The 125,016-nt window shown below is 35.2% G+C and overlaps 4 protein-coding genes across 10 annotated transcripts; 1 reads left to right on the top strand and 3 right to left on the bottom strand.

The window, feature by feature from the left end:
• Positions 1–8,976: 8,976 nt before the first annotated feature.
• On the bottom strand, positions 8,977–28,662 carry LOC101896240 (transcription initiation factor TFIID subunit 4). Of its 5 annotated transcripts, none has more exons than XM_005186605.4 (11): positions 28,184–28,662; positions 21,220–22,118; positions 17,451–17,612; positions 16,977–17,147; positions 14,007–14,621; positions 12,238–12,351; positions 11,921–12,166; positions 10,870–11,862; positions 10,625–10,798; positions 10,124–10,249; positions 8,977–10,046 (listed from the first exon to the last, which is right to left on the bottom strand). In XM_005186605.4, the coding sequence occupies exons 2-11, from the start codon at positions 21,634–21,636 to the stop codon at positions 9,888–9,890; spliced, it is 3,177 nt and encodes a 1,058-aa protein (XP_005186662.1). In that variant the 5' UTR covers positions 21,637–22,118; positions 28,184–28,662; the 3' UTR covers positions 8,977–9,887. The 5 variants fall into 5 exon arrangements, with proteins under 5 accessions (XP_005186662.1, XP_019893443.1, XP_011293808.1 ...); XM_020037884.2 differs by lacking the exon at positions 28,184–28,662 and adding an exon at positions 25,259–25,451; XM_011295506.3 differs by lacking the exon at positions 28,184–28,662 and having other exon boundaries at positions 21,337–22,118.
• Positions 28,663–29,761: 1,099 nt separating this feature from the next.
• Positions 29,762–31,187, top strand: LOC101896083 (small ribosomal subunit protein uS5m). The gene has a single exon (XM_005186604.4). The coding sequence runs from the start codon at positions 29,860–29,862 to the stop codon at positions 31,111–31,113; it is 1,254 nt and encodes a 417-aa protein (XP_005186661.1). The 5' UTR covers positions 29,762–29,859; the 3' UTR covers positions 31,114–31,187.
• Positions 31,188–34,010: 2,823 nt separating this feature from the next.
• LOC101895787 (sensory neuron membrane protein 2) lies at positions 34,011–116,678 on the bottom strand. Of its 3 annotated transcripts, XM_011295504.3 has the most exons (10): positions 115,063–116,678; positions 94,841–94,998; positions 94,626–94,773; positions 93,310–93,442; positions 85,877–85,929; positions 85,378–85,638; positions 84,884–85,313; positions 37,649–37,767; positions 34,651–34,776; positions 34,011–34,245 (listed from the first exon to the last, which is right to left on the bottom strand). In XM_011295504.3, exons 1-10 carry the CDS (start codon positions 115,183–115,185, stop codon positions 34,063–34,065), a joined length of 1,734 nt encoding a protein of 577 aa, XP_011293806.1. In that variant the 5' UTR covers positions 115,186–116,678; the 3' UTR covers positions 34,011–34,062. The 3 variants fall into 3 exon arrangements, with proteins under 3 accessions (XP_011293806.1, XP_005186659.1, XP_005186660.1); XM_005186602.4 differs by lacking the exon at positions 85,877–85,929 and having other exon boundaries at positions 93,305–93,442; positions 115,063–116,677; XM_005186603.4 differs by lacking the exons at positions 85,877–85,929; positions 93,310–93,442 and having other exon boundaries at positions 115,063–116,675.
• LOC101898961 (uncharacterized) lies at positions 56,742–63,013 on the bottom strand. Its single transcript, XM_005186621.4, has one exon. The coding sequence runs from the start codon at positions 62,712–62,714 to the stop codon at positions 56,790–56,792; it is 5,925 nt and encodes a 1,974-aa protein (XP_005186678.2). The 5' UTR covers positions 62,715–63,013; the 3' UTR covers positions 56,742–56,789.
• Positions 116,679–125,016: the final 8,338 nt, after the last annotated feature.

Here is a 125,016-nt window from a genome sequence, read left to right as displayed (position 1 = left end):
TTTCATTTTTTACCACATTAAAAGGTAACAGATGGTCCATCTCTGCATTTTCTGTAACTTGTTAAATTTCACCGCATAGAAATTAGGTTCTCAACTCCGATTTGTGTATATACAATGGATTTATGCAGGCGTGTCACAAAATAGAATTCCGTAATTTAAAATCGATTGTTTTTATCTTAACTTCTTCAGATTCCTATCGGTTTGTTGAACTGCAAAAATCTGTGATAAGAATACACTGTGGAAATGGAAATTGTGAAAAAAAATTCAGTTTAAAAGTTGAAAAGAAAGTACATTTTGTTAATTTCTACACAATGCCGGAAGTTTCGATTTGAGACACAAAGTAATGAGCACAATCGGCTCAATTACGGTTGTCGTTTCTATAGTCGTCGTCGACATCATGTGTAAGTCACCGTCGCTTCGATTCAAAAATGGTATTACCGTTTAAAAAAAAAAATTGGCAACACTACCTTGTTATTGACAGAAAAGATAAAAAATTGTTTTTTATTTTGAATCTGAATTTCGTCTCTTTTGGAAAAAATAACAAGAGCAGTAAGTTCGGCCGAACTGAGCTTTGAATACCCTCTAACATTTGAAACGAATTTGAAAATTTAAAAAAAAAAAACAAAATCCGTAAAAAATTCTGTTAAAATCTTAAAAATACCGTGGACCTATATAGGTATTGCTTGTCATGAATTTTAGTGAGTATTGTACCTAAAAACCTCAACATACCGAATATAGGGAGGTATTGATATATGGGACCTATACGAAGACCTGGACCTGTATAGACAATTTTCTGTCACAAACTGTAGTTCCCATTACGAACTCTAAATACGTTATTTTAAACTACTCCAGTGAATAATGACGCTAAAATCATCAAAATACCGAATATTGCGAGGTTCCGTTACATGGGGGCTATACGAAGACGTGGACCTTCACGGACAATTTTCTGCCATAGACTGTAGTATCCATTACAAACTTCAAATACCAAATTTAAAACAATTCCGGTACCAAATACCAAATTTGAAGGGTATAAAAATACATAAAAAATGTCGTACCAAGTAAAAAAAGAAATACGTTCGACCGGCCAAACTTTTAATACCCTCCAATTTTGGGCAAAGGAAACATGTTTTTATAAAAGTATCTGAATTCAAACATATTCCACTTTAAACTACAAATTCCAGTGAGACCGTTTGGATAATGCTTTTAAACTAAAAAAAAAAAAACAATAAAGTGGGAGGCCGTTGCATGGGGGCCATACCAAAACGGGAACCTCTAAAGGCAACTTTGTACTTCATACACCAAATCTGCTTATATACCAAATTTGAAACAAGTTCGTAGAAAAATTTGACTAGGATTATCAAAATATCATAAATATTATCGAATATCAAAATACCAAATACAGGAAAACGTGGACCTATACATGCAATGTCGCTTCACTGTATCTAGAACCCATTATGAACTACAAATACCAATTTTTAGACCAATCCGTGAAAAAATGTTGGAAAAAAAATCATAAAAATACGGAATATCTGGAGGTACCGTTATATGGGGGCTATGAATATACTACTTCCGCCACCGGAGCTAAAACCTATTATGAACTACAAATACCAATTTTTAGACAAATCCGTGGAAAACTGTTGTAAAAATTACAAAATTTATCGAATATAGGGAGTTACCGTGGTATGGGAGCTATACAAAAACCTGAACCTATACATACAATGTTTCGCCACCGAAACTAGAACCCATTATGACCTACAAATACCAATTTTTACACAAATCCGTGAAAAATTTTTTGCAAAAATCATAAAAATACCGTCTAATGGGGGCTATATAAAAATGTGTACCTTTTGCCATCAGAGTAGAACCCATTATGACCTACAAAAACCAATTTTTAGACCAGTCCATGAAAAAATGTGGCGAAAATCATAGATACCAATACACCCTCCTTTTCAAGGCGGATGGTATAACAAGTAAACAAATGCTATAGGCGTGCGGGGCCGACCATGTGATACCCTACAACACTATAATATGTTAAAAGCCCCCTTAGGTCCAAATCCATTCAGATTTCGTTTTCGAAATAATGTCATTCAGCCCCGCAAAAATGTTACGTTTGTTTTTTGAACGGGGGAACTTTCCCTATATATACCATCTCTGTCGTGCTGATAGGCATTCAATTTAAATACTGGACCTCTGCCCTGTCTATAACTCTCTCCTCATGCAAAATTTCGTGCCGATTGGTTTCACATTGTGACCTTAAAAGCGACTGCAAGATCAGGAAATTTTCATTTTTGCTCCATTTGAACCCTTAAATGTACATATTTTAAAAAAATAGGCTTCAGTTTTAACCCCTACCCCTGTGCAAAATTTCGTGAGGATCGGACGACCTGTATCTAATACCATCCACACATAGTGTTATAGAGTGTAAAAATATAACTTTACAAAAATGTACAATTCAAAATTGTAGGTCAAATTGAAAAAATTGCATGCAATAAAAAATATGACAAAAACTTTGTTATTGGAATATTTTTCCGCGATTTTCTTAGATTTTATCTTTTTTTGGTAAGACACTATTTCGAATTGGTCAGAATTGTGAAAATCGGCCCAGCGGTTCTTATAAGCAAAATAACTAAGATCAATTTCTTTCTCATATATGCTGTACCTAATTTGCTATAAATCCGATATTTTGGACATCAACGTCAATATAATGTCAAAAGTGACCGTTAATTGAAAATTGTTGTATTTTCTTACATAAATGTTAAGGTCTATTTCACCCGCTACCATCGGACAACAGTGCGCCTCATTGGGACTAGCGTATTATATCAGCTGGCTCTGCTGCTAACATTTCGTGTTATAAGTCCCACTAGCATCCCGCAAAGTTCTCCAGCTCCGAATGCTAAATCTAAAAAATTTACCAGAATTTTTGAAATTCCGCCTGCCTGCCTGCCTGTCTCCGCAAAACTGTCCATTGTTAACTCAGTTTTAAAGTTGTGTAGTCACCGCAAAATAAATATTAAAATGATTTTATTTATGTTTTTTATTTTAAATTTTTATTTATTAATGTTTTCTTTTCTTTGTCGTTTTCACATTCTTCTTACAATAACTTATGAAAAAGGGTTTTTGGATTTTTATTAGTTGTTTTTACAAGGGTGGAGTGGAAAATGAATTCATAAAAACTAACAACAGGGATGGTGTAATGACTTTAGTATAACATATAAATTACTTAAAGTATATTTTTTAAATACCTTGGGGGTATTTGTGGAAAATTTTAAAATTAAATTTTTAAAATAATTCAAATGGAGCTCTGCTGCTGTGTAGGATATTGGGTAACAGGGTTCAAAATCACCAAATGAATTGTGAACTGGAGCAAAAAGTTTAGGTCTGTCCGGTTACCATTAAGCTTACAACAACAATTGTTGTCTTTTAACACAAAAAGTTCTGCAAAGGAAAACGGATGGCCCAATTAAAAGGTCTACCCTTTAAGCCAATTTACCCAATTTAATGTCCAAATGTATCACACAAGAAGAGATATACAAAATGTAAAAATTGACATTAAATGTGATTAATTAAATTTAAGGAACACCTTAAGTAGAGACATTTGGAAAGTTCTTTTACTGTGAGTTTGCAAACTCTTTGCCGGGCAAATTTCTTCATCCAATCTCTTGCAACTCCTCTTTTTACTTTTAAAGTATCCTATTATGGCTCAACGAGAAAGGTTGTTCAACTTCAAAGGAACTAGAAAAATGCAACTCAGTGCTGGAGTCTAATGGTGTCAAATGGAATTTAAATATGCAACAGTTGACTTTGTTTATTTTTATTTATTAATTTTTTTTTAATTCATATATTGGGAAAACCCGCGAAACAAGAATGGAATTTCGGGGTTATTCCGCAATATTGAATCTAAAATAGTAGGACAATTACAGTTTTATCACAAAATGATACAATAAGGGCACCAAAAGAAAAAAATTTATTTAGGTGGTAGCATTATTCTACCTTCTATAATTATGCAATGCATAGTAGGGAGGGTATATATTAAGTTCGTCATTCCATTTGTAACTCATCGAAATAATAATTTTCGACTCAACAAAAAAATTCTTAGACGATTTAACCATGTCCGTCTGTTGTAATCACGCTACAGTCAAAACGAATTAAGATAGGTAGCTAAAATTTTGCACAGATCTGTCTTCTGGCTGCGGTTCGATATCGGTCCACGATATCGTATGTTATTTTAACTACATTTTTCAATGGAATTGACTGAAAATCCACACAAGGAGTTCCTTATGAGTACTTATTGCTCTGGAAGAGAATTATCTATATAGGTCCACGATATCGTGTAGCCCCATCTAGCGGTACCCAGAATATTCACCAGAATTGTTTCAAATTTAGTACATACAGTACGGAACCGTTACTACAGCCTTTGGCACAAATTACTTATGCAGGACCACGTCTTCATATAGCACCCATATATTTTCATTTGAGCGGCATTTTTCCACAGTTTTTTTTTTTTTTTTTTTTTTTTTGAAATGTAACAAGATTCTTCCAAATGGTGGAGGGTATAAACTCTTTTGGTTTTTGAACTCCTTTATTTGAAAAATACAACATTCTTACGGCCTTTGTTTATTTTTATGGCAGACAAATTAGAAATTACTCAGCAAAGTAGAAAGTAGAAATTACTCAGCAAAGTAGAAAGTAGAAATTACTCAGCAAAGTTTACTGAAAGAATTTTTTTTCTCACGTGCGAAAAATAATTAAGAATTTCAATTTTTGTCGTGGAAAATGAAAAATAGTTCAAAATGTTATTTATTTCTGTACTTTGTAAATATTTTTGTATAGTTTTGACGAATCAGCTGATTTTAACAGGGGTATCTTTTTGCATTTGCTTGCAAAATAGAATTAAGCCTCCTCACTCTCACCGAAATAAGTTGCTGAACAATTCCTGCAAAGAAAGTAACCAGACAGACCAATTATTTCAAGCATAATGGAATAATTATAAAACATATAAACCATTACTGCCGAATTGGTGCATAAGTTTATAAAACAGAAGGTTTCTTCTCCATTTATCTACAATATCTTAAAATTAAAATTTACAGGTATTGACACACCTGTCCCCATGGTACAATGAATTCAAGGTAGAGCAGAACTACCATATGATTTCAATTTTTTTATTTTTCTGGCTTAATATGTCAACTTCATTTGTTTATGTGTGCGTATTCTTTTCAATAATAAAAAATTGTTCAGAAAATATTCAAATTCGGGTGTTTTCAAAATGCTTATTGCAACATATGCATCGACAAAATCTACAGTTTTTGTCGCGAAATAAACCATAAGAGATATATAGAATATGATTTTGATAAGAAATTTTGAACTATCATTCAGTTTTCGCGGTTTTAAATTATTTATTCAAAATCAATGCAACAAGTTGTTTGCTTTTTTATTGTTTTGATAGTAATTCTGACATTACCAGCCAAACAGATAGAACTCTGTACTTGCAATTTTTTCAAAGTTGACCTACCTTCTCTTTATTGTACCATGCCTGTCCCCATTTTAAAGACATGGGGATTTTAAGGACAATTGATTTTTGCCATTACAATAGTTTATGATAGCTTTTCGGGTCAAAATTGTTTCAATAAAACCAAATCTTACAACAGCTTGTGAAATCAAATTTTTGGAGGTGAGCATATAGCGTGCCGATGAGATCAAAAAATATATAATATATATGCCATTTATCATTTTCAATAGCTAAACTTAAGCGTATAATAACCGAAGACGGACATCTGTTAAAACAATATGAATTTTGACCTTCCTTAAACTTTATCTCTTCATCAGCATGCAGTATTTGAAATCCTATTAGTAATTTCAAAATATAATCTACACATATTTTTTAATTAAAAAAACATAGAAAATCGGCGTCGTCGCAAAAGGAAGTGGAGGCGACAATAACGGCATTAGGATAGTCAGTTTTTGTCGATAGCGATGAATAATTGCTGTTATCATTGTCGATATAATGTCGACATGAAGTCGTTTTTAGAGAATATCTGTCGCCGTAAAAATTGTGACGACATTGAATTTTTTAGTCGACGATTTTTGTATTTGACGTTCGACCATGAATATAACAATAGCAAAACAATTTGGAAATATTGAAGTCATTTCCGACACTGGTCTCTTAAGATCCTAGCGCTAAAAACCTCAATACTGTGGCCAATTGAAACAACTCTAATTTAGTAAAAACGTTTTGATTTTTTTGAATTTTCGGTAATTTTACCCTGATTCCGAAAAACACATATTTTTGACTGGAAATTCCGAAATCTAGAAGAGAATATCTCTGGACCCAGAAAATCGATAATTTGACTATAACTTCCGACCCGCTTTAAACAACCCAATCAACTTGTTGGATAGGTACTTTCATAAGCGATACCTATATTGTTTCAAGAACATATTTTAATAACATTAATTAAAATATGTACTTACTTGGAGTCAGGTAATGAAAATATGTTTGTTTGCTGCTTTAGTACTGGCCGCTGCTCTTCTAATACCTTCTCCTGTTCATCCTCAATTGAACTTAAGCGATATAAAGCATTTATTATATTCATTTTCACTATATTTTTTTCCGAAAGAGAAGAAATTACGATTCAAAATACAAAAGTTTTTTTAACTTTCTTGTTAACAACAAGGGAGTGTTGCCAACTTTTTTAAACTAAAAAACCGTAATACCGTTTTTGAATCGAAGCGACGGCGATGACGACTTCCACATAACATCGACGACGACTATAGAAACGACAACCCTAATTGGGCCGAACATTTTAGATAATGTTAAAATAAATTTAGTTCTTTAGGTCGACTTGGGTCCATGTAACACCGTGTAATTTATTTAAAACAGAAATACAATATTTAAATGAAAGTCCAAAGGTCCGACAAGTGAAATGTTATGGATTTAAGGGATATTTGATTATTGTTTATTATGGGGGATGGATATTGGAAGGAATATGGATGTTAAATAAATATTGACGGGTTCTTTTGTGTTTGATAGAGCAGTATTACTATTGCAATTGTTTAAAGGTTCGTCGTTTGTTCTTATTGTTGTTATTTGTTTATGCATAGTTATTATTTAAAATTTCACTAGAAAAATGTACAATTATATTGTTTTTTGGATTTATTATTATTTTATTACACGATTTATGCTATTTTTTTCAATGTACTGTTATCTTTTTTGTTAAATCAATCAGATATCTTTGTCCTTTCATAATTTTACAAAAATTCCCATGTATTTCGTTTATTTTGTCGGTTTGTTTACTTGAAAAAATAAGGAAATTATACAACTTGTTTTGTTTTTTCAAGTTCAACTGTGGGAGTTTATTTTGGAGTTGTTACTTTTTTGTTTTTGTTAATGTAAATGAAACGTTATCTCACTTATTTCGTATAATTCTTTATTATATAGTTTTACCTAACACTTTTGCTATTTTTCTTCACTTGTTTCCTTAGTTTTCACTTTGTTTTGTTATAAATAACTTAATGTAAGGCTTAAAAATTCTAAACTTTTTTTTTAATTATTGTAATTAATATAACTGTGTGTTTTTTTTTTTTTTTTGTTCTTGTCTAATTACAAAATGGTTTTCAATTTGATATTGTTAATTTGTTTTCATTTTTTCAAGACCAATATATGGATCCTTCCATTTATTGTTTAAACTACATATATATTTATACATGATTATTACTATTTTTTCATTGGGAAATAAAATTTGACGAGATTTTAATACAACACCAATCTGTAATAATTTACAGACGAAGTACAGGGTTTGTCTGGTTTCAAATTTCAAAGAAAAACTTTCTGCATTTGGTAGTTCGAAACGATCCTGACCAATACTCGCCTTAAGGACTGTTTCCCAAAATCTTTTAATTTGAAATAGGAAGACTGTCAAAATATCTAATTACAAGACTATCTAAAAGTAATCGTTACTACGACTGAATATAGTAATATAATAAATCGCTGGTATTCGAAAGGCAGGAAAGGCTGAGCGTGACTTTAAACTCGACTTAGTGAAAATGGATTTCCTGAAATACATTCTCAGTTCGGTTATATCATTTTTGAATGTTAAGCAGACTCCCGGAATTGTCAATAAGAAAATGACAGGATAAAGAAGAATAAGAAATAGCGGGAGAAGGCCAAACGTGTTCGACTTTAAAATCATTTTTTAGGAAATTAAAATATAGGCTTATGTGAACCCTGGATATCGTGGAAAGATGAAGTTCTTATTAGTTTACAATTCCAAACCGATGTATCAGTCACTGTTTACAGAAAGGCTTTTAAAAGAACAATTGTTGAATTGTGTCTGATTTGTTGTTGAATTCATAAAAGTTTTGGCATTTAGAACAGAGTTGATATTTTTTTTATTGGAATACCTTCGTTTTTGAGTAAAAGTAAAATGTATAAAAAAAAGTCTGCAAGAATGTTTGATATGTCGCATCGAAGGAATTTAAAAATGACAACAATTCAGAACAGAGGCGAAATAAGCAATACACATGCTATGCAAGGTATGATAACTTTCTAATTATTTGGCATATTTTTTCCAGAACTATCTTGGTTAAAATGTTGAAGTGGTAGTGTAAATTGAATAAGTATAAAAATTCGAAAATATATTCCAAAATGTTGATATAATTCTCAAATTAATTGATGTTGTCGCTCTTTTAAATGGCCACTGCCAGAAAAATGCCCACCTTTTATGACTACCAAAAGTCAAATTATGTCGGTCTCTGCACTTCGACGACATGTCTTCTCACAAGTCAAAAGAAAAGGTTTACCCCTAAATTCAAATAACTGCGAATAAAATCAAATAAGTAATTTTAAAATTTAATTAAATATGTTAAAAATGTAACTGTATATTTTATTTGAATTTCTTTTTTTTTTTCTAAGTTACACCTAAAATTGATTAATGACTACCAATAAAGTTTTACAGTTGATGTTGTATTAAAAAGATTTCAACGTTATTTTTTTTGTTTAATATATTATCCCAATATAGGATATAGGATTTGTTTAAAGGTTTGTAACCACAATTCTATGTTTTCTTTCATAAATTTTACATTTTAATTTTGTTTTCTATGTTTTCTTTTTTTAATGGGAAAAATAATGAAACTAAATGAGGAAATGTTATAAAAATCGCTTGTTTTTAATTTACAAATATTTATAAATTTTACAAATCTAACATTATAAGGCCATATTTTACAAGAATTATATTTTCAATGATTATTTCTTTATGTTATGTTCTCTGGGGGGCTTTGTTTAACTATTTGCTGTTGTTGATGTTTAATTAATAACAATATATCAGAAAACATAAGTGAATATCAACGCTACTCTAAATTAGAGAAAGGAAACTAGAATCTAAAAAAAAACTTTTCAAAAGAAAGTCTTTTAGTGAAAAAAAATAAATAAAAAAAAACGGAAATAAAAAATTCAATTGTTAAACAAAAGAAAATATTGCTAATATAAAAATAAGGTTTTTTGTCTGCTTATATATTGTGGTTAAATAAAAACAAAGATCCTTGAGGAGCACAAAACATTACATATACATGGTATTGTTGTTGCAGTAGTTTCTCGCGCAATTGGAAGCAATATTTGATTTTCTAAACGAAAAGAAAATTAAGGTAATAATAATCGAAGAGGGGCGGTTGTTTTTTTTTTCAGCAATATACGAAATACAAAAGATAGAAAATTACAAAACAAGATAACAAAAATTGAAGCGCTGATCTTAAAATCGGAAGTATAGTAGAAAAATATATAAATATATGTATATGACAAGAACCGAAAAGGTGTTTTTTATATTGTTATGTTAAAAATATAAATAACAGTAGAACATCATTGTTTGCATCTTTATACAGTGTATTCTAAAAATAATGCATCACTTAAGATATGCCTTATACAACATTTGGCTTCGACACGTTTCACGTTCTTGTTCCATAAAGAAAAGCATGTCACGTAAATTGACACGTTTGATACGCGGCCTTAAGGGTGCCGGTGGTGTTCCGGATGTTCCTAAAACGTTACTTGCACCAGTACCCTAAAACACAAATAGATTGTTTTTTTTTAATAACATAACAATTTTTATAGACATATTTCGCATATCTTGTAACTTACCAGACCAGAACTTGCCCCGTCACCATCCAATTTTAATTTCTTTCGAGGACCAATGGCCTGCAGAGCTGTCATATTGGCGTCGCGTTGTCTTAGCTCTTCCATTTCAGCACGTTGCATTTCTTTAGCCTGTAAAATAAAATTTGTTAAATTAATTAAAAGTACAAACTAGCTTAGTGTCTTGTTAAAACAAGTCCCGACAATAAAATGGTAAAAACTAAAAATAATGTTCATAGCCTTTTGGCAATCCAATGTTGAAGCTAAACCTGATTAGCAGATTTTAAATGGCGAATATTGGTTACTGCTACAAGGATAAGAACGTGACTACCTTGGTGAAGCATGCACATTTACCAAGTCTGCACCAGTTTCTCATTCTGACATATCTTTTAGATCAGTAATTTCTTAATGACGTTTTTTGTACTCGCAAATGAATTCAGTGCATACCCATGTTTTTGTAAATTTAGGAAATTATGTTCTCTTCGCTCATTTTTGTCAACAACTTACCCTCGCTTTCATTTTTGCTTGTTCGGGATCTTCCACTTTAGATCTTGATTTTGCTGCACGTAAAAGCATTTCACGTTCCAATTCTTCGTGACGTTTTTGTTCAGCCTTATCGAGTTCCTCTAAAAACTTAATTTGTCCCCGGACATCCTTTGTCACTTCATAACGGGGATCCAACTGTGAAACAAGACAAAAAGACAAACAATTAATATTGATTATTCATCACAGAATGTAGATCGGCGACTTACTTTAATTACATCAATGCGATGTTCCGCTATTACCGCCAGTTTTTCAACAATATTTTTCAGTCGTTCTTGGCACGCATGAGAGATTAGCACAGCTACATCTTGTGATGGTTCCTCCAGGCCACGTTCCATTACCATGGCACGTATGCGTGCTTGTAGGGCGGGTAAATGAAGAAACACTTCGTCTTTACACGAACGTATTTGCGTGCCGATGTTTTCCGTACAACCCAAGATACGCTGAGTTTCCTCGGCCAAATTGACACCACCCATTGCGGCAACATCGTTGATGTCATCATCTCCATATGAGGACATTGATATGGAAGGTTGCTGGAAAAATGAGGCGGCACTAGATGCCGCCGACGTGGTGTTGTTGATTTTCAATTCATCTCGATCTTTGTCCGCTAAATCTCTTTTCTTTTTCGCCGCTGCCTTATTGACAGAAGCTGTAGACGTTTTGGCAGGGGCTTTGTTAGCTTGTTGAGTGGGCGTTGAGGGTGCAGAGATGATTGTGGCTATGCTACCGCCTTTGATTTCCGTCTTTATGTGATCCAAGGACGACGAAGACGACGTATTTGTGCTAATCAACGAATGTGTCGAGTTCAGCTGCAATTGCTGCTGTTGTTGTTGCTGTTGAGCCAACACTGCTGGCGGTAATTGCACGGTGGGTAATGAAGGTATCGGCAGACCTGATACACTACACACGCTATTACTAGCTACCGAATTGATGGTGGAGAGAATCGATGCTGATGATGATAGCGACGAGCCTGTGGGTACATTATTGGAAATGGCAGCCAACGATGGTGGTTGTGATGAAATGGCAGGTGAGGGCGATGATGAAATAGCTTTAATTTGCGTCTGCCCCACTTTGACATGTGTGATGCCAGCACCAGGACTAGCCGTGGGTGTCGTTGTATTCTTTGCTTTAGACGTACGTATTTGAACCGTGGCAGGTCGACTTATTTGCGTTGCTGTGGGCGCACGTATTTGGACGATATTCTGTCAATAAAATGGGACAGGTTAAAATTAATAAATCTAATTTCATAATTTGACTTACCGCATGTGAGGATTGGGTTTGCAGTTGCGCCGTTGTTGGTTGCGACATTGGTCCTCTTATTTGAGTATTTATTAGACGTGGCCCATTCGCGGGTCCCTGTATACGTATACCGCTAGTCGGTTGTTTTGTTATGGTCGTATGACCAATGGGCCTTGACGCCGAGGCAGGTATTATCATGCGCACTTGTGTCTGTCCAATTGTGGTTGTTTGATTTTGACTGATGGGACGGATCTGTGCTTGAATTTTCTGCAAAGAAAGAAATATCAATATTAACAAAATGTTTTATTAATGTATATGGAAAATTCGTAGAAACTTACCGGCAATTGTTGTTGTATGGTAATTCCTCCCACAACATGTTGCGGCGGTGGTTTTATTCCTTCGATTACCAATTCTTTTGTAAACAGCGCTTGCCGCAGCAATGGCAAACTTTTCTGTAAAAGTAAATATTAAAATTTTTAGAAGGTTAAACAGTGAAAAATGCATTGTTAATGTAAAAAACAAAACAAATAAAAATGCTGTAAGTTCGGCCGGACCGAACTTTGAATACCCTCCACCATTTGGAACGAATTTGGCAATTAAAAAAACATTAAATCCATTAAAAATTCTGTAAAATTCTTAAAAATACCGAATGTAGCCGTTATATTAGGGTCTATACGACGACGTGCATAGGCAACTTTTGTTATAAACCATTACAATAATCAAATGCGAAACTGCGAAAAAATCGGTGAATAATGTAGCTAAAATCATCAAAATACCGAAAATATGCTAAGCCTTTCTTCGGAAGCCAAATATCTCGGTACCGTCCTAGACCAAAAACAAAGCTGGAAGAGGGTCATAGAGGAGCGAGCGAAGAAGGGCTTAATTGCAATTTATGCCTGCCTAGGAAAAAGCTGGGGACTCAAGCCTAACATAATCAAATGGTTATATAAGTCAGTCGTCCGACCAATTCTAACCTATGGAGTTCTTGTTTGGTGGCACTCCTTAGGGAAAACTACCTTCAGTAAAAGCATTGATAATGTCCAAAGAGTTGCATCGCTACTAATTACAGGCGCGTTTAGGACTTAAAACATAAAACCGTTAGGTTTATTTGTAGAGGAACAAGCTGTTAGGTGTGCCCTGGGACAATGGCGGAGTCAGCCCTCTGGACACTCCGTCATTTTCAAGTATGTGGAGAGCATAGGAAATCAAGCTGTAGCTAGCGATTAGATATCACCTAGGCACACCTTTGAACTACTTTATATCCATAGTCTATAGTCAAGCGGCCCTAAAAGCCCTAAATTAATTTACACTCAAATCTATTGCAGTTCTGGAAGGCAGAGAAGTTTAGGGCGTTTGTTAAACTCTGTTGGGTCCCTGGACACTGCAACATATCGCTCAGTGAAGCCACCCTTATGCCACTTCTTCCAAGTACTGCATAAGCACTATCTTGTCTCCAAAAAGTTTTGGCCGGTGAATGGAGATCTAGGTCACCCATATCCATGACAAAGCTGAACTTGAAGCTTGTGATAGGCCTAATTACAGGACACTGCAACATAAAGGCCATGAAATCCAAATGGGGAGAGAGTGACGACACTGAATACTGCAGGTTTTGTGAGGACGAGGAGGAAACTTATTCTGCCACTACCCAACTCTTATAGGAGTGAAACAGAGGCTACTGGGTAAGCAACTTCTGCCAGACTTGTCCTCCCTCTCCGTCATCGAACCAGCAGTCATTCTTCAGCTAGCCAGAAGACTAAAATGGCTAAGAACGACACGTTAATACACCGTGGATGCAAACCTATCTGATGTGAGAGGAGATGTAGCGAACCACTCGATATTCGGTATTTTAATGATTTTAGCGGCATTAATCACCGGAATTGTTTCAAGTTTCGGATTTGAATACTGTAATGGCTTATGACAAAAGATACCTCTACAGGTCCACGTCGTCGTATAGACCCTAATATAACGACTACATTCGGTATTTTTAAGATTTCAACAGAATTTTTAAAGGATTTTATTATTAGTATTATTATTATTATTTTGTTTTTAAATTGCCAAATTTAAACTTACGGCCGAACTTACAGCTTTTCACTTGTTATTAACTTACCTTTAGAAATCCTATTAAACAGGGCTGGGGACTGGCATTCAGTAATCTTTCCAGACGATCACAAAACTCTTCGGGTTCTACGTTGGCATTTACAAGCTCCTGTATTAGATTGCGCACATTTTTCTCAACTGGTTTGGGCTCTCGCGTTGACAAATCTATAAGATTGGCTAAAAACTTTCGACACTTCTCTTTGGTATTACCCTGGGCCGCTGCACTTTGTGGCGTCGTGGTCGTTGTTGTCCCAGCACCGCCACTGTTGCCGCTATTCACATTGTTCATTGTTGTGTTATTTGTTGTTGTATGATGTTGCTGCTGTTGATTTGTTTGCTGTAGGTGGGCTCCGGATGAAGTTTGATGCGCTGGTATTGTTTGGATTTGAGTTATTTGAGGTTGACTTTGCAAATGTTGCGTCTGCGTATGGAATTGTTGTTGCTGCTGTGATTGTTGCTGCTGCTGGTGTTGCATTGATGTGACAACATTTGTCGTTGTTTGCTGTTGATGTGATAACGCCGATATATTTGCCTGGGATGTGTACACATGTGTGGGCTGGGAATTGGAGGAATTTGCCACTGAATTTACCACAATGCTATTGGCCGTAGAGGTATTTGATATTGACTAGAGATTTTTGCAGACAAAACAAATGATTAATTAAATGAGACAAAAGAAACAAAAAGACGGGAGGTTCAGCATAAGACGATTGGAATGGATATGAGTTTTATTTTCAAGCACTTGTAAAACAAATATTTACACAAACAAAATTGTTTTTGCACAATTAAACAATAAATTGTCAAAGGACAGAAAAAATCAAAAACAAAAATTACAATGTCTACTTTAAATGAAATTAAATTATTTTTGAAGCAGAAAAAAAATATTCTCATGATATTTACAAATAGGCAACACTGAAGCAATACTACAGCAAGGCAAATGATTTCTTTATATGAAAACTTAATTTTAAAAAAATAGGAATATTTGTGGCAAATAATATTTATTTCTATATAAAAAAAGAAAATTAACAAAACTCAAACATCTAGGCGAAACAGTAAAAACAAAATGTAATAACTTAAACCCAAAGATAAATTCGACAAATAGAATCACCAGCTACGTTTAGAATATAAGCATAGTTATAATTGGCAGGACCCCGAAAGTGATATCCATGAGGAAAATGTATGTATGTAATATATAATAGAAGCCTAATAATTTTACCAGCATAGAAAAAAGTTTATATACTATTTCCAAAAAAGTCTTTTAGGAAGTCCAATTTAAAAATGTGGTTTTGCAATATCGAACTGCAAATCTGTAACATAAATGCCAATGTCACGCATTTAGGCCTATATAAGGCCTATATCTTTGCGCCTTTTATGGAGTTTTTTAAAACTTTGGTCAAGATGCCTTCTTCTGCATGTATAGTTACTTCCAATAGATTATATGTAGAATATATTCCGTTTTTCACGGAATAAAAAGTTATACGATTTCTGAAATTGATTTATTTTCCCTCAGAGCTTAGCTGCAACTATGGCAAAGAGGGTAAAGCGCGGTGCCTACGACTAGCATAAGATTTTTAACTCTAAAGAGCATGTATATCAGATTCAGATTTCTACACAGAGAAACCATGGGGATCTGGTAAAATTGGCTGTTATAATATAAGGAAATCGGGCTGATACATAATTTTTATTCCCTCCATCATTCTATGGAAGGCATATTAGTTTTGTCATTCCGTTAGTAACTCCTCGAAATATTCATGATAGACCCTACAAAATATATGTATATTCTAGATCAGCGTAAAATTCTAAGAAGATTTCGCCATGTCCGTCTGTCTATGGGCCATATCGGTCCACGTTTACGTATAGCCCCCATATAACGGTACCTCTCGATATTCGACATTCTCATGATTTTAGGGGCATTACCGCAATAAGTTCAAATTTCGTATTTGAAGTTCGCAATGGGTACTACAAATTTTGTATGCGGGTCCACTTCTTCGTATAGCCCCCATATAACGTTACCTTCCGATATTCGGCATTTTCATGATTTTAGGGACATTGATGGAATTATTTAAAATTTCGTATTTGAAGTTCGCAATGGGTACTACAGCCTATGACAAAAAATTTCGTATGCAGGTTCACGTCTTCGTATAGTCCCCATATAACGATTTTCATTTAAGTGGTAGTTTTCACATTTTTTCAATTTTCCAAGTTCCTTCCAAATGGTGGAGGGAATTAAAAGATTGGACCGGACGAACTTAGCTGCCTGTTTTTCTTATTTGTTCAAAAAGTGTAGTGGCTTGAAGTTCAACATATTTTATCTTGAAATAATTATTTGTTTAGAGCGTAAAAATAGAGTCAGTTGAATAATGCGGATTTTGAATCAGTTTGCAATTTAAACGCAACCTGAACATCTATTATTTTTTCATTTCGGAAGTCAGTGTATTATTTGAAAAATTATAAAGTCACTGCATTTCTTCAACTGAATTGATCGTATAAGTATCGTATAATTGTGTGATTTAATTTATAATAAAATACCACTATAAAAATCAATATCAAGGACTCAACTAAACAACAAGAAACGAGATATAATAATTATAACAAAATCGTCCAAATATTTTCTTCATTCACTTTTACAAAAAAAAAGCATCAACAAATTCTGAGATTATCATCATCAAATTAAAAATAGAAAACTAATGTCATAATGAAAAGAAAAAATATTCAGAAAAGGATGAAGAGACAAGAGATGGATGGATCGGTAGTGAGATCCATCGTTAGCAAGGACAATTACATTTTGTTTTATCTGTTTCAACGTAGCTGTTGCCTGTTGTTGATGTTGTTTTTTTGCTTGTTGCTGTTGCGGTTGCGATTGCTGTTGTTGTTGCTGTTGGTGGTGATGGTGATGGGTGGTAGTTGTGGTGGTGGAGGTGGAAGTGGATGATCTTACAATCGTTTTACGTAGTGCTAAAGGTGGACCTGTGAATCTACTTACAGCAGCTGGAACAGTTTGCAAGCGTATTTGTGTTGGGTTTGTGGAATTAGTGCCAATTGTTTGTGTCACCGGGCCAGATGTAGCACCCCCTACGCGCAATAATTGATATCCATTTTCGGTTTTCAAAATGAGTGCAGGCGTTTGCCCCGGGGTTAGTGTACTTAGTGTAATCTACGGAAAAGAAATTCACAAAAAAAGAAGAAAAAAAAACGAAACGAATCAAAGGCGGGAAATTTAAGGATATATATATATATATATATATATTAATATAAAACAAATATTGTAGTTAGTAGATTTGGGATGGTAGTATTTCGTTTCTTTCCAATGAAAACAACAATTTACCATTCATTCCATTTTTTAGTAGTTGTTAAAAGTAAGTCTGGTTATGGTTTTTTTTTTTTGGTATTAATAATGGTGTTTTAAAGTTTACAATATACAGTTTCAATTTCTTTTTAATGTGAATTGTTTACTTACCGCCGGACTTTGAGGTCTCGTTCCCACCATATGTGGTCCTCCAACGACCACTCTCCCCATTGTATTACCTTGGACATTCTTTGGTTGTTGTTGTGAAGCAGGAGGACGCATACCGACTACTACACCAGCTGGTAGCATGGAATTAATAATTGGCTGACCACCCTAATCATTTCGAAAAAAAAAACGAAAAATTATTGTTATAATGTTTTAATATTAATAATTGCTATAATCTAAGTTATATTCTAAACTGTGTTTCTATAAGCAAACATTACTACTACCATGCAATTGTTTTTATATTAAAATAAACTGGATTTAAGCATACTAAGAATTGCTGTAGAAATAGTTTATATGAACTCAAAAAATGGTAAGGTAATGGTAAAACATAATAGAGGAGTCCATTTTGTTTGTCCGTTCATGAAGATAAGTAATTAAATGTTATGAATAATTTTGGCCAAAAGAAAAAAGAAAGACCATAATTTTATTTTTTTCGTATTTTCATTTGTAGAAATATGTAGTGTCACACTCATATGGAAACAACAACATAACAGAAGAAGAATCACAGGTGCTATGCGGAGCAATACGTTTTTTTTTTGAGACCAAATTTCTTGTCCGATAAAGCAATATCCATGTAGCACTGATATACAAATGTCTTACCTTGAGAAATAAAATATTACCCATTGAATTTACAAAAGCGGGATACGCAAAAATTAAGGAATTAATATGGGCAACTTTTGTACTAGAATATGGGTGCTATGGGTATTTTTAGATGGATGAGTTTTAAAAAATTCGAACTAGGAATGATAAAATAAAACAGTTTTGCCGACGAGACTTGACTTTTGATTAAACAAAAGTGTTGCCTCTTTATGGGGGAGGATCCGAAGCAGTTGGTCAAAATTGGTCAATTCGTGTCTGACCTAAGGCTGATACAAATATTACAACCTGACAAATTTCAACTCTATCGACTACTTCCTGTACTTGATATGAGATATGCAATTTTTTTGAAAATATACAAATATGCGTGATGTGACAGATATAGCGGACCGAAAATTCTCTTTTCATACTTCATCTAATACAGATAAAAATGTTGGTATGTGCAATATTTGAAGGAAATCGAACAAATTACATATTCATATCAGATTTCTGGTTAAGAGAAATATTTAGATGTAGCAAATTGTAAAGAATCGCCGCCTTGTTTCGCAAGCTATGACAGATATACGTTTGAAAATTGTGACCCTTTGTGGGAGGTGAAGTACCCGAAAGGGTTGGCAGATGTATATCATCTTTAAAACAGATCTTGTGTTAACAAAAATTTTTGCCTGTGAAAAATTTGAGGGGATGGATCGACGGATTTGGATGTTTATTTCACTTTCTTTGAGCGTTTTGTTTTTCAACATTTTGAAACCTATTTGGAGGGGGTGGTGTCTAATAAAACTGTTATGTCGAAGAGCACGTTTTGGTCGTATCAAATGATATACAAGGTGAGATGAAAAAACTGCAACCAACTTCAGACTGCTGTCATTTTTAATCCACTCGTCCGACAGTTGTTATAATAATCCCAGTGAATCATATTGTTAACAAGCGTACAAAAGCATTTTGGTGAAAATTTTCCAGAAAAAAAGTTATTTGTGATGGAATTCAAGCGTGATAGTGTGATTTCTTTATATTTGGCTGGAAAACCAAAAGTGGCTATCGTTAGAGCACTCCAGAATTTAAATGTGAATAAAACTTTTGTGTCTCGTACCATTGCTCGCTTTCGTGATACTGGTAGCGTGGCTCGACGTCAAGGAAGTGGACGGAAGAAACCAGCAACATCAACAGAAATGGTTCGAAAAGTAAAGAAGCGACTTGATCGAAAGCCGCGTTTCAGTGGCCAAAAAATGGCAAATATTAAAAAATGAGCTCGGGTAGCCATTGAAATTCCAAAAAGTGCAAGAACTTACACCGCAACAGAAAGAAAATAGACTTAAAAGAGCTAAAGAGTTGCTTCGCTTGGTCGAAAGTGAACTGCCGAATAGAAAACATTCGTTGTCCAGCAGTTTGTAAACAAACAAAATGATCGTGTTTACTTGCCAAAGAGGTCAGCTGAAAATGTGCACCTTCGGTTGGCCACCAGAACTCAAGCGCCGGCCATGGTGATGGCGTGGGCCGCCATAACAGCCGATGGTCGCTCTCCGCTCATATTAATCGATCGTAGCATCAGAATAAATGCCTTGGGCACGCAAACATTTTGCCCGCTGACCTTGAACATTCCAACAGGACTCAGCGCCATCGCACTCAGCACGCGCCGCCCAAGAATGGTTACAAAATGAGGTTCCTCGCTTCATTTCCAGCGCAAAATGGCCTCCAAAATCTCCGGATACCAAGCCGTTGGACTATTGTGTCTGGAGTGTTTTGGAAAGCAAGGTTGGCACTAAAAATACCAAAGAGTCGATCACCTGCAGCAAGCGCTTCGCCGGGAATGACGCAAAATACCGCAGAGCAACATTCGGGCAGCGTGTGACGGTTTCATTGGCCGTTTGAAGGCCATAATTCGTGCCAAAGGTGACCGATTCGAATAAATCTAAACTTATTCTATAATTTGATGCTTTCATTAATTTTTTTGCTTTCGTTCAACAAAATATATAAAAAAATGTAAAAACTATGGCGTTTGACTTTGTTGCAGTTTTTTATCTCACCCTGTCTACACTCTCTAGCCATAATGCTGAGGTTATAATAAAAAAATATATATATCACTCAAATGACAAAATTTAGAACAAATTAGTTATATGCATTACATTTCTGTGACATAGTAATATTACATGGTCCCGCTGTATCTTAATGCAAAATTTACTGCTCAAAAATGATGTACATAAATGGAAAATGCTAAAATATAGGGAACTCTACAACCTCCGGTAAATTCTGATAGAAACTGGCAACACATGTATTCAGGATAGAATATTATTAAGGAGTTTCTGTTTTCATCTGCAAATGTTATAATCATAATTATATGTTTTCTTAGTTAAGCATCTATATAAAGGGTACAAACTACAACTACTTAGAGCTACAAATCAACAACTATAAAAATTAAATTAAAATTTTGTGTAAAGCAAGCAACAAGTCCAGCGGCGTTTTCTAAGATATTTATGTATCCCACACATTTGTAAAAATTAAAAATATATATATATATTTTAAAAACAATGTTCTTTGCAAGAAAAAAAGAACATTTGGAAATTTTGAGGAAAGGGAATTTTAAGCTTGACACAGATCATTTTACAGTAATAAAACTAAGTCCCGTAAGCTTAGAGGAAATAATTAGCTTTCCACGAAATAAAATGAGTATTAACTTATAGTGCTAGTTTGGTATAGTTCAATTTTTGGCATCTATTCCACATGTGTCTTCTAAAAACAGTAACTATATAGTATCGGAAAATGGTATTCCGAAAATGTTTTCTGTTTCACTAATTATAGAAGCAAATAAACCAATTGACAAATGAGAAAGAAAAGATGAAGCGTGGAACCTTTTCAATTTTGGGTATTGCTAAAAGCAACCTATAATTTTTAGACAACGAGATCAAAAACAAAAAAAGAGTAAAAATCAAAAAAATATAAAGCTAGCACTATAATTTAATTTAAATGGAACAGAAAAAGAAAGAAAGAAAACGCACAATACGATCTGAGCAAATTAAAAGAATCCAAAAATATAGAGTACTATTTTTCGTTCAAAGACAATTGACTACAGGCTTTGGTATTCATATGTGGGCTATGATTGTTTTCCATATGGAGCCCATACCTGTTGTATGGTCTTGGTCATAGTTACTATTCCGGGTGCACTTGAGACAATACCCGCCGGTAATGAAACGGCATGATTAGATTTTATAACTAAAGTTTGCGTTTGTGTGGCACCTACTGATTGCTGTGGTTGCTGATTGCCACCAGCACCAACTGGATTGCCCTGTTGCTGACCTGCTGATTGTAAAACCTGATGATGTTGGACTTGTACCTGTTGTGGTAAAGAATGATGCTGCTGCTGTTGTCCAGCGGCACTGGATGTTATTGTCTTTATTGTCGTCGTATTGGGTAATTGTGATGTTGATATTATGGAACCGCCGTGTGCACCCCCAATATTGATGGTACCATTGGGTAGCTGTTGACTCGTAAATGTTATACGATTGCCGGGAGCCGCTTGTGTTGGTTGACTTGAATTCATTGCGCGTCAAACAATTTTCGGCAAAAATCTAAGCAGAAGGACTCTTTGGAAGAACACTTCAATGAGATCTTATGATTTTGTGCTGAGTGTGTGAGTTATTGCCAAGCTAAAGTTGAACCAACAACTTTGTTACTGTGTCTTCAGCTGGTTAATGGTTAATTATTTGATAATACTATTAGACGTTTCATTTTCGTTGATGCCGTTGTGATTTAGACACACTCAGAACTCGCTTTCATATTGCAAAGGGATGAATGCTGCTAATTTGTTAGTTGCTTGCTTCTTGATTGTTGTTGAGTTATTTTTATTGGTTTTGGTGGTAAGAATATTATTGTGGTTGAATGTTTTGGTATAGTAGCCGCTGCAAATTCATATGAAATCGAATCGGCCTGTTGCTTTATTCTATGTATATTTCTTTTTGCTTATTAAACGGTTGAGTTATGTATGTATTGATATTTTTGTTGCTGTTGCTGTTGCTTGGCGAGCTTTAAAAGTATAAAAATAAATAAAAACCTTTATTAGTAATAAACTTTAAAACATATCTTGTGTTTATGAATAAAGAAATATGAGTTACAAGTTGGGCATTGTTTTGAACATAATATGACAAGCACTCTGGTTTTTTTTTACACAAGAACACAGCACACACAAACATAACACATTTTAAGTCTAAATTTTAGAATTAGAATATAGTCTTTGTCAAAAAATATAGCAACATGAATTGGAGTCAACATCAATTGGAAACTATGTTGCATTAACCAACATTTTTACTATCTGAAGTCCTTGTCCAAGCAGTAATCAGAATCGTACTCGATAAAACAGAAATAATTGCAAGAACATAAGATAATGTTTCAGAATTTACCAGCCGCACTTCAAGATATCAATCATTAACCGGGTGGTGCAGGGTTTTATCCAGACCGTAGGATGTCATGTAGGATTTAACAGGGCATACAACTTGTATATGGCAAAAATATATTCTTAAGACACATCTCATAAAAAGTTTTGATAGGTAGAATAAGTCACAGGCACTGTTATATATTTAATGAGAACAAACTAAGTATAAAATTTGGTATATTCTTAAATCAGATTCCATAGAAAGTTTTTAATGAGCCAACGTGAAAACATAAACCTCTGTTGAAAATGTGTTTGTGGTCATACTTTCGCCGAGCGGAACTGGCTTCAATTTAAAAGGTCGACTATTTCACAATGGCATTTATGCCCTGGCAATGCTTTTCATTTTACATGAAGAAACTATTCAACAATTATTTTAGAAAAAAAAAGAGAAAATTGACAACGACAGAATTCCAAAACATAATCTTGAAAAATTTCACATATATTTAATAAGAACAATTCTGGTTAGGTTGTTGTTGTAACAGCCAGACTGCTGTGTCCGTTCTGACACCTCTCAATCGGGTCCTGCCTCAAGTCCAGTCTCAAAAAGGATGCAACCTGTACGGGTTGGGCCCACAACGAGACTGGAGTTAAGTGAGTACGTTTTGTTGGATAGCGAAATAGGTCCAGCGTGTCATGTAGACCTGTGCCACAAGCTGGGCAGATAATCTGCACATCGCTGTCAATCCGGGCCCACTGGGAATTGAGGCGGCTGCACCATCCGGACCTTAAATGAGCCAAAACTACTCGGGTTTGTCGGAGCAGCTCTCGCTCTTCAGCCGCGATGGGAGGGAGTTGTTCACCTAGTACAGTATTCACTATATCTATTTCAAACTCTATAAGAATTGACGTGGCTGCACCATCCGGTTCTTAACTGTGTCAAAACTATTCGGGTTTGTCGGGGCAGCTCTCGCTCTTTAACTGCGATGGAAGGGGATGGTCTTCTAGTACAGTATTCACTCTATATCCTTCCATGAATTCTGAGACCGCGTTAGAGTAAATACAATTCAGTCCCGCTTGATAGGCCTGTTAATCTAGAGGCTCGCTCTTAAACCTCTCTCTCTCTATATATCATGAAGGTCTTTCATTACGTGCCTGGGCGGAGGTTGCCTATCCACCAAATGGTTATTCGGATGGATCTGTCTGTAACACCTAAGGTAATATCATTCATAGAATGGCACAACCACCCCGTATGATGAAATATTTATACGGTTAATGACTTTTAGTCAGGGACTGGCAATAACAAATAAGATAAAATAAAAATCGATACTGGGTCTTGAAAACGGAGGAGAAATATCTCGCAGATAGCTGGAAAGAGAAGTTATAGTTTGCTCAATGCATTTTCTTGCATTATTTTTCATTCGGATGTAACAATTGAGGAATAACTAACTTTAACATCAGTAGTATCCTAGAATATGATATGAGCTTCTGAAACTCTAAGTTTGACAAAGATTTGTATGCCAATATCTGCTCATTTTGATTTTTATTAGAAAAGGAATAATTCAGATATGCCGATAAAAAGTCTATCTTTATATCCCTAGTAAGTACGATATAGGTATTTCAAAATTTTCACAATTATGACTTTGGTTGTTCTGATCGCAGAAGTATTTGACGTCGTGTGTCAAGATCTGATAGCAATTGGCTTGAAGCAACACAGAAACCACATTACTCGTCAAGCGTTTTCAAATGCTAATTTTAATATCAAAGATAAATACTAACTCAAGACCCCTTGGTCATCATGGACATGAGAAGTCGGACGTTAAAGATGCATTTAGGCGTAGGATAATAAAAAAGTGACTTTCTTTAAAATGTTTTTTTTTTTTTGAAAACAAATTATTTCGTCAGGCGAAAAGTGAATTTTCGTCAATGCAACATTGCATTTAAAGGATGGCCAAGAGCACTCCCCCTTCTACAACCCCTCGATATCTATATGTGTGTACATATTTTGTTTCTCATATCCATACAGACGATGCAGCAAATATTTGCATAATTGAAATATCGTTATGTTGTTATTGCTATTGGTTAAAGTTGTCAATGTCAAAAATATTTGCAATTTGTTCCAATAAATGTTTACACTGCTCCTTGTACACATTAATGGTGATGCTACTGCTGCCGTTGTTGTTATTGTGTACGTCTGTCTCATTATTTTTGTTTTATCTGCTTAGGCGCGCAGATTACATAGTAATCGTTGTTTACTTTTATCCGCCTCAATTGTTACACACCAGCGACTGACTGTTGCTCGCGACACTTTATTGGTCCACTTTCACAGATTAGTAGATGTCCCTCTTTATTTGTTTTGTTGCTATTGTAACAGATGTTTTGATGCTGACCGCAAAGGTAAAGGAGTGAGCTTAACAAATGAGGTGGAATATCCACTTCTCGGGCATTGCTTTCCTAGGGTAAAAGTTAAAGATTGATAAATACTTGAAGAAAACCAACAACAAACGACTTGCAAATGTTCCGAAGTGTTATTTCCCCAAAAAATAGGTGGTCTCTTTTGCAACTCTCTACCGCCGCTGGGGGAGCATCGAAATTGTACATTGATTGTTTGTATGTTCGTCAGGTCGACACCAGTATATGATAATCTTTTGTATGCGTCTCGGTAAATTGTTTTCGTAGGTTGATTAACACGCTACCGTTTCATCATTCCAATGCAATTTCTTCCGTTCAATTCACTTATATTCTTTATTTTTGATACTTAGGTAAATTTGTGACATATTTATTTGGTGAAAATTACGTTTTTTGTGAGTAACTGCTGTGTTTTTAGGTAAATTTAAGTTTCGATGGCAATGGAGAAATTCAATGAACTCAACAACGTCACTATCATCACAAGCAAAAGCAGAAGCAGCACTGGAAGAATTTGAGTAAGCTGCTTTATTTTGATTTTTGATGTACAAAAAATTTGGCAGAAGAAAACAGCGACGCCGCCATTTTCCATTTGAATTGTAATAGATTAAAGTGACTTTGACAAATGCAACGCTGCTGTGACTGGAAGTAAAATAGTGTTGCCACATTTTTGCTTTGACATCAATGTTGCATATTCAGCGTTTTTGCTTTATTTTTTGTAATACAGATTAGTTATTTTACGCCATGCAACTGAATGCAACAGATTGAAATCATGTTCCATGTGGAGCAATGATGGTATTAGCCAGAAATTTACAGGCAGATATTTTTAACCTGATTACGGAAAAGTAATTTTTCGGTTGAAATTCATGGTTATTCGACCCGAAAGTTCGTATAAAAAATTCGAGTTTTATTCGGCTGTACCGAAGCAAATCATGCAATATAGATATAATTTAAAAGCTTATTGAATTACCTACCCAACGATGAACATGTTAAGGGTTATTTTAACCAATTCGGGAGTTATACAAGAAAGTTGGAATTTTTGACAGATTTTTATGAAATCCCCACAAAAAGTCGATAGTGGGTTCATTGTGTGGCAATAAAATCTATATACCAGACATATGTGTTGATGTCTGCTCAGTTCGAAATGTTTAAGAATAACAATTTTTCACTTACGGAAAGTATTTTATCAGATTTAAGACGCATTCTTTGTTTTAAAAATCTTCAATCCCGACATATTTTATTGGAGAAAATCTCAATATCATCGACCAATTCCCAAGTTTAAATCAATGAAATAAGATTATTGTTATTAAATTAAATGTCCAAGTAAAAACTCTTCGTTTTACTGGAAAATTTGGCAACGAGATGTCTTCAAATCAAAACAAACAGATGTCACATGGAGACTAGAAAGTATGGAAAAATTCAACAGTAAAAAAGTCCTAATTGCGATATAAATATCGAGCACTTTTGCTCAAATTTCATAAAATATGTGATATTGTATTTGGTATAAAAATCAAATTTACCCCGTGCTTTAAGCCATTTTTCCTAATTAAATTTGATTATACACTGGATGAATTATGCCCTTCCATATATATATTATGTGCCAAAACATTAACCTTTAGGTTCGCAAACTTTTTCTTATCGATTTTTTGAACGTAGAAAATGTATTCGTGAAATGTTTATATCTACTCACAATCTAATAGAATTAGCTGAAAGAGTCTTCTGAGCGGAAATTCGGCTCATTCTTTTAATTTTACAGAAGAATCAAATAATTTTTTACCATATGCCGTTTTTTATGTGAATAGCTTGTTCCAAGTTATAAGTTAAAAAAACTAACAATTTTACGAGAACAACATAATAAAGGTGAGAATACATAAGCAGCTTGAAGTCTTCGCATGACATATTTTGGTAACATATCATAAAAGAATGCCAAAGCCGTACTAGATCCACCCGTTATTTTTCCCTATGATTTGACATAAATATGCCAAGCCATGATGCCAAGCTGCTTATGTACTTACACCTTACCTTAAGAGGGTTTTATGTCAATTTAAGTTTCGGGAATTTATTGCATTTTAAAAAAGAAAATAGATATCTCATTCTTATTTTATGCCGAATTTAACAAAGTATTATCATGATTACATTAGAGCAATGAAATTGACGTATACTCACTAGGTTAACTGAATCAGGAAAAATGTAAACGTACTATAAATTTAAAATAATTTTTTGGAAAATATAAATATCTGGACAAAGAATGCCAAAGCCGTACTAGACCCACCCGCATTTTTTCCTTATGATTTGACATAAATATGCCAAGCTGGTTATGTACTTACACCTTATGTCAATTTAAGTTTCGGGAATTTATTCCATTTTAAAAAAGGAAATAGATATCTTATTCTTATTTTATGCCGAATTTAACAAAGTAATATCATGATTACATTAGAGCTTTTTGCTGGGTTAGCCCTCCTAATGGATTTATTTGACGTATATGCAATGAAATTGACGTATACTCACTAGGTTAACTGAATCAGGAAAAATGTTTAAAATAATTTTTTTGGAAAATATAAATATCTGGACAATCTTAATTCTGACAAATTATTTTATAAATAAAGTCCATAGCCTGAAAATGTTCGAGTTCTTATTAACAAAGATAGATATTGCAACTTCTATGATGACGATATTTACTATTCTTGTGACCGAATTAACATCAACACATGTATACCTCGATACAACTTGTTGCATTTATATTCTTTCTTTAATTTAATCAAAATTCCAATGGATGAAACACTCTCTGATATTAGAGCGAAAAAACCGCAAAATTGACAATACTAAAATATTTTGACAAGTTGTCACATCAGGTAACATCACAATAACTGCATGATTGCTTTGCATTTTTCCCCTGTTGAAAGAGCGAGAAAGATATATGATTTGACAAAGCAACCATATAGCGCCACCTGGATAATTACACAAAAACAAGCATGACATTGATTTGCCGAATGTAGTAGAAGGCCAAGTAACCAACAACATACCAACAAAAACAATGAACAAAAATTAGGTACAGAGACTTAATTAGAGAAAAATCAACATTCGCCCGGAAAGACCCCCCAAAAAACGGCAAATTATTGCAGGAATTTGCTGGTAATGGGTATTTTATAAATTCAAATAACCGGTATCGAGCGTATTTCACAATTACCGATTACCATTCCAGCAATCAGTACTTCATTCATATCACACAATACATGATGTATGGCTGCTTTCATTCCATACAGTGCCCAATACTGTACCACATATACACATTTGTTCTCCGATGCTCTCAAATCACCTTATTTTCCGTATTCCACAATCAATCGATTCGGCTACAGTAGTGGGATTTAACTTCTCTATTCCAATTTGCTCGTTGGCCCTTCGACAATTTGGCTGCACGAAAATGAATTTTGTTATATTTTTTGTAATTCTTAGACTAATCCAAAGCGGGCTTTTCTTTCCGTAGGCTAATTTCACTTTGCACCTTGCACAAACACTTTGTAATTTGTATGACTCTGTATTATAATTTTCTTCCAACACAATTTTCTCTTTCTTCTTCACTTATTTCGCAAACACCGTCAAAATTTTTCATTTATTTTTTCACACCATTACATATGATTTTTCTTGAAAACTTCATTGGCCATATATTCTTAAATGCATCGCGATCATTTTTCATACAAATTTACTTGAATATTTCGAATATTTACGTGATTTTCGTGTTAAATTTTGTTTACGACTCAATGCGACCCGCACTTTTTTTCATTGCAATCACAAAATCAAACTGTCGAACAGGGATACGTAGGTCGACTTTCGATTGATCGATTAATCACGTCAAAGCCGACTATTGTCTGTGGTTATCAAATCGTAGAGGCGGCTTTTGGTAATCGATTTTCGATTTTGAGATCATAGTGATATTGTGCTTTTCATTAACGCGTATGTAATAATAATGTAATTAATTATTGTTTTCAGATCCACAAAAAGTCGAAAATTTATCTTATCATCTGTTGGCTAACTTTATTGTGAAAAATGGTAATCGAAAATCGATTATTATCTGAATACATAAATCGAAAAATGGAAAAGTACATATTTTGTTGAATGCATAAGAAAAAAATCATTCCAAAAGTGAATTTTTAATTAAAAAACAAACATTTATTAAAATTATGTGGACATATCGACATAGAAAAACAGATCATGAAAGTGGAATTTTGTGAGAGCAAAATGTTGAAAATGACGATAACTGATTTTCCTTTTATGAAATCGAAAAAAAAACGGCAAAATTAAAAGATTCTTGCAGGTTCTGGAACAGGCCAGTAGTTTTGAAAAACAAATTTTTTCAAAATCAATTATTGGAAGAAACTTAAATTGTGGGGCGCGCATTAATGATATTAATTAGATTTGCCATGGAATTGAAAGATTAAACACTTATGATGAATTTTGAATAATTCTGACAGGAAGTGGACATAGCCTCAGGGTTGTATTTCTGTAGTTTTACGAAGCTCCTTATTGTACGATGATCTCAATATGGAGGCGCTTGATAAGAAATAACGGATGACTCGTTCATTGTGCCATAGACATAATTTAAGCATTCTTTGAAAAAAATAAAATATTTTGTTATTTTGTCTGAAATTTTCAATTTTATCAATGTCAATTTTGTTCTGTCAAAGTTTGAGTAATTCTGATAGGTAGCGGTCATATCCATTATTGTAACATACCACTTTTTAAAAAAACATTAATAAAATTGAACGATTAGTATTTCATTCAGAGAAGTGGTCATATTTTTGATTTTCAATCATTTAATAATGAATAATTGTTTCGCAAGTGCCTTGTAATAACTACCTTACGTCGTCAATAATCAATCACTATATTTGATATCACTTCACTGGGCAGAGAAGAAGAGGAATATTTACCGAAATAGTAACTAGCAGTGAATGCGAGAGTTATACGAGCAAAACGAAGAGGAAGAAGGCGGTGAACATGGCTAGATACCTGGGGTTATTTAACAACTTTTATAAATGTACACTACAAAATTCCATCACAAAAAATGTTGCATATCCCCAAATTAGCCCCATCTTGAATATTGTGCGACACACCAGCTTCTTCAATAAGCTTCCCGCAGAACATTTATGGAAGGGTGTTACTGCTGTAAGTAATGCTGGCAAAAAGCGTGGTAGAGGTAAGGGCACTGGAAAAAAGGTCGCCAAGGATTTGAATCGTGGCCAAACAATTGGTTTTGGCAAGAAAAATGTAGTCTGGCCCGGTCTTAATTCACCCATAATAAGAGGCAAAGAAATTGTTAGGCAGCAGGCACTGCCCGAAGACCCTGAAAGAGAAAAGAATATTCTCAAGTTGAGAGATTCCTATGGAGGATTTCGTCAGATAAAAGTAAGTCCTATCGATCGTGGCTGGTCAGGATCTAAGTTACCGGGACGCAGTATTGGAGCTCCAGAGGGCGAGAGCGAAGATTCATTCGAGGGCTTTGACACTCGTGTACTTGAGAATAAAATCGTTTTCATCATGAAAGGTAACATGGGCCGAACAAGAAGATTTTCCGTTATGAGTGTAACTGGTAATGGAAATGGACTTGCTGGGTTCGCCACTGCCAAGGCCCCAGAAGCACGTACTGCCCTGAGAAAATCAAAGAACAGAGCTGGTCAGAAATTAATGAAATTCGAACTCTGCGATAATCGTACCGTTTTCCACGACTTCTATTGTGCTTTTGGAAAGACCAAAATATTTGTATCGAAAAAACCAGAAGGATATGGTCTTGTCTGTCATCGAGGCATTCAAACAATTTGCAAGGTTTTGGGTATTAAGGATTTGCATGCCAAAGTTGTTGGCTCGACAAACATACAGCATATTGTAAAGGCTTTCTTCATTGGTCTTCTACAGCAGCGAACTCACGACCAAATTGCCGAAGAGAAGAAACTGCATTTAGTTGAATTCTCCAACGACAAAAATGGTCTGCCAAATGTTCGTGCTTTTGCCAAAGATTGTCGCAAACCTGAAGAAATCGCCAAGGATGAGATAATGGATTTCACACAGTACGTGTTGGGCGATAAGATTGTATTGAAAAAGAAGAAGTTTGAACCATTCTACACAAACACCGTGGGTCATCAATTATATCTCAGAAAACGAGATCCCCTGCGAAATCAAGAGCAAGTTAAAATCGATATGTTGGTGAATTACAACAAAATTGGTAGCTTTTTAACAGACAAAGATATACAATAGGGAATTTTTGATTTAATGTCAAGTTGTTCATGTTATGCGAAATAATAAAATTATAATAATTATATAAAACAAAACTTTCGTCGTGTTTTTAAAGGGATCTTTCCAAAGGGTGTTTAGGGTAAATAACAATAGGCTACATTTTTTGTAAAACAAATGATAAGAAATTATATCGACTATCGCAGTGTTTAAATGATACACCTTGAAACAACGGGTGATGGCTGCAATAATACACCAGAAGGCACTACATAGCTATAGTAACCTAATCTTCTCGTGTGGAAGATTGACATTGGGCCAAATCAATTGCAAATCGGAAATGGAAAGTTTTGCCAAAGAAATGTTACCAAAATGCTTAAGTACCATTTTTTGGATGTAGATAAACCCTCTAGAATACCAAGGAGCCTTGCAAGCAGTTGTCTATATATATCTGGTAACAATTATAGTCTTTTAACCCAAAAGTCAAGTAAAAGATGGTGAACCAATAGAGAATTTTTGATAGTTATGTTGCTGAGAATTTTTGAATTTTACTGGGAGAAATTTGTCCAGTAGGATCTAGCAAATTCAAACAGGGGCTGGATTCTTGTTCATGAAAACATTTCGTTTAGAAATTTAACAGATTTTTATGCAATAATAACCACTAAGGAAAAGTCAAAAGTCCGGCGTGGCCGACTGATACCTTACCCCACTATGCATACTAAGTAGAGCACCTTATCAACATTTGGCTTTAGAGCAGTTATAGTTTGGTTTCAGAGGGAACTAATATATGGGAACTAAATTTGAAGGAGACATTTTAATATTTTCCAAATACTATTGCTATAGTGCATGAGAGAATTAGGATTATATTTAAACAAATATATATATAGGAGCAGATTTCCATAAAATGGAAACGTACGCCCCGAAATTTACTCCATTTGGGATGATATTAGCCATTATTTGCACAATAACCTGAAATCGGATTAAGAATATATATGGAAACTATCGTCGATCTCAAAAAAAGTTGGCAAATGTATTTCCGAGCTTTATAAGATATCTAATACCAAATATTATTGTTGTCGAATGCATATTACGAATGTCAGGGATTTAAACACCAAATCGGATGAAACAAATATATGAGAGTCATAGCTATATCTGAACCGATTTTCTCTAAATTTGATGTACTTGCTGCTAGGCTAAATTCGGACGGATGTAACAAAATTTAGGAATTTTTTACAGATATTGGTGATTTGTTGCATAATTAACCCGAAATCGGTTGAAGATATATATAAGAGCTATATCAATAAAATTAATAAAATTTGGCAGAGGTATTTCCGAGCTCTATAAGATATCTTGTACCAAATATCGTTTTTGTCGAATGCATATTACGAATGTGAGGGACTTAAAGACCAAGTCGAATGAAACATATATATGGGAGCTATAGCTATATCTGAACCGATTGCACCAAATTTGAAGTACTTGTTTTGTAGGATGAATTCAGTCGTAATTGCCAAAATTCAGTCCATTTGGGCTGATATTAGCCATTTGGTTCACAATAATTCGGACGTCGGAAAAAGATATACATGGGAGCTATATCTAATGAATTCAGTCGTAATTGTTATTGTTTAGTTTTTCTATCAGGTAATAGATGACAGATGTCATGAGAAAAATCCATTAGAAATATTACAAAAAATATGTTATTCCTAGATCGCAAAAAAAAAAAAAATGACGGAAAACCGCGGGAAAAGCAATATATATGACATACACGGGCTCAAAAATTCATTCCAGAGCAATTCCGTCTACATTTAACCGAACATAAATGCCATGCATAAATCGACTCAGAAAGTGATTCTATGATCTCGCTTCCTTCTCCCTGTTACAAACACATTGCACAAGACATATGATGTAGGGTATAAAAAGTAATTTTTTTAAATGAGTATACTTCAAATTGTAAAAAAACATTAGGTTCGGCCTGGCCGAACTTTAAAATCCCTCCACATTATGTGGGCTGCATCATGATTTCAACCGACAAACGGACATATCACTAAATCGACTCAGAATTTTATGTTGATCATGGGGTCTACAACGAATATTTATAGGTCTTACAAACGGAATGATAAATTTAATATTCCCTCCCTTCCATTGTGGATGATATAATAAACATTCTAATTTATTCAACAAGAAATTTATACCATGTAAACGCTAGTGGAGAAATTGAACGCTAGTTATGCGCTAAATTCGAATCAAATTTACTAATGTAAACATGTTACCAGCAAAAGTTCAAAAGACAACGTGGTAATAACACTTGGTCGATAAAAACGCGCTTAAACTTAAGTTTGTGCTATTGACCACTAGGTGTCACTAGGGTAAGGGCAAAACAAAATTCTAATCAAATTAAATCATGAAAACTTTCCAAATATTCGAATTTATTGCCCTATAATATCAATATCATTGAAAATAATAAAACAAATTATTTATTTTTAATTAAAATAAATCACATAAACTGTATTTGTGTATTTTCAACATCACATATGTATACGATAGGGATATACTTAATTTTATATAAATAATAATAAAACATTGATATGTTTTGAATAATTTGTTCCACATTGAACAATCAAAGTGTGTGTGTTGGTTTCAGAGACCGATTTAAATCTATTCAATTTTATAAAATATTTTATTTTTTTTTTTTGAATGATAACAATAATAATTATAGACCTAATTTAAAAGTAAACAAAATAATATCAACAAATTATAATTTATAACAATACGAATACAAAAACAAAACAAGATAACAATAACAACTTTTAAATGACAAAGTAATAAAGAATGTGCGAAGCAGATTTGTTTTTTCGCTGGATTTGTGAATTTGCATTCGTCGATGGCATCTTTGTGGTCGGTCATCAACTGGACAACTGGCATAGATGCTCGTTCAAATAAATATGATTTTTTATTTCTTTTTTTAAGCTCTTTTGCTTATTATTTTAATGGAGCCTCGATTACAACAGGTTTTCGTCGTTGCACCACGTAGTAAATTAGACATATCGCTGCCACCCCAAAGCCACCAAACAATGCCGCCCAGTGGATAATGTCCAGAGTTTTAAGAGTGTTGATGAGACGTTTCTTAAAGAAGGCCACCATTTCATCGTTCAATTCAATGCCCTGTAATATAAGAATTAAAATGCAGATTTTACTTTTATCAAATATCAAAAAAAAAAAAGAAAAAAAAATCAAAACATCTTTAAGTTTTGAAAACAAAAAGATTGGGGAATATTTGGGCTATAATAAAAAATCGTTGTTAGTTTTTTTTAAAGAAATTTCTAGGCCTTTGTTTGTAATTGTTACTTTAATATAGAACATATGCAAGAATGTGAATTAAAACAAAAAGGATTTATGACCTTTTTAAATTAAGTTAATAATACAAAAATGGTAGGAAGACATGACAAGACAAGATAAAATATTGAATTAAAGTGCAGCAGTAATGATTCGTAGTTAGTATAATTAGGAGTTCTTACAATAAGCATTACAATATGTCAATTGTATCATTGCGTCGGAAAAGCAACTTACCTCTTCCACCCATATCGCCGGCATTAGGGATGTTGTTAAATTTTCTGTAATTGATATGCGATTGATGCTTTTTAGAAACATATTGAACTGCACACGTTTGCCTCCCTGAAGAGGGGTACCAGTCAACTGAAATTAAAAACAAAAATATATGCGAAATCAAGAGTCGAGTTTAAATATAATTTAGGAAGTTCCAAAAATTTTGGGAAGGAAAAATAAAGAAGGATCATTTAAAAGTTAAGCAATAAAAATAGTTTGATGGGACGAATATCTGCTAAATACAGGGATAAATGAAAAAACTGCAACCAACTTCCGTCTGCTGTCATTTCTAAGCCACTCATATTACAGCCGTTAAAATTATTCTAGTGACAGCTCATTATATTGTTTACAAACGTACACAAGCATTTTGCTGAGAATTTTCCAGAAAAAAAATTATTCGTGATGGAATTCAAGCGTGATAGTATGATTTTTTTATATTTGGCTGGAGATCCACAAATGGCTATCGTTAGAGCACTCCGCCATTTAAATGTGAATAAATCTTTTGTGTCTCGTACCATCGCTCGTTACCGTGATACTGGTAGCGTAGCCCGACGTCAAGAAAGTGGACGGAAGAAAACAGCACCATCAACAGAAATGGTTCGAAAAGTAATGAAGCGAAAAATGGCTCGTGAGCTGAACATATTGCAATATTCCATTCGGCAAATATTGAAAAATGAGCTCGGGGTAAAGCCATTGAAGTTCCAAAAAGTGCAAGAACTTACACCGGATATCAATCCGTTGGACTATAGTGTCTGGAGTATTTTGGAAAGCAAGGTTGGCACTAAAAAATACCAAAGTGTCGATCAGCTCGCAGAGCAACATTCGGGCAGTGTGGGATGGTTTAATTGGCCGTTTGAAGGCCATAATTCGTGCCAAAGGTGACCAATTCTAACAAATCGAAACTTATTCTAAAATTTGATGCTATTTCCGACATTTTTTGCTTTCATTCAATTAAATTTTAAAAAAATGTAGAAATTATGGTGTTTGACTTTGTTGCATTTTTTATATCAACCTGTTCAAATTTGTTGTTCTGGGTAAACTCGTCACGCGTTTTTCTACGCCTCGTGCTTCTTATTTTATCGACAACAAAGGGACAAAGGCCAAATCAGAAAGAAAGCATTGCACACTTTTACATCCAAAATCGATAAAACAACAACCTATGTGAATTGAAGGGGACTAAAGAGAATACGAGCGTTGGTAGGTGCATCATCAACGCTTGGGAACATTGATATGTCAGAAATTTTAAAATGTTTTTTTTTTTTAATAAGTAGATTCGTATAAGTTTTCTTATACGATACCAATCGGAGGTTGTTATGATATGAATTTTTCTTCAATTTTTACAAATTTGAATTATTTTTCATTCAGAATTTTCAATTTCAAAATTGGTTCGACAGTTTATAGTTCCAGAAGCTGTGTCGATGCGACTACCTTTATTCTTCTACCATGGAGTGATTTTTAGCTATTGTCTGGTTTAAACACCTCACGGATGTTTGATGTTTTGTTTCACTGTCAAACATCTTCCGTTTGATCGTTAACTTAACCATGAAACGTTCGTTCAAATTTCGTATTTAAAGTTCGTAATGGGTGCTACAGGCTATGACAAAAATTTTTGTATGCAGGTCCCCGTCTTTGTATAGCCCCCATATGACAGTACCACCCAATACTCGGTATTTTTATGATTTGTGCGACATTATTCACCGGAATTGTAACAAAGTTCGTAATGGGTACTACAGTCTATGACAAAAAAAAAAACGTATGTAGGTTCTCGTTTTCGTATATGCCCTATATAAAGGTAACTCCCGATATTCGGTATTTTCATGATTTTAGCGACTTTATTCACCTGAATTGTTTCATATTTGGTATTTGAAGTTCGTAATGGGTACTACAGCCTATGACAAAAAATTCCGTAAGCAGGTCCGGAAGTTTTTTTTAAATTTTTTAAGTTTCTTCCAAATGGTGAAGGATATTAAAAGTTCAGCCCAACCAAACTTAACTACATTTTTACTTGTTCATAACTTAATCTTTTCGAATTCACAAATGTATGGCTATTTTATTTCTTGGTTTCCAAATCGTTGACAAGGAGCTTAAAGGTGGGAATACATAAAGCGCTTATTTGACTGGCTTAAGTCATCGGCTGGCTTCTTCGTAGGGGAACAAAGGAGTTTTAGGTTGACTTAGTTCGAATTTGGCTCCTTTGTTCATTTCCGTAGAAGCCAGCCAAATAAGCGCTATATGCAGTCCCACCTTAAGTCAGATGAGAGAGAAAACTAATTTTAATTTAGTTTGATTTTACGACACCGATAAACTTTAAAATTTTTATTCGAGATTTTAATTTTTCCTGAACTTTTTTAAATTACATAATTTTTTTCTCTTTTGCGAGGAATCAAGTAGAAATTTGGTAAATAAAGAATCGAACAACGAATAAAGAGCTAATCACTTTCCATGTGAACTTAGTATTATGGATGCGTCGACACAGCTGCTGGGACAATGAACTGTCAAACCAATTTTGGAATTGAAAATGTTGAATGAAAAAATATTTAAATTTGTAAAAATTGTTGAAAACGCGTATTATAATAGCCTCCGATTGACGTAGTATAAGAAAACATATAAAAATCTACTTATATTTGAAAGAAAATTTAAATTTTTTTGACATATCAATGATCCCTAGCGTTGATGCATCTACCTGTATTCCTCTGCCAGGGCTATATATAAAATATATTTGCTCTGTTCCAGAACCTAAAAAATCTGTTAGCTTTGTAACACCATAAAGAGAAAATCGGTTATCGTAGTAAAAAGTTTTTTATTCTCGCAGTTCTGGAACAGAGCAAATATTTTTTAATAGCTTTTGTTATATTGGACATGTGATGCACCTAAAATTTTAAGGGTTTTCGATATGCAATATGCAGGGATTACTTAAAGCTTCGAATTATCGGAATTGCACAATATCTATGCGTTTACTTACATGTTGTACATCGACAAAGGTTTGATGTATTTTAGCATCCGGTTTCAGGCCTTTGATAGTCTTCGTGTATTCATTCGAAGCGCCCAGCATGTGGGGTAATGTCAATATCACAGGTGCATCTAGAAAAGACCAGAAAACCATCAAATTAAAATACATGTCCAAATAATGCAAAAATATATTTTATGGTGTGTTTTTATTTCGATACACAGATTTAAAGAGTTCGTCGTCCTTTGGCTGACGTAAAGATCGACTATTTTGTTTTCGAGAAAAAAAAAAAAAAAAACAAACTTGTTGTGGCGTTTAAATGGAACTGCATTCTTAAAATCAAATAACAAACACCACAATTATTAATTAAATTTTATTATTCACTTGCAATGTTTGTCTTGATGGAGGCTTAAAAACAAGTCAATATAAGAATGTCATATTTTTGATGACAACAGAAAAATTAATATTTTTTTTATTATTTAAGGTGTGAATTTGTGAAAAGAAATTAGATGTACATCGAACAAGTTTTAATAAAGTGTGTTATATAGATTGTCAAGTCCATTGATTAAATATATAATAAATAATGAATCTTCGTAAAATACGTAGTTTAGATGTCGGTACATATTAGAGCTCGATTAAACTACTTAATCCACCCGATTTTAAAAGTCAACTCACACGTCACGTAAATCGTATTCATATCCCGTAAGTAGTATTTGACGTATACGCTATGGAGTTGACATATAAAATCGGGTGGATTTCGTAAGTCTAACCTGCTTTGAGACTATGTCAATTCCATGGTAGAGGAGTATAGGTAGACGCATCGACACAGCTGCTGGGACAATGAATGAAAAATTATTGAAATTTGTAAAAATGGTTGAAAAATACATATCATTAGAACCTCCGACTTATCGACTTATTTTTGACAAGGCACTTAAAAATGTTGACATATCAATCAATGTTCCCAAGCGTTGATGCATCTACCTATATTCTTTACCACGGTCAATTCCATGGTAGAAGAATATAGGTAGGCGCATCGACGCAGCTGCTGGGACAATGAACTGTCAAACCAATTTTGGAATAGAAAATGTTGAATGAAAAATTATTTGTTGGTTTTCTCTTTCGAGACGAGCTTAATGATCTGAAATTTGCAGTGAAAAGTAAAGCCAGATAAGCCAGATAAACTTTGCTGTGAAAAAGATCTGCCAGACAGGCAGATCTTTTTCACAGCAAAGTTTTGTTCAGAGCCATTAACCCGTCTTCCTAAAGCAGCACTAAAACAAGTGTATGCATTGGAAGCAATGTAGTTGTTGTGGACAAAAAATCCATCACTACAAAAACAAAACTTTTCTGTGAAAAAGATCTGCCAACATGATCTTCGCCTTAACAAGGCAGAACCCGAAAAATTATTTAATTTTTTAAAAATTGTGGAAAATGTGAATTATAATAACCTCCGAATGACGTCGTATAAAAAACATATAAAAATCTACTTATATTTGAAAGAACACGTCTTCGTATAGCCCTCATCTAACGGTACCTCCCGATATTCGGTACTTTGATGATTTTAGCTGATTAGCTGTGCGGGTCCACGTCTTCGTGCAGCCCCCATATAACTGTACCTCTCGATATTCGGTATTTTGATGACTTTAGCGATATTAATCACCGGAATTGTGTCAAATTTGGAATTGGAAGTTCGTAATGAATAGTACAGCCTAATTTGGCTATTTTTTTGGCTATTCCAACTGAATTCATCTTAGGAATAAATACTTCAAATTTGGTGAAAAGCGGTTCAAATATAGCTATAGCTCCCATATGTATGTTTCATCCGATTTGGGGTTTTAAGTCCCTCACATGCGTATTATGCACTCCAGAACAATGATATTTGATACCGGGCATAAGATACTGCTCGAAAATACCTCAGTTCAGATTTTTATATAGCTTCGATCTACATCTTCGTCGGATTTTACTTTTACTTTTTTAATATAATTTTAATATCTATCGAATTTTACAATTTAGTGGAATTTGGTCCGATATACCAATAAATATTTTTTGAAATAATCCTTATCGAAGTCATGCAATGTTATTTGGTTCAGAGTTGGTATGATCTACTTTACATAAATTCCCAATATAAACTTTTTTGTTATGTGAATTCTACTTAATACGCATTGTGGTGTAGGGTATCAAATAGTAGGCCCCGACCGACTTTTAACCTTTCCTTACTGTTTTTTTTTTATATTTTATTTGCCATGCCAACATTTGTTTATATTTACTGTCATTGAAAAAAATACTAGACAGTAAGGAAATTATATCGATCTTCTAAGTGTTAGTAAAATACAACTCTGATTTGAGTCTATTTGCCAGGTATGGACAAAGGCATACGTAAAGTAAATTTGTGATTTTCACCATAGTGCTATTTTAAGGTACATACTTTGGATAAACATGTCGAAAAATATCTAAATTTATTTCGCCATCAACTAGTACTCAATTAGTTCCATGTACAATCAGGTATACATATTTTGAATATATTAGAGATGCCCGTTAAATCATTTCCGCATTTAAAAACTCGCATATACTATAAATATTTTATTGTTCTTATTAGGAGATCTTATGCCACAGCTATTTGAAGCTAATAAATATTTCAAGTGTTTTAAAAATTAATTGAAATATCCACATGAATTTGTTGAACACATCTTACAATAGACCAATAAAATAAATTCTGACATAAAAATTTAATGTTAGTGGAACAATGATTTAATTATCTATTATTGTTATGCCATAGAAATTTTATTGTACATTAACAGATAATATATTTAATTAATTAACTTTAGGTCATACCGGCAGTAATTAAATAACATATTTTATTGAAAATGGACACCTCCATAGCAATAATTTTGAGAAAGCATTAACATTAATATTTTGAACAGAAATGTTGTGTTGCTTTAAATGTTAGCAACTACAGCATCGATTGTTTAATGCAAAGATATGAATTTTGGTGGAGAGTTAGAGTTTACCGAAATAAATGAAATTTAAAAAGTCCACATGGATCCCATGTGCGCAAAAGAGGTATTCGGTGTCACGGGTGAACGTTTTTATATAACAGGGTGAAAAAACTGCAACCAACGTCATACTGTGAATTCCAACAAGACTCAGCACCATTGCACTCAGCACGCGCCACCCAAGAAGGGTAACAAAATGATGTTCCTCGCTTCATTTCCAGCGCACAATGGCCACCAAAATCTCCGCATATCAATCCGTTGAACTATTGTGTCTGCAGTATCTTGGAAAGCAAGTTTGGCACTTAAAATACCAAAGTGTCGATCACCTCAAGCAAGCGCTTCGCCGTGAATGGGCCAAAATACCGCAGAGGAACATTCAGCCAGCGTGTGACGGTTTCATTTCCAAAAAACCATAAAATGGGTTGGGCTGTTGTATGGGGGCCATGTCAAAACGGGAACCTCTAAATACCAAATTAAAAAAAAAAAACATTCGTGGGTAGGATTATAAAAAATACCAAATATCTGTGGGTATAGTTACATGTGCGCTATAGGAAAACGTGAACCAATGTATTCAATGTTCTGCCACCGGAGGTAGTACCAATATTTAGACAAATCAGTGGGAAACTGTGGCAAAAATCATCAAAATACTGAATATCCGAAGGTGCCATTATGTGGGGGTATACGAAAACGTGAACCTATGCATACTCTGTTCCGCCACAGCAGCTAGAACCCATTACGTTCTACAAATACCAATTTTTAGACAAATCCGTGAAAAAGTGTGGCAATAATCATATCAATACCGAATATCAGGAGATACCGTTATAAGGGGGCTATACAAAAACGTGGTCCTATACATACAATGTTCCGATACCGACGCTGGATGACTTACAAATGCCAATTTTTAAAAATCCATAAAAAATATGCCGAATATCATCAAAATACCGAATACCGGGAGGTACTGTTATATGGGGGCTATACCGATATATCTGATTTTCAACACCAACCATCCATATACAAATTGTTCTGCCAAATTTATTTCAACAGACAGGTGGACATCGTTAGATCGACTTAGAATTTTTTTCTTATCATGAATATATATTTACTTTATGGGGTCTGCGACGAATATTTAGGGATGTTACAAGGTGGAGGGTATAACAAAATATATTGGAGCCGAGTTCCACAAAATGGAACGTCCCGAAATTCACTCCATGTGGGCTCATATTAGCCATTATTTGAACAATAAACCTGAAGTCGGATTAAGGATGGGAGCTATATCGGTAAAATTTGGCAAAGGTATTTCCGAGCTCTATAAGATATCTGGTACCAAATAGCATTGTTGTCGAATGCATATTACGAATGTGAGGGACTTAAAGACAAAATCGGATGAAACATATATATGGGAGCTATAGCTATATCTGAACCGATTTTCACCAAATTTGATGTACTTGCTTCTAAGCTGAATACGGTCGAATGTACCAAAATTCAGGTAATTTGGTCAGGTCAAATCGATTGAAATATCCAAATCTATAGCTATATCCAAATCTGAACCAATCTCGATACAATTTGGTAGAGATATTTACGGCGGTATCTGATATCTGGTACCAAATATCATTGTTGTCGGATGGATATTACGAATGTGAAGGACTTAAACACCAAATCGGATGAAACATATATATGGGAGCTAAAGCTATATCTGAACCGATTTTCCAAAATTCAAATTTGATGTACTTGCTTCTAGGCTGAACTTGGACGGATGTACCAAAATTCAGGTCATTTGGGGTGTTACTGGCCATTTGGTGCACAATTAACCCGAAATCCGTTGAAGATATACATGGGAGCTATATCCAAATCGTAACCGATTCTCATCAATTTCAATAGGGTTCGTCCTTGGGCTAAACAAATGTTGTTTGAAAAATTTCATCTCAATCGGATAATAAATGCAACCTGAATTTTGTTCAGAAGAATACATTGACTGACGGACGGACTGACATATATAAATCGACTCAGAAAGTTATTCTATGGAGATCCTCAAAAGTATCTATGGTTTTATCTCACTTCCTTCTCCATGTTACAAACAAATGCACATAGACATAATACCCTTACCACCTTTACTATGTGGTGTAGCAATCTGACATCAAATAATTCTCCGAATCTGATAAATAGAGTATAGCCCGTTACGTTTTTGCGTCTTCTATAAATCTACTTTAGCTTTACTTTACTCTTCATGGAAGACAAAAAAACTCTTTTTCTAGGTGTGCTGTACATAGAAGAACTTCAACATATCCCCTGATTGAGATTTAAACTGTGCCACCTTTGTCAGAGTTTGTTATGTTTTCATTGGCGGGTTATTCGCCCCGATATTTTTACTTGTTTCATTTTTGTTATATAACTCATCTATACATTTGAGAACTCTTCTAAAAACACAACCCAATAATAATTTGTATAAAAATCAATCATGATTAGTATTCAATGCGATGACCGATACGAAACCGTGAATATTAACATTGACAACTAATCAGCGAAAACAACTACAACAAAATGGCAGACACTTTCAATTTTATTTAATAAAATGTTCACGAAACAACTTCATTTTTTATTTTTGTCTTCGAATTCTTCTTCTTACTTATAAAAAGTGTTAAAATGTTAATTAAGTCCAACAAGCCATTCGGCCAAAGAGACCAGACACTTTTAAAGAACACAAAGACAAAGACTTGCAGAGAGGGATTCTTCAATTTAAATTAAGTGGATTTAAAGAAGAAGAAAAAAAAAACAATACTCCATTGATAGCAACTGTAGCGAACATTTACCGGTATTGTGGGTGAACCTATTGAGACCTCTTCAATGATTGATGTGGTACACGCTCCAACACACATTTCTCGAATGATGTCCATTTTTATGGTAAGTGGTTTGAATTGAGAAGATATCTTTAGTGTGAAGACAAAAAAAAAAAATTATAAAAATAAGAAAATACGTATGTACCTACTTGAGATATTTCCAGGGTGTTTTTTTTTTATTAAAACAAAGACTTGGTTGAGAACACTATTTAACGCTTGGCGTGCGTGATTGGTTATTAGATGATTTTTCCCATTATGAGTAAATTATAGTTGTTTCTATACCCTCCACCATATATGGTATGGAGGGTATATTAAGTTCGCCTTTCCGTTTGTAACTCATCGAAATAATAATTTTAAATCTAACAAAGTATATCCAGGGTGAAATAAAAAAAAATTGCAACAAAGTCAAACGCCATAATTTTTACATATTTTTTTTTTTAATTTTATTGAATGAAATGTCGGAAATAGCATCAAATTTTAGAATAAGTTTAGATTTATTCGAATTGGTCCTATATGGCACGAATTATGGCCTTCAAACGGCCAATGGAACCACACGCTGCCCGAATGTTGCTCTGCGGTATTTTTGTCCATTCCTGGCAAAGCGCTTGCTTGAGGTGATCGACACTTTGGTATTATTTAGTGCCAACCTTGCTTTCCAAAATACTCCAGACACAATAGCCCAACGGATTGGTATCCGGAGATTTTGGTGGCTGTTGTGCGCTAGAAATGAAGCGAGGAATCTCATTTTGTAACCATTCTTGGATGTCGCGTGCTGTGTGCGATAGTGCTGAGTCCTGTTGAAATGTCCAAGGCCTGCGGCCAAAAATTTTGCGTGCCCAAGGCTTTAATACACCCTCTAGAATATTTTCGCGATAATATTCTGCATTTATTCTGATGCCACGGTCGATTAATACAAGCGTATAGCGACCATCGGCTGTTATGGCGGTTTACACGATCACCATGGCCGGGGCTGAGTTCTGGTGGCCAACCGAATGTGTACATTTTCAGCTGACCTCTTTGACAAGTAAACACGGTTATTTTGTTTGTTTACAAACTGCTGGACAACGAATGTATTGTCATCGGAGAAAACTAAATTCGGCAGTTCTCCACTTTCTGCCAAGCGAAGCAACTCTTTAGCTCTGTTGCGGTGTAAGTTCTTGCACTTTTTGGAATTTCAATGGCTTTATCCCGAGCTCATTTTTCAATATTTGCCGAAAGGAATATTTTAATATGTTCAGCTCACGAGCCATTTTTCGGCCACTGCGACGCGGGTTTGGATAAAGTCGCTTCTTTACCTTTTGAACCATTTCTGCCGATGTTGCTGTGTTCTTCCGTCCACTTCCTTGACGCCGGGCTACGCTACCAGTATCACGGTAACGAGCCACGGTACGAGACAAAAAAGATAAATATAAAGAAAGCACACTATCACTCTTGAATAATTTTTTCTTTGCAAAATTCTCATCAAAATGCTTTTGTACGCCTCTAAACAATAATAATTTTAACAGCTGTCGGACGAGTTGCTTAGAAATGACAGCAGTCTGAAGTTGGTTGCAGTTTTTTCGTTTCACCCTGTATATTCTTGATTAGCGTAAAACTCTAAGATGATTTAGCCCTGTCCGTCCGTCCGTATGTTGTAATCACGTTAGAGTCTAAACGAATTACGATAGGAAGCTAAAATTTTTTACGGATCAGTCTTTTGTGTGCTGGCAGGTCTAGTTCGAAGATGGGCTATATCGCCCCATATAACGGTACCCCCGATATTCGGTATTTTGATGATTTTAGGCACATTTTTCAATGGAATTGTCTGAGTTCTTTGTAGGTGCTTTATCGCCTGTAAGATAATTGTCTATATAGGTCCCCGATTTCGTATATTACCCATATAACGATACCTCACGATATTCGGTATTTTGATGATTGTGGTCAAATTTTCAAATGGAATTATCTGAGAATCCACATCAGGTGTTGCTTCTGAGTACTACACTCCCAGGAAGAGAATTGTTTATATAGGTGCACGATATCGTATATCCCCCATATAACGGTACCTCCCGATATTCGGTATTTTAATAATTGTAGCCAAAAATTTCAATGAAATCGTCTGAGAATCCACACCAGGAGTTGGTACTGAGTACTTTGTCCCCTGGAAGAGAATTGTAGGTCCACGATATCGTATTTCCCCCATAAAACGGTACTTCCCGATATTCGATATTTTGATGAGTGCAGCCAAATTTTTCAATGAAATTGTCTGAGAATCCACACCAGGAGTTGCTTCTAAGTACTTTACCCCCTGTAAGATAGTGGTAGGTCCACGATATCGTATAGCCCCCATATAACGGTACCCCCTGATATTCGGTATTTTGATGATTTTAGCGACCTTTTTGACCGGAATTGTTTAAAATTTCGTATTTAAAGTTTAAAGCTCGTAATAAGTACTACAACCTATGCAAAAAAATTGTCTATGCAGGTTCACGTCTTCGTATAGCCCACATATAACGGTACCTCCCTTTGTTTTGATGATATTAGAATTGTTTCAAATTTCGTATTTGAAGTTCGGAATCGATACTACAGTCTATGATAACAAAAATTGCTTATGCAGGTCCACGTCTTCGTATATCCTCCATGTTACGGTTTCCACTTAAATGGTACTTTTGGATGGATTTTGTTTTTGAAATTATTCAAGATCCTTCAAAATGGTGGAGGGTATAAAAATTTCGGCCCGCCCGAACTTAACTGCTGTTTTACTTGTTTTTTTTTTTATTAAAATGTTTAAAATTAGAAGTTTTAAACATATTTTTTGCATCTCTAAATCGTCTATTTGCAGATTTGGTCAAAATATATAAAATAGACAAAAAAAATCGGCTCGGTTTTAATTAAACCGATCAATTTTTTCTTGATTTTCTCCTTTTCGATAGAAAATACTCCAATCAATATTGTTTAATATTCTTTCCAAAATAACCAATACATTTCTTGTTTTATTCCCACTTTATTTATTTTCATAATTATATGAAATTATCACGTTCCACCCAAAAAATAGTTTTAAATATTTAAAACAGGTTTTCAAAAAAAAAAATTCTGGCAAAAAGTCTTAACAAATTTGTTGAGGTCATAGAAATACGGCTCTAAACTTTTTATTCGCCCGTTTTTTTATATCTGAATAATTGATGTGGATTAATGGATGCTAAATGACATTACGACATCTCTAACGAAATTTATGAATGAACGCTTGGAATAACAGAAGCTTGAGATAAACTACCAGGGAATTCATAGAACATTTTTAAATGGTGAGTTAATTGATGCGATTCATCCCAAGAATATTTTATATTCGAATTAATTTCGAAGAAAATATTTTAGAGCTAATGGAAAATTCTTGTTTTTGAAAGGCTTTAGGCATTTTTATCAATCGATGAAATTCGGAGAAAATAGGAATGATTCAGATTGTAAAAATTCATAGTAATTTTATTAATTTGCCTAATTTTAGACTTAAATGTTTCGCATAATAAATAATAGTCCTGTCAATGACCTCCATAGTTTGTTTTTATGACACATAATCCAATATTCAAATTAATCTAATAAATTTTCAAAATAAAAAAAAAAACAAATTTCTCCGAAAACTAGATGATTAGTCATTATTTTTCGGAAAAAATACTATTGCACTGTTTCAGAATTTGAAATAACCTAACACTTTTAATATGATATCCTCTTTTTATGCCCTCCACCATACATAGTATGGAGAGTATATTAAGTTCGTCATTCCGTTTGTAACTCATCGAAATAATAATTTTAGACATAATAAAGAAAATATATTCTTGATCAGATTAAAATTCTAAGACGATTTAGACCTATCCATCCGTCGGTCTATTGTAATCACGCTAGAGTCAAAACGAATAAAGATAGGAAGCAAACATTTTGTACAGATCAGTCTTTTGTGTGCAGGCAGGTGAAGTTCGGTCCACGATATCGTATAACCCCCATTTGTATTTTGATGAGTCACGCCACATTTTTCAGTGAAATTGTTTCAAAATCCACAAAAGGAGTTCCTTCTAAGTACTTTACTCCTGGAAGAGAAATGTCTATATAGGTCCATGATATCGTATCCCTCATACAGGGTGAGATGAAAAAACTGCAACCAACTTCTGACTGCTGTCATTTCTTAGCCACTGGTCCGACAGCTGTGTACGAGTGTACAAAAGCATTTTCGTGAGAATTTTCCAGAAAAAAAGTTATTCGTGATGGAATTCAAGCGTGATAGTGTGATTTCTTTATATTTGGCTGGAAAACCACAAGTGGCTATCGTTAGAGCACTCCAGCATTTAAATGTGAATAAATCTTTTGTGTCTCGTAACATCGCTCGTTACAGTGATATTGGTAGCGAGGGGTGAAATCACAAAACACGGAGATTAATTGAAAAACAAAATTCGTCTTTTGGAATAAATGTTTTTAAACTACTAGAGAACTCTAAATTCTACATCAGTTCCGAAAATTTTAAAGCCATACGTTGTTTAGTTTTCTAACTACACCGTGGCAAAGTTAAAAAATATTTCCGTTTTTCGCAAGGAGAAGGAAAAAATTATCCTTAGTTTTTTTTTCTCATCAAAAATGATCTAAATAGTCAACTGATCCTGCGGTGAATGTACTTTGATCTACTTCTCTGTTTTATTTTTTTTTGTTCTTTATTAAAAAAGTTTCTCTTGCGTTTTTATCCTGTTATAAACTGCAATTCTTAACTATATATAAAAATATTCCAGTCTCTTTAATGTCAGTCTAAATTTATTAATAAGGTTTTAGTCTATTTCAGATAGGAAGGCTTAATTGCCAGCCAATTTCGTATACATATTTTTTATAATTAATCCTTTCTCATAAAAATATATAGTCTTTTTGTCTTCAGATTTTAGAAGGTTTTACAAAAGATAAATTATTTTTTCTGGCTTTACTCAAATAGTCAATTTTTGTCATTTTTCCATCCATCCATTGGGAAAGAAAATACCAAATAATAAATTTGTAAAAAAAAAACTCTGTCTGAAACCCTCAATATAACTAATATTAGGAAGTACCATTATATATTTTGCAGGGAGAAATTTCCAAAATACCTAAAATTTGGAAATGCCGTTATATATGGTCAATACTAATAGTGGATTTATCTTCACAAAATTTAACAGGTAGTGATTTTGTCCGCTCAGAACTCAAAATGTCAAGATACTCATGGTTTGGTTTGAAATTGTGGCCGAAAACTTCAAAATACCAAAAATCAGTAAGTAACGCTATATGGGGGCCTTACCGAAACGTGGACCGTTATGCCCCATTTTTACATCCAAATCTGAACCGATCTCGATAAAATTTAGCAAATGTATTTCTGAGCTGTATTTTATATATTTCCCCAAATATTGTTGTTATAGGGTGTATATTACGGCTGCGGAGAACAAAAATAACAAATCGGATGAACAATATATATGGGAGCTATAGCTATATCTGAACATATTTATTTTCAGGCCTAATTTTGTTGTATGCTCAAAATTCCATACTATTCCGGCTGATATTACACGTTTGGTGCACAATAAAAGGCAAACCGGACGAAGATATATATAGGAGCTATATATATATATATATATATATATATATATATATATATATATATATATATATATATATATATATATATTTTGACCGAGTATCTCCAATTTCAATAAGGTTCGTCATTTGGCCAAACAAATGATTTGTGCAAAATTTCATCTGGATATGGCAATAAATGCGAACTGTACTTTGTTTACAAAAATACATGGACAGACAGACGGACGGACGGACATGCATAAATCGACTCAGAATGTGATTTTATGAAGATCATCAAAAGGAACTATGGGTCTATCTCGTTTCCTTTTGCCTGTTACAAACAAATGCACAAAGACATAAACCCTGTCCACCTTGTGGTGTGGGGTATAAAAATATTCAAAAAGCGAAAGTGGTGAACTGCCGAATTTGTTTTTCTCCGATGAGAAAACATTCGTTGTCCAGCAGTTTGTAAACAAACAAAATGATCGTGTTTACTTGCCAAAGAGGTCAGCTGAAAATGTGCACCTTCGGTTGGCCACCAGAACTCAAGCGCCGGCCATAACAGCCGATGGTCGCTCTCCGCTCGTATTAATCGACCATGGCATCAGAATAAATGCCGAATATTATCGCGAAAATATTATGCAGGGTGTATTAAAGCCTTGGGCACGCAAACACTTTGGCCGCAGACCTTGGACATTCTAAGAGGACTTAGCATCATCGCACTCAGCACGCGCCACCCAAGAAAGGTTACAAAATGAGGTTCCTCGCTTCATTTCCAGCGTACAATGACCACCAAATTCTCCGGATACCAATCCGTTGGACTATTGTGTCTGGAGTATTTTGGAAAGCAAGGTTGGCTCTAAAAAATACCAAAGTGCCAATCACCTCAAGTAAGCGCTTCGCCGGTAATAGACCAAAATACCGCAGAGCAACATTTGGGCAGCGTGTAACGGTTTTATCGGCCGTGTGAAGGCCATAATTCGTGCCAAAGGTGACCAATTCGAACAAATCTAAACATATTCTAAAATTTGATGCTATTTCCAAAATTCTTGCTTTAATTCGACTATATCTGGCAGCTCACGCACATTTTTATTTTTATTTTTTTAATGATCACATATCTCATAAAAAGTGAAGGGAGCAAACAATATAGTCCAAAACTGGCACGTCGCAATATTTATATCATATTTATTTTGGATTGATACGAAATGGACAATGTTGGCCCATTCCTTCCGAATCCACTGAATGGAGGGTCAACAATTTGATTAATCATAACACAAGTCATAATATATTTAAATAATCGAACATTGTCTGAGGGTATACATCTGTCGGCAAACCCGGCAGACACTTTTTATTTATATATATCTAAATATATACTTTTTGTGTAGCGAAAAACTCAGTTATATCCAGTCCCTAAAATATTTTTTTTAATACCATCAAAGCTAGATATAGTTCCGATAACTACTTTTTGCCATCTAACTAATGTATAAAAATTATTTTTGTTTGTCTGAAAGTAGTTTTTATTGTGTCGTATTTAGATCTAAAAAAACGTGTTCTATGCCGTTAAACGCCTTTTTCTCCTCAGCGACTGAAACAAGGCTAGATAATATTATATATAGTTGTTTATTATTCGTTAATCGCGCAAATCTTTTGCAAATTAATGCTATTAGCGAGGCTAATAATAATTTATACTGAAAAGCTATGCAAATGTGCCTGCCTGCCTGACCCATTGCAGATAAAGATAATCAATGACGGGGATGGTCAGTTCTCCAGATGGCTTGGCAGTTGCGATTGGGAGAAAACAAAAAAAATCAAGCAAACAGGAAAGATGATACTATTTGAAATACAAACAAATACAAATAAAACTTTATTAGAAATGCAAATATCTATGCCATCACAAAATACGTTTGTGTGTATCCAAAGTTGACTTCGACAAATGTCTGTTGATATTTTATAGCCCTGTTAGTAGTTTTGAAATATTATTCAAATATGTAGAATAGAATGCCCAGCATTTCTTCTTTTATCATTTTAAGTAAGCGTGCCATCCAGCCATGTGCCAGTCGTTAAGGCGCTCGTGAGAGTTCATTCGCATCATATTCCTCGGCGGTTTAATGTCTTTGCACGAATAAATTATGAAATCGATAACCAGCTGCTAACTAGCCAGTGCCAAAAACATATATGACAGTCGTAAGTGTTAAACCAATTTTTGTAATAATATCTGATAATGGGATATGTGGAATGGATTTCGAATGAATTTCCATAAATATTTATGTATTCGTGGTATTGATTATTGACGTCTGTACATATTTTAAATAACAATGGGGTAATATAAAATAATATAAATAGAGATTTATTTGGTATTCCTAAATGTTGTAGAGTTTATTTTAATTTTAAAATTGGGTATTAATGTTTAAATTATCGAAAGGGGTCTTTCATTTTAAAATAAACAAGTAAAAATGCGCTAAGTTCGCAGGGACGATTTGAATACCGAATCTCGGGATATACTGTTATATGGGGGTTAATAATAAACGTGGGCCTATATAGCAAATGTTTTGCCACAGGAGGAATTTTAAAGGAATTTTAAACAATTCTGTTAGAAAACGTGAATATAAGGCTAAAATTTTGCACACATGTGTGTGTGAAAATTCCCAAGTTCCTTCCAAATGGTGGAGGCTAGTCAAAGTTCCGCCCGGCTGAACTTAGCTGTTTTTTTACTTGTTTAGTTCTCAATAGTTCAGTTGGACAACATTATTTAATCAATTCATACACAGGGTGAGATGAAAAAACTGCAGCCAACTTCAGACTACTGTCATTTCTAAGCCACTCGTCCGACAGCTGTTAAAATTATTCCACTAAAAGCTCATTATATTTTTTACAAGCGTACAAAAGCATTTTGGTGAAAATTTCCCAGAAAAAAAGTTATTCGGATGGAATTCAAGCGTGATAGTGTTATTTCTTTATATTTGGCTGGAAAACCACAAGTGGCTATCGTTAGAGCACTCCAGCATTTAAATGTGAATAAATATTTTGTGACTCGTACCATCGCTCGTTGCCGTGAGCGTAGTTGCTGGTAGCGTAGCCCGACGTCAAGGAAGTGGACGAAAGAAAACAGCAACATCAGCAGAAATGGTTCGAAAAGTAAAGAAGCGACTTGATCGAAACCCGCGTCGCAGTGGCCGAAAAATGGCTCGTGAGATGAACATATTGCAATATTCCATTCGGCCAATATTGAAAAATGAGCTCGGGGTAAAGCCATTGGAATTCCAAAAAGTACAAGATCTCACACTGCAACAGAAAGAAAATAGACTCAAAAGAGCTAAAGAGTTGCTTTGCTTGGCCGAAAGTGGTGAACTGCCGAATTTGGTTTTCTCCGTTGAGAAAATATTCGTTGTCCAGCAGTTTGTAAACAAACAAAATGATCGTGTTTACTTGCCAAAGAGGTCAGCTGAAAATGTGCACCTTCGGTTGGCCACCAGAACTCAAGCGCCGGCCATGGTGATGGTGTGGTCCGCCATAACAGCCGATGGTCGCTTTCCACTCGTATTAATCGACCGTGGCATCAGAATAAATGACGAATATTATCGCGAAAATATGCTGGAGGGTGTATTAAACCTTGGGCACCCAAACATTTTGGCCGGACATTCCAACAGGACTCAGCACCATCGTATTCAGCACGCGCCACCACGAATGGTTACAAAATGAGGTTCCTCGCTTCATTTCTAGCGCACAATGGTCACCAAAATCTCCGGATACCAATCGGTTGGACTATTGTGTGTGGAGTATTTTGGAAAGCAAGGTTGGCACTGGAAAATAACAAAGTGTCGATCACCTCAAGCAAGCGCTTCGCCGAAAATGGGCCAAAATACCGCAGAGCAACATTCGGGCAGCGTGTGAAGGTTTCATTGGCCGCTTGAAGGCCATAATTCGTGCCAAAGCCGACCGATTCGAACAAATCTAAACTTATTCTAAAATTTGACGCTATTTCCGACATTTTTTGCATTCCTTCAATAAAATTCAAAAAAAAAAAAAAAAAATGTGAAAATTATGGCGTTTAACTTTGTTGCAGTTTTTTTTTATCTCACCCTGTATTTAAATAATCGAACATTGGGTGAGGTCTCTATCTATCCCCAAAACCGACTGATACTTTTTAATATGTTACTCTTTATATATGTAGATATATATTTTTTCCATTGTTCAACTCAAAAATGAATATCATTTGATGACCTTAACCCTTTAGGTACCCCAAAACCAATTCATCACCTATAATTCTTATTATAATTTCCTCAATGTACACAATGCCATAGCTAAAACAGAAAGTTCTCTGCACATGCGCTTCTTGTCCCAAACACCCAAAGTAGAATCTTACTACCAATGGCTTAATTGAATAGTAAAAAATTTAATCTCAAATTAAAAAAAGAAGAAACTTGTTTTATGTCAAACATGTTTATTTTGGTTTGTTTAAATAATCAATAAATTTTACTCATAATTGCCAATATTTTCTTTCGCATTGAGGATATTGAATTCATTGTCTGATTACGATCTTTGCTGAATGTTAATGGCATTTAAATAACTTGTAGGATTTCTTGTGATGCTATACAATTTCTATTAATACATTGCCTTAGAAGAAGATATGGAGGGTATATTCGGCTTGGCATTACGTTTGTATGATGTATAAAATTTCACTTTTAAAAATATCACATACAGTTAGAGATACTTTTAGTAATTAGAGATACTTTTAGTAAAATCGACAGAAATTTGAAAATTGCATATCAGAATTATTTTGATTTGGATATTTATTTTCAAGAGGTCATCGACTAGACAATGATATATTTGGCGAACGGTGGTTCAGAATTCCTGACCAGACCCCCAATTCGTAGTCTCCCAAAAAACAGTAGAGAAAGGCCAAAAATCGGGCGGGCCGACCATATGATTTCCTACACGAGATAAAAAACTGCAACAAAGCCAAACACCATAAATTTTACTTTTTTTAAATTTTATTGAATGGAAGCAAAAATGCCGGAAATAGCATCAAATTTTAGAATTAGTTTAGATTTGTTCGAATTGGGCACCTTTGAAAAGAATTATGGCCTTCAAACGGCGAATGAAACTGTCACACCCTGCCCGAATGTTGCTCTGCGGTATTTTGGCCCATTCCCGGCGAAGCGCTTGCTTGGGGTGATTGACACTTTGGTATTTTTTAGTGCCAACCTTGCTTTCCAAAATACTTCAGACACAATAGTCCAACGGATTGGAATTCGGAGATTTTGATGGCCATTGTGCGCTAGAAATGAAGCGAGGAACCTAATTTTTAACCATTCTTGGGTGGCGCGTGTTGAGTGCGTTGGTGCTGTGTCCTGCTGGAATGTCCAAGGTCTGCGGCCAAAATGTTTACGTGCCCAAGGCTTTAAAACACCCTCCAGAATATTTTCGCGATAATATTCGAAATTTATTCTGATGCCACGGTCTATTTATACGAGCGGAGAGCGACCATCGGCTGTTTTGGCGGCCCGCACCATCACCATGGCCGGCGCTTAAGTTCTGGTGGCCAACTGAAGGTGCACATTTTCACCAGACCTCTTTGGCAAGTAAACACGATCATTTTGTTTGTTTACAAACTGCTGACAATGACAACGAATGTTTTCTCATCGGAGATCGGACAAAACCAAATTCGGCAGTTCACCACTTTCGGCCAAGCGAAGCAACTCTTTTTAGTCTATTTTCTTTCTGTTGCGGTGTAAGTCCTTGCACTTTTTGGAATTTCAATGGCTTTACCCCGAGCTCATTTTTTAATATTTGCCGTATGGATTTTGTGATATGTCCAGCTCACAAGCCATTTTTCGGCTACTGCGACGCGGGTTTCGATCAAGTCGCTTCGTTACTTTGCGACCCATTTCTGCTGATGTTGCTGTTTTCTTCCGTCCACTTCCTTGACGTCGGGCTACGCTACCAGTATCACGGAGACACTAAAGATTTATTTATATTTAAATGCTGGAGTGCTCTAACGATAACCACATGTGGTTTTCCAGCCAAATATAAAGAAATTACACTATCACGTTTGAATTCCATCACGAATAACTTTTTTCTGGAAAATTCGCACCAAAATACTTTTGTACGCTTGTAAACAATATAAAGAGCTGTCACTGGAATAATTTTAACAGCTGTCGGACGAGTGGCTTAGAAATGACAACAGACTGAAGTTGGTTGCAGTTTTTTCAAATTTTTTGAAAATCGATTCAGTGTTGGGTATAGTTCCCAAATTGTGATTAGTCTGAAGCCATGAAACGCATTCAAATAAGGTTCGTAGTTGGTCTGATCTTCTTAACATAAATTCCCAATATAAACGTTTTTTTATTACCGGAGCTCTACTAAATACGCATAGTGAATTCGAATGAAGCATACATGGAGCTATAGCTATAAAGGTGTCATATATTATGCGAACGGATAGAGCTATAAACTTCAAATTTGGTATGAGAATCTTAGTTGGAAAATAAATTTAGGGTAAGCGGATGAAGACTTAGGAATAGTACTATACTTGGTGCAGTGTGCTATTAGATGATAGTGATTGAAATAAGGGTCGTCGTTCATGTGGAGCCTGGACATATGGAGATGGTTTTGGAAATTTGTACTATAATTGTACGAAAAGTTCCAAGTGGTACTAAATTGGATATTGGGTAAAGGGACTGAGTTAAAATCCTGAAATTTGATATTAAGGTCACTGTTGGTATCTGAGTGGTTTTGGAAATTCGTCCATGAACGTAAGAAAAGTGCAAAATGGTTACCAAATAAGCTGTAATCTGATATTTTGGATTCTGTGCGGGTAGATTAAGTGCTGTCAAAAATATTTTATATGTAAGTATATTCCGCATATAACGGTACTTCCAAATTTTAGGGATATAACAATTGTCGATTTTGTTATAAGTCAAGTTTTTATAGTTTGAGGGTTAAAACATTCAGTCCTGTATTTTGAAAAATCCGATTTATTTTTTCCTTTTTAGCTTCATTATTTTTGGCAAATTATTGCGTAAACAAACATCAGCTGAGAGGCATTTATAACCATCTAAGAATGTACCTAAACACTTAAGGTTTAGCCACTAGATTTATTAAACCCAACATTCAATAGTTAAAACTCCTTAATTTTTATAAGAAAAAAAATTAAAATCAATTTGCACAAAAAATAGGTTACCCAAGGTACGAAAAAGACCCATTAGCGTTGCCATCTTTACATTTTTTTTCTCTTTAAATATTTATGATTGGAGGAATGATTTCTTGAGTTAAACACTTTCGGTGAGACCTAACACTCACATAACAGTACTTTTCAATTTTCTGTATTATAAAAGTTTCAGCCACAATTCCCAAATAAATTGGTTGAACATTGTCATTTTGGTGTCCCTTTGGGGTATTTGAATGTTTTAACTAATCTATTCAACATAGTTTGGAATGAGATTGGAGAAAGCTATAAAAACAACCCAATTTTCAAAACATTTCATTAATAAAAAAACGTAAATATTTTTTTATTATTATTTTATTGGGAAATATAAATTGTCTAACTAAGAAAGCTAAAACTTAAGACTAAGAAAACAACAATGGCTGAAATCTTTCCTGCAAAGGGAATAGATATTTTAAATATGGCAAGGAAAACAAACAAGGTAATAGATTAACAAACAATATTGGTAAGAAAAAAAAAAAAAAAAATAAAAAATCATTAAACAAATAAGAGTATTTTTAACAAAATTTGCATGTTTACATTTCGATTGTATACATTATCAGCTAACTGAAAATCTTCAGCTTTGCTTACTGCCAACGCTTTTTGGTTGTGTTGGCAACACTTCCAGCTGTCGCTTGAAAATTGTACGAAACAATAGGTTTATTCGAATTATTGGTTATATTTTTAAAATCCTGATAAAGTTTGGACTCCTTGATGTGCTGGGGCACCGTCGCCGTCAAATGGCTGGGACTTTTAAACGTTGAAGTTGTAATTTTTTGTTTTATTCTTTCGAAAAATGGATCACTGAAGGGATCGTTTTTATTGCCTTGTGGCTTTGCGGTGGTCGCCAATGACTTGCTGTGTTGCCAACTTGCAGTTGTGGTGGATTGCCAATTGTTTGTTTGTGGTTTACGTGTCGTTTTCGTGTTGCCATTTTGCCATGTGGTTTGTTGTTGCTTATTATTAGAAATCGGTGGGTTTGAAGTGGTGGGTTTTCGAGTTGTGGTTGCATTGGCATATTTTGTTGGTTGTTGCCAATTCCATTGATTTGTGGGACGTTTTGTCGTTGTTTTGGAGGATAACGATGATTTAGTAGTTGAAAATGTTTGGTGTTGCCAATTGTAGTTGTTGCCGTTTTGCCAAGATTTTGTTGTGGTTGTGGTGGGTTTCTTTGTGGATGTTGTCGAGGATGATGATTTCCAGGAGGTTGTGGTAGCAGGTCGTTTTGTGGTCGTTGTAGTTTGGGATTGTTTGGAGAATGTTTCTGCTTTCTTTGTAGTCGAGTTTGGTCGTTTTGTGGTAGTTGTAACGGCTTTAATTGCAGCATTTAATTGGGATCCTTTTTTGTCACTGGAATTCCAAGAGTTTGAAATTTTCGACGATTGAGCAGATTCTTTGGATTTATCCCAATTCCAGCCGGTAGTAGTTTTCGTTGTTGTAACTGGCTTGGCAGTTGTGCTATTCCAGATCCAACTGGTTGTGGCTTTCGTAGTTTTCTTTGCCTGGACATTATTCCAGTTCCATGAAGTTGTGGCTTTTGTGGTTGTGTGACCTGGTCGCTTGGTACTTGTGGTCGAAGGTTTTGAAGTTGAACTCTTGTATTGTCCGCTATTCCAATTCCATGATGCTGTTGTTGGTTTTCTCGTAGTGCTTGGTTGTGTGGTCCTTGTGGTACTTGGTTTTTTCGTCGTCTTTGTGGTAGTCCAGGATGTGGTGCTTGGTTTTGTCGTAGATTTCGTAGTATTCCAGGATGTGGTCTTTGCAGTGCTGGGTTTCTTGGTAGTAGTTGTAGTTTTGGAAGATTTTGTCGTTGATACAGCCTTTATTGGTTTCGATGTAGTGCTCGAAGCTTTCCATTGCCCACTGCTCCAATTCCAGGATGTTGAGGATTTTGTTGTAGTCGTAGTGATCGGTTTTTTGGTTGTTGTTGTTTGAGGTTTTCTGGTCGTTGTTGTCAATGGCTTGGTCGTTGGCTTCTTTGTAGTCGTTGTGGCCCAACTCCATGTAGTTGTAGGCTTTGTCGTACGTTGTGTTGTAGGTCGTGTTGTCGTTTTCTGTGTGGACCTTGAAGTTGTTGTAGTTGGTTTACGAGTAGTGGTTGTCTTTTTTGTGGTAGGTCTTGAAGTTGTTGTCGTTGATTTTCGAGTGGTTGTTGTACTTGGAGTTGTAGTTGTAATCAACGGTTTTGTAGTCGTTGGAGTTTTTGCGGTTGTGGTGGTAGGACCTACTGACCCCGTCTTATTTCTAAAGTTATTACTATCCACATATTTGGAGGGCTGTTGGAAGGGCTTTTGCATGGACTGTTCTTTCCGAATTTCTTCACCGAAAGAGTGTGATGTATCAGGTTTGGGTCTGAAGTTATTACTATCCACATATTTAGAAGGCACTTTTTCAGAACTAATCGGCGAAGTTGCCTGTGGTCTTGCTGCTGCTGCCAAGAAAGGATTCTGGCTATAACTTTGTTGTGATGGCTTTGATGTTGAAGACTGAGTTACTTGAGAGGTTTTAATTGCACCACTTAGGAATGGATTGTTTTTATAATTCGTTGCAGTTTCCGTTTCTCCTTTGGAAACATATTGAACTTTCTCAGATGACTGAATTTGTTCAAAGTGTTGTGAGGGGGAGGAAACCTTAATGGCTCCACTCAAGAATGGATTGTGTTTATAATTGTCGGGACTCGGTATAATTGACGGTGAGGAATCTTTCTTGGTATCTTGTTGTGGCTTGTAGGTCTCATGGCTGGTCAAAGGCTTGGGTGCAATGGGTATCTTACTCAAAAACGGATTATGTTTGTAATCACCAGGTTGTTTGGTTCCAACATTTTGTGTGGTAGCTTGGTATTTCGTGACCACCCGAGTTGATTCGTACAATTCAATTTCATTATTACTGAAACACGAACGTATTTCATCCATTTTGCGATTGCGGCAATGTGGCTTGTAAACAGTCCAAGCATTGAAGCCATCTCCCGACAGCTGGGTATGTTCCTCATGTATGATTTTTATGCATCGCACATCATCTGTAATGTCCGAGTCGAGTAGCTTATTACAAGGTATATTACATGCCTTTCCACCATACTGATCGTGGGAGCACCAATAGAGATCACTGATTTGAAAGAGACCATGATCGGCTGAACCATCTGCATTGAGGCGCCCAACGGCGGCGGTGTTGAAACTTGACTCATGTTGAGCAATACAGACCCAGGTGGGAATCTGTTCCATGGGCATTTTGTGTTTGTGGTACAACTCCTGAGCCAGTTCGCACTTTTTATAGATTTTACCTTTTTTGGAAGCTACTGAAGTTTGTGGTATCAGAGCATTGCTGTTGCTGCCAAATGAAGAGCCAGATTTTGTGGGACTCTCCTTCAGTTCTTTTTCGGAGAAACATTGCTTCACACGATCCAGACCCTGATTGCGGCAGTGAGGTTTGTAAACAGTCCAGGCATTGAAACCATCCCCCGAAATTCTTGCATGTTCTTCGTGAATAATTTTGATACACCGCACGTCATCGGAAATGTCGGAGTCAAGGAGACGATCACAAGGAATATTACATGCCTTACCACCATACTGATCGTGGGAGCACCAATAGAGGTCGCTTATCTGGAAGAGACCATGATCTGCAGAACCATCAGTATTTAAGCGACCATCGGCGGCGGTATTAAAACTAGACTCATGTTGAGCAATGCAAACCCAGGTTGGAATTTGATCCATGGGCATTTTATGTTTGTGGTACAATTCCTGTGCCAGCTCACATTTGTTGTAGATTTTTCCCTTCTTTGTTGAACCCGAACTGTGGGGTATAAGAGCATTACTAGTACTGGTTGATGTTACTGACTTCGTTACACTCTCCTTCAGTTCTTTTTCAGAAAAACATTGCTTCACACGATCCAGACCCTGATTGCGGCAGTGAGGTTTGTAAACAGTCCAGGCATTGAAACCGTCTCCGGAGATTCTTGTATGCTCCTCATGAATAATTTTTATACACCTCACGTCATCGGAAATATCAGAGTCCAGCAGGCGATCGCAGGGAATATTACATGCCTTCCCACCATACTGATCGTGGGAGCACCAATAGAGGTCGCTTATCTGGAAGAGACCATGATCTGCAGAACCATCAGTATTTAGGCGACCAACAGCGGCGGTATTAAAACTAGACTCATGTTGAGCAATGCAAACCCAGGTTGGAATTTGATCCATGGGCATTTTATGTTTGTGGTACAATTCCTGTGCCAGCTCACATTTGTTGTAGATTTTTCCCTTCTTTGTTGAACCCGAACTGTGGGGTATAAGAGCATTACTAGTACTGGTTGATGCTACTGACTTCGTTACACTCTCCTTAAGTTCTTTTTCGGAAAAGCATTGCTTTACACGATCTAAACCCTGATTGCGACAGTGTGGTTTGTATACTGTCCAAGCATTAAAACCATCCCCGGAGATTCTTGTATGCTCCTCATGAATAATTTTTATGCACCTCACGTCATCGGAAATATCAGAGTCTAGCAGGCGATCACAAGGAATATTACATGCCTTACCACCATATTTATCATGAGAACACCAATAGAGATCACTGATTTGGAAGAGGCCATGATCTGCCGAGCCATCTGTATTTAGGCGCCCAACTGCAGCAGTGTTGAAACTCGACTCGTGTTGAGCAATGCAAACCCAGGTTGGAATCTGTTCCATGGGCATATGATGTTTGTGGTATAATTCCTGAGCCAATTCACATTTGTTGTAGAGTTTTCCTTTCTTCGTCGAACCTGAACTCTGGGGTGTCAGAGCATTACTACTGGCACCGAAAGAGGATCCAGATTTTGTGTGACTCTCCTTAAGTTCTTTTTCGGAGAAACATTGCTTCACACGATCCAAGCCCTGATTGCGACAGTGTGGTTTGTATACTGTCCAAGCATTAAAACCATCCCCGGAGATTCTTGTATGCTCCTCATGAATAATTTTTATGCACCTCACGTCATCGGAAATATCAGAGTCTAGCAGGCGATCACAAGGAATATTACATGCCTTACCACCATATTTATCATGAGAACACCAATAGAGATCACTGATTTGGAAGAGACCATGATCAGCGGAGCCATCTGTATTAAGGCGCCCAACTGCTGCAGTATTTAAACTTGATTCATGTTGAGCAATGCAAACCCATGTAGGTATCTGGTCCATGGGCATCTGATGTTTGTGATACAACTCCTGGGCCAACTCACATTTGTTATAGATTTTACCTTTATTAACGCTTACAGCCTGCGAGCCCGATGCCGAAGGCACGGCAAGCGTGTTAGCCCTATCCAAAACTTTCGAATCAAAACATTGACGAATGTGCTCAATATTTTGATTTTGACAGCGTGTCGAGTAAACAACCCAAGCATTAAAGCCATCTCCTGAAATCCGTGTGTGTTCGTCATAAATTGTCCTCACACAAGCAACATCATCCGTCAAATCATCATCCATTAGCTTTTGGCAGGCCATCTTACAGGCCTTCTCCTGTGGCGCCACATCCGAGCACCAGTAACGATCACTGATCTGAAATAGACCATAATTGACACTACCATCACCGTTGTTACGTCCCACCGCCCTGGTGTCAAGGGAAGATTGATGTTCGGCGATGCACACCCAAGTAGCGATATCCTGCAGTGGAAAACGATGTTTAGAATAAAGTTCTTGGGCTAGGGAGCAACGTGTATAGACTTTACCCTGTTGTTTGCCGCGCCCGCTATTCACGTTGCGTTGAATGTCATTGTAGCGGGTCAACGTCGCCGTCGACTGGCTTTGTGGTTTCTGTGCATGATATTGCTTGCCAGAACCAGAGCCTTCATAATGGTAGCCCCCAGCTTGGGGTTTAATTTTATTAAGAAATGGATTATGCTGATAATTTGGACCAATGGAGTACTGGGTGCTCGGCGCTGATGCCGAGGCCTTTTGTCCATGGACACTTAACAAGAATGGATTTGAATGATATTTCTTTGAAACTTTTGCAGAATCCTGCACGGAGTTTGGTCCCGTTTGAGGATAGCTTTTGGGTGGTTGATTGGCAAAACAAGCGGCCACTTGTTTGTAGTCTTGGCTGCGGCAGAACGGCTGATATGTTGTCCAGGCATTGAAACCATCACCCGATAGGCGGGTGTGTTCCTCATAAATCGATTTTATGCAGCGTACATCGTTGGAGATGTCATTGTCCAGAAGTTCATTGCACATTAGGCCACAGGCTTTTTCGCCGCGATAACTATGGCTGCACCAATAGAGATCACTGATCTGAAAAAGTCCATGATCGGCCGAACCGTCACTGTTTAAACGACCCACGGCGGCGGTATTGAAGAGCGATTCACGTTGTGCAATGCACACCCACGTTGCTATTTGTTCAAGCGGAACGCGATGCACATGGTGCAGTTCACGCGCCAACTCGCAGCGATCGTAGATTTTAGCCCATACCGGGCTCGCGCCAAAGCTAACAACGCACAATAAAACAAATAACCGAGCCGAGCATTGTCTCGTATGACGCTGTATTAACATAATTCGCTAAAATGCTCGTTAGTGTTTTGTTTTTTATTCCGTGTCTCAACACAGCGGAAGGGCAATATAAAATTATTAATTGTTATCACTTTGATATGGCCAAACGTTCGGAATTTCAATTTTTTGTTTTTTCATTCACTATTTTTTTTTATTAAAACAAAAGATGTTAATTTATGCGTATTGTTATTCTTGTACCGAAAATCACACACGCGTTAGGTTTTTCGAATTTCTTTAGGTGCTTTTAACCCGTCCAGAAGATGTGTTTCGCTTCGCGTCTGCTCATTAACTGATTCTGTTCGCTTTGTGCTGGCTTATTTTTTCTCTTTGCTGCGTTTCATTTCCGTTTTATACACACACTCACACACATGCTTAACACTTTCATACGGCTCAAACATTGTTGGTCAAGCCAGGCCAGATCAGATCACACCAGACCAGAAGTGTTGAAGATTCACTCTTAACATAGTCAACACCAGACACCAATCAAACTTGCTTATACGCATTGTGGGCACAGTGTTTAGAATGGCCTTGAACATGTCTCATGAGAAGATACGCAGAAAACTACTTGAATAGACTAATAAAGGTGTGGATTAAAAAGTTTACCGGTACAGGCCACCGTGATTTATCATTGGGACAGTAAAGTCACTTAGGGCTAGTAAAGTCACTAGACTTCGGAAAAAATTTATTATTTATTCAGATAATTAAGTAGAGTCACTGCCTGGTTTTCAACAGATCAATAATAAAAAATCTACACCTTTATGTGGGTAAATTTGAAAATGTAAAAAAGAGGGGAGAGAAATATTAAAAAGTGGCAAAATTGAGTTTTTTTTTTTTTGTAATTGCACATACAGGGTAAGATAAAAAAACTGCAACCAACTTCAGACTGCTGTCATTTCCAAGCCACTTGTCCGACAGCTGTTAAAATTATTCCAGTGACAGCTCATTATATTGTTTACAAGCGTACAAAAGCATTTTGGAGAGAATTTTCCAGAAAAAAAGTTATTCGTGATGGAATTCAAGCGTGATAGTGTGATTTCTTTATATTTGGCTAGAACACCACAAGTGGCTATCGTTAGAGCACTCCAGCATTGAAATGTGAATAAATCTTTGGTGTTTCGTACCATCGTTCGTTACCGTGATAATGGTAGCGTAGCCCGACGTCAAGGAAGTGGACGGAAGAAAACGGCAACATCCGCAGAAATGGTTCGAAAAGTAATTAAGCGATTTGATCAAAATCCGCGTCGCAGGAGCTCGTGGGCTGAACATATCATTCGGCAAATATTGGAAAATGAGCTCGGGGTAAAGCCTTTGAAATTCCAAAAGTGCAAGATCTTACACCGCAACAGAAAGAAAAAGCCAAAGAGTTGCTTCGCTTGGCCGAAAGTGGTGAACTGTCGAATTTGGTTTTCTCCTATGAGAAAACATTTGTTGTCCAGTAGTTTGTAAACAAACAAAATGATCGTGTTTACTTGCCAAAGAGGTCAGCTGAAAATGTTCACCTTCGGTTGGCCACCAGAACTCAGGCGCCGGCCATGGTGATGGTGTGGGCTGCCATAACAGCCGATGGTCGCTCTCGGCTCATATTAATCGACCGTGGCATTAGAATAAATGCCGAATATTATGGCGAAAATATTCTGGAGGGTGGACCGTGGACATTACAACAGGACTCAGCACCATCGCACCTAGCACGCCCCACCGAAGAATAATTACAAAATGAGGTTCCTCGCTTCATTTCCAGCACAGAATCGCCACCAAAATCTCCGGATACCAGTCCGTTGGACTATTGTGTCTGGATTATTTTTGAAAGCAAGGTTGGCACTAAGAACTACCAAAGTGTCGATCACCTCAAGCAAGCGCTTCGCCGGGAATGGGTCAAAATACCGCAGAGCAACATTTGATGCTATTATCGACATTTTTGCTTTCATTCAATAAAATTAAAAAAAATATGTATAAATTGAATTTGTTGCAGTTTTTTTCATTTCACCCTGTATATAGACAATTCCTTTCCATGGAGTACAGTACTCACAAGGAACTCCTTGTGTGGATTTTAAAAAAATTTTATTGAAAATTTTGGCTACAATTATCCAAATACCGAATATAGGGAGGTCCCTGGATCTATATAGACAACTCCTTTCAACGGAGTAAAATAAAAATGTGGTTACCATTATCAAAATACTGAAGATCGGGAGGTACTGTTATATGGGGGATCCACGATGTCGTGGACCTATTTAGACAATTCTCTTCCAGGGGGTGAAGTACTCAGAAGGAACTCCTAGTGTGAACTCCTAGTGTGAGACAATTCCATTAAAAAAATTTTCAGAAATCATCAAAATACCGAATATCGGGGGTACCGTTATATGGGGGCTATACGATATCGTGGACCTATATAGACAATTCTTTTCTAGGGATAAAGTACTCACAAGGAACTTCTTGTGTAGAATTTCAGACAATTCCATTGAAAATGTGGTTAAATTATCAAAATACCGAATATCGGGGGGTACCATTATATGGGGGACCAATATAGACAATTCTCTTCCAGGGGCAAACTTCTCTAAAGAAACTCCTTGTGAAGATTCTCGGAAAATTCTATTGAAAAAATTACCTACAATTATCAAAATACCCTCTATACCATGTATGGTGGGGTGGTTGACGTGTTGTCGGACCGAATGGTCGGATGAAAGTCTGAAATGTTAGCCGACTTTCGAACGACTTTCGGAACGAATTCGCATATATATTCATGGAAATTCGGAAGGGAAATTAGAGCGGTCGGAACGATCTCCGGACGAAAGGTCTTATGAAGTTCTGATGTATCAACAAAAACTGCCATAATGTAATGACAAAAACAAGTAGCAATAACACTTGACTAATTTTCAGTAATGACAACTGTGTATATATACAAACACATGGGATAATGTTAATTTAATACAAATACAAACAATTCCAGAAAAGTGTATAAAATATGGTATCAATAAAAAGCAAATATTCATTTTATATAAAAAAATAAAATAACTATTTTTCCTCGTCAAATATATAAGAACACTTATTGGCGAACGCATTTTTCCTCGACAACATTTACGTACTAAGTTATCCACACTAAAAAGGCATTTCTATCCCATTGACGATGTATTCAAGGGCGTACTTTTTGTCTTTAATAGGGTTTATTTCATTTGAAGCACGGTAAACAATGGATTTTCCTTGTTTTAACTAATTTATATAAAATATCAAGTTGATTTCGAAATCTTTAACCTTTAAAAAAAAAAAACTATGCTTTTCATTTGCAGTTGGGTTCCCTTACGTTTTATGGGTATTTAAACACTGTGCGACGGCAATCAATACCTGTTCGTTTGGTTTTCGACGTCTTACAGTAGCCGGCAGTCGTTACGTGAAGGATAGTTTTGAAATGTGTCTATGTTTTGTTTTCAACATTGACTTAATCAATTGGACAACAAACGCCCTGTTAAATAAACACAAACAAATGTTATCTCTTCGCATGCATTTTAGCTGGACAGAGGGCATTATACTCTTTACTATCAGTTCAGTCTAAGAGATTAAAGAGTGGGAGAGGAAAATATATAGCTGGGAGCGAACTTGGCGGAACATTAATCGTCTGTAAATTCAGTGATGTTCTTAACTCCCGCTCACAATCTCTCTCTCTCTTTCTTTCTCCAGGTTTGTTGTTTTTTACTGTCATCATTTCATTACCAAACATTTATTTTGCATTGATACGAAGCGAATTGACGGTCTATCGTCACATTCCAATGGGTGACAGAGTGAGTGAATGAATGCATGCATGGATGGATGGTCAACACCATCAGGTTTCCAAACGAAGATTAATGGCACAAGCTTAGCTCGGAGTCAATGTTAAAATAATGCAGTTTGTTTATTTGTTTTGTAGTAGTGACTAGGCTAGTGACAGTTATTTGTATTTGTGTTGAAAAATAATATTGTATGTTTGTTTGTGTTTTGCAATATCTCGTTGATTTTTTATTGGTTAAAGATTGATCTTTGTGCTGAAATGCCTTTAAAACCCTGAACATCTGTTGGAAAGAGAAGATATGGGGAAAATAAAAATTAAGTCCATACTGAAATGAAGAAATGCCCAGAAGAACCTTGTTACGCGATGACTCTTTAGACCAACTGTAGAACTAATGTCGAAATCTAATAGAGCCGATGCATTGGTAAACCCCATTAAGAACACAAACCTTTAAATTATAATTATTTTTGACGGAAATAAGGCATTAAACACCCAAAGCAATTTCAGAACGAATAAATTATATGTCCTTCACAGAGAGGAGTAGAAAGATTATTCTCTTCTTGTAGTGCTTCTATGCAATTCTATCAAAAACACATTTTTTTTCGAAAGCTCCCTTTATCTCGTTTAGTTCGTTTACTACAGGACCACTGGTTAGGATTAATCAGCTTTGGTGTGTAACATCAACAAGGAAGAGGTATTAGATTTTATAAAAGAGTTACACAGCTAGATGGCTTCAGAGTAACACTTTGGATTATGGAAGAAAATTTTCCGATATGTATCAACACATAAATATAAGGAGGTGCAAACCTTTGACCCGTTTTAGCAATGAGTGGTCCGATCTATTCTTTATATATATATTTCAGGTTAATTGTTCACAAAATGGCCAATATCAGTCCTAATGACCTGAATTTTGGTACATCCGATCGATTTCTAGAAGCAATAACATCAATTTTGGTGAAAATCGGTTTAGATATAGCTATAGCTGCCATATATATGTTTCATCCGATTTGGGGTGTTAAGTACCTCACATGAGTAATATGCACTTCACAATCGGATCAGATTTGGATATAGCTCCCATATATATCTTTATCCGATATCAATTTTATTGTGCACCGAATGGCTAATATCAGCCCAAATGAACTGAATCTTGGCAATTCCAACAGAATTAATACTAGAAACAATAACTTTAAATTTACATATATAGCTATAGCTCCCATATATATGTTTCATCCGATTTTGTGTAAAAGTTCCTCTCATGCGTAATAAGCACTCCACAACAAGGATATTTGATACCGGACATTAGATACAGCTCGAGTATGCCTCTGCCAAATTTCATTGAGATCGGTTCAGAATGATTATACCCTCCACCATAGTTGGAGGGTATATTAAGTTTGTTATTCCGTTTGTACACCTCGAAACATACATTTTAGACCCACAAAGTATATCTAGAATATATATACTTTTTGGGTCTAAAATGTATAAAATAAAATTCTATGTCGATTTAGCGATGTCCGTCCGTCTATCCGTCTGTGGAAATCACTCTAGCTTCCGAACAAAATGAAGTAGGTTGATAAAATTTTACTCGAATGTATATTATGTCTGCAGGACTTTTTGTATTGCAAATGGGCCATGTAGGTCCACGCCTTCGTATTTTCGGTATTTTGGTGATTTAAGCCACATCATTCACCGAATTTTTTTCAAATTTGGTATTTAAAGTTCGTAATATATGCTACAGCCTATGACAGAAAATTGTCTGTGCAGGTTCACGTCTTCGTATAGCCCCCATATAACGGTACCTCCCGATATTCGGTGTTTTGATGCTTTTAGCTACATTATTATTCACCAATTTTTTTTAAGTTTCTCATTTGAAAATTGTAATGGCTTATGACAAAAGTTGACTATGCATGTTCACGTCGTAATATAGAGCCTAATATAACAGTATTTTTAAGATTTTATTTTTAATTTTTTTAACGGATTTTATTTTTTTATTTTTTGAAAATTGACAAATTCGTTCCAAATGTTGAAGGGTATTTAAAGTTCGGCCCGGCCGATCTTACAGATTTTTTACTTTTTTTTTTAAGTTTCGCATTTGAATATTGTAATGGCTTATAACAAACGTTTTCTATGCTGGTCTACGTTTTCGTATAGACCCCAATATAACGGCCTATATTTGGCATTTTTAAGATTTTCATAGAATTTTTAACGAATTTTAGTTTATTTTGAAAATTTCCAAATGCGCTTCAAATGGTGGAGTTTATTCAAATTTCGTAATTGATCCACATTTTCGTATAGACCCCATATAACTTTGCCTCCGGATATTCGGTATTCTGATGATCTAACGCATATATCTTAACGGAATTGTTAAAATTCGGTAAATTCTATCTCTTGTGGCAGATTATTGTCCACCTAAAATCTCACGTTTTTCCTATAGCCCTCATATAACGATACCTCCTGATATTCCATATTCTGACGGTTTTAGACACATTTCCAGGGAAATCATTTAAAACCCGGTATGCACAGTTTGTCATATAACTTTGCCTCCGCATATTCGGTATTCTGATGATCTAACGCATTTATCTTAACGGAATTGTTAAAATTCGGTAAATTCTATCTCTTGTGGCAGATTATTGTCCACCTAAAATCTCACGTTTTTCCTATAGCCCTCATATAACGATACCTCCTGATATTCCATATTCTGACGGTTTTAGCCACATTTCCAGGGAAATCATTTAAAACCCGGTATGCACAGTTTGTCATATAACTTTGCCTCCGGATATTCGGTATTCTGATGATCTAACGCATATATCTTAACGGAATTGTTAAAAATCGGTAAATTCTATCTCTTGTGGCAGATTATTGTCCACCTAAAATCTCACGTTTTCCTATAGCCCTCATATAACGATACCTCCTGATATTCCATATTCTGACGGTTTTAGCCACATTTTTCAGGGAAATCATTTAAAACCCGGTATGCACAGTTTGTAATTTGTTCTGTGGCAGAACAATGCTCGAATAAGCTATTTAAATTTTAGCCAAATTTTTAAAAGAATATTTCAAATTTACAACAACCACTGTAGCAGGACACTTGTACCATCGACTTTATAGTATTTTGAAGACTTTTTATCAACCGATTCCTCTGGCAATATTTAATACCGATACTTTTACTTCTAAAAGGTTTTCTTTACCCCCTTTATTAAAAGTTCGGCTCCACTTTTTTACTATGTTTTTTATACCCTCCACCATAGTATGGAGGGTATATTAAGTTTGTCATTCCGTTTGTAACACATCGAAATATACATTTTAGGCCACACAAAGCATATATATTCTTGATTCTATGTCGATTTATCAATGTCCGTCCGTCTGTGGAAATCACTCTAGCTTCCGAACGAAATGATGGATACTACATCATAAAGCAGAAAATGGGCCATGTAGGTCCACGTCTTCGTATATCCCCCATATAACTGTACCCCCCGGTATTTCGATGATTTTAGCGATATTTTTTACTGGAACAATTTCAAATTTGGTATTTGAGGTTCGTAATGAATACTCTAGCCTATGACATAAAATTGTCTGTGCAGGTCCACATCTTTGTATAGCCCCCATATAACGGTACCTCCCGATATTCGGTGTTTTGATGATTTTAGCGACTTTTTTAACCGGAATCGTTTCAAATTTGGCATTTGAAGTTCGTAATGAATACTATAGCCTATGACAGTAAATTGTCTGTGCAGGTCCACGTCTTCGTGAAGCCCCCATATAACGGTACCTCCCGATATTCGGTATTTTGATGATTTTAGCGACATTATTTACCGGAATTGTTTCAAATTTCTCTTTTGAAGTTCGTAATGAATACTACAGCCTATGACAGAAAATTGTCTGTGCAGGTCCACGTCTTCGTATAGCCCCCATATAACGGTACCCCCCGATATTTGGTATTTTGATGATTTTAGCGACTTTTTTAACCGGAATCGTTTCAAATTTGGCATTTGAAGTTCGTAATGAATACTACAGCCTATGACAGAAAATTGTCTGTACAGGTCCACGTCTTCGTATAGCCCCCATATAACGGTACCCCCCGATATTTGGTATTTTGATGATTTTAGCGACATTATTTACCGGAATTCTTTCTAATTTCGCATTTGAAGTTCGTAATGGATATTACTGTCTATGACAGAAAATTGTCTGTGCACATCCACGTTTTATAACCACCATGGTACCTCCCTATATTCGGTATTTTGATGATTTTAGCTACATTATAAAGGGATTTTTTTCAAGTTTCACATTTGAATATTGTAATAGCTTGTGACAAAAGTTGCCTATGCAGGTCCACGTCGTCGTATGGACTCTAATATACGGCTACATTAGGTATTTTCAAGATTTTAACAGAATTTTTAACGGATTTTATTTTTTTTGAAAATTGTTAAATTTGTACCAAATTGTGCAGCTTTTTAACTTGTTATAAAGATAAACTCTTAATCTTCTGTATTACCGCCTGGCCATTGGATCCGATGACTTCATTTCTAACGTTATTGATATACGTTTGAGTTCCACTATTCATAATTTGTTTAATAAATGTGAGCATATTCAAAGATCGTCGACTATAGTACTCGTATGCTACAAAAGTTGTTCATTATTTACATTTGTTTTGGCGATGATGAACAATAAGTAGCACTTGTAGCTGCTATTTGCACCCGACAACCAACCAAAGTGAGCGACAAATGATCGACGTTTTCTTTTAATTATAATTAATGACTAATAGTTTCTGGTAGAGAAGAGGTATGTGCCTTTCTTTAGTCTCATGGTAGGTTAATGGAAATTGATTGAAAAAAGAATAGACAAAACAAAATTAAATATTTTGTAAATGAACTACATATTTCTTACACGTGTAAGTACATATTTGATCTATGCCCAGCGGGGCAATGAACTACTTTTCACAAAATAAAGAAACTTAAAGAAATTTGGATTGTAATCTTTTTTTATTCAAATTCCAAATGTGAATGCTTTTAGCTCAACATAAGGCTATTGCTTAATTTCTCATGGTTTCATATGTCCCTAGAATTATTATAATCTCTTCATTAGGAATGTATGAGTTGAAAAAAAGTTCTCAGTTACATTATCATTTGTTCATGATCGAATCACATTTAACACGTTAAGTGATACTCCCACAAATGTCAAAATGTCAATTTAGAGAAAACATTGAATTGTCCATCCATCAAATTGTAACATGCGAATACTTTCATATTAAAATAAAAAAAAAAAAACTAAATCCCATAGATTAGAATTACATTTGATTTTATCAAAATAAAATTGACAATCAACCACATTTTTAAAATGTATATCCAAAACCTAGAAGATATGTCTACATGAACTTGTCTGACAACTATGAAGTAAATAACATAATGTCACTTGTTAATGATGACATAAATACGCATAAGTGTGTGTGACACTGTTTGACAAGATTATTTTTTTTTTATTTTTACCACACATAGTATGGAGGGTATATTAACTCATTCCGTTTGTAACTCATCGAAATAATAATTTTAGACCTAACAAAGTATATATATTGTTGAAAAAAATTCTAAGGCGATTTAGCACTGATCGTCCGTCCGTCTGTTGTAAACAAAACGAATTAAGATAGGAAAGTAAAATTTTGCAAAGATCAGGCAAAAAATCCCCAAGTAATTGTAGCCCATTTATTTTCAATGAAATTGTCTAAAAATTCACAAAAGGAGTTTCTTCTGAGTACTTTTCCCCCTGGAAAAATATTGTCTATATAGGTCCCCGATATTGTATGTCCCCCATATAACGGTACCTCTCTGCATTCGTTATTTTTATGATTTTAGCTACATTTTTCAATGGAATTGTCTAAAAGCCCATACTAGAAGTTTTTCTATGCACTTTAGCCCCCGCAAGGAATTGTCTATCATAGATACACGACTTCGTATAGCCGCGATTCAATGGTACACCCCGATAGTCCATATATTTCTAGGGACACCATTCACCGGAGTTATTTCAAAATTTTGTATTCGTAATGAGTTATTTTTATGATTTTAGCTACATTTTTCAATGGAATTGTCTAAAAGCCCATACTAGAAGTTTTTCAATGCACTTTAGCCCCCGCAAGGGAATTGTCTATATAGAAACACGACTTCGTATAGCCGCGATTCAATGGTACACCCCGATATTCCATATATTTCTAGGGACATTATTCACCGAAGTTATTTCAAATTTTGTATTCAGAATTCGTAATGAGTAGTGGGGCTATTACAGAAAATTTTCAATGCAGGTCCAGGTCTTCGTATAGGTTCCATACATCAGTATCTCTCTATATGCGGTATTTTGATGATTAAAGGTACAATATTCATCGAAATTTCTTGAATTTTTGTGTTTGAAGTTCCTAATAGCCCCGATATAACGATACCTCCCTATATTCGGAAAAGACAATCTTAAAAATACCGAATATAGGAAGTCACCGTTGTATTGGGGTCTATATGACGACGACGTGGACCTGCATAGGCAACTTTTGTCATACAATATTCAAATATAAAACTTGAAAGAAAATCCGAATATAGGGAGATACTGTTATATCGGGGCTATACCAAAACGTTGACCTGCACAGACACTTTTCTGTCATAGGCTTTAGTATCCATTACGAAATGCAAATACCAAATTTCGAACAATTCCGGTCAAAAATGTCGCTAAAATAATCAAAATACCGAATATCGCGAGGTACCGTTATATTGGTGCAATTATACAATACAATTTTCTGTTTTAGGCTGTAGTAACCATTACGAACTTCAAATACCAAATTTGAAATGATTCAGGTCAAAAATGTCCCTAAAGTCATCAAAATACTGAATATCGGATAGTGCAGTTATATGGGGGCTATACGAAGGCCTGGACCTGCACAGACCATTTTCTGTCTTAGGCTGTAGTACTTCAACTACCAAATTTCATTTCCAATACCAAATTTGCAACATTTTCGGTGAATAATGTCGCTTAAATCACCAAAATACCGAAAATAGGGAGGTACCATTATATGGGGGCTATACCAAAACGTGGACCTACATGGCCCATTTTCAATACCAAAAGTCCTGCAGTCATACATTTGAGTAAAATTTTATCAACGTACTTCGTTTCGTTCGGTAGTGAGTGATTTCCACAGACGGACAGACTGATAGACGGACATCGCTAAATAAGCATAGAATTCTATGCTGATGAAGAAAATATATACCTTGTGGGATTTAAAATGTATATTTCGAGGTGTTACAAACAAAATGACAAACTTAATATACCCTCCATACCATTGTGAGGGGCATAAAAACATTAAGTTCGGCCGGGCCAAACTTTTAATATCCTCCACCATTGGCTAAATAAAACATTTTTATATAAAAGTATCTGGATTAAAACGCTTTCCATTTTAAACTACAAATACCAGTGAGTCCGTTTGGATAATGTTGTTAAACTTTTCAAAACCAAAAAAAAAAATACTACAAATACCAATTTTTAGATAAATCCGTGAATGGGAATGGAATCATCAGGAGGTACCGTTATATGGGGGTTATACCAAAACGTGGACCTATACATCATACAATGTTTTGCCACCGGAAGTTTAACCCATTACGACCTACGCATACCAACCTTTAGACAAATTTGTGGCAAAAATCATCAAAATACCGAATATCGGGAGGAACCGTTATATGGAGGCTATGCCAAAACGTGGACCTATACATACAATGCTACGCCACCAGTGCAAGAAACCGTTATGACATACATATACCAATTTTTAGATAAATCCCTGAAAAACTGTGGCGAAAACATTAAAATTCCAAATATCGGGAGGTCCCGTTATATTCCGTCTTTTCCAAAACGCGTACCGATATATCTGATTTTCAATACCAACCATCGTAGACACAATACAAATTGTTCTGCCAAATTTATAAGCTATACGTCAAGTTATGTGTGCTGTATCGTGTTTTAAACAGACAGACAGACGGATATCGTTAAATCGACTTAGAATTTTATGCTGATAATGCAAACGATGTCTCTTCCCAAACATTATAACATTCAGAATTATATAAAAACTATGTGAGTCCTTAATACAAAATCGGTTGAGCCATATATATGGAAGTTATAGCTATGTATGTATAAGCTATTTTAATGAAATGCGATACCAATGTTTTATTGGTAATATGTGATATTTGTTTACCAAATCTCATTGTTATCGTTCTCATTTATATAAAAATCCTTTTCTGCCAGCCCTCACAACAGCCAAGTCATTATTTTTGCCCATCTGCAGGGCAAATCACTTGAAAAATTAGTACGAAAAGAATATAAAATGAAGCACAGTTTTGACCATATCTAATGATATATGTATGCCCCCTGTGGCCATCCGACTGCGGATATACAACCTGTATAACAGTGTCGTTCTGACTCGCTCTCGCGTTTAATTAATAAGAATACATATTTTATGTATTTCTGGTTTAATATTTCAAATGCCATCAAACGCGGTTGTCAACCTGTCTGCCACGATAGCTGTTCACAGTTTGAAACGTCACAGCCTCTCATTTGTCATTGATTGACTAGTCGGAATTATTAGACAGCTTAGCGTTTATTAACGACAAAAAAGCAGGCAAGCAGCAAAAAACAACAAAAGCGTATAATAAACAATATAAATAAGTGTTAGAATTTGTGCGGATTTGTTTACCAATGGCCTATACGACCAAAAAAAAAAAACACTTTGCAGTAATAATGGGTCTGTTCGTAAACTTTTGTAGAATTTACAAAATCTACTCCATATCTCAATTACAGATACCAAAAGAGACCTCAATATCAAATGTCGGGATTCCAGCTCTATAGATACACGGAATACCAAATATAGCACTATTTATTACTTTTCGTACAATTATAGTATACATTTTCAAAACCATTTCCATATCTAAATTCCAGAAACCAACCGAGACCTCAATATCAAATTTGAGGATTCCAGCCGTATTTTCTGACCCAATACAAAATTTCGTACCATTTAGGACTTTTCGTACAAATACATATAGGACGCAAAAAGTGACATACATTTCAAATTTCAGAGTTTCAACTATACCCCTTCACCCAATACCAAATTTAGTACTGTTTAGTACTTTTCGTAAAAATGTGTACTATAATTTCCAAAACTACATGCAGCACCAATATCACATTTGATAATTCCAGGCCTATCCCTTTATCCAACATCAAATTTAGTACTTTTCGAACAATTATAGTACACATTTCCAAACTACTGCCACACCTCTAACACAGACATCATCAGTAATCTTAATATCAAATTTCTGAATTTCATCTCTATCCCTTCACTCAATATCAATATAGTACCATTCAGTACTTTTCGTACAATTATAGTGCACATTTCCGAAACCACATCCCTATGCCCAAGCTACACATGAACAGCGACCTGAATGCCAAATTTCAGATGTTAAAAATTATCTGTTCATCCAATACTAAATTATACCAAATAGAGTTCAGATTAGTACTTTTCGTGCACTTGTGGTACACTTTTGAAAAACGAACTTTTAGTAAAAATCTACCACCAATAGGGACTCCAATACCATTATTTCAAAGATGATCTTAATGCCAAATTTTAGACTTCCAACTCAATTCCTTACCCATATACCAAATTTAGTACCTGTCGGTACTTTTTAGTTCGTTCTTTCAAAACCACCTCCAAATCTCAGACCCTGCACACTAACAGGCACCCCAACGTCCAATGTCAGATTTCAAGCATTGTCCGTTTACGCTATACCAAATTTAGTACCTTTCGTACGCTTGTTGAAGGTATTTCCAAATCGAGTTCAGTATCTTAACCCTACCCACCAAAATAGACCCCAATACCAACATTTTAAATGTCCAGATCAATCCAGGCAACCAAAAAATGTCGGCAAAATTGTACTGAATTTAGTACCATCAACACTACTTCCCAAACTTGATTTTTATACCAAATGTCAAGATTTCAGCTGTATCCTCTCACAAAATACCAAATGTTATAAAATAGAGCGTTTTTTAGTACACTTCTAGTCCAAATTTCTAAAAGCCCAGCCTTATTTAACGCCTACCAGATGCAAACTTTCGCCTGGGCGTTGATGAATCAGTCACTCACTCATTTAGTACCATTAGTACATACCCAATCTCTACACTTCAACAGCAATCATGATTTTCAATTTCAGGATTCCGACTCACACAAATCCAAATTGTGGCAAATTTAGTACACATAAGTGCGAATTTCCATAACTTCCTACCATACTGCCTCATACAATCCCAATCCATATCTCCATACTGCTTCATAAAATCCCATAGAAACCTTATTTCCAAATTTCACAATTCCAGCTCTATCGGCTCATGACAATTCCAATTTGTACCAAATTTTGGCACCATGTAGTACCTATAAGTACGAAATTCCCAAAACTTCCTTCATATCCCGATCCTACACTTCAACAGTAATCTCAAGTCAAAATTTATTCAATTTCCAGTTCTATCGGTTCACCCAAATTTAAATTGTACAAAATTGAGTAATTTTAGTACATATAAGTCTAAATTCCAAAAATTACATACATATCTCAATATTACACTCCAACAGTAATCTTAATTCCAAATTTCAGAATACCAGCTCTATTGGTTCTCCCAAATCCAAATTGTACCAAATTTAGTACCATTTAGTACACATAAATATAAATTTCTATAACTACCCACATCATACAATCCAAAAGTATTCTTATTTCTTAATTTCAGAATTCCAGTTTAATACCATTAGTACATATATAAACGAATTTCCAATACTGCCTAGAATGCCAAAGTAATCTTATTTCCAAATTTCAGGATTACAAATCTATTGATTCCTCGTCGATTGGAATGGGCCCAAAGGTCCGTCGAATATGGGCAACCCTGTAAATAGTCTAGTTCTTTTCATTTTAAAAATTATTGGACGCGCTACAAAAATCACCTAACATATGACTCTAACAATACATGGAAACTGGCCTTAGGTTATGAATATGACAATTTTAATCTAAAGCCTGTGAGTTAATCCATCTATATGTAAATATACTGGAAAATATATTATTAGTAAACGAACAAAGTTGTTGTAAGTTGTAGATATGCAACATTTAACAAAAAGCGTTCCATTGCTGTTATACTGCATCTCATTTCCATAACAATGGTTTAATTGATACTCTATTAATTATGCTCAAATTAATAGGTGATAGAGAACAATAGTTTATACTAATCATCCCTTATTTGCAGATGCATTTAACTGCACGCATGCCGTCAATAGGTGCGGATTATTACGCGATTATTAAACCGTTTTTATACCCTACACCACATAGTGGTAAGGGTATTATGTCTTTGTGCATTTGTTTGTAACATGGAGAAGGAAACGAGATAGACCCATAGTTACTTTTGAGAACCTTCATAGAATCACTTTCTGAGTCGATTTATGCATGTCCGTCCGTCTGTCCGTCCGTCCGTCCGTCCGTCCGTCCGTCCGTCCGTCCGTCTGTCCATGTATTCTTGTGAACAAAATGCAGGTCGCATTTATTATCCGATTGAGATGAAATTTTCCAAACAATATTTTTTTGGCCCAAGGACGAACCCTATTGAAATTGGTGAGAATCGGATCAAATTTAGATATAGCTCCCATATATATCTTCATCCGATTTCGGGTTAAATGAGCACCAAATGTCCACTATCAGTCCAAATTACCTGAATTTTGGCACACCCAACCGGGTTCGGCCTAGAAGCAAGTATATCAAATTTGGAGAAAATCGGTTCAGATATAGCTATAGCTCCCATATATATCTTTCATCCGATTTGATCTTTAAGTCCCTCACATTCCTACTATGCACTCCACAACCGTGATATTTGGTACCAGGTATTAGGTGGAGCACAGAAATAGCTGTTTTAAATTTTATCGAAATCGGTTCAGATTTGGATATAGCTCCCATATATATCTTCATCCGATTTCGGGTTAATTGACCACCAAATGGGCAATATCAGCCCAAATGGCCCGAATTTTGGCACATGTGACCGAGATTAGCCTTAAAGTAAATACAACAAATTTGGAGAAAATCGGTTCAGATTTGGATATAGCTCCCATATATATCTTCATCCGATTTCGGGTTAATTGTGCTCCAAATGGCCGATATAAGCCCAAATGGACTGAATTTTAGTACATTGGACCAAATTCAGCCTAGAAGCAAGTACATCAAATTTAGTGAAAATCGGTTCAGATATAGATATAGTAAGCATATATATGTTTCATCCGATTTAGTGTTTTAGTCCCTTACATTCGTAATGTTCACTCCACAACCGTGATATTTGGTACCAGATATAAGGTACAGCCCAGAAATAGCTGTTTGTAATGTTATCGAAATCGGTTCAGATTTGGATATAGCTCCCATATATATCTTCATCCGATTTCGGGTTAATTGTGCATCAAATGGCCGATATAAGTCCAAATAAACTGAATTTTAGTACATCGGACCAAATTCAGCCTAGAAGCAAGTATATCAAATTTAGTGAAAATCGGTTCAAATACAGATATAGCAACCATATATATGTTTCATCCGATTTAGTGTTTTAGTCCCTTACATTCGTAATGTTCACTCCACAACCGTGATATTTGGTACCAGGTATTAGATGGAGCACAGGAATAGCTGTTTTAAATTTTATCGAAATCGGTTCAGATTTGGATATAGCTCCCATATATATCTTCATCCGATTTCGGGTTATTGACCACCAAATGGCCGTAATAGCATCAATTTTGGCAAATCCGACCGAAACCAGCATAGAAGCAAGTACACCAATTTTAGTAAAAATCGGTTCAGATATAGCTATAGCTCCCATATATATGTTTCATCCGATTTCGTCTTTAAATCCCTCACATTCGTAATATGCACTCCACAGAAATGATATTTGGTACCAGTTATCAGATAAAGCCCAAAAATAGTTGATTTTAATTTTATTAAAATCTGTTCCGATTTGGATATGCCTCCCATATATATCTTCATCCGATTTCGTGTTAATTGTGCATCAAATGGCCAATATCAGCCCAAATGGCATGAATTTTGGCAAATCCGACCGAAACCAGAATATAAGCAAGTACTCACATTTTAGTAAAAATCGGTTCAGCCTAGAATCAAATACATCAAACTTGGTGAAAATCGGTTCAGATATAGCTATAGTTCGTAAAATGCACGATAGAATTAGATAGATTTTGATTTGGTACCAAATATCTCATAGAGCTCTGAAATGCCCTGTATAAACCTTTTTACGAGAGCTCTACTAAATATGCATAGTGGTGTAGGGTATCATATAGTCGGCCCCGCCCGACTTTTGAGCTTTCCTTACTGGTTTTTTTTCATTTTACTGGTCATTGGTGGACTGCTTGTCTGCCAATGAGCATGCTGCTCTTGACGAGTATGGTGATAATGTATGATGGTTCCATGTTAGTTCCATGTTGTGTACATAAAATTAATAAACATATGTTAATTAAGCGGAATTAAAAAAATCATAGAAAATGCCATCGAACGAATGCCAGTTATTAATTACCGGCGATTCTCACATAATTGCAAGCTGATATTTAATCATTGTATCAGCTTACACGCCCATAGCGACGATGCATGTTTCTACTCGCTGTCAAACAACTTGAAATTCGTAACGGATGCGGTATTCAGAATGACATTTTGAAAATGCGTCGGAGAAAGGAGATGTACTTCGAAAATGTCAGAAATAAAGATGGATATGTGGCAGGTGATAGAATGTACATTTGTCAAGTGGTGACATTGATTTTATATTAATTTTAGAAAATTTTAATTAATGTTGAATGTTGCATTTATGTTTAGTGAATGTTATGAGGAAAATATAATAAACTAGCTGGGACAAACGTTGGTTGGAGAATGTGGAGAAAACCTTAAAAATCTAAAACACTTTAAATAACCGCCACCATTTGGAAACAATTTGGAATTTAAATTAAAAGTAAATAAAATCAGTTAATTTTTTTAATCTTAAAAATACAAAATATAGCAGTTATATTTAAGACGTGAATCTGAAAAGTCATTACTATATTCAAATACGAAACATAAAAAAATCGTAAATAATGTAGCTAAAATCATCAAAATACCGAATATGGGGAGGTACCGATACATGGGGGCTACACGAAGACCTGTAACTGTATAGACAATTTTATTTGGAACTTTAAATACGAAATTGTAAACAACTCCGGCGAATATTCTACCTAAAATCGTAAAAATACCGAATATCGGGGCTATACGAAGAGCTGGACAAGAATTCCGGTGAATAATGTAGATAAAATCACCAAAATATCGAATATGGAGAGGTACCTATACGAAGACCAGGACCTGCATAAACTATTTTCTGTCTTTAAAATATTGAATATCGGGGGTACCGTAGCATGTTGGCTATACGATATCCCGGACCTATAGAGACATTTCTCTTTCAGGAGTAAAGTGCTTAGAAAGAACTTCTTGTGTGGATTTTCAGAGTATTCCAATGAAAAATGTAGCTAAAATCATAATTCGAATATAGGGATAGAGGATATCGTGAACCTATATAGACAATACTCTCCCAGGGGATAAAGTACTCAGAGGGAACTCTTTCTGTGGACTTTCGAAAATTTAATTTATAAAATTGTCTGCAATCATCTAAATACCGAATATCGGCTGTACCGTTTTATGGGGGCTGCATGATATCGTGAACCGATATAGCCCATCTTCAAACTTGACCTGCCTGCAGACAAAAGACTGATTTGTGCAAAATTTTAGCTTCCTATCTTTATTAGTTTTGATTCAAGCGTGATTACAAAAGACGGACGGACGGACATGGCTAAATCGTAGTAGAATTTTACGCTGAACATAAAATTATTATTTTCGATGAACGGAATGACGAATTAAATATACCCTCGATACTATGCATGGTGGAGGGTGTAAAAATTTTGTACTGGTGTCTCGGTTGGTGGTAGGTTTGTAGTGAAAAGGGGTACTTTGAATTTGGGTAAACCGATAGAGCTGGATTGCTGAATTTTGGAAATAAGATTACTAAAGTGTATAGTACACACTTTAGTACACACTTTAATTGCACGAAAAATACTAAATAGTACTAAATTTGGTATTGGTTAAAGGAATGGAGGTAAAATTCTGAAATTTTATATAGATGTCATTGTTGGTATCAGAGGTTGAGATTTGGAGATGGGTTTGGATATGGAGATGGTTTTGGAAATTTGTCCTATAATTTCTCGAAAAGTAATTCGTGGTACTAAATTTGTTATTGGGTGAAGGGATGGAGATACAATTCTGAAATTTGATAACTAGATTATTGATGGTATCTGCATTTGAGATTTGGCTGTGGTTTGCAAAAGTGTCCTATATTTGTACAAAAAGTACTAGATGGTACTAAATTTTGGTATTGGACACACCACCATTTGGACACAATTTGGAATTTAAATTAAAAATAAATAAAATCAGTTATTTTTTTTTAATGTAGCAGTTATATTTAAGACGTGGATCTGCATAGAAAAGTTTTGTCGTAGGCCATTACTATATTCAAATACGAAACTTAAAAAAAAAGTAAATAATGTAGCTAAAATCATCAAAATACCGAATATGGGGAGGTACCGATACATGGGGGCTATACGAAGACCTGTAACTGTATAGACAATTTTATTTGGAACTTGAAATTCGAAATTTTAAACAACTCCGGCGAATATTCTACCTAAAATCGTAAAAATACCGAATATCGGGGCTATACGAACACCTGGACAATTTTCTGGCACAGGCTGTAGTACCATTAGGAACTTCAAATATGAAAGAATTCCGGTGAATAATGTAGATAAAATCACCAAAATATCTAATATGGAGAGGTACCTATACGAAGACCAGGACCTGCATAAACTATTTTCTGTCTTCAAAATATTGAATATCGGGGGTACCGTTGCATGTGGGCTATACGATATCCCGGACCTTTATAGACATTTCTCTTTCAGGAGTAAAGTGCTTAGAAAGAACTTCTTGTGTGGATTTTCAGACCGTTCCAATGAAAAATGTAGCTAAAATCAGAATTCGAATATAGGGATATAGGATATCGTGAACCTATATAGACAATATTCTCCCAGGGGGTAAAGTACTCAGAGGGAAATCCTTCTGTGGACTTTCGACAATTTCCTTAAAGAACAATTGGCTGCAAACATCAAAATACCGAATATCGGCTGAACCGTTTTATGGGGGCTACATGATATCGTGAATCGATATAGCCCATCTTCGAACTTGACCTGCCTGCAAACAAAAGACTGATTTGTGCAAAATTTTAGCTTCCTATCTTTATTAGTTTTGACCCAAGCGTGATTACAACAGACGGACGGACGGAGATGGTTAAATCGTAGTAGAATTTTACGCTGAACATAAAATTATTATTTCGATGAGTAAAAAACGGAATGACGAATTAAATAAACCCTCGATACTATGCATGGTGGAGGGTGTAAAAATTTTGTACTGGTGTCTCGGTTGGTGGTAGGTTTGTAGTGAAAGGGGGTACTTTGAATTTGGGTTAACCGATAGAGCTGGATTGCTGAATTTTGGAAATAAGATTACTAGAGTGTTTTCCGATATTCTAACAATACGTGTACGAAAGGTACTAAAATGCACTAAATTTGGTACCATTTAGCATTATGTGAACGGGTAGTAGTAAAATCTTGAAATTTAGTATGAGAATCAATTCTCTGAAATGGAGTTGATATAAGGATGTGGATTGGAAATAATACTAAATTTGGTATAATTCTGTTTTGGATGAACGAAAGGATCAGGTAATTTTAAATGTTGCTATCGGGGTCCCATTTTTAGTGGCAGGTTTGTGATAAAGAGAAGATTTTTGATATGGGTAGTACAAGTGCACGAAAGGTACTAAATAGTACCACATTTGTTACAATTTGATATGAGGCTAACATATAGTGCTTTAAATTTGAAATTTGGTATCAGGGTCGCTGTTCATATGTAGCTTGGACATATGTAGGTGGTTTAGGAAATATAGTACACATTTCCCATTTGCTCAGGCTTGAACGAAAACTAAACTAAATGGTACTATATTTGGTATTGGGTGAAGGGATAGAGATACAATTCTGAAACCTGTGTTTGAGATTTGAAGGTGGCTTTGAAATGCGTCGTATAATTGTACGAAATGAACTGAATGGTACTATATCTGGTGTTGAGTGAAGGGTTTGAAATACAATCCTCAAATTTGATATAAAGGTCTCTGTTGGTAGCTGGAATTGAGATATGGTGTTGGTTTAGAAAATGTGTACTATAATTGTACTGAAAGTACTAAATTTGGTACTGATTGAAGGAATAGATATAAAATTATGAAATTAGATGTCACTTTTGTTATCTGAGATTGAGATTTGGAGATGGGGTTGGATATGGTGATGGTTTTGGAAATTGGTCCTATAATTGCTCGAAAAGTACTTAGTGGTACTAAATTTGTTATTGGGTAAAGGGGTGGAGATACAATTCTATAATTTGATATTTAGATTACTGATGGTATCTGCATTTGAAATTTGGCTGTGGTTTGGAAAAACGTTCTATATTTGAACGAAAAGTGCTAGATGGTACTAAATTTGGTATTGGCTGAAGGTATGAGGTTGGAATCCTCAAAATCGACACTAAGGTATCTGTTGGTATCTGGGCTTGGTGGTTTTGCAAATGTGTACCATAATTGTACGATAAGTACTAAATATTACTTAATTTGTTATTGGTTGAAGGGATGGGGATAAACATCTGAGATTTTCATATAAATGTCACTGTTGGTATCTAAGGTTCAGATTTGGAAGTGGGTTTGTATATGGAGGTTGGTTTTGATGTGAACAATAATTGTACGAAAAGTACTAAATGGTACTAAATTTGGTATTGGGTTGTAGTCCTCAAAATTGATATTGAGGTCTCTTTTGGTATCTGGCGTTGAGATCTGGAGATGGTTTTAGAAATGGCTACAACAATTGTACGAAAAGTACTAAATGATACTTAATTTGAGATTTTGATGGAAGGGATAGATCTGAAATCCATCCCGAAATTTGATATTGAGGACACTGTTGGTCTCTAGGGTTTACATATGAATACGTTGAAATAGTTCTTTGTGCAATGGTTTTATTAATGTTATCTACGGTAAAAGTAAAATTTTCCTATTTTTCCCCAAAAAGGGAAAACTTGAACAACATATAAAACCCCGAAAGTCTGAAATATTTGTACGATTCTTGAAGTTTTGATTAAACATTTTGGTAGAACTGTTCAAATTGTTAATTATGAGTACTAAAAAGGCCTAAATTTTCTTCTCTTCTTTTCTTAAAAATAAATCCCATTTTTAAACCTCTACTTACCCAAACAATTTGTTAAATCCATTGCTCCGGCATAGAGGCAGCCATTTTTGCGCTTGATAACATTTGTCAGCTTGTCAACGCAAAAACATTCGTTGTCATGTTCGGGACCAATGTCATTGATAAAATTTTCTCCAATTGAATAACGATAACCGGGTATGCCTTTATACTGGATCTCCTTTTGATAAAACAATTGCACCGAACGACAAATGTCCGAACTGAAAATAAACATGGAATCCCCCTTCTGTCGGAATGGTGGATATGACGAGGCATCGGTACCATTGATTTGATTGCACGTTGATGTTTCACTTTCACTGGCATTTAGCCAGACTTGTAGATGATGATTATCGTCTAGTTTTTGAATTTCCAAAACACGCATGGGATCATCTTTGCCGGTATGGACTTCGTAGACTTCGCGGCCGGTGCCGTTTTTCTTTGAAAATAAATTTTAAATTTTATTAAAAATGTTTTTAAATAAATGCCATTTCATAACTTACGTGATTGAAAAACGAGAAAGCCAAACTTCCATCCTTAAGTTCTCGTATTGTCTTCGAGCCACCATCTTTAATTTGATTACAAATGGCCTTCGCCAGACCTTGAGGATTTATGCAAAATCTTACACCATCGAACAGATACTCCTTGACGGTGGTGCGAACAAACATCGACTTGGGATCATTGAAGATGGCCTTAATATTGGCATTCAGATGAACCAGCAGTATTGCCAGGCCGGGGTCATTTTCACCGATTTGTAAAACTGACTGGAGGATAAAACAGGCAATGAAACAATTTAGTTATGGAATTTTTTTATATTTTTTAAATTAATAAAAAGCGTTAATTTTACAAGCATTCATAAGCATTTGTTTAAATTTCAATTTATTTTTAAATAATTTTGAAACATGCAATTTCCAATATTCATTATTTTCTACCAATACACCGAATTTTTGAAGTCATGCCAAAGAAAAACAATAACCGACTGTAAGTCAACACCAAACTTACTTTTGCACTATCTAGAATATTGCTGATGACATTTTGTACCCAGTTGAAGGGTTCTAAATATATACAAGAATGTATATGTTAATAAATATTAATTAATTCTTTATATGAAAAAAAAAACTGTAAGAATATGTTAAGAGATGTTAAAAATAAATGACCGTTTCTACAAAAGCCAAGTTTCTTTTTGATACGAAGAAAAAAAACAGGAATTCAGAATGATTAATGATATAAAAATTAGAAAGTATCAATCGGCTAACAGATAGACATCTAACCCCTAAGCATAATTTTTATACCCTTCACCACACGTAGTATGGAGGGTATATTGAGTTCGTAATTCCGTTTGTAACTCATAAAAATAATAATTTTAGACATAACAAAGAATATATATTCTTGATTGTAAAATTCTAAGACGATTTAGCCCTGTCCATCTGTTTTAATCACGCTACAGTCAAAACTAATAAAGATAGAAATTTCACAGATCAGTCTTTGGTCTGCAGGTCCACGATATCGTATAGCCCCCAAATATTCGGTATTTTGATGATTGTAGCTAAATTTTTCAATGGAATTGTCTAAAAACCAATACCAGAAGTTCTTTCTAAGCACTTTACCCCCTGAAGAGCACCAGCATTTCTATGGATTCTAGAAGAGCACCAGCTCTTCTATGGACTCTAGAAGAGCACCAGCTCTTCTATGGACTCTAGAAGAGCACCAGCTCTTCTATGGACTCTAGAAGAGCACCAGCTCTTCTATGGACTCTAGAAGAGCACCAGCTCTTCTATGGACTCTAGAAGAGCACCAGCTCTTCTATGGACTCTAGAAGAGCACCAGCTCTTCTATGGACTCTCGAAGAGCACCAGCTCTTCTATGGACTCTCGAAGAGCACCAGCTCTTCTATGGACTCTCGAAGAGCACCAGCTCTTCTATGGACTCTCGAAGAGCACCAGCTCTTCTATGGACTCTCGAAGAGCACCAGCTCTTCTATGGACTCTCGAAGAGCACCAGCTCTTCTATGGACTCTCGAAGAGCACCAGCTCTGCTATGGACTCTAGAAGAGCACCAGCTCTGCTATGGACTGTAGAAGAGCACCAGCTCTTCTGTGGACTGTAGAAGAGCACCAGCTCTTCTATGGAGGCTAGAAGAGCACCAGCTCTTCTATGGAGGCTAGAAGAGCACCAGCTCTTCTATGGAGGCTAGAAGAGCACCAGCTCTTCTATGGAGGCTAGAAGAGCACCAGCTCTTCTATGGAGGCTAGAAGAGCACCAGCTCTTCTATGGAGGCTAGAAGAGCACCAGCTCTTCTATGGAGGCTAGAAGAGCACCAGCTCTTCTATGGAGGCTAGAAGAGCACCAGCTCTTCTATGGAGGCTAGAAGAGCACCAGCTCTTCTATGGAGGCTAGAAGAGCACCAGCTCTTCTATGGAGGCTAGAAGAGCACCAGCTCTTCTATGGGGGCTAGAAGAGCACCAGCTCTTCTATGGGGGCTAGAAGAGCACCAGCTCTTCTATTGGTGCTAGAAGAGCACCAGCTCTTCTATGGGGGCTAGAAGAGCACCAGCTCCTCTATGGAGGCTAGAAGAGCACCAGCTCTTCTATGGAGGCTAGAAGAGCACCAGCTCTTCTATGAACTCTAGAAAAGCACCAGCTCTTCTATGGACTCTCGAAGAGCACCAGTTATTCTATAGACTCTAGAAGAGCACCAACTCTTCTATGGACTCTCGCAGAGCACCAGCTCTTCTATGGACTCTCCAAGAGCACCAGCTCCTCTATGGACTCTAGAAGAGCACCAGCTCCTCTATGGACTCTAGAAGAGCACCGGCTCTTCTATGGACTGTAGAAGAGCACCAGCTCTTCTATGGACTGTAGAAGATCACCAGCTCTTCTATGGACTGTAGAAGAGCACCAGCTCTTCTATGGACTGTAGAAGAGCACCAGCTCTTCTATGGACTGTAGAAGAGCACCAGCTCTTCTATGGACTGTAGCAGAGCACCAGCTTGTCTATGGACTGTAGAAGAGCACCAACTCTTCTATGGACTGTAGAAGAGCACCAGCTTGTCTATGGACTGTAGAAGAGCACCAGTTTGTCTATGGACTGTAGAAGAGCACCAACTCTTCTATGGACTGTAGAAGAGCACCAGCTTTTCTATGGACTGTAGAAGAGCACCAGCTTTTCTATGGACTGTAGAAGAGTACCAGCTCATCTGTGAACTCTAGAAGAGCACCAGCTCTTCTGTGAGCTCAACAGAAGAGCCTCATCACTTCACTTCTGTAGAAGAGCTCCAGCTACTCCTTTCGCTTATTTAGATAGTTTGGTATATTTAACTGAACATATTTTTACCTTTTGTTAGAGGAATTACCAGAAAGTGTGGGCCGATAAGAGGGAATATAATTCGTTGTGCAAAGTTAAAGAAACATAGGACCAATTTTGACGCTCTAAAGAGAAGCTACCAGAAGGAGTGAGATAAGTTCTCTCCGACGAAATCAGGTACCCCCATCGACAGTAATCGTGCATACAAGGCTGATAGATTGACGAACAGGCAGATATGGCTAGATCGACTCCAGATGTCCTGAATCTATGAAGGTCCATGGAATCGTATAGCCCACATACAAATGCACCCCCGATATTCGGTATTTTGATGATTTAAGCGATATTATTCACCGGAGTTGTTTCAAATTTGGTATTTAGAGTTTGTAATGGGAACTACAGTCTATGCCAGCAAATTGTCTGTGAAGGTCCAGGTATTCGTATAGCCCCGATATAACAGTACCGCCCTATATTTGGTATTTTGACATTTTACGTACAATATTCACCGAAATTGTTTGAAATTTCTTATTTGAAGTTCCTACTAGGTACTACAGCCTGTTACAAAAATTTGTCTATGCAGGTAGAGGTCTTCGTTTAGCCCCATATATCGCTAAAATCGTCAAAATACGGAACATAGGGAGTTAGTTCGTTATTTTGACAAATTTTAGCTACATTATTCATCGTATCGAAATATTGTAACGACCTATGACAAAGTTGCCTATGCAGGTCCATGTCTTCGTGTAGACCCCAATATAGCGACTATATTGGGTATTTTTAAGATTTTAACAGAATTTTTAACGGATTTTATTTATTTTTTTTTTAAATTTTCAAATTCCCTCCAAATGGTGGAGGGTATTCAAAGTTCGGCCCGGCCAAACTTACTGCTCTTTTACTTGTTACAATTTTTTTCTTTACAAAATTTCAAAAAATGTTGCAATTTCTTTTTCGCATTTAACATACATTTTACAATGAGAAATTGTCAACAAAACTGTAAATAAAAAAGTAGTAGCTGACGTCAAAAGTTATGACATATTATTATTTTCTCATAACCGTTTATTGTTTTATACAATCATTATGAACTAATAAAAATTAAAAAATTGTCTTATCCATTACTGAAATATATTTGCAAACATTTTTGCCGAAAAATCTTCAATGATACGGACAATGACTTTGGAAATTTATGATATGTCTTAATTATCGATAAACAAATAAATATTTCACCAAATAATATATTTGATATTACCGCCAAATTAATTGGCACTTTTTCGCGAAATGCCATTGAAACGAACATACAGACAAGCGTATCATATCATATATTTCAATTATGATTGTTATCGATTCTTAATTGAAATAAATGGACCTGCTTCATATTGAAATATAGACTTTAATATTTGATTTATTTTCAATATCTGTTCAATTGAAACAATTTCCCAGCATCGAGAAAATTAAATTATGCAAATGTGTATTTTTCGCAAAGTCTATAGAGGAGAAGAACAAAATAGGGGAAGTCAAATAACAAATTCTAGATGGATTATACATCACTCTAAATGGCATACACGGTGCGACAAAAACTCAATTTTTTAAATAATTACAAGAAACTTCAGTAGATTATAAATGTAGAGGTAACAAGTAAAAAAGCAGCTAAGTTCGGCCGGGCGAACTTTTTATACCCGCCACCACTTGGAAAAAACTTTTTATAAAAAAAATCCGTCGGAAAAAAAACCGATCAAATGGAAACCGTTATATGGGTTATATACGATATCGTGGACCTATATAGTCAGCTCTCTTTCAGGAGGTAAAGTACTGGATTTTTTTAGAAAATTCCGTTGAAAAATGTGGCTATGGGGGCTATATGATATCGTGGATCGATATAGATAAGTCTCTTCCAGTTGATAAATGACTCACAAGAAATTTTTTTGTGTGGATTTTCAGACAATTCCGTTGAAAATGTGGTAAAATCATCAAAATATCGAATATCGGGGTGGTACCGGCTATACGATATCGTGGACCGATATAGCCCATCTTCGAACTTGACCTGCCTGCAGACAAAAGACTGATTTGTGCAAAATTTTAGCTTCATATCTTAATTCGTTTTGACTGTTGCGTGATTTCAACATATCCCCTAGAGAGAACTGTCTAAATAGGTCCACGTTTTAGTATAGCGCCGTTTTAGTATACAGGGTGAGATGAAAAAAATGTGTTTACAAGCGTACAACAGAATTTTGGTGAGAATTTTCTTTACATTTGGCTGGAAAACCACAAGTGTCTATCGTTAGACCATTCCAGCATTTAAATTTGAATAAATCTTTTGTGTCTCGTACCATCGCTCGTTACCGTGATACTGGTAGCGTAGCCCGACGTCAAGGAAGTGGACGGAAGAAAACAGAAACATCAGCAGAAATGGTTCGAAAAGAAAAGAAGCAACTTGATCGAAATCAGCGTCGCAGTGGCCGAAAAATGGATTGTGAGCTGAACATATCGCAATATTTCATTTGGCAAATATTAAAAATTGAGTTCGGTGTAAAGCCATTTAAATGTCAAAAAGTGCAAGAACTTACACCGCAACAGAAAGAAAATAGACTCAAAAGAGCTAAAGAGTTCCTTCGCTTTGCCGAAAGTGATGAACTGCCGAATTTGGTTTTCTCCGATGAGAAAACATTCGTTGTCCAGCAGTTTGTAACCAAACAAAATGATCGTGTTTACTTGCCAAAGAGGTCAGCTGAAAATATGCACCTTCGGTTGGCCACCAGAACTCAAGCGCCGGCTATGGTGTGGGCGGCCATAACAACCGATGGTCGCTCTCCGCTAGTATTAGTCGACCGTGGCATCAGAATAAATGCCGAATATTATGGCGAAATTATTCTGGAGGGTGTATTAAAGCCATAGGCACGCAAACATTTTGGCCGTAAACCTTGGACATTTCAACAGGACTCACCACCATCGCACTCAGTAATAGTTACAAAATTAGGATCCTTGCTTCATTTCCAGCGCACAATGACCACCAAAATCTCGGAATACAAATCCGTTGGACTATTCTGTTTGGTGTATTTTGGAAAGCAAGGTTGGCACTAAAAAAGACCAAAGTGTCGATCACCACTAACAAGCGCTTCGCCAAAATACCGCAGAGCAACATTCGGGCAGCGTGTGACGGCTTCATTGGCAGTTTGAAGGTCATAATTCGTGCCAAAGGTGACCAATTCGAACAAAGCTAAAGTTATTCTAAAATTTGATGCTATTTTCGACATTTTTTGCTTTCATTCAATGAAATTAAAAAAAAAAACAGTAAAGAAAGTCCTAAAGTCGGGCGGGGCCGATTTTATGATACCCTACACCACTTTGCTAATTTAGTTGAGCTCCACTTAATAATTAAAAGTTTTTATGGGAGAACTCAATCATACACGCTATGATTATAATTATAATTTAAAATTCAAAGGACTAAATATGCCGAAGCATTTGTATCTTTTAAATTCGGACTTGTATTGCCCATTTGGTGCGAAATTAATTTGCACAATAAATGGTAAATCGGACGAAGTTATATATGGGAGCTATATCCAAATCTGAACCGATCTCGATAAAATTTAGCAAAGGTATTTCTGAGCTGCATTTGATATATTTCCCCAAATATTGTTGTTACAGAGTGCATATTACGGCTGCGGAGGATAACAAATAACAAATCGGATGAACAATATATATGGGAGCTATAGCTATATCTGAACCGATTTCGATAAAATTTGGCAGAGATATTTATAAACTGTATTTGATACATTTCCCTGAATATCGTTGTTACGGGGTGCATATTACGGCTGTGGATAACAAATATAACAAATCGGATGAACATTATATATGGGAGCTATAGCTATCTCTGAACCGATCTTCTCCAAATCTGACATACTAGCTTCTAGACTCAATTCGGTCGTAAGTGCCAAATTTCATCCCATTTGGGCAAATATTAGACGTTTGGTGCACAATAAAAGGTAAATCGGACGAAGTTTTATATGGGAGATATAACCAAATCTGAACCGATCTCGATAAAATTTCGCAAATGTATTTCTGAGCTGTATTTGATATATTTCCCCAAATATTGTTTTTAGAGAGCGCATATTACGGCTGCGGACGGCAAAAATAAGAAATTGGATGAACAATATATATGGGAGCAATAGCTATATCTGAACCGATTTCGATCAAATTTGGCATACTTATTTTCAGGCCTAATTTGGTTGTATGTGCAAAATTCCATACTATTCAGGCTGATATTACACGTTTGGTGCACAATAAAAGGCAAATCGGACGTAGATATATATGGGAGCTATATCTAAATTTTGACCGATTATCTCCAATTTCAATAGGGTTCGTCCTTGGGCCAAACAAATGTTGTTTGCAAAATTTCATCTCAATCGGATAATAAATGCGACCTGCATTTTGTTCACAAGAATACATGGACAGACGGACGGACTGACATGCATAAATCAACTCAGAAAGTGATTCTATGCAGATCATCAAAAGGAACTATGGGTCTATCTCGTTTCCTTTTGCCTGTTACAAACAAATGCACAAAGACATAATACCCTGACCACCTTGTGGTGTAGGGTATAAAAATGTAAAAATGTAAAAAGCTACGATTCCAAGGAATCATACTGCGAAAATGTCAGGAAATATGGAACAGGAGACATCTTGCTCCCTTTATTTTGGTTATTTTGCGATGTAAATTTTTAAAACAACGACACATTGCATTTTTCCTGTAATTATTTAAATATTGATTTGTGTCAAATAGTGTGACGGATAAAATGTTCCGTTCATTTGGTTTCTGTCACCTGGATTAATATTACGCGTGGATGTCAATAACCTTATGATTGTCAAACTTTATGGTAGATTAGTTTCAATAATAGATCATCATTATGTTACGCTCAATACTACATGCAATTGTATATACAAACAATATATACATGTTAATTATAGTTAATTAATGGAGAAAAAGTTAAAATAAAAATTAGTAAAGCGTAAAGTTGTTATAAAACCAAAATAGAAGAAAGTAATAGAAAATTGGATTAAAGATAGAAATTATAATAGGATTTAAAAAAACAAAGGCAATAGTATTGAAAAAAAAAATTCAATTGTAAATATAACAAATTACTTTACGTTTCCCACGAATCCGATCCATTAAACGTTTCAAAACACGAACACCCGGCGTTCGATTCAGACGATGGTTTAAACGATTTGCGAAACCCTGTAAGATATCTGTGATTTCTCTTTCGAATACTTGTAAAAATGCCTAGAAATTGTAGGAACGATATTGAAATAGGTAAAAAGAATTACTGTTTTTTTTTTGTGGTAAATGTAAGAGGGAAGGGAGGGCAAAGATTGAGAGACTTATTGTGATGATTTAAAATAGGAAATCTAAGAAATTTTAAATATAATTTTTTTGGAACAATATATTCTTTTCAGAGCCTGCAAGTAACTAAAATTAAAATTTAAAAAATCTTGCAATTTTTTTCATTATTAATATTTTGTAGAACACTTGAAAAAAAAAAAACTAATAAAATCCGTAATATCCACTGTGAAGCAAATTTGGGTATGTTGAGAAGTTTTCACATTTTTTCAAGGAAAATTAATATTGGTTTGTTTATTTCTCTTCAGAGATGAGATTAGGGATCCGAAAAATTTGCAGTTGAAAAGTATCAGTCGGTTTTGCCGGCAGATGAATACCCTTAGCCTAGCGTTATGAGTGTTGAAACTGTTGAAAGGATGGAGATTTCTGTTTGTGAGATATTTATAGAAAAGCATTGCTGATTTGTTTCTCAAGTTATAAGAGATATAAATTCTGATAATTGTGACTGTGAGGTAGGTAACAGAAGGGATAGGCCGATATATTCCATCTTAACACCAGATTTGCGTTGGTGAAAATATTGGGATGTGTGAAATACGAAGACAATCGAATATTTATTTCGCATTTTATGAGAGATGGAATTATTTAAAATTTAGACCCGTTAAGTGGGAGGTATCAGAAAGAGTGAACCGATAAATACCATCTTCGCACCAGACTTGCGTTGCCCGTCTGTCTGGCAACGACGGACGGACATTGCTAGATCGACTACAAATGTCCTGAAACGGATTTGATCGAAAGAGACCTAGGGTTTAACACCGTAATTTCGACTAGGTACGTTTTCAAATGATACATATACTCTCTCGACTGAGGGTATAATGAAAGCCAGAGAGACACGATAACACACACATTGGTGAGGATGATTGCTTTGGAACAAGTTCGACTCTAGTTCTACCAGCAAATTTTTTTCACAGCAAATATCAATTCAATAAAGAAGTGAAAAAGAAATTCAATTATTTTCTTTCCTAAATAAACTAAAATTGCTTAAATCATCACAATCCTCTCTCTTTTGTTTGAAAACTCTATTTTTTTAACATAAACCTGTCTAAACGTATTAAAATTGTCGACTTACATTCATGTGCATATTCAAGGCCACAATATGATCAGTTTCCCTGTAGGGAGCTGAAGCTTCTTCGTCGAACACATAAAGTTGATCCTGGGTAAATGTTATCTTGGAACCATCTCTTGAAAAATGCTTGACACGTTTTCTCCGATATTGTCTTTATACAAAACAAAAATTCTCATTCGATTAGATCATTTCATTAATGCTATATTAGCTGTACTTACTTGTAGACATAGGGTCCAACTTCTTTGACAATTGGTAGGGCACCCTGTTGTACCCTCATCGGATTGGTGACATTGAATATGTACACTTTAAATGTCAAAGGCTGGGGTAATTGTATAAATCGTTTGTATTGCTCCGATCCATCAGTTATGATCACGCTCTGAAAAGAAGAATGGAAAAAGTAATTTTAATTTTTTTAATTGAAGTAAAAAATATTTTAAATATTTATTTATTTTTCAAGTAAAATAACAAGGAAACCAGTATTATGTGCTAAGATATCTTAAAATATGTAAAATTGGTTTCGTTATCTGGGGGATATACTGAAACGAAGCTATATCTCTTTTTTACCGTCACTTTTAACAATTTTCATAGACCACTTAACTTGGATTTTTATATCCTCAGCCATATGGCTAGTTATACCCTCAGCCATATTCTTATCGAAATAACGATTTTGGACCCTAGGTCTCTTTGGACCAAATCCGTTTCAGTACATTTGGAGTCGATCTAACAATGTCCGTTCGTCCATCTGTCTGTCTGGCTGGCTAGTGGGATAACTCTCAAAGGGAGTATCCGATTTGGTCCAAACTTGATACATTGCAACATTATTATCAAACTAAGATCAAGTTCGGAGCAATATCGGTCCACTCCTTCTGGTACCTCCCCCATAAAATTCCAAATAAAAAAAAAATATTTTACTGCCCAGAAAGAGAAAAGATAATTCGATTTTGCTCCAATTTTGCAAAGCCTTATATTTTCTTCAGTGCTGGGACAATATGGACAATAACGGTCCAATCCATCAATCCAACATCCATCTTTACCCCTCAAAGGTTCAACATTTTGAATAATTATAACTCTTATAAAATGTGATTTATGAGTCTGATTATCTTCAAATTACACACATTACTATATTTTTGTTAATCCAAGGTCTGCTGTGAAGATGGGATATATCGGTCCACTCCATCTGGCACCACCCCCACAAAGGGTCAGATTTTGTAATATACATGAATCTCGTAAAACGCGAAATAAACATTTGATTCTCTTCAAATTTCACACATCTTAATACTTTTACCAATACAAGATCTTCTGTGAAGAAGATATATATCGGTCCACTCCTTTAGGTACCTCCCCCACAAAGGGTCAACATTTTAAGTATCTATGAAGTTTATAAAACACGAAATCCGAGTCCATTCAGACTTGGCACATCTCTATCAACACAAGATCTGTTATAAATATGATATCGGACCATTCCGTTTCCATTCAGACTTGGTACATTTCAATATTTCCATCAACACAAGATCTGTTATAAAGATGGCAGAGTTCGAATAATTTCTTTTTCTTTCAAGGTATTGAAAAACAAACCGAAATAAGCATCCAACTCTGTTCAAATTTCACACACACCAACCTTTTTGTTAACACAAGATCTTTTGTGAAGATGATATACATCTGCGAACCCCTTCTGGGGTTCCCCAAAAAGGGTCACAATTTTCAATACTTTTATCTGTCATAACTAGCGATTCTTTACAACTTGCTATATCTAAATATTTCTCACATCCAGAAACCTGAGATGAATATGGAATTTATTATTTCGCATAAAATTGATTGAGTACCAATATTTGTACCCTACACCACATAGTGGTAAGGGCATTATGTAGATTTATTTGTAACATGGAGAAAGAAGCGAGATAGACCCATAGTTACTTTTGAGGATCTTCATAGAATCACTTTCTGAGTCGATTTTTGCAGATCAGTCTGTCTATAAGTCCGAATGGCCTGTATTTTAGTACATCCCACCGAATGCAGTCTAGAAGTAAGTAAATAAAATTTGGAGAAAATCCAGCTCTACAGTTATAGCTCCCATATATATGTTTCATCCGAGTTGGGGTTTTAAGTCCCTCATATGCGTAATATGCATTCGTCAACAATGATATTTGGTACCAGATATCTTATAGAGCTCGGAAATACCTCTGCCAAATTTTGTCAAGATCGGTTCAGATTTGGATATATAGATCCCATATATATCTTCAACCGATTTCGGATTAATTGTGCACCAAATGTCTAATATCTGTCAAAAATTCATAAATTTTCGTGCATCCGACCGAATTCGATCTAGAAGCAAGTACATCAAAGTTCAAGTACATAGGTTTAGATACAGCTATAGCTCCCATATAAATGTTTTATCCGATTTGGTGTTTAAGTCCCTCACATGCGTAATGTGCACTCCAGAAGCATGATATTTGGTATACCAAATGGACTGAATGTGGGCAATTACGACTGAATTCATCCCATAAACTAGTATCAGTATTAAATTTGTAAATCGGTTCAGATATAGTTATAGCTCCCATAGGGCAAATTTTATTGAGAATGGCTAATATTTGGATATAGCTCCCATATATATCCATAATACGATTTCAGGTTTATTATGTTAATAATGGCTAATATCACCCCATATGGAGTTTTTTTTTCTCCACGTACGTTTCGATTTGGTGGAACTCGTGATATCATGAACTCGATAGCAATGTTAGTTGGTATAAAAAGATAAAAATGTCTTCATCAAATTTGGTGAACATCGATTCAGAATTGGATATGCCTCACATATATTAGTTCCCCCCGAAACCAAATTATAACTGCTAACTGTTGTTGATGGGCGGTATGATTTACTTCAAATAAATTCTTTAGTTACGGGAGCTCTGCTAAATATGCATAGTGGTGTAGGGTACCGACTTTTGGTTTTGGTTTTTATGTTTCGTATTTGAATATTGTAATGACCTATGACAAAAGTTGCCTATGCAGGCCCATGTCTTCGTAAAGACCTCAATATAACGTCTATATTCTGTATTTTTAAAATTTTAACAGAATTTTTAACGGATTTTATTTATTTTTTTTATTGAATATTTCCAAATTTGTTGCAATAGTAGTGGGTATTTAAAATTCGGCCCGGCTGAACTTATCCGCTTTTTACTTGTTACTATTATAGTTCGACTCATGGCAAATATATTTATCAAGGGCTTTGATACCCAAAACTTAGAGGTCAATTTTATTGCAATATTTCGATATTGGGATAAACGACCTTAATCCATGTGTGTTATTTTATACGCACGTTAATTTCCCATTAATAATTTAATAATTTCCATATTTAATGGTTGCTGTTCTCTATAATCAATTGAGTGTTAGAATGGAAATTTACATAAATTGAATTTGTTTTTCTCCAAATCGATTTGTATTTCATTGATACACAACAAACGATCCGATGCGTGGGGGTTTTATCGCCGCAATCAGGAATTTGCCTTAAAACAAATTAATAATTTATTGTGTCACTTTGAATGTCTCATTAAATAAAATCTCTCCAATTAATTTTGTACTTCGTAACGGATTATCAATAAATATATGTATGTATATATATGTATGTATTTATAAAGTGATTTACGTGAAATGAGTTCAAATGAACACATCATGTATGTAACAAATGGATTTGAAAATGCAATATATTTTATTGAAATCTTGAAATTTAGTGCGATTTTATTCAAATTTAATGATATTGTAATATATAATGCTTACGTCTGTCTGTTTCGGGGATAATTCCATGAGAAATTATGTTTTTTAGATGGCAAAGAGCTATGAACACAGCACTATGGGGAATTGCTTCCTGATGGTGGAACATTTTTTAGGATAAATATCGATAACAAGTCATAATAGGAAATGACAGTGAGCTCTGCTGAGTTCAAGGAAAACTTGTAATTTGTTTCGAAATTTGTATTTTTAAGAAAAACAATAATAAACAAAAGCAAAACAAAAACTATTAACTATCAAAAATTTTTAGTTTGTTTTGTTCAATACACCATGTTATTATCCAGAATGGAACTTAAAATGTCCAATGAAAGCAAAACCTGTTGGAAGTTGCTACTATATGGTATATGGTTAACCGTTATTCAAATTGATTTATAACAAACAATTGTTGGTTGCATGTGAAATCATCGTCACAATTCTAAAAATTATTTGATATTTAATAAATTCAACATGTTTTGCAAAATTATAAACAACGCTATAATTTATTATAAAATATTTTTAAGTAAAATAAATGGTAGATAAATATTTGCACAGGAAATGTTTAGATTTCACATCTAAACATTTCCGAACAATTAAAATGTTATGAAACATGGAAATGAAGGGTTGGATGTATGAAACAAGGAGATATCCTACACCACTGCATTTTTATACCCTACACTACATGCAGGGTGAGATAAAAACCAGTAAAGAAAGTCTTAAAGACGGGCGGGGCCGACTGTTGATACCCTACACCACTTTGCTAATTTAGTAGAGCTCCGCATAACAATTAAAATTTTTATGGGAGAATTCAATCATACGCGCTATGATTACAATTGTAATTTAAAGTTCAAAGCACTAAATATGCCGAAGCATTTGTATCGTTTGAATTCGAACTTGTATTGCTCATTTGGTGCACAATTAGTTTGAAATAGGATAAAGATATATATGGGAGCTATATCCAAATCGGAACCGATATCGATAAAATTTGGCAAAGATATTTATAAGCTGTATTTGATACATTTCCCTGAATATCGTTGTTACGGGGTGCATATTACGGCTGTGGATAACAAATATAACAAATCGGATGAACATTATATATGGGAGCTATAGCTATCTCTGAACCGATCTTCACCAAATCTGACATACTAGCTTCTAGACTCAATTCGGTCGCATTTAAGCAAATATTAGACGTTTGGTGCACAATAAAAGGTAAATCGGACGAAGTTTTATATGGGAGATGTACCCAAATCTGAACCGATCTCGATAAAATTTAGCAAATGTATTTCTGAGCTGTATTTGATATATTTCCCCAAATATTGTTTTTAGAGAGCGCATATTACGGCTGCGGACGGCAAAAATAAGAAATTGGATGAACAATATATATGGGAGCAATAGCTATATCTGAACCGATTTCGATCAAATTTGGCATACTTATTTTCAGGCCTAATTTGGCTGTATGTGCTAAATTCCATACTATTCGGGCTTATATTACACGTTTGGTGCACAATAAAAAACAAATCGGACGAAGATATATATGGGAGCTATATCTAAATTTTGACCGATTATCTCCATTTTAATAGGGTTCGTCCTTGGGCCAAACAAATGATTTGTGCAAAATTTCATCTGGATAGGGCAATAAATGCGACCTGTACTTTGTTTACAAAAATACATGGACAGACGGACGGACGGACATGCATAAATCGACTCAGAATGTGATTCTATGCAGATCATCGAAAGGAACTATGGGACTATCTCGTTCCCTTTTGCCTGTTACAAACAAATGCACAAAGACATAATACCCTGACCACCTTGTGGTGTAGGGTATAAAAACTGCAACAAAGTCAAACGCCATAATTTTTACATTTTTTTAAATTTTATTGAATGAAATCAAAAAATGTCGGTAATAGCATCAAATTTTAGAATAAGTTTAGATTTGTTCGAATCGGTCACCTTTGGCACGAATTATGGCCTTCAAACGGCCAATGAAACCTTCACACGACCGAATGTTGCTCTGTGGTATTTTGGCACATTCCCGGCGATGCGCTTGCTTGAGGTGATCAACACTTTGGTATTTTCTAGTGTCAACCTTGCTTCCCAAAATACTTCAGACACAATAGTCCATCGGATTGGTATCCGGAGATTTTGATGGCCATTGTGCGCTGGTAATGAAGCGAGGAACCTCATTTTGTACCATTCTTGAGTGGCGCGTGCTGAGTGCGATGGTGCTGATTCCTGTTGGAATGTCCAAGGTCTGCGGCCAAAATATTTGCGTGCCCAAGGCTTTAATACACCATCCAGAATATTTTCGCGATAATATTCAGCATTTATTCTGATGCCACGGTCGATTAATACGAGTGGAGAGCAACCATCGGCTGTTATGGCGGCCCACACCATCACCATGGCCGGCACTTAAGTTCTGGTGGACAAACGAAGGTGCACATTTCGGCTGACCTCTTTGGCAAGTAAACACAATAATTTGTTTGTTTACAAACTGGTGGGCAGTTCAACACTTTCGGCCAAACGAAGCAACTCTTAAGCTCTTTTGAGTCCATTTTCTTTCTGCTGCGGTGTAAGTTCTTGCACTTTTTGGAATTTCAATAGCTTTACCCCGAGCTCATTTTTCAATATTTGCCGAATGGAATATTGCGATATGTTCAGCTTATGAGCCATTTTTCGGTCACTGCGACGCGGGTTTCGTTCACGTCGCTTCTTTACTTTTCGAACCATTTCTTCTGACGTTGCAGTTTTCTTCTGTCCACTTTCTTGACGTCGGGCTACGCTACCAGTATCACGGTAACGAGCGATGGAACGAGACACAAAAGATTTATTCACATTTAAATGCTGCAGTGCTCTAACGATAGCCACTTGTGGTTTTCCAGCCAAACGCTTGAATTCCATCACGAATAACTTTTTTCTGTAAAATTCTCACCAAAATGTTTTTGTGCGCTTGTAAACAATGTAATGAGCTGTCACTCGAATAATTTTAACAGCTGTCGGACGAGTGGCTTAGAAATGACAGCAGTCTGAATTTGGTTGCAATTTTTTCATCTTACCCTGTACACTTTGTGGGGTCTAAAATGTATATTTCGAGGTGTTACAAACGGAATGACAAACGTAATATACCTCCTTACTATGGTGGAGGGTGCAAAAATCTATCCAATTTGGGTGCCAAAACCCGTAAAATCGGATGAAGATGTATATCGAACGTATATAAAAATCCGAACCGATCTCGATAAAATTTGGTAGAGATATTTTCGAGTTATATCTAATGTTAACACCAAATTGGATGAAACATATATATCGAAGCTATAGCTATATCTAGGCCGATTTTAACTAAAATTTGAAGCACTTGCTTTTATGCCGAAATCTGTCGGAGGAGTCAAAATTCGGTCCATTTGGGCTGATATTAGCCGTTATTTGCACAATAAACCTGAAATCGGATTAAGGATATATATCCAAATCGGAACCGATTAAATTTGGCAAAGGTGTTTCCGAGCTCTATAAGGTATCTGATACCAACTGTAATTGTTGTCGAATGCATATTACGAATGTGAGGAACTTAAACACCAAATCGGCTGAAAGATATATATGGGAGCTATAGCTATATTGGAACCGATTTTCACCAAATTTGATGACTGAAGACTGAATTCGGTTGGTTGTGCCATAATTTAGGACTTTTGGACTGATTTTTTGGTGAACAATTAACAAGAAATTGGTTGAAGATATATGAGAGCTCCATCTAAATCTGATCCGATTATCACCAATTTAAATAGGGCTCGTCCTTGGACCAAACAAATATTGTTTGGAAAATTTCATCTGAATCGGAAAATAAATGCGACATGTATTTTGTTTATAAAAGTACATGGATTCCCCCAGGCTTTTTTTTCATTTAATATTAATACCCTACACCACACTGTGGTCAGGATATTATACTTTTATGCATTTGTTTGTAACATAGAGAAGGAAACGAGATAGTTCTATCTCAAAATAGTTCTATCTCGTTTCCTTCTCTATGTTACAAACAAATGCATAAAAATATAATATCCTGACCACAGTGTGGTGTAGGGTATTAATATTAAAAGAAAAAAAAACGCCTGGGGGAATCAGATATGTATATTTTATTATATCGCATTTTGAAAGGTTAAATAAAAATTTAAAAATAAATTTAAAAAAATTAATATTTTATTTATTGCGAATTAATTCTAATGGGCTTATTAAGGGCTATTATACGCATACAACAATTTACCTCCATGTAAAAATTTCTATGGTTACCTTAATGTATTGTAAAATGTCTTCATAATTTCTCACCAGGAAATGTAAACTTTGATGATAAACGGTTTCTGACTTCCCAACATTTTCTTCGGACATTATTCTTTATGATATATTTCTTCAAATTACAATTAACGACCTGTAATTATTTGTAATTAATTTGTAATGTCAAAGAACCAACAGAGAAAAGAATGAATGCCATTTGACTTAAACTTCAAAACAAATGCGTCTAAATGATGTGAACGATTTGGTTAAAACAAACGAAAATGACAATGACATGACATAAAACACCAAACCGCAAACGGCCAACGTTGAGCTGGAGTAACGCGCCCCCGTACTCCAGCGGCCACAGCCACAAACGGCAACGGTAATTAAGTTCAGTGATCTTCACAAAGAATTATTTTACAGCATTTTTTGTTTCGGGGTGTGCTCAATCAGTGGAGCAGCATTCCGTATGACCTTATTTTTGGAGGGGCAATTAGGTAGTTTATTTTCTAAAATAAAACAACTTAATAAGCTTTGAAACAAAGCACTGGAGATATCTCAGGGCAGAGGAAGAACAACAGACGGAGTGTGTTGAAATCGTTTGGGTCTAATTTTTTCTATTCATCATCTATATTTAATTTAAATGTTTGTTGTTTATCTTGCGGTGTGTGTATGTGTTTTTCCGTTCTTTTTCTTCGGTTTATTCCATGGAATGAAAGATACAATAAATTATTGAAATGTCAAACATTTAAATAGTCAATTTCATTAATGGTTCGCCGTGTGAGTTTGAAATATTTTTTCGGGAGAAATATTTTATTTTTTTTTTTATATTTTGGAAACATTTATCAACTGAAAAATTGGGTCAAAATGGAAGTGTAGTTTATTTGATTTTTATAAATTTTTAATATTAGAAAGCTCCACAAGATACCACAAGAAAAGTTATTGGGTAAGATAAAGTTAAATAAAATTAATTTTTAGTTTTAAATGCAAATTTTCCAATAATAAGAGTAATGATCAAATTTAAAAATAATGTTCTAAAAACTCTATCTTAATATTGTTTTCCCCTGATACTAAAGGGTCGGAGTCCAGTAAAAAATACTGATTATTTTCTGAAAATTATTTTTGTTTTATTTGAAAGTACAATCCTTCCGAAAATAATTTCATTTAAACGGCTGAATGGCCAGTAGCCTACACGAACGGTAAAATTTTTAAGCAAGAAATCAATTGTGTGAAGCTGTTTTTCAACAATGGGTTCATGAATATTGTCCTTAAAAGCGTCAATTATCACTGCCTATTCGGCATTACACTTAATCTCCGAACCGAATCTGTATCTGTATCTGTATCTGATAGCCGGCACCAAATATCGTTGCTGTGGAGTGCATTTTACGGTGTGAGAGATTTAAATAGAAAACCGATCGAAAGATATATGTGGAACCTATAGCTATATCTGAACCGATTTTCACAAAATTTGACACAATTTCAGTCTGAATTCCGGCATATGTGACGAAATTGGTTCAATAAATAAACCATTTGGTGAACAATAAACATTACGAGTTTCAAATACCAAATTAGAAACAATTCCGGTGAATAATCTTGTGAAAATCATCAAAATGCCGAATATAGGGATGTATCATTATATGGGGACTATACCAAAACGTGGATCTGCACAGACAATCTTCTGTCATAGGCGGTAGTTTCCATTACGAATTTTAAACATCAAATTTGAAACAATTCTGGTGAATACTGTCGCTAAAATCATCCAAATACCAAATATTTGGTGTACCGTTATATGGGGGCTAGACGAAGACGAGGACCTGCACAGACAATTTTCTGCCATAGGCTGTAATAACTAATACGAACTTCAAATACCAAATTTGAAACAATTCTGGTGAATAATGTTGCTAAAATCAGCAATATACCGAATATCAGGAGGTACCATTATATGGGTGCTATACCAAAACGTGGACCTACATACAAATTTCAAAACCAAACAGTTCTGCAGACGTAATACACATTTGAGTAAAATTTTATCAACCTACTTCGTTTCGTTCGGAAGGTAGAGTGATTTCCACAGACGGACAGACAGATAGACGGATGGGGTCTAAAATGTATATTTGGAGGTGTTACAAACGGAATGACAAACTCAATATACCCTCCATACTATGATGAAGAGTATAAAAATCCACGATTGGAACTAGGACCATTTTTTCAACAAATATTTCTTAAACCACCCAATTGCAAGGGGTTGAATTATTTTCAAAAATATTTTCAAAACTTCTGGATTAAATAAAAATATAAAATAAAATATTCTTAAAAATCCACAATTAAAGCAAAGCTGTTCCTTTAAAAAGTGCAAAATATCTCCAAACGTATATCTATTAAAAAAAATCCTTAGTTCTAGCCTAATTTTTTCAAAAATTTTTTATGAAGTTCACTATTAAATCTGTGGTATTTCTTTAACAACTATTATAGAATGGCGTTTAAAACCTTTACAATTTTCCATTTTTCTAGGCGATATTTGTGAAAAATCTCGATAATACCTTGAGTATTTTTCCAAACAAATATTCATAAAAAACCCTTGATCTTTATTTGTAAATAATTGTATTAATTTCTAAGATTATAGCTGGGTATTCCTTCAAAAATGTTCTAAATAAAACCCTATATCTGAGATGTAAAAATATATCTTAAGTCAGTTCCGGACTGATGTTGTACTTTTTGCTGTCTTCGTTTACATGGTTTTTTCAATAGTTTCGAATTTGTGTGTGGATAGACCTACACTGATCTGGGGTATGTGTGTCATCTATTACTTTTGGTTATGTCTTAGAAGCACCAACAAATCAATCACAATTTTAAACCATGATTATTGTCTTAAAAAATACATATATCAATAAAATTTGTTCTAAAAATCTATTACTTTACTTATTTACCTCAATATCTCAAAGAATAAATGAATAATCACAGAATAATTCCAAATCCGATTTGGAATATACAATTTTCTATAACATGTATTCGTGGCATTTAGTTTTACGCTGGGTGACACTAGAGGTCACATTTTCACGGCTTTGCTCAGGTTTATGGTGTGTGGTGGTCGAAAATATCAATGCCTTGATTTTGCCCATCTCCCCTCGAACAGTTATAAATAATTTTAGTCACGTTTTATGACCGAAACTTTCAAGTCTGCCGTTCAGTGTCAACTGCCAACGGTGACCACGAATAAGTGGCCGTCGGACGCATCACCCGGTAACCTCCCTCACCGTTTGCTTTACAAATACGCTGACCATTGTTCGGATTGCTTGGCTAGAAGAAATGCAAATTATTGGCAAAAACCACTCATAAATACATCTCCTCTCTTCCTCTCTCTCTCTCTCTCTCTCTTGGTGTTGGAGATCGTCCTTCGGTCAAATGTTGGGTATCATTGGATCTAAATCATTCAAAAACTATTTTACAATGAAAACTATTAATATGTTTGTTGTTGTTGCTGCTGTTAATGGTTGTTGCTTTTCCCTGATTTTGGGGCCAGTGCCAATTTTTTGTTTGATTTGTTTGCCTACCGTTGTTGTTGCAACTGCTCATGAATTGACTTTTTGGCTCTTGTAAATAACGTCATTATTGTTATTGAAATTTACAAAGAGACAGTGTGTGAGAGATATTTGTGTGATTTACAGTGGAAACATGATTTACGTGATCGAAAGAATTTAAGCATTTTAAAATTAGTATAGTTTTTGCAGAATTTCAGAAAGTAGAAGTCCTATTGTAGGTCCTTGTTTAGAAAAAGACATTTTTGAGGTTATCTATGGATGGAAGATCTATAAGGGACTTCCAAAACATCCTATATAAGTTGTTTTAGAAGCTAGTAATTTAGAAATTTAATATTAGAAGACCAGTTAACTATCAGATAATATTAACCCATGATTTGTTAAACAATCATTTCTGAATATACCTCATTCAAGTTTATCACGTATAAAGTGGATTATTTTTAAATGCCCTAGGTATTTCTTGGAATATCTTATTTTTTATAATATTTCTTAGAATTTAATTAAGGCTTTCATCATATATATATATATATATATATATATATATATATATATATATATATATATATATATATATATATATATATATATATATATATATATATATATATATATATATATATATATATATATATTCTTTTTTTTTTTTTTTTTTTTTTTTTTTTAAGATTATTTTTTTGAGAGAAATCCCAAACAGAATTGTGAATTTTTGTTAATATAACCAGCTATAATGCAGATTTTCGGATGAATATTATGGCAGAAATATTAATGTGTTTTGGTATTGAAAATGGGCTATATGGGTCTACATGTAGTTATAACCCGCATTTAACGATACCTCCCTATATCTGATATTTTGATGATTTTACTGACATTATTCACCGGAATAGGTACTACAATCTATGACAAAAAATTGTCTATGCAGGCCCAGATCTTCGTATATCCATCATATATCTGTATCTCCCTATATTCGGTATTTTGATGATTTTACATTACATTGTTGAATGAAAGCAAAAAATGTCGGAACTAACATTAAATTTAAGAATAAGTTTAGATTTGTTCGAATTGGTAACCTTTGGCACGATTTATGGGCTTCAAACGGCCAATGACACCGTCACAAGCTGCCCGATTGTTGTTCTGCGGTATTTTGACCCATTTCTGGAGAAGCGCTTGCTTGAGGTGATCGACAATTTGGTATTTTTTAGTGCCAACCTTGCTTTCCAAAATACTCCAGACACAATAGTCCAACGGATTGGTATCCGGAGATTTTGGAATATGAAGTAAGGAAACTCATTTTGCAACCATTCTTGGGTGGCGCCTGCTGAGTGCGATGGTGGAATGTTCAAAGTCTGCGGCCAAAATGTTTTAATACACCCTCCAGAATATTATCGCGATAATATTCGGCATTTATTCTGATGCCGCTGTCGATTTATGCGAGCGGACTATCCATCGGCTGTTATGGCGGCCCACGCCATCACCATGGCCGGGGATTGAGTTCTGGTGGCCAACCGAAGGTGCACATTCTCAGCTAACCTCTCTGGCAAGTAAACACGATAATTTTGTTTTTTTACAAACTGCTGGACAACGAATGTTTTTTTTCATCGGAGAAAACCAAATTCGGCATTTCACCACTTTCAGCCAAGCGAAGCAACTCTTTAGCTATTTTGAGTCTATTTTCTTTCTATCGCTTCCTTACTTTCCGAACCATTTCTGCTGAATTTGCTATTTTCTTCCACTTCCTTGACGTCGATCTACGCTACCACTATTACTTAACGAGCGATGGAACGAGACACAAAAGATTTATTCACATTTAAATGCTGGAGTGCCCTAACGATAGCCACTTGTTGTCTTCTAACCAAATATAAAGAAATCACACTATCACGCTTGAATTCTATTACGAATAACTTTTTTTCTGGCAAGTGCTCACCAAAATGCTTTTGTGCGCTTGTAAACAATACAATGAACGGTCACTGGAATAATTTTAACAGCTGTCGGACGAGTGATTTAGAAATGACAGCAGTCTGAAGTTGGTTGCAGTTTTTTCATCTCACACAGGAATCTTAATTTTAGAATACTGTCAGTAAATATCGAATAATTACAACGAAGTCGTTCATATATTCTTAGTTAGTAGTTTTCTGGAAAAACAGATTTCAGATCTATCAATCATTTAAATTTAGCCCATAATTTTGGAACATGTTTTATGTCAATCGAAAATTAGAGAACGAGCCTTGATGTTTGGAATAGTTTTGTAAATAGTAGTTATGGAGTTATATATATATATGTGTTGGGGCTTCGTTTATCGTTTATTTACTTTAGCGCAAATAAATTATTGTAGGGTATCGTATGGTCGACCCCGGCCGTCTATAGCCTTTGAGAATGATTTAAAGGTTTTATTTAAGATGTTATCTTTATTTTTTTTTTAATATTTTACCATTGATAATCTGCTTTGTATAGCATATCGGTAAAATATCTTATATTTGAAGTGCTTGTAGAACATAAGAGACGTAGGGCTCTCATATGGAGAGTACCTAACTCTTTAAAAAAATGATCTATGAAGTGCCTTTTTTTAGAAAAAGAACAGAAGGTGATCTTCTATCATATTATCTATCTCAAAGAGACCTGTACTAAAATACTTCTTCTATATGCCTTTTAATGTCAGACAACGATATTCGCATCATTAGTAAAGTGCGAAACATCTCTCTATATAGTATAAGTTATGGTGTGCAATTTCCCACACTGTTCATAAAATCCAGGATGTACTGTTAAATATTTATTTGCAAAATTGTTGCTGCTGCTGTTGTTGTTGCTACCACTTTTGTTGATCTTTCATTGTTTTTAGCCCAAATTACAAATGTCTGTCGCGTAGTTTGTGTTCATGGGCTGAACAAATAGTAAATACTCGTAGCTGTTGTTGTTGCTGTTGCTGTAGTCAAAATAGTTTGTTTTTATTTATTGACCCTGAATTTATTGTATTTCATTAAAATTGTGGTGTTTTTTTTTTCATTGTTTTCAAGTGCAAATTTTTGGTAGTCATTTTCTGTGTGTTTTGGCGGTTGTTGTTGGTTTTGTTGCATCGTACGTTCGTTCGTCCGACTGTTCGTTCATTCATTCGATTGTCTTGATTGTTTACTCTCAGCCCCAGTAGTGAATGGGGCTTGTCAATACAAAAGGGCCAAAATCGAATTGAAAACAAAAAAAAAAAAAAAAAAAAAAAAAAAAAACAACAGCAACAACCGGCAAATTGCAATTTGAGCTTATCAATGCTTAGCATTGACAGGCGATAAAAGAGAATAAACAAAACCGACAATTTGAGCGTAATAATTAAATGAGAATCAACAAGTTAACAATGGGTTTGATTTTTTTTTTTGAGTGAAATTTGTACAAAGCTTTGTTTTTTTGGGGTAATTGTGGAATTGAGGAGGATTTATTTTGCGAAATGGAACAAATACTCGACAGGGTATTATGTCTTTGTGCATTTGTTTGTAACATGGAGAAGGAAGCGAGATAGAACCATATTTACTTTTGAAGATCTTCATAGAATAACTTTCTTAATCGATTTATGCATATCAGTCCGTCCGTCCATGTATTTTTGTGAACAAAATGCAGATCGCATTTATTATCCACCAAACAATATTATCGTGTTTATTTGCCAAAAAGGTCAGCTTAAAATGCCACCAGAACTCAAGCACCGGTCATGATGATGGTGTGGGCCGCCATAACAGCCGATGGTCGCTCTCCACTCGTATTAATCGACCGTGGCATCAGAATAAATGCCGAATATTATCGCGGAAATATATTGGAGGGTGTATTAAAGCCTTGAGCACGCAAACATTTTGGTCGCAGACCTTGGACATTCCAACAGGACTCAGCATGCGCCATCCAGGAATGGTTACAAAATGAGGTTATTCACTTCATTTCCAGCGCACAATGGCCACCAAAATCTCCGGATACCAATCCGTTAGACTATTGCGACTGGAGTATTTTGGAAAGCAAGGTTGGCACTAACAGATACCAAAGTGTCGATCACCTCAAGCAAGCGCTTCTCCGGGAATGGGACAAAATGCCGCAGAGCATCATTCGGACAGCGTTTGATGGTTTCATTGACCGTTTGAAGACCATAATTCGTGCGAAAGTGACCAATTCGAACATATCTGAACTTATTCTAAAATTTGATGCTATTTCTGAAATTTTTTGCTTTCATTTAATAAAATTTAAAGAAAGGAAAAATTATGGCGGTTGACTTTGTTGCAGTTTTTTTTATCTCATCCTTTTATCCTTAACCCGATGTAAGGTTTATTGTCCGAATAATGGCTAATATCAACCCAAATGCAGCGAATTTAGGGCTTACGTTTCCATTCCGATATATTTTTTATATCCTTCTCGAAATGATATCTTGAACTCTAAAGCAATCTTACTTGATGCAAATTTCTACGTCAAGTTTTGTGAAAATCGATTCAGAATTTCTTATGCCTTCTAAGTTATAACTTCCTTAAAGTCAAAGGTTTATACGTGGTATGATCTACTTCAAAAAAATCCCCAATATAAATTATTTTGTTGCGGGAGCTGTAATAAGTTGAAGTTGAAGTTATATTTCAATTCTATTTGAGACCACAAAGTAGCTGATTTAAATTCTTGTATTTTTTTTTTCAAAATTCCAAAAAAAAAAAAAACAGATTTACTTGGCAATTAGCATTAACCCTGGTCAAATGTGAATATATATTTAACGTGTTATTTAGAATTTATGGCTTGGCTGATATTATCGACTGTGTGTATTTTTCTTATCGTTATGGTCATCAAACTAATAAATATGCAACTGATGTAGTAGAAGCGTGTGGCAATTGTGCAACAAATGCTAGACAATATAAAGCTGACAAAAAAAAAAACTGTTAATTACACCAAACATTTTGAGGGTTATTCCAAGAAATCAAAAAACTTAAAAAAAAAATGTTTTGATGGGCAATGAAAATTTACAGACACCGAACAAATTAATAGTGCGCTGAAGTATATTCAAAACACAACGCTTGAAAAAAGAGGAGAAACATGGAAAATTCACAATTATTGCCCGAATGTGTTGACAAAGTGGACAGCCAAAAAAAGTGACACATTTTGCTCATCAGCCAGCCCACGTGTAAATAAAATGTCAAAGTTTTAGTTCGGCGATAAAAAAAACGAATAGACATGACAATATACAAACAGACATAGGAGTTAATGGATATAATGAAATGTTGACCAGTTTACGAATAACAAAAAAGCTCATTTATGCTGTTTTTAGGACCGTATTTTCTCGATGAATATCTTGCAATTTTTTTTTGTCTTTGAAGATGGTAATATTTCAATTTTTCGATTGCAAGTTATGTACAAAATTGTAATGTTTAAAAATAGGTCAAATAGAGGAAATCATATATTTCTACAAAAAAAAAAAAAAAAAAAAAAAACAGTAAGAAAAGCTCAAAAGTCGGGCGTACTGAATCATATATATGGGAGCAAATTTGAAATTCTGCTTCTATGCTAAATTCGGTTGAAGCGCGAAAATCCATTAGGACTAATATTAGCCATTTGGTGCACAATAAACCTGAAATCGGATAAAGATATGGAAGTTATATCCAAATCTGAACAGATCTTTATAAAATTGAAAACAGCTATTTCTTGGCTGAATCTAATATCTGGTACCAAATATCATTTCTATGGGATGTATATTACAATTGTGTATTATGTATATGTGTATATTGTATTAAACACCAAATCGGATGAAATATATATATGGGAGCTATAGCTATATCTGAACCGATTTCACCGAATTTAAAGCACTTATTTCTATACTAAATTCGGTCGGAAGTGCCAAAATTCACACCATTTGGACTGATATTAGCCATCTGGTGCACAAGAAACCTATAATCGGATGAAGATATATATGGGAGCTATATCCAAATCTGAACCGAAATTGATACAATTTGATCTGTGAATTACTAGGCTATGTCTGATATCTGGTGCTAAATATCAGTCTTGTGCAGCGCATATAACGAATGTAAGGGATTTAAATACCAAAATCGGATGAAACATATATATGGGAGCTAAAGCTATATCTGAACCGATTTTCACCAAATTTGAATCACATGTTTGTAGGCTGAATTCGGTCGGATGTAGCGAAACTCACACCATTTGGACTGATATTAGCCATTTGGTGCACAAGAAACCTATAATCGGATGAAGATATATATGAGAGCTATATCTAAATGTTGACCGATTTTCACCAATTTCAATAGGGTTCGTCCTTGAGCCAAACAAAAGTTATTTAGAAAATTTCATCTCAATCGAATAATAAATGCGATCTGCATTTTGTTTACAAAAATACATGGACAGACGGACGGACGGACATGCAAAATTGACTCAAAATGTGATTCTATGCTGATCACCAAGAGGATCTATGGGTTTATTTCGTTTCCCTCTCCATGTTACAAACAAATGCACAAAGACATAATACCCTTACCACTATGTGGTGTAGGGCATAATTATCATTTACTTGGAATACTCCTGCGAAAGATATAACATATATAAGACTAGTAAGTGCGTGCTACTTCGTCAGCCAAAAGTCCACACTACAATTTTAGATTCGTTCCAACATTTAGGCCTTTTAGGTTTTAAAATCCAATTTTTTTTGTTCATATGTTGTCCTAATTTTCAGACTTTCAATTCTGAAAGTCAAAATTCTCCTTTATTTGATAAACTTAGTTTTATGTTGTGGAGCTATATTCAAATCTGAACCCATCTAGGAAAAAAATATTTCTAAGCTGTCTCAGATCTCATTTACTGAGTATCATTCTTATGAGGGGCATATTACGGTTTACGGAGCTATATTCAAATCTGAACCCATCTAGGAAAAAAATATTTCTAAGCTGTCTCAGATCTCATTTACTGAGTATCATTGTTATGAGGGGCATATTACGGTTTTATGTGGCTAAAATCTCAAATCGGATGAAATATATATGGAAGCCAAAGCCATAGCTGAAGCGACCACATTCAATATATTAACTTTGTAGAGAACTGGGGAATAATTTATAAAAGTTGTGAAAATCGTGTATTTATTTCAGATTTTTCGAGAATTATGATTGTTCAAAAATTTGATACTTTGTTGGGGAGAGAGCCAGTTTTATCCATTTCCGGACCTGATCTAAGGTTTATACAAATATTTCGATGCATAAAGTGTCATCTAAATCGGATACTGCCTGCGATCTTTATAAGATTAATAGTTTTTATACCCTCAGCCATATGGCTAGACATTTTAGACATTTACGGTTCAGGTCATTTTAAGTCTACCTTGTGATGTCCGTCCATTCGTCCGCCTGTCTGTATTTCGGGCTGGCTGAAGCGCACGGTTACGATTCCAAACGATTCCGATTTGGTCCAAACTTAGTACATCGTAATATTATTGTTAAACTTTGATCGAGTTCGGAGATGGACCATATCGGTCCATTCCTTCTGGTACCGATCCCACAACAGGTCGAAATTTTCAAAAAAAAAAAAAAAAAAAAAAAAAAATGAAAAAAAATACAAGTATGAAGCGGGCCGGACTTTGAATACCTTCCACCATTTAAAACGAATTTGAAAATTGTCAAAAAAAATCTATAAAAAATTGTCTGTTAAAATCTTGAAAATACTGAATATAGCCGTTATATTGGGGCCCATACTAAGACGTGGGCCTGTATAGGCAACTTTTGTCACAACCAATTACTATATTCAAATACGAAACTTGTAAAAAACATGCGGTGAATAATGTAGCTGAACTCATCAAAATACCGAATATGGGGCGGTACCGTTATATCGGGGCTATACGAAGACTTGGATCTGCATAGACAATTTTCTGTCACAGGCTGTGGTACCTATTAGGAACTTTAAATAATAAATTTCAAACAATTTCGATGAATATTGTACCTAAAAACATCAAAAATACCGAATATAGGGAGGTACTGATATATGGGGACATATACGAAGACCAGGACCTGCATAGACAATTTTCTGCTACAGGCTGTAGAACCTATTAGTAACTTCAAATATGAAAATTCAAACAATTTCGGTGAAAAATCGTCAAAATACCGAATATAGGGTGATACTGATGTATGGGTCCTATACAAAGACGTTGGCCTGCATACACAATTTTTTGTCATAGTCTATAGTACCCATTACGAATTCTAAATACGAAATTACATACGTTGTATGTGGGCTATACGATATCGTGGACCTATATAGACATTCCACTTCAAGAACGTAAAGTGCTTAAACATAGACATAACTTCTATTTTTAGACAATCCCATTGAAAAAATTGGCTACAGTCAACAAAGTACCGAATATAGGGTGGCACTCCCTTTGTGGATTTTCAGAAAATTTCATTGGAAAACTTGGCTACAATCAACAAAATACCGAAAATCGGTGGATATCGTTACATGGGGGCTTTACGATATCGTGGACCGGTATAGCCCATCGTCGAACTTGACCTACATGCAGAAAAAAGACTTTTCTGTGCAGAATTTTAGCGCCCTCTCTTTATTCGTTTTGACTCTAGCGTAATTACAACAGACGGACAGGGAAAATCGTCGAGAAGTCGCATTTGTGGATTCCAGAGTTTGAAAATGTTGTCGAAATTAAAAAGGCATTTTGACCATTAAACACAGATTAAGAGTTACTTTATTCGAAGAATTTATAATTTTCTTCCAAAGACGACTGAACTTAGGATATTATTTTGTGATCAGATTTGCATATACCTGTGGATCGAATATGTTCATGTACAAAAAGAAGTTGTTCCAAAAAGAAAAAATATATAACATTTTTTTATCACGAAAGGATTGTTTTCATTTCAATTTTCCTTTAAAGAAATAAATAATAAATAAATTCGAAAACTTACCTCTTCAACTTTTTTGTGCACCATATTGGGGAACATGAACCAACCGCAATAGGCGCCCAACACGGAAACCACAATGCCAGCAAATGCTCCAAGGAGAGGCCAAGGTAGCGATAGTTTAAACATGATGATTACTGTTGTTTTTGTGGTGTATGATGATGATAATTTGAAGTTTCAATTCAAAACACAATCAAAATATTGCACTTAAAACGTACCGATGGAAAATAGATCATTGAATATTTGTATGGAATTTCCACTTCCTCTTCTTTTTCTTATTTCGTTATTTACAATTTTGCTATTTCTTTGCACTTTTACGATATTTTCCTTTGAACTGATTTTTTTTGATGTCTATTTCAAATAACACATTTAATTTCCGAGTTAACTACAGTTGTTACAATTGTTTTGAAATAATGTCAAGTGTTGAAGTGACGTACAAAACATACGAATCACAGCTCAAAGAAACGGAAACCAAAAACTAAAAGAAGTCATAACAAGATCTCCCAAAAAATTTTTTTTGGATGTGGAGGGATTGTGGTTTGGGTTTTTGTGTTTTTTTTTTGTTAACGGCAATGAAATTGGTCAAGTTTGGTAAAGAAAACGACACTTAAGCCAAAACTTGTTTTCGTTGTTGTGGTTGTGTTTTTTACAAATTGTGTTGTTGTTGTTGGGTGTTTTTTTTCTTATACGCTTGAGCGCTTGAGTTTTGCGTTTGCTGATATTGACCAAACCAAATTCACCAAATGGCCAAGAAACGACCCAGGCATTGATTGGAATTTTTGTTGTTTTTGTTTGTTTTTTGATCGAAGGGTTAAATGCAACAAATCAAATGTTGTTGTGACCAAAGCACAGCTGTAGTAGGTGTTATTTGGAGATTTTTGTGAGGAGTTTCTTTCTCGTCTCGTTCGTTTTTGTTTTGGCAATTTATTAAATGGCCATATTTGATTAGATTGCAACACTGTGACTTATTTATTTTTTTTTTCACTCCATGACACCGGTAATGGTTTCGAACTTAATTTGGATTTTTTGACTCTAGAGAAATCCAGACTTGATGAGTCAAGGTCACACACCACACATCAGGGTTTTGTCTTCTTTGTTTTTGACACTGGATAAACACTGCTAGTTTAGATCAATTGTTGGAACTGTCCTGAAACGTGACATTTGTGTAACTAACCAACTTTGTGATTATTGTTTTATAGCACCCACTGACTTGCATGAACTGCTCAGGACCAGTGTTATGTCCGAACTTTTAATTACAGCGATGTGTCGTCCAAAGATTGGTATCATCCATCCATCCGGGTTGTAATTAGAAGCACGCAAACATCACAATTACTTTCACCATGAAACGAAACCCATCAATGTCGGTATGTGTGTGGGTGTGTGTGTGTGTCTTTCTCCGTTTTTTCCTCTCCGCCAGGGAAAATACTAATCAATTGAAAATTAATTTTTATCTAAAAAGTCCATCAACATATCAATATTCATTGATTGATGTAATTAATTGGCAACACTTTGAGTAAAAGGGCATTTGAAGGTCGCTCCCTTAAGGGCCATAATAGGCCACAAGAAAAAAAAAAAACCAATCACTTTGTATTTTGTTAAATTGTTTTTATTTTTAATTTTTTCCGAATTCAAGAGGTGGCAACCGATTAAGCGCGTATTTTTGTTTTGTTTGTCCAATCTTTATGCCCTCTTCGGTGTTGTAATCTCTTTGGCTATAATGATCGGGGAACGTGTGTGTTTCGTTTTAAGCTTCAGTTAAGACTAAGTCATCCAAGTTCATCCACAGCGGACAAGAGCAATGGAAACAGCAGCGGCAACGGTAACTACGCCAAGAGCCACTGTCGACCGGCCGCTCTTCTCTGATCATATTTTCGGTTTGTTTGTCTGACTGTCAAACATTTTCGTTGTTCATTCCTTTTTTGGATCTTTTTATATTTCTCTCTTTTATTTGCTGGGTGGAGGGGGGAAGGGCTTGACTTTGCTTACCATCAGCGTCATCTACATCCAATAGCAATTTATAGCAAATAAATTTCATTGGCTTCATTGCACTGTGTTTTGAAACGTAAAATGTGGAAAGGAAATGTTTTATATCCTTCACTAAATGATGGGTGGTGTTTTTGGAGATGATCGTACGATGTTTAGGGCTTGAAATGAACGAAAAACAGAAAATTTTCCTGATTTTGCAGTTGCTCTATAGGCCACAATTATGAACAAATCGACGCGAAAATTTACATGGACATGGACTGGATGGAGACCTATTAATTTGGGGTAAAATACTAACTTTTATGTAAGAAAATAGGAAAATTTCCACAAAACCGCGAATAATTTTAATCACAGCCAAATCACAAATACATTAAAAGACCACTTCTGACCATTACAGTGATGTTAATTGCCAAGAAATCGGATGTAGGTACAATATATATGTAAAAGAATTGATCTTATTTATTCTGCTTATAAATCAAGAACCGCTGGCCCGATTTTCACAATTCCCATCAATTCGGAATGGTCTCTTGCCAGAAAAAGATAAAATCTAAGAAAAGCGCGGAAAAATATTCCAATAAAAAAGTTAATAGCTTTTTCCCCTTTTTTCAATTTTTGTCATATTTTTTATCGCATGCGATTTTTATACCCTCCACCTTGGAAAGGAGGGTATATTAACTTTGTCATTCCGTTTGTAACATCCTTAAATATTCGTCTTAGACCCCATAAAGTATATATATTCATAATCAGCATACAATTCTAAGTCGATTTAACGAAGTCCGTCTGTCTGTCTGTCTGTTGAAATCACGATACAGCCCACATTATTTGACGTAGAGCGCCAAAATTTAGCAGAGCAATTGGTATTGTGTCTAGGATGGTTGGTATTGAAAATGAGATATATCGGTCCACGTTCTGGTATAGTCCCCATATAACGGTACCTCCCGATATTCGATATTTTGATTATTTTGCCACAGTTTTTAACGAATTTGTCTAAAAATTGGTATTTGTTGGTCATAATGAGTTCCAGCTCCGGTGGCGAAACATTGCATGTATGGGTCCATGATTTGGTATAGCCCCCATATAACGGTACCTCCCGATATTCGGTATTTTGATGGTTTTTGCAACATTTTTTCACTGATTTGTGTAAAAATTGGTATTTGTGAGTCATAATGGGTCCTAGTTCGTGTGGCGAAACATTGTATGTATAGGTCCACGTTTTGGTATAGTCCTCATATAACGGTAGCTCCCAATATTCGGTATTTTGATGATTTTTGACTGATTTTTTCACTAATTTCACTGAAAATTTGGTAGTTGTAGATCATAATGGTTCCCAGTTCGTGTGGCGAGTCATTGTAATTATAGGTCCACGTTTTGGTATAGCCCCCATATAACGGTATCTCCCGATATTCGGTAATTTGATGATTTTTGCCCTTTTTTTCACGTATTTGTCTGAAAATTGGTATTTGTAGGTCGTAATGGGTTCTAGCTCCGTTGGCGGAACCTTGCATGTGTAGGTCCACGATTTGGTAGAGCCCCCATATAACGGTACCTCCCGATATTCGGCATTTTAATGGTTTTTGCCACATTTCTTCTAATGTTTCCTTTACCCTAAGGTGGAGGGTATTAAAAGTTTGGCCCGGCCGAACTTAATGTTGTTTTTACTTGTTTCAATTTGACTTACAATTTTGAATTGTAAATTTTTACATCCCCCAAACACTATGTTTTGAAGGTATCATAGGCATATCGCAATTATCGTCCGATCCTCACGAAATTTAGCATGGGGGTAGGGTTAGGGTCAGAATTAAAGCCTACTGTTCTTAAGATGTAAATTAAGAGGTTCAAATGGAATAAAAAAATTAATTTTTTCTAATATTGTAGTCGCTCTATAGGCCACAATTGAAAACTAATCGACACGGAATTTCGCATCAGAAGAGAGTTAAGGAGTGAGTTTAGCATTTTGGATGACTGTAAAATGGACCACAACTTACGTGTGCAATTGTTTTGTATACCTAACAACACTACGGAGTGTGTATTGGCCAAATTTTTCTGGGTCAAAAACCTAAGGGTAACTTCTGGGCAAGGCTCTTTGACTTTATTTCAAAAATGAAATATTCCAAAATGGATTTGGATATATGGTGACTACGAACATATTGTAATATTGTAGGGTATCACATGGTCGGCCCCGCGCGACTATAGCCTTTGCTTACTTGTTTTCAATGGAATTGCCTGAAATTCCACACAAGGATTTCCTTGTGAGTACTTTACCACCTAAAAGAGAATAGGTCCACGATATCGTATATCTCCCATATAACAGTACCCCCGATATTCGATATTTTATTGATTTTAGCCACATTTTTCAATGGAATTGTCAGAAATTCTAAACAAGGAGTTATTTATGGATACTTTACCACCTGAAAGAAAATTGCCTGTAGAGGTTCACGATATCATATAATCCCTATGTAACGGTTCCTCACGATATTCGGTATTTTGGCGATTTTAGCCACATTTTTTATTGGAACTGTTCTGAATTCAATTGATTTAAAATCCACTGAGTACTTCCCCTTCGAAGAAATTTGCCCATATAGGTCCACGATATCGTATATCGATATCTCCTGATATTCGATATTTTGGTGATTTCAATGGAATTGTCAAAAAATCAACAAAAGGAGTTCCTTGTGAGTGCATTATCCCCTGGAAGGAAATTGTCTATATAGGTCCAAGTTTTAGTTCGCTCAGGTAATCGGTATATTCGTGATTTTTGCGACATTATTCATCGGACTGTTTTTATATTTCGTATTTGAAGTTCGGAACCATTACTACAGCCTATGAAAAAAATTACTTATGCAGGACCACGTCTTCGTATAGCGCCGTATAACGATTTTCGTTTAAGCGGTATTTTTCGATGATTTTTATACCCTACACCACAAGGTGGTCAGGGTATTATGTCTTTGTGCATTTGTTTGTAACAGGCAGAAGGAAACGAGATAGACCCATAGTTCCTTTTGATGATCTGCATAGAATCACATTCGAATTGTATGGAATTTTGCATATACACCCAAATTAGGTCTGAAAATATGTATGCCAAATTTGATCGAAATCGGTTCAGATATAGCTATAGCTTCCATATATATTGTTCATCCGATTTGTTATTTTTGTTCACCGCCGCCGTAATATGCACTCTGCAACAACAATATTTGGGGAAATATATCAAATGCAGCTCAGAAATACATTTGCTAAATTTTATCGAGATCGGTTCAGATTTGGATATAGCTCCCATACATAACTTCGTCCGATTTACCTTTTATTGTGCACCACCTCTAAGTTTGTCTTTTACCTCTAAGTTTGTCATTTCGTCAGTTCGTAATAGATACTACAGCATAACACAGAAAATGGGTCATGTAGGTCCACATATTCGTATAGCCATATAGAGACATTATTCACCGGAGTAGTTTCAAATTTGGTATTTGAAGTTCGAAATAGATACTACAGCCTAAGACCGAAAATTGTATGCAGGTCTACGACTTCGTATACCCCCCATATAATGGTAACTCTCGATATTCGGTACTTTGTTGATTTTAGTGGTATTATTTACCGGAATTGTTTCAAATTTATTATTTGATGTTCGTAATGGATGCTAGGCTATAGTATACGAGTTTCGAATTTGAATATGGTAATGGCTCATAACAAAAAATGCTCATATGGTCCACGTCGCATGGACCCCAATATAACGGCTATATTCGTTTTTTTTAATATTTAAACAGATTTTATTTTTTGAAAATGTCCAAATTCATTCCAAATGGTGGAGGGTATTCAAAGGTCGGTCCGGTCGAACTTACTGCTTTATTCACTTGTTTTTAAATGGTGTTTTTACGGATCGGAACCGAATCGGTTTACAAAGAGTAAAAAAGAATACCAAGAATTTTCGATATGATTAATAAACAAGATATAATAAGAGTGTTAGAACAATATAACCTTAATATTTAGTTATAAATAGAATTATAAAGTCAATTTATCTTCACCTCATATAATCATAAAAAAATGAAATTTCGAAATTGAGAGCTATCTATATTTATAATTCACTTATAAACGTAATCTTAAGTAAAGAAACACTTTCGTGTTCTTTTTTTAAGTTTAGACGAAATTTATTATTTTCACTCATCGAAACGCATTAAATGTATTTTTTTTTTCAAAAAAAAAAAAATCATTTTTTTTTAAATAAAACTATTATCATTTCATTTTAGTTGCTAACCACTGTTCATCACTTCTTTGTTTTGCTTTGCATTGCATTCATTTGTTGTTTTTGTTTCGTTTTTGGCCCTAAACACTTGGCCAACATTAAGCGCCAACTGAGCAAAGACAATGTTGTTGAATTTATTTATTGAAAGCTTTTGTTTCTTTGTCAGCTTCAGTGGTGTTTGGTAAAAGAAAGCTTTTTATTGTGGTAGGTCAAAAAAATGGTAATTTTGTTTATAGTTTGATGGCAATTGTACATACCTACAGACATATAGACATACAAACACATCTCTTGACATGGCTTTTAGTTGTTGGTTGTTTAGATCAATGCTTAAATATAAAAGAAATATTGTTATTGGCTATAAAAAAAGAAATTAAAACAAATCTGTGGATTGAATCAATACAAAAAAATATATCGATCGTCAATGATAATAATCGATATAATAAGAAAATGTTTTGAAGGAGTATCGGAGCTATAATTCGGCCTTAATTATATGCCTCCAACCATAACAAGAAGATTGCATTAATTTTGTCATTCCCTTTGCAATATCTTTAAAATTTCATTGGAGTCCCTGTATCTGATAAAAACCTAGGAGCTGGGACCTACAGGATGAGATGAAAAAACTGCAACCGATTTCAGACTGCTGTCATTTTTAAGCCACTCGTCCGACAGCTGTCAAAATTATTCCAGTGACAGCTCATTCTATTGTTTACATGCGTACAAAAGCATTCTGGTGAGAATTTTCCAGACAAAAAGTTATTCGTGATGGAATTCTATCACGCTTGAATGTGTGATTTCTTTATATTTGGCTGAACCACAAGTGGCTATCGTTAGAACACTCCAGCATTTAAATGTGAATAAATATTTTGTGTCTCGTACCACCGCTCGTTATTGTGAGACTGGTAGCGTAGCCCGACGTAAAGGCAGTGGACGCAAGAAAACAGTAAGAAATGGTTCGAAAAGTGAAGAAGCGACTTGATCGAAACCAGCGTCGCAGTGGCCGAAAAAAGGCTCGTGGTGAGCTGATCATATCGCAATATTCCATTCGGCAAATATTGAAAAATGAGCTCGGGGTAAAGCCATTGAAATTCCAAAAATTGCAAGAACTTACACCGCAACAGAAAGAAAATAGACTCAAAAGAGCTAAAGGGTTGCTTCGCTTGGCCGAAAGTGGTGAACTGCCGAATTTGGTTTTTTTCCGATGAGAAAACATTCGTAGTCCAGCAGTTTGTAAACAAACAAAATGATCGTGTTTACTTGCTAAAGAGGTCAGCTGAAAATGTGCACCTTCGGTTGCCACAAGAACTCAAGCGCCGGCCATGGTGATGGTGTGGGATGATTTTAGCGACATTATTCACCGGAAATATTTCAAATTTGGTATTTAAAGTTCTTAATGGATTCTACAGCGTAATACAGAAAATTGTATGTGCAGGTCCACGTTTTGGTAGCTCCCTTTTTTCGGTATATTGATGATTTTAGCTACATTATTCACCTAATATTTTAATGGCTTATGTACAAGGTGTCTATGCAGCTCATAGTCGAATAGACCCTAAAATAACGGCTACATTCGGTATTTTTTAGATTTTAACAGATTTTATTTTTTTTTTTTTTTTTGAAAATTCCCAAATTCGTTCCAAATGGTGGAGGGTTTTCAAAGTTCGGCCCGCCGAACTTACAGCTTTTTTACTTGTTTAAGTTTCGCATTTGAATATTGTAATGCTTTATAACAAAAGTTACCTATGCAGGTCTACGTCGTCGTATAGACCCTAATATAACGGTAACATTCGGTATTCTTACGATTTTAACTGCATTTTTAACGGAACTTTGACCCAAAATTATTTTGGACCTTGTTTTATTATATTACAAATACTTTCATGGTAATATTGCCATTTGTGGAGATTTTTATTTGGAATCTATGAACATAAAATCTTCCCCGATTTTTCAAATATTTAGTTTTTATAGCTTTTTGTGATAATTATTTATAGGTCATCGCTTATTGAGCATGCTATGCAGCCGATTATCTGATTTTATAGCTGTCGTCAGACTCAAAATACATATTTGTGTTTTCATCAACATAAAATGCAGGAGAAAGAGAGGGCAGGCCTTCTGTGCATATCTCTAGCAAATTGTCATCTAATTATTAGTCATTAGTTTTTTAGTATCCACTCATTTCTTTAAAAAAATCTGTGCCATTCGAAAAAAGCTTTGTTATGAAGAACATCAACTATTTTATAGCTCAATAAAAATTGTTTCAGATGTTTGCTTTGATGAAGTGTTTATGATTTTACTATTGTTTACCCTCAAATCTGACAGTTTAGTGGGTGTGCTTAAGAATTTGTGACACACCAGAGTCCATACAAAATAAATTAAATATTCATGCTATGATTTTGTAATATCCAGTTTTTTTACATATTAATACAAAATGCCAATACCACATTCGATTTTTGTTTTAAATATTTATTTTTAGATGAAAAATTATTGAAATACAATACATTTGCATGTATTTTGTTTAGATGGCGACCGGCGCCCCGGTGCAGACGACAACCAACTCTTGTTTGTTTAGATTACACCGGTTATGAATATTCAATTGATTCCAGTTGTTTTAAACATTTTCAATACGAATGCATTAGATTTGTTTTTATAATGGCATGCATGTTTTTGTTTTCGGTGATTAATGAATGACCTCTTGATTGGCCATAACCAGCTCTGGTCTGGAAGATTTCCACAATAGAAGAACAGTAGTGATACTGTTTTAATGGCTAGAAGAATTGATTTATATCCATTTTTGAACATAAAATTTAATATAAAAGTCATTAACAAATATGTATTTGAAAATGCAGCGGACTCAACGATGACCAAATGACATGGTTTAAGCTAAAGTCTTGGGCAAATATTGAACCGAAGGTGCGTTTTTGAGATTTGTACTTAAAAGGCGCAAAAAGTAATTTTTGTGCTGTTAATATTGAGCTGTTTAGAAATTATAGTGCTCTGATTTGTATACCCTCAGCCATTTGGCTACAGAGGGTACATATCATTTGATACGGCCAAAACATGCCTCATCGAAATAATGGTTTTAGACCCTCGGTCTCTTTGGACCAAATCCGTATTAGGACATTTGTAGTAGATTTAGGGATGTCCGTCTGTCTAGCTGGTGCGCACGAAAACTCTCGGAGGAAGTATACGATTTGAACCAAACTTGACACATCCTAATATTATTGTCATACTTAGATCGAGTTCGGATATGGGCAATATCAGTCCACTACTTCTGGTACCTCTGACACAAAAGCTCAAAATTTTCACAGAAAATAATTTACCGAATGGAACAAGAAAATATCATCCAATCTTGTACAAACTTATCGTCCTAATATTTGCATCTGCGCTATGTCAGTTGTGAAAATAGACAATATCGGTCATCTCCAACACCTCCCCCATAAAGCTTAAAAATTTAAAAAAAATTATAACTCACTAAAATGCAAGAAAGCCATCCGATTCTCCTCAAAATTTCGCATATCCCAATCTTTTTATTAACACAAGATCTGGTGTGCAGATGGTAGATATCGATTCACTCCTTCTGGTACTTCCCCCACAAGGGGTCAACATTTTAAATAACTACGAAGCTCATAAAACGCCAAATGAGAATCCGATTATTTTCAAACTCGGCACATCCAAATATTTCTATCAGCATATAGTCATGTGTGAAAATGGTATGTGTCGGACCATTCCTTCTGGTACCCCACAACGGATAA

This window comes from Musca domestica, unplaced genomic scaffold (assembly GCF_030504385.1).
Source record: "Musca domestica strain aabys unplaced genomic scaffold, Musca_domestica.polishedcontigs.V.1.1 29, whole genome shotgun sequence".
NCBI lineage: Eukaryota > Metazoa > Arthropoda > Insecta > Diptera > Muscidae > Musca > Musca domestica.
Note: the sequence above shows the minus strand (reverse complement) of the source record. Positions and strands in the feature narration are given on the sequence as shown.

Coding starts and splice junctions, on each gene's coding strand:
- LOC101896240 (XM_059124433.1), bottom strand. CDS start 21,636: ATGAATTCAAGTCAACCAACACAAGCGGCTCCCGGCAATCGTATAACA. Junction 12,352..14,006: donor GTTTAATAGGATTTCTAAAG/GTAAGTTAATAA, acceptor TTACTTTTACAG/AAAAGTTTGCCATTGCTGCG. Junction 10,047..10,123: donor ACGGGGCAAGTTCTGGTCTG/GTAAGTTACAAG, acceptor TTTGTGTTTTAG/GGTACTGGTGCAAGTAACGT.
- LOC101895787 (XM_011295504.3), bottom strand. CDS start 115,185: ATGTTTAAACTATCGCTACCTTGGCCTCTCCTTGGAGCATTTGCTGGC. Junction 93,443..94,625: donor CCTTGAATATGCACATGAAT/GTAAGTCGACAA, acceptor TACAATTTCTAG/GCATTTTTACAAGTATTCGA. Junction 37,768..84,883: donor GGATTTAACAAATTGTTTGG/GTAAGTAGAGGT, acceptor GGTCTTTTCTAG/ATGCACCTGTGATATTGACA.
- LOC101898961 (XM_005186621.4), bottom strand. CDS start 62,714: ATGTTAATACAGCGTCATACGAGACAATGCTCGGCTCGGTTATTTGTT.
- LOC101896083 (XM_005186604.4), top strand. CDS start 29,860: ATGGCTAGATACCTGGGGTTATTTAACAACTTTTATAAATGTACACTA.